Below are 121,896 nucleotides of genomic sequence, written 5' to 3' on the forward strand. Positions count from 1 at the left end.
AACAAGGCACATATTTTAAGAGGCTTGTCTGGAATTACCATGTCCCTAAACAAATACTCTTCCCTCATGTCAGGACCGTCACGGAGGCCAAGATGCAGAAACAAGGAGAAAACTGGTATTTTGGGGTGGGAGGGGTGCTTGATATAGTTTAATTTGCACCCAGAATCCACTTGCAATACCTTTTATATTTCTACATCCCCCAACGCAAAGGGAGAGAAAGCTAAAATTTACATTTCCAAGACCCCCCTGCTGCAAAGGTTCTGCATGCAATTGAGGTTCAGTTAATGAGACACAAATGCATGAGATTTGGAAGGGAGGCAAGAGGAAGTTTCAACAACCTGACACACAAGCTCCAACAGATAGGGGTTTGTGCCATGTCTGGACCGCAAGCATCACTGTCTCCCCCAGCTTCCTGACCCTGAAGACAGAAGCTGCCTGACCTCTGAGAGATCACAGATGCAGTGTCAGCCCCTCAGTCTCATTCCTCCAGCCCTTCCCACAATTTTGTAAGCACTTAATAACTGTATTAAATGCCTTTCTGATTGTAATACCGAGAGTGTGGAGATACCAGTCAAACATAGTGAGAAAAATGGCTGTAAGGACCCTCAGCCTGAATGAAATACTTGGGATAATGTTCAGACCAGAAATAAACGTGATTTTGGATTTGATGCCATTTTTCTGAACAAGTAGACTCCTCCAGAGCTCCTTGGAAAATACCAGGGGAGGAAAAAAGGCGCCCAGAAAATAATCTTTAATTGTCTTCTCCGGAGGGACATAAAATGCTTCAAAAGGTTAAACCTTTTCCTAAAGAGGAAAGGAGAAAAAACTCTAATGCTTGTCCAAAACACATTTATTGAGTGCTTACTGGTCATGCCATAAATATTTATTACGTATCTACTATGTGCTAAATGTTGTACTAGGAAAATTACAAAAAATATGTTAGTGATAAAAGAACCCTAATACTCATTTCAGAGTTTTTCCTTCAGGTATTTTTTGTTATAGGGCGTAAATATGTACCTAATATTTTTCCAAAATGGTAATCAGCTCTTCAATACTATAAATTATGTAGTCCTTTTCTCATTATTTGTGATGTCTGCTTTTGCATAGAGTATATTCTACTAATTGGCTCTAATCTGAGTTCAACTATTGGGTCTAATATGTTCAACAGCTTCCAATGCTCTTCTTTTCTTATGTGGGAGGAAAATAAAAATGAATTCAGTATTGATAAGACAGTTCTGCAAAACGAAGCCAGGAGGCCACTGAGGAAGTGTGACATATGCATGTCTCAGCCTGGATGGATTCTGACCTTCTGACCACTTATTGCCCTAAGAAAGCATCCAGAAGATCTTTCAGAAACTCAAGATACTTATCAGACCCTTATCCTAAAATTACTCATGATAGTCTACCTTATCAGACCCCTGTCCTAAAATAAGCCTTGATTCCTTAAGGACAAATATTTCCTGACTTAGGTGAAAGTCGATCACAACTCTAACTGGGCAACTTTAACAACCTGGTGGCTTTATGTCTTTATAAGCCCCAGACTCTTTCTCTTCTCTGGAACACTCTGTTTTACCCAAATCTGGATCTCCTGAATTGCAATTCTTAAGACCCCATATAAAGCTCTTTGCTCTTTGCAGCCTCAAGATTGCTTATTGCTCGACACTTAAAATATTATTTTATATTCTAGCCTTTTTGTTCATTGTATTAGTCAGCTTTTGCTAGATGGCGCTACAATAACAAACAGGCCCCACATCTCGGTGGCTTACAATTGCAAAGGTCATCTGTGATGGTTCTTGTGGCATTGCTCCATGAGTCTTCTCAGTCCAGGACCCAGAATGAAGAAGCAGCCCCCATCATGCTCTGCTCGCAGCAGAGGGAAAGGAGCAAGAGGATATTAGGAACTCACAACTCCTTGTAAAGCTTCTGCTCACATGCCATTGGCCAAAGCAAGTCACATGACCAGGCCCAATGCTAATGGATATGGGATGTATATTCCTCCCACAGGAAGGCAGGCAAGCTCCATGGCAATGCACAGGATGTATGGTTCTCTCACAGAACGAGGGAATGCTTTGCTGGGAACAAAATTTAAATCTACCACATTCCTCCAGGTGAATTGTAACATCCTTTTGACACAAATCCACTAAAAATGCCTTTGGGACTTTTTAAATTTACATGATATTGGGGATGAGATGGACAGCTTGGTGACTCTAGATAATAATGCTGTATTGTATACTTGAAAGTTGCTGAGAGAGTAGATCTCAAAAGTTCTCATCACAAGAAAAAAATTTATGTGTTTTGATGGATGTTAACTAGACTCATTGTGGTGATTATTTTGCAATATATGCAAATATCAAACCATTATGTTTATACATGAAACTAACATAATGTATGTCAATTATATCTCCATTTAAAAATTGCATTTAGATTTTTTTTTAATTCACATGATATTAAGTACTTACACTAACTTGGAAATAACATACTTCTTACAGTCTTTAATTTCCCAACCAGAAACATGGCATTTCCCCCATTCGTTCAAGACCTGTGGTCTTTTCATAAAATATCCTGCCTCTCATTCTGTGTGTGTGTGCGTGTGTGTGTGTGTGTGTGTGTGTGTGAGAGAGAGAGAGAGAGAGAGAGAGAGAGAGAGAGACTACCAGAAATAGTCATTTTTCCCATGTAGATTAAAGAGCTAAATATTAAAATATCATATGATAGAACTTAAAAAAAATAAAACTGGGTAATTATCACTTCTTTGATGGCATTATTACTTTCCAAGCTTTGAAGCAATAGAAGAAATCACAGATGAAGAGAACATCAGTGTAAAACACATAAAAGGCCTGAAAGTAGTACAATTAAAATTAAAAGGGAACTACTGAAGTACATAATTGCTTGAAATACAACCAACAAGGTGTTAATTTCCAAGTCTTGGGTGTATGTTTGTCCATGGGCAGTGCACTGGGGAAAGGAATGCTCCTCAAAAGAGGAAACTCAATTTGCAGAAAAGGGAATGCCTATTTTTAAATGGTTCAACCTCATGGCAATCAAAGAAATGCAAATTAAACTACCATAAAAAATCACGTATACATTGCAAATGAGCTCAGAATCCTTTTCATTGTAATATCCAATGTTAGTGAGGAGGCAATAAAAAAATAGAATCTCACATAGGTTCCTGGAACAATGTACAGGAGAACTGCTTGAAACCCCTTTGCAAAACATTTTGACTATGCACAGGGAGAACCTCAAAAGACGTTCATACCCTTTGACCCAGCAATCCCACTTCTAGGAACTTGACCTCAGGAAATTATTCAAAAGAAGAGAAAAGTCTATTTTAAAATATTCACTGCAGTTTTATTTGTAAAATCTGAAAAAGCAATATAGTACTGTGGACAGAGTAAAGGGTTTGGTTTCCAAAAAAATGGACTCAAATTCTGTTTGGCCTCCTTCCTTCGTCACCTACAGTCTCATAAGCTGTTGGAAGGATTGAATGAGATGTATGTGCCTGTTTTGTAACTGAATATAAAAGACAGTTTTAGGGACTTCCCTGGTGGTCCAGTGGTAAAGAATCCACCTTACAATTCAGGGGACATGGGTTCGATCGACCAGGGGAACTAGGATACCACATGCCACGGGGCAGCAAAGCCCACGTGCCACAGCTGCTGAGCTCGCGTGCCTCAACTGGAGCCTACCTGCCACAAACTACAGAGCCCACGTGCTCTGGAACCCCCGCGCCACAACTACAGAGCTCACACGCCCTGGAGTCTGCACGCCACAACTAGAGAGAAGCCCGCACGCCTCAACAAAGATCCCATGTGCCGCAACTAAGACCTGACGCAGACAAAAACTAAATAAAAATAAATAAATAAATAATCTTTTTTAAAAAATTGTAATATGCCAATGGCCAATCTTTTTTTTAAAACACAGTTTTATTATTTCTAATCATCAAAATGAAGACTTGGAAACAGCCTATGCTGACAGCTATAGGGAAAACGTTAAGTAAATTAGGATACCTCCAGCCCATGGAGAACGGTGCAGCCATTAGGGACTGTAATTATGAAGATAATGGAGGAAACTGAAAAAACACTCCTGATTTTTTTTCAAAAAAAAAGACCAGGCCTCTGGTCCCAGTTCCTTGCTCCTGGAAAGTGTGCTAGAAAAAGGCCTTACCGGTCCCCTAAAGTCCTCCAGATCTTTGATATTCAATAGATGAAAATTCTAGACCTGGGGAATACTGACAAAGAACACCCACTGATTTGCAGTCATTTGTTGAAAAAAAGGGGGGAAAGAATTCCTGCAGAGAAATGAGAAATGATCACATTTGGGTTTAGATTTAATGAACCACTTTTCTTGAAAAGGACAAAACTACACATGTAGAGAAGACTCTGAAATTCCAGGGGATAAACAGCAATCGTGTCTGCCTGGCCTCCTTTGTCACCTGTCCTCTGCAGAAGCTGAAGACGCATCATCCCCCACCTGTTTGTGTGAAGGGCCCACTGTGATCAATAATCGCTTATTCCTCTTAATGTTTTCAAGTAGTACCTTTTGAGAAGCCACCTAACAATTCATTTGGCCAATCAGTGGAGACTTTCCAGCCTGCTCTGGGGAGCAGTGCTACCCCACTACCACACTCTGTGGAAACATTTGCCTGGGGGTGGTCACCGTTCTTTTTTTTTTTTTTTTTTTGTGGTATGCGGGCCTCTCACTGTTGTGGCCTCTCCCGTCACGGAGCACAGGCTCCGTACGTGCAGGGTCAGCAGCCATGGCTCAAGGGCCCAGCCGCTTCCCAGTATGTGGGATCCTCCCAGACCGGACTCCGAACCCATGTGCCCTGCATCGGAAGGCGGACTCCCAACCACTGCACCACCAGGGAAGCCCGGTCACCTTTCTTTAAAAAACAAAATTCCTCTTGCACAGCTAGACTGGCAATAGGTTTCTTTTCCCTGACCTTGTTATTCATTTTTATGCTGAAATAAAATTTTATAGCAATTTCAAACACACTTCAAGCCATGTCATATCACCAGGTAAAGTCAGGGAACAACCCACTGGGAAGATGGACCATTGGGGTCCCTCTCAAACTTGGTGGCCACAAGCCCTATTCCTCAATTGTCAGTGCTTTTAACACCAGAGCCGAGTTCCTGACTTTCCTCCTCAAAAATGCACCCTGTGTGCTCACATCCAGGGGTGGGCTTCTGGGAGTCATTGATGTGTGAGTCTAGATTTTACTTATAATGCTTTATTCATTGAGGTATGCATTCTCCAAAGCATTAGAACTTCTGGGGCATGTTGATGGTGTTGCAAAGCCGAGAGAGAACATGTGAAATCAGGAAGACTCTTCAGAAGACTTGGTGTGTAGGGAGTTGTAAACACAGTGTCCTTGCTCTCATCTCGGGCACGAGGGACATCTGGGGACAAAATGGTACCTGGAACTGAAGTCCATCCACCCATTTCTACATTAAGAGAGAGGCATTGGTTGGAAGAATAAAATACAATTCCATGGAACTGGACCCTTCTTTGCTCTCTCCTGGGGTTTAAAATGATTCCACAGGGTGGAAGGTCTTTTCACCATAAGAACAAAGCTGGGGGTCAGAGAGAGACCCAGGAGAGGGGATCAGAGAGAAGCTGGCTCCTCAGGGCTTGCTTCAGCTGGCTACTGCTGCATAACAAACCACCCCCAAACTTAGGCTTAAAACAATTTCTTTTTCATAATGAACCTGCAGTTTGGGCAGGGCTTGGCCAGGGTACCTCATCTCTGCTTCATTCGGTGTAGAGAAAGGACTAAGAGCAGTACTGCCCAGATCCTGGTTCCAGTCTCTTCCTGATGCCCGGTTAGTCACTTTTCTGGCCTTCTTGGGTTCTGGGAGATACTTCCATAATTTTAGAACAAATTCCAGTTTTCCAGTGTAAGAGGGCTATGCATTGCCCAGCTCCAGGGGAGACCACTCACATAGTGTTTCAATGCAAATGCTGTTCATATGTAATGCAAAATGAAGAGCGCCCCTGGAGTTGCGCACTGGAGATGTGCATAAGAGCATCCCTAGAGATGGCTGGACCTAACATTTGGCCTGATCATCCCTCTTGACAAGTAGTGGAAGCCGGCATTGTCAGGGAAACAGAGACTGGGTCTCCAGTCCCCCCAGTGACCTCGGGCATCACTGAGATCCCCTCTCTAGGACTCAGTCTCCACCTGTCAAAAGAGGAGCCGCCAGGGATGGCCCTTCCAGTCCTGACGCTCATGATCTTGGTGCCTGTTTTGAGAGTGTGTCCTGGTAAAAACACCGTGCGCCCTTCTCTCAGGAAAGATTCCATTCAGATTCCTTGTTAGAAAAGCTGTCGGCCTTCTTGTGGACAATTTGTGCTGAAAGCCGCCTCTGCAGAAGGATGCTGAGGTTCCCCTCTCTGCCCCGTTTTTTCCAACTCCTCTGGGCTCATCTGGCCTGGGACCAACAGAATGGAATAGGGACGTTTAATATCAGCCTCCCCAGGCTCATTTTTCAATCCGCACTTAAAGTTAGCCTTAGGGTTAGGGCCAGGGTTAGGGTTAAGGTAACTTTTAGGATTGAGGTTAGGGTTAAGTTTAGGGTTAAGGATAGGCCTAGGCTAGGGGTAGGCTAGAATTAGGTTAGAGCTAAGGCCAGGACTCAGGCTAGGTTCAGGGTTACAATTAGGGTTAGTCTTCGGGTTCGGGTTAGGGTAGGACTAGTGCTAGGTTTAGGGTTATGTATAGGTTTACTCTTAGGGTTACGCTCAGGCTCTGTGACCTTGCCTTTATTTCTCCCTATCTCACTACTTTCCCAGTCTCCTTTGCCTGTCTCCTCTTCTTCCCAGTCTTAAAATACTGGTGTTCCTGGAGCCTCTATCCACCCTGATCACTTTTTTAAAAGCCTCTAGCCTGTATCATGCCTTTGCACAAATTAGAAATAGTGGCTATCATTCAAGTTCCTTCACTTCCTTCCATCTTCCAGAAAAGTATCTTAGTATACGACATTTCTCTTTAGAAGTTATTTACTTACAGCTAAATACACAGATCTTAAATTTACAACCCAATCATCTTCGACAAATGCACATTCCCAGGTAACCTGCACCTCTATCGAGCCCCAGGACATTCCATCACCCTAGAAAGTTGTCTGTATTGCTTACCCCAGAAGCAGCCATTCATCTGATTCCTATCACTAACTATTTGTTTCACCTGTTCTAGAACTTCAGCTCAATGAAATTATACATAGTATACTCTTTGGTGTAAGTCTTTTTTCAAACAACAACTCTTTTTCAGATTTACTCATGTTGTATTGTACTGACTTTTTTAGGACAAGACTTATATTCTGAGTTTTTAGCATGAAGCAATTTATCACCATCTGACTAAGGCTTGTCACGGCAAATGAACAGATCTATCCTGCCTACAGGGTTTGCTCTGACCTCAGCTCTTAGGCAAAGTGCTCTACTGGACAATCTCAAGTCTTAGATGATGCCTGCCCTTAAGTTTACTTTGATTGAATACAAGGGGGACTCATCATCTATTCCAACCATGGTTTGTAAGAAGAGACCAGATGTCAGCTCCTTCTGCATCAGCCTGTTCAAGAGAAATTGGAATAGGATGTGACAGGGAAGGGTGGGGAGAAAGCTCTTCTGCAGGAAGGGTGGGGTGCAGTATCTTTCTGGAAGCAGAGAATCTAATCAGAGATGGCTTGGCATGGTGGAGAGACTAGCCGATATGAAGCTGGGAAAAACAAGTTTTAGACCCAGCTTGATCACTTGGCTTCACAATTTTAGGCTAATCACTTAACCTCACCTCATTCATAAAATGTGGAGAACACACATGTCATAATAATAATAACTGGTGCTTGGCTATTGCCACAGTGAGCAGATGAGACTCCGGAAAACTGTAGGTACCTGGTAAAAGTGAAATGAATGTAATCAGGAGTGCATTGTAAACTGTAAACTGCTTGTTGAAGCGTCTGCCCTGCCAGGTCTGCAGGGACCTGGACAGGTTGCACTGTCACTTCTTAGGAATCTTGCAAGGTGGCCCCACAGAATGATTCACCCACAGACCTTCCCTTGTCTGCACTGTCAGCCCGAGAGTGTTTCCCAAACCCAGTCCCACTGCAGACCCGCCCACTAGAATCTCCAGGCCAGGGCTCCACAGCCAACTGTTTTTCAGTTTCTCAAGTGATTCTCGTGACCCATCTTGGGACAGTACCGTGGAGCCACTGCTCCTTTGGGGAGGATGGATTTTATGTAGTCAGTAGGAGACAGAAGCCCCTCGGTCTGCACATGGATTACTGCATCTCATTACCTTCCACAGGCGGGCTGACTCCTAGAGGCCAGATGGTGGCTACCACCCTACAGTGAGGTGTCAATGGAGGGGTTCCCACCATTGCCAACAAGAACTGCTGTGACAGAGACATAAGCGCTCACCAAATATGCCACGTGTGCCCCTGTGTTTCCCAGCCTCACTTCCAAATATTTGGGAGCGTGTAAACGGCTTTGACCAATGGCCTATGAGTAAAAATGACACGTATCACTTCCAAGCCAAGGCAGCTAAAGCCAGCGTGCCTCATCCACCTCTCCCTTCTCCTTCCATAGAAACCTCAGGGATGACAGGACCTCAAAGACATCTCTTTTCATCCTGGGTCCCTGAGTGCCTGTATGGAGCGCAGGCTCCTGTCGGCTCTCACTAGAGACGTAACAGGAGTCAGGAATGAACCTTTGTTGTCCAAGCCACTGAGATTCAAGTTTCTTTTGTAGCAGCAGTTAGCAATAATTATCCTGACCAATGCAACTACATGTCAAGTGGCAAGCCCCCCCGTTATCCATGGGGAAACGTTCCAAGACCCCCAGTGGACCCTGAAACTTCAGATTATACCAAACCCTATGTATAACATGTTTTTCCTACACACACATACCTATGATAAAGTTCAATTTATAAATCAGGCACAGTGAGAGAATACCTGAACTGCCAGCACCACTACTCTTACTCTTTGGGACCACCATTAGGTACAATAAGGGTCACTTGAACACAAGCACCGTGATACTGCAACAGTCGATCTGATAACTCAGACGGCTACTAAATGACTAATGGGCAGGATACGCTGGACAAAGGGATGATTCACGTCCCAGGCGGGGCAGAGCAGATGGCATAAGATTTCATCATGCTACTCAGAATGGGATGCAATTAAAAACTTATGAATTGTTTATTTCTGGAATTTTCCATTTAATACTTTGATGCTGCAGTTGACTGTCGGTAACTGAAGCCGCAGACAGCGAAAACATGGACAACAAAACCACGGACAAGGAGGAGAAGACTGTATTTCCAAATATCTCTCAGAAACTGAAATGCTCTGCCTCAAAAAAGCTAAAAATAGAACAACCATACGATCCAGCAATTCCACTCCTGGGTATTTATCCAAAGGAAATGAAAACGCCAATTCAAAAAGATACATGCACCCTAACGTTCATAGCAGCATTACTTACAGTAGCCAAGATATGGAGCAACCTAAGTGTCCACCAACAAATGAATGGGTAAAGATGTGGTACATATATACAATGGAATACTACTCAGCCATAAAAAGAATAAAATTCTGCCACTTGCAACAACGTGGATGGAACTAGAGGGTATTATGCTTAGTGAAATAAGTCAGACAGAGAAAGACAAATACCGTATATTATCACTTATATGTGGAATCTAAAAACACAACAAACTACTGTATATAACAAAATAGAAACAGACTCACAGATATAGAGAACAAACTAGTGGTTACCAGTGGGGAGGGGGAAGGGGGAGGGACAATATAGGGGTACGGGATTAAGAGGTACAAACCATTAAGTATGAAATAGCTACAAATATATATTGAACAACACAGAATAGAGCCGATATTTTATAATAACTATAAATGGAGAATAATCTACAAAAATATTGAATCACTATGTTGTACACCTGAAATTAATATCATATTATAAATCAACTACACTTCCATTTTTTAAATACAGCCAAAAAAAAAGAAAGCAAGAAACTGAAACGCTCTCAATGTTAGCAGAAGAAACTGAGGACTTTTAGCAGCCTCGATAACCACCAAAAAGAATTCCCTAGTAAATAACCAAGTTTATCTTCTAAAAGCTTTGGAACAGTTCCCAAAAAAAAGGCCATCAGAATGCTCAATGTCAGCAATGTTTAAGACCCCTCCCTGCCTAGGACCCACCACCCCACACAGATGTGAACCACAGCCCAAAACCAAGAGACTGGCCGCCCATTCAGTCCCGGCGATTGCACCTAATAAACATTTTATGGACCTGTTCAATTGCAGAGCGATGCAGGCAATTAACTTCCATCATGGTTTTATTGTGGAAAGATGTTACAAGCTTGGGCCATGAAAGTGGAGCCATGCGTCAGTTCAGGAAACACGGCTGCCAAAGCCCAGAGGGGTCCATCGTCAGAGCAGGTGCAGAGATCAGAGGGGCTGCTCGTGGCTAACGGGCCACTCCCGATCTTGCCCACAGTCGGCTGGCACTGAGCCTGAGGCTTCATTCTCCCAGCAAAGCTCCTGGAAAATGCTGGACCAAACCAGCTCCCCACATAGTAGGAGGTGATGTTGAATTCACCCCAGAGGGCTGCGTGGATCATAAAAATCTGGTATGTCAGCCTTGCTGGCCTGTTCCTGTGCCTACTACAGACTCACTTCCTATGACTACTGATGAAATGTCACAGAAGACATCTGTGGGATAACATCTATTAAAGAATGGCAGAGAGAGAGAGAGAGAGAGAGAGAGAGAGAGAGAGAAACAGGACTTGGGCCACTGAGAGGCCAAGAAGAGGGGTAAGAAGAGGGCAGGCTGACTGATGCCCCCTCCCCAGTCCAGAGGAATGTGCATAGAGCAGTGTTTCCCTAGCAACAGTCTCTGATTGGTCCCCATCTGTCCACCAGCTGAATTGGGTCCTGACCAGTCTGTTCTCAGTCCCCTTGCTGGGCAGAAACATGCAGAAGAGGATGGGAGATCCAGCTCAGGCTCTCTCTGGCCCCTTGAGTCCCCGGGACCAGATTAGATCTTTAGAGGCTCTAAACACTGAAGATAGCAATGCCCTATCCACTCCACAATTCAGGACAATATGGTACTTTTAGGAATGACATGAACTTACGTTACTACTAGAATTAAAATAGGTTTTTTCTTGATTTTCTGATAGCAAAATTCTAGATAAGCTTGTCAAAAGGGAAGTCTTCTCTGCCTCTTTGTGTGTTTGCTTTTATGAGTGGATGTGTCTGCGTCTGGGTGTAGGTGTGAGTGAACGTATACGTGTGTGTGCGTATGTGTATGTGTGTGTGTGACTGTGTGCTTTTGCTTTGCTGGGCTCCTAAATCTGTTCCCTCATCCCTCCTGCAGGCTTCCTCTCCGTCAAAGTGTCCTCTCTAAGGAGGGCCCCAGACAGGCTCTGCCTCCCCAGGGAAACCAGGTAAAGCCATTTGGTTTGAGGATGTGGCCGGAGGGCCAGGAAAAGCTGCAGGGCAGGAGCATGCCAGGGGGAGAGAGTGGAAGGGTGGGGCATGGAGGCAGGATGCTCGCAGGAGGAAGGAGGTCCTGAGGTCTGTCGCATGATGGCACTTTCCTGGATGCCTGCCCACCCCCATCAGCCCCCACCAGACAAGTAGGCTGAGACCAAGGGCCCGGAGCCACCACCACTGTTACTCTACCACCCCCATCACCATGACGAGCTCCTACTATGTGACTGGTGGTTTGCATACATTGTCCTTTTAATCCACACAATTCCTATGTACTCTTGTCCCCCATTTTACAGATGAGGACTGAAAGCTCAGAGAGGTTAAGTGACTTTCCAGGAGTCACACAGCTAGTAAGTGGGGGAGCCAGGATTCCAACCTAGTCTACCTCACTCTGAAGGTGCTCCTTCCACTATGTCATGCTCCCTCCAGGGAGTAACAAATCAGGGGTCAGAGTGGCAGGACTGAGCAGAGGCCAGTGTCAAGGAATTCACGTGGGCAGACAATGAAGATGCAGGGAAGCAGCAAAGTTCAGGATAAAGACCCTACAGGCTCTTCCCAGGTCAGACCAAGGAGCATCTTGGAAGGAATGCTGGGACTCAAGCCAGAGACCCCTGTCCCTGGGCTCTGCTTTGAGGTAGGGTGGGCAACTGGACCACAAGCTCTAGTTTGAAAAACTAAATTCCAGCAAAACAGGATCCTCTTTTAACTGTGTGCCGGGAAGCAAACAGTTGACATTGATGATCATCCATTTTCTCCATCGGCAAAATGGCGGCAACAGTCAACCCTCCCCAGAGACGGAGATCTGCAGCAAGAGAGTGATGTATTTCCAAAGTCCTTGGAGCTCCTTGGGTGCTCTGAAAATACAGCTGCTGAAATGGCCAGAGCAGTGAAAGCCTTGCATGTGTCCCAGGTTTCCATCCAAATCCACACTTGGGAAAAAAACATGGAACTATCCTTGGAGAACATGGCCAGCGTGCGGGATTGATGCTATGTCAGCTGTGGGTGGATTGTCTCTCCTGCAGCTCATCCTAGGCAAACCTTACATTCCCTTTTATTAACAGTTTGCAGTCATTCTGCTTAATTACCTGTTGTGCTGACATTTGGCACTGCCTTGATTTACTTTGCTTTCAAACCCTTCACTTCTCCCCCTGCCCTGACCACCCCTGTCCCAGGAGGGAAGGACATTTGTTGGTGGGCTCCTTTACCGTGGTCAGAGTTAGCTCATTCAATTCTCAGAGTAATGCTATGATGTAGGTAGAGAATATCTCTATCTAACAAAGGAAGTTGCGGCCCACAGAGGTTAAGGTAACTTACCTAGGTCCCAAAATGAAGGTGAGCTGAGAACCCAAATCTGTGTGCCTGGTTATGTGATTTTTCCACCCCACAGAACAAAATTTGCTTAGGTGAGCTGCAGGGTGGACAATCGGCCCACAGAGATTTTTCCTCTCTACTTTTCCTCTCAAAAGTAGAGGAGAATCTGGTCATGAGGAGCAACTGGGAAAGGGCCATTTGCTCACCCCTCCCGAGTCGGGCCTCACAGTGTGGCTTCATTTGCGGTGTGAAGTTCTCATGGTCTCTGAGCCATTCAGACTCAAATATACGCATGGTGATCTCAACTATCAGAGGTTTTTGGAGAAGCAGTACAGGGTGGGACAAGAGCACTGATGAGCTGGATTCCTCCATTAATCATCTGTGAGCAAGCCCCCTCCCTGCTCCTGGTTTCAGTTTTCCCAGGTATAAAATGAAGGTGCTGCGCTAGGTCAATGGTTCTCAAACTCTAGCAGGCATCAGAATACCCTGGAGAACTTGTAAAAACGCAGATCTACCCCCAGAGAGCCGGGCTTCAGGGGAAGGGATGACAGGACATTCCTGATGAGTTCCCAGGTGGCGCTGCTGTCACCAGTCCTGGTACAGGCTTTGAGAACCACTGTCCTAGACCGTCCCTAAGTGCCCTTTCATGTGGTCTCCTCCTCCATATGGGACCACCACCCCGCTTCTTTCCAAACATGAGGGATTGGTCGTGATGAGGGCGGGTAGGCTAGAGCTTGGAAACTAAGATGACTACCCACTGACAGCCCTCCCGGGTGCTCTCTGCCTGTGTGTGGCTCTGCCATTTCCTAGCTCTGTGATGTGGCCAAGTTCTTCTCTGCAAATGCCAGTTTCCTCTTCTGCAATATGGGTCTCATGTGAAGATTAAAGGAGCTACACATGGAAAGCACTTAGCCCCTGGTACGTGCTACGCCTTAGTAAGTGTTAGCAATTATTAGTTTCGGGTGCCTAAACACTAATCCTGGGAGGCCAACCAAAAGAGAATGTCCCCACATTCCCTGCATGTTATGGAGTAGAAAGCTTCGTATGAGTCTCAAATTGGAGTATGTGAACCCCAAGGGCCTGGTACCAACAGGGTAAAGAGAGTAGCTCTTCCAGGATCACACTCAGTGATAAGCCATTTCAAAGTGCTTCTCAAACTTTAATTCACAGGGACATTTGGTAAACCAAAAGGACGGGCCACAAGAGCCCTTGTAGGAGACAACTCCTCCCAAGGGGAAAGGAACCAGTGTGACCCAGGAGCTAAGCCTGCTGCACTTCTGATTCAGTAGGTTGGGTACAGGGCCCAAAGTTCTGCATTTCTAACGAGCTCCCAAGTATGACCAAGTTCCTGGTCCATAGGCCATACTTTCAACAGTACAGTTCAGATAGTATTTTCTTATAAAGCAAGTGTAAATATATTATAAAATGAAATACAACATGTTTGTGGATTTTTAGCATTGTTTTAAAACTAAATTCAACTGAGTACATTTTAAAGATATTAATGGTTTTATTCAACTTCATGAATCAGTCAGCATGCAATCTAGCAGATAGAAAAGAGCTCCAAAGAGCTGCACCAGAAAAGAGATTTTGTAGGCAGAAGGGCGTAGGAACAAGGAAATTGTGCTAGGCAAAAAAAAAAAAAAAAAAAAAAAAAAAAAAGCAGGTTGGTTATTGCAAGGTTTACTTTCCTTTCAGGGGATGGAGGGATCTATCGGGCAGATTACCTAACCAATGCTGATCAGGAGATTCCTGGTTGGCTAGTTTAAGATTCCATTTCCAGGAGAGCTGAAACTATAATTAAGTTAAGTCTTGGTTTGGTGACATGGGGGTCAGCATAAGTGATTCCATTTTGGGCCTGTTGTCTTGTTTTTAACAGTATAAAACACCAAACACCCAGTAAATATCACTGCGATAGCCCATTTCAGATTATACCACCACCATCACCCCCAGTCCTCTCAGGATACAAATTCTCTGCCCTAAGGTCCACTTTGGGGAAAAAACCTAATGAGCCTCGTCTGAAACCACAGTGCTCTACAAACACACATGGGTAGACTGAAAGGATGGGCCAAGAGAGCCCTCCCAGAGGACAACTCGTCCTAAGAGGAAAGAAACCGGGTTGCTTGCTTGTCCCAGCAGCAATGCTTTAAATGAGAGAGAGTGTGTGGATCCCAAGGACACCGCAGTATCTGCTGGTTAAATCTGTCCCTCGCCAGCCCCCAGACTCATACCAGTGTCCAAGAGAGAGGAAAGGCTGCAGGTTAAAAGTAAACTAGTTCTTTCAAAGAATTCAGCATCACATAAGGGCCCAGGTCATACTGCAGTGGGACCCTCGCAAAAAGAGGAAACCAAGTGAAGGGAGCCTTTCTCCCTAACCCCATCATTGGCCTTGGATGGCCTGGAGTCCTGGAGTGGCCACCAGCAGAGCAGGGCTAGAGCAAATGTGGAGCACTTTTGCTGGCCCCAGGTAAGGACCAAACACCCACTCATTAAAACCCTTCAAAGAGAATGCACCTAGAATGTACTGGGCACATAGAGATAGACGAATCAGTGACCTCATGGGGGTCCTCAGGCAAGAATATACTTGATACAGAAAACCACAGGGTCCTAGAACAAGAGCGTCTACCCCAAGGGGGTCTGGAGGGCATCCCATCCTGAGGACGCAGCACCAAGAGTAAATGCTGCAGAACTAAGGAGGACTCTGCAGCCCCATAAGAGAAGAGAAGAGCAGCAGGGGGAAGAGATGTGTGGCGAGAAAGAGGGGCTTTAAGAGGCTGACACCCCACAAAGCCAGCGAGTACTCAGTGAGGCTATGGCTTGGGGAGGAACTGGAGAAAGATGGAGCCAAGTTCGGAGAAGGGATCCAAAGCCCAGTCATGATAGACTTTCACATCGCGAGACAGAGTTTGGACTGCGTCCTGGGGACAATGGGGAGCCATGGAAGGTTTTAAGAAGTGACATGGTCAGCCTCGTGGTTTAGACAGATCACTCTAGAGGCTAGGTAAAGACTCAGGGAGGGAGTCGTCATGGCAAAGTCAAGGAGTCCAGGTGGGAAATGAGGGCCTGAACTGAAGCAGTAACATTAGAAGTTTTTTTTTTTTTTTGGATTTTCTTTTGCGGTACGCGGGCCTCTCACTGTTGTGGCCTCTCCCATTGTGGAACACAGGCTCCGGACGCACAGGCCCAGCGGCCATGGCCCACGGGCCCAGCCGCTCCGCGGCATGTGGGATCCCCCCCGGACCAGGGCACGAACCCGCGTCCCCTGCATCGGCAGGCGGACTCTCAACCACTGCGCCACCAGGGAAGCCCAACATTAGAAGTTTGAAGAGAGATCGTTTGATCCACTGGTTCTCACAGTGTGCTCCCCAGAGCAGCAGCAGCACTTAGGAACTTGTTGGAAATGCAGATTCTCAGGCCCCACCCCAGACCTACTGGAGTGGAGTGCTGCCATCAGGGTTTTAATAAGCCCTCCAAAGGATGCTAGTGCATGCTAAAGTTTGAGAACCACTGGCTTAGAAGGAAGAACAACTCAATTAAACTTGGAGATCAGTGACCCATGAGAGAGATGCAAGGGTCAAGGCTGACTCCCAGGTGTTTGGTTTAAGAAACTCAGTGAAAAGTGGTACCATTCTCTGAGAGATGAAACACAGGTAAAAATGCAGGTTTATTGGGGAGGGAAGGAGATCAATACAGGATATGTTGAGTTGGAAAAACCAATAAATTATCACATTGAGATGCCTAGTAAGTAGATGCTATGTAGCTCCAGAGACAAAGCTGGGGTCATCAATCTGGGGATGCATCATTTACAATGCTTGTGCTACAAATATTAAAAAAAAAAAAAAAAAAAACAGCAAAGCATGGTTTTAACAATAAAGACATTTAGAGTGACTTCACCTCCAGTTGTCTGGCGGTAGGTAATCCCAGGGCTAGTGCAGCAGCTGGGCAACATCACCAAGGATTCAGGCTCTTTCTCTCTTTTAACTCCACTGCGTAGTAAAGAATCTAACCTTGTCAAGAAAGAAGTCTTGACACTGTCCTCAGTTTCTGGAAGGTAGTCTCTAAACTCTTAGAATGTCTTGCCTAATAAGAGAGTATTCATTTATCTGGGAGCCTCAGGCCATCCAGATAGTTACAGTAGGATTTAGGGTGGGGAGTTTGGGTCACAGAGTATCAGCTGACCTCCAGAGGGACTGGAGACTGTGATCACAAGCGATCAATTATGCCTACGTGATGGAGCCTCAACAAAAACTCTTGGACACCAAGACTTGGGTGAGCTTCCCAGGTTGGCAATACTCCATGTGTATTGTCCCACATCAATTCTGGGAGAATAATGCTGTCCTGACTCCACAAGGAGAGGACAACTGGATGCTCCACGTGTGAAACACTTTTGGACTCTGCCCCATTCATCTCTCTCATTGGCTGATGTTAATCTGTATCTATTCTTTTTTTTTTTTTTTTTCATGTGGACCATTTTTAAAGTTACTGAATTTGTTACAGCATTGCTTCTGTTTTAAGTTTTGGTTTTTTTTGGCCATGAGGCATGTGGGATCTCAGGTCCCCAGCCAGGGATTAGACCCACACCCCCTGCATTGGAAGGCAAAGTCTCAACCACTGGACCTCCAGGGAAGTCCCTGCGTTGTTATTTTCATCTGTATCATTTCATTGTAATAAACCACAACTGTGAGTACAACAGCTTTCAGTGAGTTCTGCTGAACTATCAAAGCTGAGGGTGATTTTGCGGACCCCCTCAAATGTGCAATTAGTGTCAAAAGTGAGGGCCCTCGTGTGTGAACTCTTCCCTCTAACTTTACAGTTGGCCAGACTTGCATATCCACCATCCTCATTACATTGGCTTTTAATCCCAGGCTAGTTACCTCATGGTCACAAGATGGCTGCTACTGCAGATGATATCACATCCTTATACAACCAGATCTGACGGGTGGGGCAGGAAAAAAAGGTCTCACAAACATCTCTCTTTTACCAGGGAGGAAAATCTCTCCTCGAAGCCCCAGTAGATCTCCCCTTACTTAACACTACACTGAACTGGATCACATGGCACCCTGAGCTGCATGGGAGGCTGGAGCAGCAAATGTCTGCAATTTTTATCTTTTATTATAGAATAGAGGCAAGGAGGAAAGCAGAGGGAAGGTGATGGATGTTGGTAAGCAACCAACAGCATCTGCCATCAGGAGTCACTAGTGTTTGGTGCCACTTGTAGCCAGGGAAGGAGGAGGTCACCAAGGGAGAGAGTACACAGCAGGAAGAGGAGAGAGCTGAGGACTAAGACTTAACGACAAATGTGTGAGAATCAACAGAAAAGGAATTTCACCAGAGATGAAAAGAACCATCAGAGGGCTTCCCTGGTGGCGCAGTGGTTGAGAGCCCACCTGCCGATGCAGGGGACGCGGGTTCGTGCCCCGGTTCTGGAAGATCCCACATGCCGCGGAGCGGCTGGACCCGTGAGCCATGGTCGCTGGGCCTGTGCGTCTGGAGCCTGTGCTCCGCAACGGGAGAGGCCACAGCAGTGAGAGGCCCGCGTACCGCAAAAACAAAAAGAACCATCAGAAAAGTAGGAGGAAGTTATTAAGGAGTGGTGAGCATATGCTGAGAGAGGGGAATTTCTAGAAGGATGGAATGGCCCTCAGGATGAAATGCTGCTGAGAGGTCTTAGACTGGAAAGGCTCAGGAGGTTCAGCAAAAAGGAGGCCTTTCATGACATCCATGGGGATGCTCTCAGGGCAGAGAGGGAGCAAGTGCCAGACCTCAATGGGCTGAGGAGTGGCTGGGTGGCAAGCCACAGCGGGGGCCTTGCACAGAGACACCTCTCCCAAGTCCATGGTTAGGGAAGAAAGAAAAAGAGGCAGTAAGGGAGTCTCTCCTCTCGAGGGAGACCTGGGAGTAAGGGGAGTAATTTTATTTTTTAATACAGGAAGCATTTGAGACTGTTTAAATGATGAGAGGAAGGGTGAGTAGAGTATGAGAAGTTGACAAAACAGGAGGGAAGCCACATATACATCTAAAACCCACTCCAAGAAAAGCTTGAAATATTCAGGAATCCACTTGATTATTTATCAGAAAAAAGTATTATTTACTTTTCATAAATGCTGCCTTTGCCTAGGCATAGAGCAGTTCCTGGGGGCCAAGAAATATTGTTTGTGTGCCTTGTAAGGGCTTTCTGGCTTCTCACAGAGCAATCTGTTCCCAGATTCTAGACGAATGTACGAGTACTCAGATGGTATCAGCACAGAGGGCATGTTCTATCAGGAGGCTGAGCAAACGGCTGCTAGGAATGCGATGTTAGAGACTGGAAGAGCCGCTTTCCTCTCTCCTCTAGCCAGAAAACTCTCGGAGCACCTGGAGCCCCACTCTCAGCTCTTTTTTTATTGTTATGTTTAAACAGCTTCATTGAGGTATAATTAACGTATCATAAACTGCACATATTTAAGATATATTATTTGGCTGGTTTTGACACATGCAGGCACCCGTGAAACCATCATCACAATCAAGATCATGCATTTATCCGCCAACCCCAAAGGTTCCTCAAGTCCTTTGCAATCCTTCCTTCCTGTCCCTCCCTGCCGTCCATCCCTGTCCCCTGACTACCACGGCTGCTTTCTGATGCTGTATGAGTTTGTAGTTTCTAGAGTTTTATATTAAAGGACATTTACTGTATTACTCTCCTTCCTGTGGCTTCTCTCACTCAGCATCACCATTTTGGATTCATCCACGTTGTCGCCTGTATCACTAGTTCATTTCTTTTGACTCCTCCGTAGTAATCCTTTGTATGATTATACTGCAACGTGTTTATCAGCTCACCAGCTGCTGAACATTTGAGCTGTTTCTAGTTGTGGGCTATTACAAATAAAGCTGCTGTAAACATCTGCTTACAGGTTTTCGTATGGACACATATTTCTCTTTCTCTTGGGTAAATGCCTAGGAGTGAGATGGCTGGCTTCAATGGCAGGAATGTGTTTATGTTTTAGAACACTGCTAACCTGATTGCCAGAGTAGTGAGACCAATTCACATTCCCACCTGCAGTTCCGGTTTCTCCATATCTCGACAACACATATTTTATCCGTTAGCTCTTAACCACTCTGCAGCTAGATGCTTGTGTATCTCCAAGAGAAATCTAGAAATACCTTAGTAGTTTTTCACAAGCGCTGAGGGTGAAGCCCCAGGGTTGAAAGGTTCTGGAAAGGTGTTTAGAATTCGGAGGATGGGGACGGGGGTGCCTATGTCACAGGATTCTTAAACCAGCAGAACCCACCTCTCATATCACACACACACAGTCAAGCACAGCTGAGCCTCAGATACGTAAGACAGTTCAGCCAAGACCCTCCCCGATCACTCCTTTCCTGCTCCAGCTCAGCCCATGTCCTCCCAGCTTTGATGCTTCATCCACAACCCCAACGTGCCCCTGTCTTGGACCCTTCGGACTTGATCTCTGCAGCCTCCCACCCACCCCCAGGACTCCCCCTCTCTCCCCTCTGGTTTTGTTCTCACTGGGGTCCTTGCTGACCTGTGCTACCTCGAGAGGACCAGCTCTACCTCAGCCTGTCAGCACCCCAAGTGGACATGGTCCCTGGCCAGTGCCAGCAGGTCCAGAGCTGCCTGCCCTGTGCCCCTGGACCTACCTGGAAGAGAGAGACAGAGAAAGGCAAATGGGGGTAACAGAAGCCCACCTTCATGCAGCTCTGAGGTGGGCCCAGGAAAAGCTCCTTTCAGGCAAAGCTAATCCCTTGCCTCTTGAACAATGAAATGATTTGGGAAGCACATGCCAACCAGGGAGGTAGCAGCAGATTTGACCAACCTTCCCAATAGCTTGGAGATGTGGTCAAGTGCAGCAGGGGTCCTTCGGGACCCGCAGCCTGGGTTCAAACCCAGACTCCCCTACCTAGTACTTAGTGAAGCTACTTAACCTCTATGTGCCTTAGTTTTCTTATCTATTAAAAGGGGGTAATAATAGAACTTACCTCCCAAACTTGCCTCAGTGATCAAATGACACATATCTATAATATATTTTACTTCAATTAAGTGAGATTAAGTTAATTTCATTAAATGATATATATTTTAATAACAATGCCAGTTACATAGCAGCAAGAGCTCAGTAAAAGTGAACCATTATTACTGAGGCAGAGACCTTGCTGAGCATTTACGTGTTTCACTTCATTTAATCCTCATAATAACCCCATGAGAGGATCACCATTATTATCCCCATTTCACAGAGAGGATGCTGGGGCACAGAGAAGTTCAATGCCTTGCCCAAAGTCACATAGCTAGCAGATAGAAGTACAGGGTCTCAGCCAGGTAACCTGACTTCAGACTACACTGCTAACCCCTTCATCATTCCACCTGTCACCAAGCACCAGTCAAGATGACAGGTCCCTGAGCTGGCCCCACACCTCACATGCAGAAGGCCAACGCCTCTCCTCCAGGGACGCCCTGGACCGACACAACTCATAAATTCACCAAGGACGGGAGCATCTCAGAAACCTTCCACTTTAAAGGCTTTGAGGAAGGGAGTTGGTGACATTTTAGCTGGGTCTTGAAGGATTAGTCAGCATTTTCTGATCAGACAGGTGAGAAAACATTCCAAGCCGAGTGAAGCCCATAAGCAAAGGTTCAGAGATGTGGAATCCATGAGAAAGAGTTGGCTGTGAGGTGCAGGAATCCCTTAAGCTTAAGCAGCAGGGACATAATTTAAGAAGTCTAGAGGTAAGTGATTTCAGACTAAGAGGAGCCAATGGGTGATGTCACCAATGCCCTAGGATCTTTCTCTCTGCCCTCTCAGCTTGGGACCTTTTGTCTTTCAACTCTTGACCTCACGGTTCCGAGATGGCTGCCACAGCTCCAAACATCATGTCCTCACACAACTGTGTTAGAAATACGAAGCAGGAGGCAGCCAGAGCCTAAGAGAGATCTCCTTACGTGACTTTCTCCTTTTATTAGGAAAGAGAATCTTTTTCCAGACGCCCCAGCCGACTTTCTCTGACATTGGCCAGTACTGTATTAAAATCCAACCTTAGACCAACCACCGGCAAAGAGAAATGAGGTCACCGTGGCTCATTCAGATCAACTACAAATCATCGCTTGGGCCCGGAGGGGGCTCCCCAGTTCCCTGAGCTCCCTTGATTCTGGGGTAACCTCAGTAACAGGATGGTCAGTCGAGCAGGGCAGAAGTGATGAACATTCAAGCTGCAGCCCTGAGCTGCCATGTAAACAGTCTGAGTGCCCTGAGGCCACCAGGCTGTAAGGAAGCTCAGACTAACCCTGTGATGTGCCTACGTGAAGCGGCATCCCCAGACGGCCCCCAGCGACCCCATCCCCCCTCCTTCGTGCCCCTCCCACCCCTCCACCTCTCCTGCCCCGCACCTGCCTAAAACAGCATGAGAGTCTTTTCCTGCCCAGCACAGCCCAGCCAAGCACTTCCAGAATTCCTGACCCATACGAGTCATGACAGGCATGAGGTTTAGGGTGATCCGTTTTATTCCAGTCCATTTTGGGGTGGTTTGTTCAAGCAGCAATAGATAACGGAACACTCCTCAAGGTCATACAGTGGCCAAGCTGTGACTTGAACCTGACCCCACAGTGCCTCTCAGATTCACAAGCGGGAGAGGAGAAATCTCTCTTTGAAATGTCAGAAAGAATTTTTAAATCATCACGGATCGTGGGGTCATGTGCCTCAGAGAGGAAAAAAAAAAAGCCCTGTTAGGGAAAGAGAGAAGGAAAAAAAAAGTCAGTGGGAAGACAAAGGAGGGTGGACACAGGATGTGCAGTGCACTGTGCGGGGACAGGCTACTCGGGATGAAATGCTGGGAAAGGCCATGTGGATCTGGAATAAAACGCAGGTTAATAATGCTGGTAGATGTGAGGTGAGTCTGAATGCGTTACCCCATGAAGGATGGCTGCTTTAATGAGGAGAGAGGCGGGCAGAAACCCCACTGTCAGGCCCCAAGCTCTGCATCAGCATCCACGCTGCTGCCGTCTTTGGAGGAAACCGTGGCAGGGTCGAGGTCTCTGACCCATGTGTTAATAATCCGTGCCTTCTGCTGAGAAGGTGTCACATGCTGCCAGGTCAATGGGAGGTGGGGGGCAGGCCTAGTTGGGAGAAGGGGGACATGGCCAGGCTCGCAGGCTGTGCCACGACAGAAGGCACATTGATCACTCTCCCACGACAAAGGGGAGTCCCATGGGGTCAAAACCTGCTGAGGGCTGAGGAGTTCCCGAGCTCCCCATGAAGCCAGCCCCATGGAGGGCAAAGGAGGGATGAAGGAGGCCAGGGGGCCCTCAGCGCACTGAAGCCGCCCCTCAACTTACCCCTGGCCTCAGCTTTCTCCTTCTTTCTTTGAGTCTCACACTCAGCCTTTCTGGTAGGGTCCGGGGGCCGGCCAGCTGGAATAATGTTGTCTGCAAGCCCAAGCAGGCTTTGTCAGCTCCGACCGAGTGAGTGACCGTGGAATTCGGCCACACTCGAGCCTTGGACTCCGTATGGGGTGGGAGGGGGTCTCTTTCTGGTTGGTTTAGTGTCTGTATCAGTTTCTTGTTGCTGCTGTAACAAATTACCACAAACTTCATGACTTAATATAACACACATTAGAATTGAAAACAGATCAGCAAATGCTTATATCCAAATGTCACAGCCGCACTGTTCACAATGGCCAAAAGGTGGAGACCACCCAGATGGGTATCAACCGATGAATGGACTGACGAAATGTGGTCAATCCATACGATGAAATATTATTCAGCCCTAAAAAGGAATGAAGTTATGATACATGCTACAACATGGATGAACCTCAAAGCATTATGCTAAGTGAAAGAAGCCAGACATAAAAGGTCACAGGTTGCATGATTCCTTTTATATGAAGTGTCTGAATAGGTAAATCCATAGAGACACAAAGCAGAATCCTGGTTGCCAGGGGCCAGGGGGAGAGGGGAGTGAGGGTTTACTTTGGAGATGATGAAAATATTTTGGAACTAGATAGAGCTGGTGTTTACACGACATCATGAATGTACTAAATGTCCCTGAATTGTTCACTTTAACATGGCTAAATTTATGTTCCATGAATTTTGCCTCAATAAATATATAAATAAGTAAACATTATTTTTTTTAATCTTAGAGTTCTGGAAGCCAGAAGTCCAAAATCAGTCTCATTGGGCCAAAGTCAAGGTGTTGGCAGGGCTGGTTCCTTCCGGAGGCTCTGGGTGGAGGCGGTGGGGGGATCTATTTCTTTGTCTCTTTCAGCTTCTAGATGCCACCTGCATTCCATCTCCACGTCCTGCAATCTGGCAATCTCCCTCTCTCTCCACTTCACATCACCTTCTCTTGACTTTGACCCTCTTACCTCCCTCTTCTTAGGACCCTCGTGATCATATCAGACCCACTTGGATAATCCCGGGTAATCGCTCCATCCCTAGATCCTTAATCACATATGTGAACCTCTTCTGCCACGTAAGGTGACATTCACAGACCCCAGGGATCAGGAAGCAATCATCTTTAGGGGGGCATTATTCTGCCGACCATGGTATCAGAGTCTTGTTTCCTTGCCTCTTAGATTCCCCAGGAGCAGGGATCCTGCCAGTCTTTGGGCAACAGCCTGTGCCAGCTTTGTCCCAGGCAGCACCCTGGACCCTCCTCTCAAGACACTAAGGAGAGGCCTGCAGGGCTAGGTAGGAACTGCTTGGTCTCCCCTCCTGGGGTTTAGCCCAGTGACCAGCACAGAGACTTCAGACCCTGGGCTGGGTGCGTTGAAGGCTGGCAGTGGGTGTCAGCTGCTGGCAGGAGTGTGGTGATAAACCAACTTTCAGGGGGAAAAGCTCTGATCTGTACTGTGTGCCAAGGTGCAAATACCCCCACTGTGGCCAATGTCATGCTACTAGTGCAACGTGACTGCAGGTGGCTTTGGGACGAGACAAGTATCGTCATGAGCTGTCAGAGTGGCTGCCGCCCACCACTGCCCACAGGGACACCAATGCTGGCCAAGGTCCAGCTGCAGAGACACAACTGAAATGTGTTGTCAAAGCCACGGACCCCAAGTGAGTGACGGGTGTTTGGACACAAAGCCAGACAGCTTCAAAGAACAGAGCAAGCCATGCCCGGGGAGTCTTATCCAAGGGGGCTGATGAGCATTTACATCGTGGGTCTGGCCTATTTAAAAGGACAGACTTATTGTGCTGACTATTATTTAGACCCCAGAACTACTCCTCTGAACCTGTGGGCTCTCTATAGCTCCTTTCTGAGGGTGGGAATGGAGTAGAATCAGGGACATCTTTGAGATGCTATATTAGTTTGCTCGGGCTGCCGTAACAAAGGACCATGGACCGGGTGGCTTAAACAACCAAAATTCATTGTCTCACGGTTCTGGAAGCTGGAAGTCCAAGATCAAGGTGTGGGCAGGGTTGGTTTCTCTTGAGGCCTCCCTCCTTGGCTTACAGATAGCCGCCTTCTTGCTGTGTGCTCACATGGTCTTTCATCTGTGTGCACACGTCTGTGTCCTAATCTGCTCTTCTTATAGGAACACCAGTCAAATTGCTTTAGGGTTCACCCTAACAACTTCATTTTAACTTATTTACCTCTTTAAATGCCCTATCTCCAAATTCAATCACATACTAAGGTACTGGGGGTTAGGACTTGAACGTATGGATTTGGGGAGGACCGTAACAGATGCTTACAATGGGCTTGATGTTGTGACTACACACAAGTCAATCTGAGGCTGCCCCACCAGCCCCTTCTTCCCACATCCTTGTTATTTCTGCAGCTCCTTTTAATTGGGCTTCACCCCTTCCCCTTCCCTCCCCTCTGAGAATCAAAGCAAAGGGTGGCCCTAGGAGGGGCCCATATCTGGTGTAACCGAGCCTGGTGTGTGGCTCTGAAGCTAGATTAGAACCAGATGCTTTTTCAAGTTTGTGATATGGTCTGGAATCGAGAGACCACAAACAAAGAGGTCTGTCCATGGGTGGGGCCGGTGGGAGGGGACCGTGGTGAGAATTTGCAGACGTGTTGTCAGCGGGTTAGGATGTAGCAGTCGACAGCAGGAGCCATTGCCTTTGGTTTTGCCATTTCCTCTGTTACTGGACACCAGTGAAGGGGCCTGGGTTCCTCTTTGAGCAGGAAGAGCCTTGGAGCCCAGCTCTGAGCCTCAGTTTCCAAACATGAAAATGGGCCGGTGCAGACCCACTATGCCTTATCCAAAACCTCAGGGTCAAACGTGTTTCAGAAGTCAAAATATTTTTTATTTTAGAAAGATGATACAGTACACATACCATCTGTTGCACAGGGCGCCCGGCAGGGTCTAGGATTGCATTCCATAATCTAATACTGAGAGCCCTGCAGCAAAGTGGATGAATAGCCACATGACGTAGGATGCATAAGGACTACAAACGGCCTCACATCGGCCCCACTCGGATTTTACGGCCAAATGAGTAAGGAGAAAACATTGTATTTAAGGAGCTTTATGGATTTCAGAATTGAAAAGTGATTTTAAACCTGTAATGTACATTTTAGAGAACTGCTTAGAGATTCAGTGGAAAATGGCAGTGGGGAGAGGGGAGTTCACATAATACTTGCTAGGAGAAGACAAAGGAAGCCTCTCTGTGCAGCCACTATGCAAAACAGTACGGAGGTTCCTCCAAAAATTAAAGCTCCCATATGATCCAGTAATTCCACTTCTGGGTATAAAACCAAAGGAAATGAAAACAGATTACCACTCCCACATTCATTACAGGATTATTTACAGTTGCCAAGATGTGCAAACAACCTGAGTATCCATCAACGGATAAACAGATAAAGAAGAAGTGGTGTATATATACAATGGAGTATCATTCATGAAAAAGAAGGAAATCTGCCATTTGTGACAACACGGATGCACCTTGAGGGCACTATGCTAAGTGAAATAAGCCAGACAGAGACAAATACTGCAAGTTATCACTTACAGCTAAAAAAACAAAGATTTTTGTCCACACTACACGCCTTCCAGGATCTTAGTTCCCTGACCAGGGATTGAACCTGGGCCCACAGCACTGAAAGCACAGAGTACTAACCACTGGACCACCAGGGAACTCCCTTAAAAAAAACACCGAAAAAAAAGTCACACTCATAGAGACAGAGTAGAAAAGTGGTTGGGGGCTGTGGGCAGAGGGCAAATAAGGAGAGATTGGTAAAAGGGTACAAACCGTCACCTATAAGATGAATAAGGTCTGAGGATCTAATGTATGACATGGTGATTATACCTGATAACACTGTACTGTATAATTAAAATTTGCTAAGAGAGTAGAATTGAAATGTTCTCATAAAAAAAAAAGATAAATATGAGGTGATAGGCGTGTTAATTAACTGGATGTTGGGAATCCTTTCACAATATATATGTGTAACAAATCACCATGATGTACAATTTTTTTTTTTTTTTTTTTTTGCGGTACGCGGGCCTCTCAGTGTTGTGGCCTCTCCCGTTGTGGAGCACAGGCTCCGGACGCGCAGGCTCAGCAGCCATGGCTCACGGGCCCAGCCGCCCCACGGCATATGGGATCTTCCCGGACCGGGGCACGAACCCGTGTCCCCTGCATCGGCAGGCGGACCCTCAACCACTGCGCCACCAGGGAAGCCCGATGTACACTTTTAAGATGTATATCTTAAATTTTTATTTGTCAATTATACCTTAACAAAGCTGGGGGGAAACCTCTCTTGCTTCTATCTCGTTCTAGCGTGAAGGTGGGTTCTGGGGACCATCTGCTGCCTCCCTGGTCCCCATTCCATCCCAAGGAGTCTCCCCATGATCCACCGGCACCTGCCGTGGAGGCTGCAGACTCAGGAGGTCTGGTCAGTGATGTGAGGTCACAGAGCGCTGCCCACCAAGGCCACTGCCCTCTTGTGTGCTGGCCCCTGGCCTTATCAGCCAAATAGTCACCTCCTCTGCCTCTGACTCCCACAGACCCTTTCTTTCCCCATCTGAGTGGTTGCTGGGGAAACTCTCAACCATCTGGTCCGAGTCTGGGTGTGGACCTGGCCTCTGAGGAGCTGTCTGAGCCCCAGGGAGCCCCCAGAGAACCTGTGAGTCAAATATTGAGATACAATCAGACCAAAGCCCAAAGTCCAGAGAAGTCAGGCAGAATCTGCCGTGGTCCGCCCCTCACCTCCCAAGCCAACTTGGAGACAGGCTGGGGACAATGCTGATTGTATTCCAGCACAAGGACATTAGGAAAAATCAGCAAACACCATTACATCCAGGCTGTGTGATATTTTGCCTCTAAAAATAAAAATGTCAACGATAGATAATTCACTGGACTTTATTAAAAGTTAGAGAGGTTGGGAATTTGGGGGTTTCTGTTTAGTCTGATTTAGATACAAAAAAGTTGTGTGGTCTTGGGCAAGTCCTTTTACTTCTCTTACCTCTGTCTGCTCACCTCTAAAATGGGGGGCAATGATGCTCGCCCTCCCCCCAAGGTGCACAAGGATTAAATGAAACATTGAATGTGAGGGATACACTCAGCACCCACCCCTCTATGCAACTGTTGACCCCCAGGCAGGGCAGTGACACAGTTCCCAAGGCCCTGTGTGGCCTGGGTGGGGGCACCTTCCTGCCACCCCTGCCTCACCACCTCCCCCCTACCTCTCCTTGTTCCAGCCTCACCAGGCTCCTCTTGAGGCTCTGAAAAACACCAAGCTCTTTCCTGCCTCAAAGGCTTTACAGAACCTCTCCATGGCTCCTTCTCATCGTCCAGGTCTCTACCCTCAGGTTCCACCATCAGCCAAGCCTTCCCTGACCCCATCTCAATTAGCACTCCCACCACAGTCACCCCCCGGCCACAGTTCACAAGGCTGACCTAGCCTCAAGGTGATGCCCCATGTAATTAACCAGGTAGAATTTCTGTGCACAGCTGCATGCAGACATCATCAGAGCCAAGGCCAAAGACAGGGGCGAGGGGAGCTGCAATACACACAAGGGGGTCGATAAACTTTTCCTGCCAAAGGTAGATTAATAAATATTTGGGGCTTTATGGCCACATGGTCTCTGTCACAACCACTCACCTCTGCTACTGAAGCGCAAAGGCAGCCACAGGCAACACATAAGCAAATGAGCGTGGCTGTGTTCCAGCAATATTTTATTTACAAAAACAGACAGCGGGCTGGGCTTGGCCCAGGGGCCACTGTTTGCCAATCCTGATCTAGGAATCTAGTCGAGGAATTAGATCATCCTCAAGTACAGGATTCCCAAAAATCCAGGCACATGGAGAAACAATGGAAAAAGAGGAGACAAGAGGAGAAGGGATAGAGGGAGTCAGGAAAGTACTACAAAGATCTAAATGTGCTTTAAATACACATTCAGGCCGGTGCCTTGGATTCGCTCACAAGCATTTCCTCTTGGTCTGCTGGACGATTTCTTTTACAGTAACTTAAATCTTATTTTACAATTACATTCTAAAATGTAATAGAAAGATACGACTCAATTTCCAGAAACTTACTTTACAGTTGACTTTGTTAAGAGCCACCGTGAATTGAATTTCCAGCCACCTTCAAAATCAATCAGTGTTTGAATTCCTCCTATCCGACTCCTCTAAGTGATCCGTCTGCCTGTGCTTGAACATCTAGCAACGGGAAACTTATATCCTCGCAGTCGGGTGCCTCCGCAGTGGCAAAGCTCTCCTTTTCACCGAACCGTCCCCCTGCATCTCTTATAGATCGACGCTAGCTTGATGCTCCATTGCCTGTGGTTTGGGGCACGATAAAGGAGGCTCTTCAAGGCCTGAAAGACCTTCTCCCATTGCCTAAAAGGTTATTCCTCCCTCTGCTGGAAACACCTCAACAGCATCAAGCAAACCCTGCTACCCGGCTTGAACTGACATTTCATGTCCAGACAGTGGGCTCCACCATCGGTTAAAGGCATGTGGATGACAGAAGCAGACACTAAGACGTTCTGGAGCCCTTCCATAAAGGGGATCAGTGATGAACATTTCCAAATTCCCGTCCAGAAGTTACAGGAGTTGCCGAGTAAAGCAGTAAGCTTAGCGCTCCCAGAAGCATTCAAGGATGTTCCTCCTGCCTACCAGAAGAATGCTGAACAAACTGAAAATTGACAGCTCTTCACGATGCACCGGAGTATTGAGGTCACAGGGCAGACCGCTGCCCCCACAGCTGGAGAGGCAGGCAGAGAATCGCAACTTACCAGAACAGAAGCCCAGGGGCAGAAACCTTCATGTGAACCAGGGGCAGGAAAACCGAAACAGCAGTTGACGGATTGCTGGAGGCTCAGCATGGACAAATCTGAGAGTTAAAAACTCCCAGGGGGCCCAGTCATAAGACAGCATCCCCCAGTTTTACAAGTGTTACCCCCAGGAGCCCAATCTCATAGGGAAGAGCACCGGCTTCATGCTCTCAGCACTGGGAGGGAGAAAGTGGGCCTCCTGATACACCCAGAGCACCCTGTTCTTCTTAACAAGGATGGCCATCAAGAGAAACTATTTTATCAGCTAGGGTTTTGCCAGAGTTTTAAAGGGCCTGGGAGAAAGAAATACCCAACCCAGCCCTCTCTAGCCTTCCACATGGGGAAAAAAAAAACCTTACTCCAGCCCCCCCGCTAGGCTTCTTGTCCCACCTAAGTCGGGGAGGGGTGGAACTGAGAAGCACATGTGACAGTCACAGCCCAGGGTCACAGACTCACTAAAACTGAGACCTCATCACAGACTACTCAAATGCCTCCTCTCCCCCCAGATATCACCACCACATCAATCAGACTCCTGTATAATAACAGAGGAATACAACTCATACCTCAGACCTTATTTAAGAATCTATCTCTAGGGAATCTCAGAGACAGTGGGGGAGACAAGAATAAGGACATCAGAGGAAATTTTAGCCTCTGACAGCTACAGTAATAGCAAGCAGTAAAGAGGGCCTACCTCCTAGCCAGACGAGCATAAGAGTTCACACTAACGGCCTACTTACCCCAGCGCCTTTACCCAGCACCTCCAAATTATAAGGCATACGAAAAAACAAAACACTTGGTTTGAATAAACAGAGCAAGCGTCAGAACCTGACTCCAGATATGGCAGAAATGTTGGGATTTAAAGTCAAGGACAGTCACTCATAAAAAGAAGTGTATTTAGGGACTTCCCTGGTGGTGCAGTGGTTGGGAGTCTGCCTGCCGGCGCAGGGGATGCAGGTTCAGGCCCTGGTCCAGGAGGATCTCACATGCCGAGGAGCAAATAGGCCCATGTGCCACAGCTGCTAAGCCTGCGCTCTAGAGCCCGCAGGCCACAGCTGCTGAGCCCACGCACCACGACTGCTGAAGCCCATGTGCCTGGAGCCCGCGCTCTGCAACGGGAGAGGCCGCGGCAGTGAGAGGCCCATGCACCACAATGAAGAGTAGCCCCTGCTCGCTGCAGCGAGGACCCAACACAGCCAAAAATAAAATATAAATAAATAAATAAATTTATAAAATAAAAAAGTATATTTAATAGACAAGAGAAGAGAAAAAATGAAATTACACAAAGTGCTCAATTAAAACCAGAGAAGTCCGAAAAAGAGTGGAGAACAAAATAAAACAAAACAAAAAAGAGTAAGGGCAACACATAGAAAACAATAACAAATATGGTAGATAATTTTAAACATCAATGGTCTAATACACCAACTGAAAACAGAGACTGAGTGGATTTTTTTTAAAAACCCAACTATATGTCTATAAGAAATCCACTTTAAAGACACAGATAGATTAAAAATAAAGGGAAGACTACCCAATGTAATCTACATATTGAATGCAATCTCTATCAAAATCCCAACAGTGTTTTTTACAGAAACAGAAAATTCTATCCTAAAATTCATATGGAATCTCAAAGGACTCCAAATAGAGAAGATGATCTTGAAAAAAAGAACAGTTGGAGGTCTCATACTTCCTGATTTCAAACTTACTATAAATCTACAGTAGTAAAAACAGTGTGCTACTGGCATAAAGACAGACATATAGACAAATGGAATAGAATAGACAGCCCAGAAATAAACCCTCACATATGTGGTCAAATGGTTTTGACAAGGGTACCAAGACCATTCAATGGGGAAAGAACAGTCTTTTCAGCAAATGGCTCTAGGAAAGTGGATATCCACATGCAAAAGAATGAAGTTGGACCCTTACCTCACAACTGTATAAACATTAACTCAAAATGGATCAGAGACCTAAATGTAAGACCAAAAACTCTAAAACTCTTAGAAGAAAACATACAAGAAAAGCTTCATAACATTGGCTTTGGCAATGATTTCTTGGATATGACACCAAAAGCAAAAATAGGCATGTTGGACTACATCAAAATTAAAAACTTCTGTGCATCAAAGGACATGATTAACAGAGTAAAAAGGCAACTGACAAATGGGAGAAAATAAGTTACAAATCATATATCTGATAAGGAATTGATATTCAGAATACATAAATAATTCCTACAACACAACAACAACAACAAAAGTCTGATTTAAAAGGGGCAAAGGACTTAAATAGACATTTCTCCAAAGAAGATATACAAATGGCCAACAAGTACGTGAAAAGTTGCTTAACATCACTAGTCATTAAGCAAATGTAAATCAAAACTACAATGAGGTACTACCTCATACCCTTAGGATGATTATTGTCAAAACAAAACCAGAAAATAACTGGTGTTGACAAGGATGTGAGAAATCCAAACCCTGTGCATTATTGTCAGGAGTGCAAAGTGGTGCAGCCACTATGGAAAACAGTATGGCAGTTCCTCAAAAAATTAAAAGTAGAATTATCATATGATCCAGCAATTCCACCTCTGGGTATATACTCAAAACAGTTGAAACCAGGGTCTTAAAGAGATATTTTCACAAGCATGTTCATAGAAGCAATTCATAATAGCCAAGAAATGGAAACAATGAAACTTTCCATTGACAGATGATGGATCAACAAATGCAGGATATGCACACAATGGAATATCATTCAGCCTTAAGTAGGAAGGAAATTCTGACACATGCTACAACACAGATGAGCCTTGAGGACATTACAGCAAGTGAAATAAGCCAGTCGCAAAAGGACAAATACCGTATGATTCCACTTACATGAGGAACCTAGACTAGTCAATTTCATAGAGACAGAAAGTCGAGTGGTGGTTGCCAGGGATGGTGAGCAGGGAAATTGTTGTTTAATGGGTATAGAGTTTCTGTTTTGCAAGATGAAAAGAGTTCTGGAGACTGATTATACACCAATGTGAATATATATCACATTAGTGAACCGTACACATAAAATTGATTAAGATGGTAAATTTAATGCTATGTGTATTTTACCACAATTAAAATCTTTTTTAATAACAAGTTTTTAAAAGTAAAGGGATGGAGAAAGTTATAGCACACTAACACTAGTCAAAAGAAAGCTGAGGGCTTCCCTGGTGGCACAGTGGTTGAGAGTCCGCCTGCCGATGCAGGGGACGCGGGTTCGTGCCCCGGTCTGGGAGGATCCCACATGCCGCGGAGCTGCTGGGCCCATGGCCGCTGAGCCTGCGCGTCCGGAGCCTGTGCTCCGCAATGGGAGAGGCCACAACAGTGAGAGGCCCGCGTACCGCAAAAAAAAAGAAAAAGAAAAGAAAAAAAAGAAAGCTAAGTGCCTCTATTAATCTCAGACCAAACAGACTTCAGAAGATGGAAAATTATCAGGGATAAAGCGGAGCACTATCTAATGACAAAAAGGTCAGTTCTCCAAGAAAACATAACAATCCTTAATGTGTTTGCACCTAACAACAGAGCATCGAAATACATGAGGCAAAAACTAATAGAACTTCAAGGAAAAATAAAGGAATACACTATTATAGTTGGAGACTTCAAAACCCCTCTGTCAGTAATTGACAGATCTAGCAAGGAGAAAATCAGAAAAGACACAGTTGAACTGAACAGCACCATCAATCACCTGGATCTAATTGGCATCTATAGAATATTTAATCCAACCAAAGGAGAACATACATTCATCTCTAACTCATATGGACCATTCGCCAAAATAGACCATATTCTGAGCCATAAAACACACTTTACCAAATTTAAAAGAATGAAATCATACAAATTATGCTGTGAGACTACAATGGAATTAAACTAAAACTCAGTAATTGATAAATAGCTAGAAACTTCAAGTTGTGTGTTTAACACTTGGGGATTAAACAGCACACTTCTAAATAACATGTGGGTCAAAGAGGAAGGCTCAAAAGAAATTTTAAAATATTTTGAACCAAATGAAAATGAAAATACAACAATCAAAATTTGTGGAATGCAGCAAAAGCAGGGCTTAAAGGCAATATAGCATTGAATTCACATATTAAAAACTATCTAAAATCAATAACCTAAGCTTCCACCTTAGGAAACTAGCAAAAGAAGAACCAATGAAGCCCAGATTTCTGGCAAACAACATTCGTCAACCCTTGGTGAGGTCTGCATTGCCTGGGGAGGAAGATGAAGAGCTCTGTATTTTTTGACCAGAGTTGAAGTGACAAATTTTCAATGGGGTTACTCAATAAAGTTGTATCTTGATGAGAATTCTCTTGGAAATAGAGTGCCCTCCACAGAGTTTCATCTAAGAATGGTGAGCTATCATCAAAGTCAACTGAAATCTGTGGAAATCTAGGAGGAACTTGGCCAAGCGTCCAGGCAGGGGCTGAAGATGCCAGGCAGAAGAGACAGCACGAGCAGAAGCGTCTTCCTTTGCCTGCTGAAGCAGGTTCAGGTGAGTTAGGACAAGCCATCAAAGATGGTATCTGTCCAAACCCCCTGCAGAACTGGTATGGAAGATGTGGAAGACTGAATTATCCAAAGACAGCCACAGCAATCTCTCCCATATCACATGCTCTTCCTCAATGTGGCCTCGCCACTCCCTGCATCAAGAGGTGGGGTCCAGGTCCCCTCCCTTTGAATCTCGGAGGGCTTTTGACTGCGTCTACCAATAGGGTATGGCAGAATTGACTGTGACAACCCCCACCCCCAAGGTTTAGTCAGAAGGAGCCATGCAGCCTCCACCTGGCTTTCTTGGGACACTCACCTTGGAGGAAGCTGGCTCTTACGTGAGAAATCAGCCCCCCAGAGGCTGCCACACTGGAGAGGCCACTTGGAGCAGCCAACAGCCACGTGAGTGCGCCATCTTGGATGGCCAGCATAGTCATGCCTTCAGATGGCTGCATTCCTAGCCAGTAGTGACCTTAACCAAGTGGGAAACCCCAGTCAAGAGCTGCCCGGTCAAGCCCTTTCACAATTCCTGACCTACCAAATAGAGAGCAAAATAAAAGAGTTATTTTAAGGTGCTCCATGTAGGGGTAATTTGTTATGCAGCAGTAATAACCAGAACCAGGAGAGAAGGGGAAGGTACAGTGGACAGGGAGGCATGGAAAGGGAGGGAGTGTTGGCCATGGCAGCTTGGAGGACGTTGAAGGAGGAGGAGGTGAAGATGAAAGCGAAAGAAGACGAAGGTGATGGGGAGCGAGAAGAGAGAAAGACAAATAAAACACTGATGGAGTCCAACCTTCCTTTTCCGACTAGCCTTTCTAATTTTCTCAGGACCCTGGCAGCAAGGGAATAGTCTGCTCTCTTCTCTGATGTTTCATCCCCTGGTGCTCCTGAAGTCTCTCTTGACCTCTTTACACCTTGATACACAGTTTATTTGGGGCAGGGAGGAGAGGAGTTGTTTTCTGTTCCAACTCCCTTTTTATCCATTCCTTTCTCAACAAAACCCTTACAGAATGCATACACCACTGTGCTCCATGAGAAAAAGGACAACGTGCACTCCTGTGGCCCTGGAGGCTGCGAGGCACCTGTGGGGAGGCAGGCAGAGCCCCAGTGCTCTTCTTTCTTTCCCTGTAACTGTATCCATGTGAATATGGACATCAAGCAAATACCAGCATTTAGATCTCTACTCTTTCTGTGTAAAACCAGAAAAGCAGGATTGAAGAAAATCATCGGAAGGTGGTTTGAGATGTTTGGGAGGGTTAAGCGGGCATGTTGACAATATAGCTTCTTCTTGGGTGATGCTAACGGATGTTCTCACCACTGAAACTGTCGCTTTAAAAATAAAATCCTCTTCTAATGATGACTGGAGCCCTGCCACTTGATGGAGAATCAGCCGAACATAAAGGATCTTATTTGGAAATGACATTCTGTATTGTAATTTTTGTTCTGTTTTATTTTTAAATTTTCTTTTTATGACACGTCTACATGTGCTTTAAAATATTCCAACCAAGAAAAAGAGGGGATGGGGAGAAGGGATGAAGCAAGGTTGGCAATACGGTGATCATTACTTAAGCTGGGCAATGGGTCTATGGGGGTTCATTGTACTACTTACTCTACTTTTGCAAATGCTTAACATTTTTCCATTATAAAAAGTTTGGGGGCTTCCCTGGTGGCGTAGTGGTTAAGAACCCACCTGCCAATGCAGGAGACACGGGTTCAAGCCCTGGTCTGGGAAGATCCCACATGCTGTGGACAACTAAGCCCGTGCACCACAACTACTGAGCCTGAGCTCTAGAGCCTGCAAGCCACGTCTACTGAGGCGGCGTGCTGCGACTGCTGAAGCCCGCACGCCTAGAGCCCGTGCTCCACAATAAGAGAAGCCACCGCAATGAGAAGCCTGCACTGCAACCAAGAGTAGCCCCCACTCACCACAACTAGAGAAAGCCCAGCAATGAAGACCCAATGCAGCCAAAAATAAATAAATTTTTAAAAAATTGTTTAAAAGAAAGTTTGTTGTTTTTCTTTTAGTTTCACTGGAAAGGAAAAAAAGATGTTCTGTTTTAAATGTTAAAATGTGCACATTGCCTTGTTACAGTAAAACCAGTGTGTACACAACGATTTCCATGGCTCTCTCTCAGAACATATTATACTTCAGACCTTCCCTTTTTGAGTCACTTAATAAATATACTGTCAAACGTAGTGTCTCTAAATTCTAGCACAATTTTGCACTGCGCACATTGCAGGGCCATAAGGATTGATCTAATTCAACCTCTCAGTGGGTGTGATTCACCAGCAATTATGTCATCAGTACAATCCTGGGGACACCGCATTGCTCAACATTTAGTCCTTGATTTTTGTATTAATTTTTATCTCAAATTGGTTGTTTTTCAAAAGGGGCAATTATATCCACTGAGATGCTAAGATCTGTAGCCACTAGATGGATCTTAGGTGCTCTAATGCCTAGGGATAATCGGGGTGTTTGTTGGCAGGTCTTCCTCTACAAACTGTGTCCGAGGAGAAAAAGAGGCTCTCAAGAGCAAGGAATCAGTGTTGGTGGAAAGAATTTGGGTAGAAAGTACTTATTTTCCTTTACTTAGGTGCCACTTGTCAAGCGCAAAGCAAAGCCAAATGGAATTAACTCCTGTGACTTGGTTGAGGTGAAGACCCTGCTTGGTCTGCTAAATGCCATTGTGCGTACATGAAACATTTTAAGAGATGCTTCCAAGGGCATGAGCTTTGCAAGCTATACAGTTAAGTAGCTGAAGTTCAATGCCACAATGTTTTTGAAGATGTGCTTATGAGCTTAGCTGTATCTCCTCAAAATTCATATGTTGAAGTCCTAACCCCCAGTACCTCAGAACGTGATTCTATTTGGAGACAGGATCTTTTTTTTTTTTTAATATTTATTTATTTAGCCTGTGCTGGGTCTTAGTTGCGGCACGCGGGATCTTTGTTGCAGCATGTGGGATCTTTAGTTGCGGCATACCGACTTCTTAGTTGCGGCATGCAGACTTCTTAGTCGCGACATGCATGTGGGATCTAGTTCCCCGACCAGGAATCGAACTCGGGCCCCCTGCATTGGGAGCGCAGAGTCTTACCCATTGGACCACCAGGGAAGTCCCTGGAGACAAGATCTTTAAAGGATGATTAAGTTAAAATGAGCCCTTAGTGTGGTCCCTAGCCCAATATGATTGGTGTCCTTATAAGAAGAAGAGATTAAGACTCGGATACACGTGGAAAAGAGACCACGTGAGGACACAAGGAGAAGATAGCCATCTTCAAGCCAAAGACAGAGGCCTCCGGAGAAACCAACCCTGCCTACACCTTGATCTTGGACTTCCAGCCTCCAGAACTATGAGAAATTATATTTTTGTTGTTAAGTTCCCCAGCCTGTGCCTTTGTTACGGCCGCCCGAACAGACTAACACAAAGGCAAAGCCTTTTGATGTATAAAATGTAATTAACGTGGATTATATCAAATTTCCTACATGTCCAAAAATATTTTCTCTAGTAATCTGTTGATTAAATTATGTTGATTAACTTCTTGAACCACATTTGCACTTCTGTAATAAACCCTGCTTGCTAATAGTGAATTATTTTTGATATATTGTTGAATTCCATTTGTTACTATTTAGAAATTTTGCATCTCTATGTATACGTAGAATTGGTATATATTTTTCTTTTCTGATAATATCAAGTTTTGCTATTTAAGTCGCTATGAATTCCATAATAAATCAGGGAGCTGTTCATCACTTTCTTTGCCTTGGAATAACTTATGTAACTGAAATTATGTGCAATGTAAAGCTTAAATAAAGCTTATTCACGAAGCAAAAAATAATAATAATAACAAACAGGACTAGTCCATCAAGAGACAGAACAATATAACAGAACCTACTTAAATAGAATTTCTCTTCATGGATCAGGAATTTTCGAAATAGTGAACATTTTTGAAAATAAAAGAAAGGGAATCATTTCGTCCAATAAAGGAAATAAAGATTTTAAAAAAAGAAAGCAAGTACACTCTTGCTTTAGCGCTTGAGGGCGCTCTGGGGTTGTCTGCGTCCCTTGTCACTGTCTGAATGGCCTTATTTATTTATTTAACTTTTCCTGTCACCATGACAGCAAGGCCCTTGCCTGTATTGTCCACTGTTGAAATCCCAGCACCTCAACGGGCAGCGAGTTGGCTCTCAATAAATATTTGTCTGTTGAATGAACCAGGCCAGTGTTCCTTTTGAAGGCTGTGCTGTCCCATTCAGTAGCCCCTGTTCACATGCAGCTATTTACATTTAAATTAATTTAAATTTAATTTTTAAAAACTGTTTTTTCACTGGCCACATTTCAAGAGGGCCTGCCAGCATATCGGTCAGCTTAGACACAGAACATTTCCACGACTGCAGAAAGTTCTACTGGGCAGCACTGCTCTCAGGGGTCCAAATGTGAGCCTCACGCAGCAGCACCTTCCAGAGTCAGGTGGAAGCCAGAGAGATGGAGAAGGTTGTTAACACCAGGAACGGTCATGGCCGCCTTTCACAGAGCACTTGCTCTATGCCAGAGACTTTGTTAGATGCACTAGAAACATTTTCATTGTCCTTTCCGACAAAACTGCAGGGCAGCTGACATCACCCCTATGAATGATAAGGAAACTGAGTCTCCCAGTAAGTGACCTTAGAGAAGGGATAGTCCCCGGTTCAGGGGCTGGCAGAAGCTGGAGAGGGGCATCAGGGGCCCAGCCAAGGTGGCTAGACCTCAGGGACAAACGGGCTGAGAGGGGTTCTAGAGCATGGGATGGGAAACTAAGGCAGGAGCTGCACCTGTCACTGGGGAGACTTGACAAGAGAATGGGGGGGCCTCACACAGGGGACCCACAAGTGCCCAGGGCTCCCCCACCCACTGGGTACCAGGCTTGAGGCCATGAGACCAGTGCCAGCCCCAGCTGCTAGAGGAGCTGAGGCTGCTATCCATGCTCTGCCCTGGCCAGGACGGGGCCCAGAGCCCCCAGCCCCCGTGGGGAGGCCTCGGTGACCCTGGATAAAGATAAAAGAGTGGCCAGAGTGACAGGGCACCCTTGAGACTCCAGGGAAGCAGTGCCCGGGCCATTCCTGGCCTGCTGCCATGCTTCACAGTTGGTTTGTAAAGTGCCTGGGGCAGGCAGCCTCCTGGAAGCAGAGCAGGGAGCGTGCCTGGATTCCATGTCTCTGCCACGGAGGGCCTCCGTCTGAGGGTGGAGTCACCCTGCTCTGGACAGGAAGTGCCTAAGCTCAAGGGTATGCTCTGGATGGTCACTCAAAGCAGCCAAGGGGCTAGAGGGGCAAAGGATGAAGCAACATCACCAGCCTCCCGCAGTATCAGCAAACCATTGCAGGGGCTCCAAGACTCATGGAGCTCTGACTCCTGGCACCTCCGCTTTCCAGAGGGGTGAGGGGTGGGGTCAGGCACCACGCTGCTCTCTGGGCAGCCCCCTTGGCCTGATCCTCACCTCTACCCCCCAGACTCTGCGGAGCCAGGCAGAAAGGCAGAGGCCCTTTATGTGCCAGACAAGACGGCTGCCAAGGGACTGCAAATCTGCTTGAGGTGCTACATGTCTGTTTTTAGAATAAGAATGTCACATCAGCAGGAACCGGTGGCCAGAGATGGAGGGGGGACAAAGCAAAAGAGATTACCGTCTGTCTCAGAGCTTTGGGTCTGCTGCCCACGTATCTAGGGCACATTTGCACAGCACAGAGAGCTACTCGCCCTCCTTAGCCTTATCAGGCTGCTCTACACCCAGCAATGTGGGGCCCTTTCCGTGTGTTTAGTCACAGTGTGCTCACAGCAAGGCGAAAGGCAAGGAGCATTGTCCCTGCTCTGCAGGTGATGGAACCGGAACTCCAGCTTCTGGCTTAGGATAAGAGGGTGTCCCAGGCTCCCCATTCCAGGGCCAGGATCCACCATCTGCAACTCTTTGCTAAGGCTTTCTCCAGCTTCTGGGTCTGCTCTGCCCAAGCAGGACAGGTGCAAAACATGGGGAATGAAATGCCCCCATGGCTGCCCTTCACCAATGACCGATGGGAGTTGGTTCACATACACCTGGATGACCTCACCCCACAGGCGGAACAGCTCCAAGTCCCTGCATTTACACTGTCTCCTGGAGGTCCCCACTGGATTCAACTCAGCTGCCTCTGTGGAGACTTGTTTGATAGCGTCCTGTGCTGGCTGCCTTCCTTTCCCTATCTTGACACAACCCTACCTGGGTTTCTGGGATGACTTGCCCTTGAATCCTTGTCTCAGGGCCTGCTTCTGAGGGAACTCAAACTAAGCAGATAAGGAGGAGAAAGCTGAGAACCAGTGGGGCCACTTGTGGCCACCTCATTGCAAAGCCTGGGTGGAGGTGGTCCAGGGGTAGGGGAGCCAGGCTGGACGTGACATCCAGGCTGGCCACTGGGATGTGTGGCCCAGCAGCAGAATCTCCAGGGAGAAAAGATGTTCGAATTGATGCTGGATCAGGACTCTATTCCGAGTAGCCTGTCTAGATTACAGAAGGACCTGAAGACGTATAATCAGCGTCCAGCCCTGGGAAAGGGGTCTGGCCAGGAGCTGGACCAGGGCTCAAGGTATAACCACAGTGTCCATCCCAGCTGAGGCAGAAGCCCAGAAGGATCATTCAACACACCCAGTGGATCAGAGGAGAAGCTAGTACTGGGTGGACACAGGATTCCTGGGACCCACAGCACATCTGACCCACTCAAGACCCCACCCCCAGGAGCCAGTCTAAAATGGCTCAGGCAAAGAGCAGGTGAATTCTGTGCAGGAGGGTCTCACCTGGACAAGAATAAGCCAGACAAGGATTTACACCCAAACCTCCGTGCCCTCCTCTTGGCGGCTGGGCTCTGGACTCCCCTCATCACCACCAGCCTACTCCCATGCAGTCCATCACATCCAGCTTGTGTCCTAAATATCTCATCATTCATCCTCTCTCTCCATCCCCACTGCCATCTGCTGGTCCCAGTTACCACCCATCTGTAACTCAGGCTGCAGTAGCCTCCAGGCTGGTCTCCCTGCTCCTGCCCTGCCCTTCACCTGTCCTCTGCTCCACAAGACAGCCAGAAAGGTCTGCCAGTGGATCAAGTCTTTTCTTGGCTTAAAGGCTTTGGTGCCTTCCAATTTCCAACCCTCTCTTGCTCTTCATGCCATGCACCTTCTCACCTTGGGACCTTTATAAATCCTGCTCCCTCTGCCTGGAGGAATCTCCCCTACCTCACTTTTCTCTGTTCCTACATGACATTCTTCCATCCCCTTCAAATCTCAACTCAAACACCACTTTTTGAGTGCTACCTTCCACGCACCCCGTCCAGATGACAGTTCCGTTACCGGAGGTGTCCTGACCATTGTGAGAGCACCAAGAGTCAAAGGGACAAAATAGACAAAAGAGCAGTTAATAGACCTAGAGGAGAGTTGGAGGGACTTCAAAATATGTCTAACAAAACTTACAAAGAAAAGAGTAGGGCTTCCCTGGTGGCGCAGTGGTTGAGAGTCTGCCTGCCAATGCAGGAGACACGGGTTCGTGCCCCGGTCCGGGAAGACCCCACATGCCGCAGAACGGCTGGGCCCGTAAGCCATGGCCGCTGAGCCTGCGTGTCCAGAGCCTGTGCTCCGCAACGGGAGAGGCCACAGCAGCGAGAGGCCCGCATACCACAAAAAAAAAAAAAAAAAAGAGTAAAGAGGAAACGATGGAGAAGCAGTGTGTAATGGGACAATAAGGATTTTCAAGAGTTAAAGAACAACATGAAACCTCAAATCAAAAATATATCCCAAGAATAGATAGCATAAATTAAGTCCATATATGGCTCTACCATAAATAAACCACATAAGATCAAGGATAAAAAGGAAATTTTTAAAATTATTGAACATTAAGCATAACCATGAGAAAAAGAAAGAAATATAATTTCAAACTTCCAAACCAGCAAAGTTTTATACCTCAAAATATGTCTGTATATATATGTTATGTATACATATAGAGCCCACAGAAGACAAAAAGGAAAAGATAAAGTAAGTAAAAAACATACATACAATGAGGTGGTATAATAAATCCAAATATATTATTTTTTTTCAAATATATTATTAATCATACTGTATGTCATTTGGACAACACAAATGAGAAGTTTATATATGAGAGATGATAGATAGATAGATACTATACCACCCAACAAATTGAGAACCCAATAAATTGAGAATACTCATAATTTTCACAAAAAAATTATAAAAAGTTATCATTTATTAAGTCATAAAGAGAGCTTTGACAAAATTTTTAAAAAGATGCTTACCATCCAGACCACACTCTCTGACCATAATTTAATTTAAATGGGACTCAAGAATAAAGAGATTTTTTTAAAAACCTTGGAAATCTAAAACTTCATCCTAAATACCTCCTGGGTAAAAGAGGAAATGGTACTTAAAATTACAAATGTTTTGTAACTAAGTGACAATTAGAGTAGCACTTATATAATGCAACTAATATCGTTTTTAGAGGTAAATGTGTATCCTTATATTCATGAATTTAAAAAGCAACAAAGATTAAAATGAATGAGTTATGTGATCAAATAAAGGAGCTAGAAAAAGGACACCAGAGCAAACATAAAGAAAGTACAAAGATGGAAATAACAAAAATAGGTCAGACATAATGAGCTAGAAAACAAAGAAGAAATAGAAAGGAACTTTTAAAAAAACTTATAGCAGAAATGGCCCTTGCTCCCCACTTTCCACTCTTGTTTTCCTATGATGTAATAGACTCTTTAGGAGGTGCGTGGCAACCCAGTAACCTTTGCAGCCAGATACAAAACATGGAAGTGGGCAAAAGTACTGGGTCATATCTGTAAAATGAAGTAGATTGCTCTCCCTTCCCCTTTTTCTCTTCCAGCTGGCTGGGATGCAGGCATGAAGGCAGGTCATGTTGAAGAGGGCAGAGCAAAAAGATCGAAAGAGCCTGGGCCCTCAACTCCATAAAAGCTGGGACTTTATGTGAGATAGTGTGTTAGTTTGCTTGGGCTGCCGTACTAAAATATCACAGTCTGGGTAGCTTGAACAACAGAAATTTATTGTCTCACAGTTCTGAAGGCTAGAAGTCCAAGACGAAGGTGTTGGCAGGGTTGGTTTTTTCTGAGGGCTCTCTCCTTGGCTTATAGATGGCCCACTTCTCTCTATATCTTCACATGGTCTTTTCTCTGGGCACACTTATGTCTGGTGTCTCTCTAGGTGTACAAATGTCCTCTTCTTATAAGGACACCAATCAGATTGAATTAGGGCCCATCTATCCTAATGGTGCCTCATTTTAACTTAATTACCTCTTTAAAGGTGCTATCTCCAAATACAGTCACATTCAAAGGGCTTCAACATGTGAATTTGCAGGGAGCAAGGGGGTGGGGTACACAGTTCAGCACATAACAGGTAATAATGCATGACTTGTTTAAGTCATTAATCATTTCAGGTTTCTGTTGCAGCAGTCAAATTTATATCCTGTCCAAATACAAAACCAAAAGCTGGTTCTTTGGGGGGAAAAATGATCATATAAAGACACTACTAGTTAGCCTATGCAAGAAGAAGGAGGAGGGAGGAGGAGGAAGAGGGTATAAATAAGCAAAGCAAGTAATGAAAAGAAAGATACTCATTCGAACAGTAACCACACTAGTAAATACGTTTAATCCATCCAGAAGTTGACCTCCACCATCCCAAGCTCGAAAAAGCTTAGAGGCAAATTTGTTGAAAATTCTGAGGACCAGAAAATATATAAATATTTATAATGTTATTATATAAATGTTTTATAAAAACATTTCAAAGGACAGAAAGAATGAAAGCTACCTATTTTATTTTCTGAAGCCAGTATAACCTTGATGGCAAAACCAGACAAGGATAATTTTTTAAAAGGCAATTACAGATCCATTATACACTTATGAACATGTATTTCAAAATCTTAAATAAAATATCAGCAAATTAAATTTAGCAGCTAATTTAATTTAATTTCAGTGAAATATATATATAAAATAGTTGCTGGCCAGGTGGGATTTCTCTCATGAATAATAAGTAAATCTATTAATGTAATATGCCACACTATAGAATTAAAAGAAAAAAAGAGCATATGATCATCTCAATACCTGCAGGAAAACCATTTGATAAAAGTCTGTACTAATTCATACTTTTTAAAAAGCAATCTAGAAATAGAATATAATGTCATAGATGTGATAAAAAGTAATTGTTCAAAACTCACTGCATATATTATATTTAAGGGTAAAATTTCAGAGGCAATTCAATTAGACTCAAAGCAATAAAGGATGTCCTCTGTCATTGCTTCCTCTTAGCACTACATTAAAGTACCCGGCCAATGAAATAAGGTGATTAAACGAAATAAAAAGGCATTAAATGAAAAGGAAAAGTATATCTAGAGAAAGTATAATTGTCTACACAGTGAATCCAAAAGAATCTATACACAAACTTGTAATCAGCAAGATTGCTATACATGAGATTGACATATAAACATCAATAACATTCCTATGTACTGCAAATAAGTAGAATATATTACTTTTAATTCTGTTTACCATATCAAAAAAATTAAAACCATAATGTGCTTAAAATAAATGGAGCAGAAAGTTGTGTAAGAACCTAATGGTCTAAATTACAAAACATTATTGAAAGACTCAAAAGAGTATCTGGTAAGTAAAGAAATATATACCCCAGACATGGCCAGAAAGATTCAATATCATAAAGGAACCAATTCTACCTAAATTTATGTATTAAATATTATAGGATTTCAAAAACATCCAAAACTCTCTTTGGGAACTTGGCAAGATGCTTCTAAAATTTATAGAGAAGAGCAAAGGGCCAAGAATAGCCCCAGACAGATTTATTAGATAGAAAGATTTATTACATAATTAAGATGGTGTTGTAAGGATAGACAGCTATACCAATAAAATAGAATAGAGAGCACAAAAGCCTATATAAATCAGTGGGGAAAGGGTGGACTCTTCAATAAATGGTGTAGGGTTATGTATAAAAAATAAAACTAGATCTCTACATCACACAAAAAGATCAATTCCAAGTGAACTAAAGACATACATGGGAAAAGCAAAACTTTTTAAAGTTTACAGGAAAATATCTTTTGACCTTGAAGTACAGATGGATTTCTTAGAAAGGGCACAAAAAGCATGCACAACAACAAAAAAAAGACTAATAAATTTACAAATTTCTATCAACAAAAGTTACTATTAAAATTTTTAAAAGACAAACTGCAGACTGAGAAGGTATCTGCTACCCAACAGGGATTACAATCAGGAAGAGGTTGGGGGGGGGAAACAGAAAAATGGGTACAAATCAAGAAGAAAAAGATGTGCAACACAGTAGGGGAAGAAAAAAAAGACAAAGAATATGAAGAGGCAATTCACAGAAGAAAAAACCCAAATGACCAACAAACATATAAATCAACCTCACTAGTAATCAGGGAAATTGTGAAATAAAACAACGAGATACCATTTTATATTCATCAGCTAAGCAGAAGTTAAAGTCTGATAATACAATTTTTGTTGGAGATATAGAAGAAAGAAATTCTCATATGCTGTTGGTAGAGTCAGTTGTATAAGCCCTTGGAGAGCAAAGTGAAGATGCTCACCGTTTTTGTCCCTACTCAATTTACTCTTTTCAGTAAACATCCAAGAGAGAAATCTCAGCACCTCTACTCCAGAATACGTTTACAGGAATGTTTATTGCAACATTGTTTAAAACAGAAGGAAAAAAACAGGCACAAAGGGGCTTCCCTGGTGGCGCAGTGGTTTAGAATCCACCTGCCAATGCAGGGGACACAGGTTCGATCCCTGTATCGAGAAGATGCCACATGCGGCGGAACAACTAAGCCCGTGCACCACAACTACTGAGCCTGCACTCTAGAGCCTGCGAGCCACAACTACTGAGCCGGTGTGCTGGAACTACTGAAGCCCCCCACGCCCAGAGCTTGTGCTCCTCAACAAGAGAAGCCACCGCGATGAGAATCCCGCGCACCGCAACAAAGAGTAGCCCCCACTCGCCGCAACTAGAGAAAGCCCGTGCGCAGCAACGAAGACAGAACAACGAAGAATGCAGCCAAAAATAAATAAATAAATTTATTTATTAAAAAAAAAATGTCCACCAGAAGAAGAACGAATAGATAAATTAAGGTATAATGTATAATAGAATGTGATGTAGCAGTTAAAATGAATGAACAAGAGCTACACGTATCATTATTACATACATAGTGTCAACTTGTATAAGTCATTAACGGTAAGCAAAAAAAAAAAGCAACTGAGGAAGGATACCTGCAGTATGGTACTACTTATATAAAATGCTTTTTGGTTCAATACTTTTAGTACAGTTTATTTGCATACTGTAAATTTTACTCTTCTTAGTGTACAGCTCTGTGAGTTGTGGTAAGTGTGTGGTCACTATCACAATCAAAATATGGAACAGTTCTATCACCTCCCAAAATTCCTTGGTGCCCCTTGATAGGCACCAAATCCCTTACCCTACTCCCAACCCTTGTAATCATATAGTATGTAGCCTTTTGAGTTTGGTTTCATCCACTTAGCATAACACGTGTGAGGTTCATCCACGTTATTGAGTGTATCAACAGTTTTTATTGCTGAATCATATTCTATTGTATGGATGTATCAATTTACTCATCCATTCCCCAATTACAGTGCATTTGAGTTGTTTCCAGGAAGGAAAATTATGAATAAATCTGCTGTAAACATATGTGGGCTGGTTTTTGTGGGAACACAAGTTTTTATTTCTGCTCGGTAAACAGCTAGGAGTGGGACTGCTGGGTCATATGGTGAGTGTATATTTACTTTTATAAGGAACTGCCAAACCATTTTCCAAGTTTTCTGTACAATTTTGTATGAGTTCTAGTTGCTCTGCATCTTCACCAGCACTTGGTATTGTCAAGTTTGTTTGTTTGTTTATTAACTCATTGTAAGAGGTGTCTACTAGTAACTCATTTGGGTTTTAATTGGCATTTCTCTAATAGCTCGTGATGCTCAACATCCTTTCACGTGTTCATCTGCCATCCACATATCTTCTTGTCTGCAGGGTTTGTTCAATTTTTTGGACCATTTTTAATTGGGTTATTTGTTTTCTTATTCAGTTTTCAGGATTCTTTATATTCTGGATCCAAGTTCTTTATCACATGTGTTTTGTAAATATTTTCTCCCAGTCTGTAGCTTGTCTTTTGATTTTCATAAGAATGTCTTTTGAAAATCAGATGTTTTTAATTTTGATGAAATCTAACTTAGCATATTTTTCTTTTACAGCTCATGGATATAGAAGCTATAACTAAGAAAATTTTGTCTAACCTGAAGTCACAAAGATTTTCTCCTATGTTTCCTCCTGGGGAGTATTTTAATTTTAGGTTTTACTTTTAGGTCTATGATCCATTTTGAGTTAATTTTTGTATAAGTTGTGATAGGTAATCAAGATTTTTTTTTTTGCTTGCTTGCTTTTTTTTTTTTTCCATATGGGTGTCCAGTTGTTCCAGCACCATTTGTTGAAATGATTATCCTTTCTCCATTGAATTGCCTTTGCAGCTTTGTCAAAAATCAACTGGCCATATATTTGTGGGTCTGTTTCCAGTTTGTAATGTTTCAAAACGTGAAAAACAGGATAAGTTTTTTTCAAAATATTTCAGCCATTCTAGTGGATGTGTAGTTGTCACTGGTGAGGTTCCCCTGGACACAAAGATAGAGTTTAGCATGCAGGACATTTATTAAGAAGTGCTCTTGAGATCAACACCTGTGGTCCGGAAGGAAGCAGGTACAAGAAGAGGGAGAAGGTGAGCCTCCGCTGACCCCAGAGGGAGCACTAAAGAGGGAATGGCCTGAGTTGGCAAAAAGGCTGGTGGGGTCACATGGAAGGTGGTCTGAGAGAGGCACTCTTGCATTCAATCACAGTAGGGGTGTGCTTGAGGTTGTTTGTTTGTTTGTTTGTTGTTTTGTTTTGTTCATTTGGCCACGCCATATGGCTCTTGGGATCTTAGTTCCCCGACCAGGGGTCGATTCCAGGCCCTTGGCAGTGAGAGGGCAGAGTCCTAACCACTGGACTGCCAGGGAATTCCCACTTAGGGTTTTAATTTGCATCTCCTGGCTACTAACGAGGTTGAGTGCCTTTTCATATGCTTATTAGCCATTTAAACGTTTATCTTTTTTTGAGGGGAATCTGTGAGAGGATGATGAAGTGGCTTATGGCCTTAGTGAGACACAAGGGGACCCCTCTGGATCATCAGCCTCTGCACATAACACAGAGAAGCAGCCCTCAGGGTAGTGGAAAGGCAGACAGACATGGATCCAAATCTCAGCCTTCCACTTCCTAGCTGTATTCCCTGGGAGAGTGATTCAATTTCTCTGAGCCTCAGTTTCCCCCTCATAAAATAACTGAGATTGTGACTAGGGGCGGATAAGAAGGAAGGGGAGGAGATGTCCCAGCTTTAATCTAAACTCTGGTCCTCCAGGATTTAAGGATGTCCAGTCAATTCCGGAGGACCAGTGAAGTTGCCCCCATGGGTCAGTTTGTGAGAGGTACCCAAGAGCTTCCCAGGAAGAGGCTCAGCCTGAGGGAAGGGAAATGTAATTCCCAAGTGGATGGAGCCAGATCATTCTTTTAGGTTGGCCCTGGGCTCAGTCCCACGGCTCCAGGTCTGAGTCCCAGGGAGGGAGAATACAAAAGAAAACTGGAGGAATTCTGTATCCGTTGTCCATTGCAGTGAAATAAACCATGCCAAACTTGGCGGCTTCAAACAACAACAAACATTTATTCTACTCATGAATCCATAGTTTGGGCAAGGCTCAGTGGGGACAGCTCATCTCTGCTACAGTTGGCATTAGCTAGGGTGGCTGACTAAGGCTGGACCATTCACTTTTTAAGATGGCGTACTCACATGTCTAGAAGGTGGGCGCAAGCCATGGGAAGGGAACCTGAGTTCCTCTCCGAGTGGGCCTCTCCGTGCACTGTTTGGGCTTTGTCATAGCATGGTGGCTGGGTTCCCTGAGCCAGCATCCCAAGCAAACCAGTGGAAGCTACATCACTCTTTACGACCCATTGTGTCACTTCTGCCACAGTCACAAATCCATCCATATCCGAGGAGAAGGAGTGTCAGAGTCACATCGTAGGAAGACCACGTGGGATGGGAGACATCATTGCGTCCATTTTTGGGAGAATACAATCTGTGGCCAGCCCTTTCCCTAAGATATCTGCACAATACTGAGAGCTGACATGGCACATTTTGCAGCTGTGTGACCATGGAGAGCAAGCCTGAAGGGACAAGTGCGGAGAGGAAACTCCCTTTTAGGCTCAGAGGCCTGGGCTGTGGCGGAACCAACCTCCACCCTTCTGAGGAGCCGGGGCCACAGCAAGGGGGAAGGAGACAGCAGAAAGCTTGAGAGCAGCCATCCCAGCTTGAAAGTCAATCATAGGAGGAGGAAAATGGCAATAAGAAGTGATGGAAGGATGTTAGTGAGCACTAGTGAGACCCCCCCCTCGCAGGGCTCCTGGAAACTTTGAAAGGCAAACAGGTTCCATTAGAGCAGGAAGGAAATAAGCCAGAGGAATACTTTTTTTTTTTTTTTTACCATTTTTATCCCCAGACTGGAGAAAGGTAATAGAAGAGACAATGTATATCAAGCACCCATCATATAGTTAGCACAAGGTAGGACCTCAGCCAATGCTCTTCTGAACTGTCTGATCTGCTCCCCACCTATAATGAGCCTTGATTATTCCATAGGGGAGGAGGGATAAGCTTAAGGTTCTCTTGGAGGGGCTACCACCCAGTGGGTCCTGTGGTTGATCGCCAGCAGATAACACCTATGCAGCTGATTCTAAGGTCCCCAAAGCCCCTGTCAGGAGTGGGATCTGGCATTGCAGCATCAAGTGTCCAGGCCCATCCAAAGAGCTAGGGAGCTCCCTTCAGGGCCAGGACCATGGGGACCAAAACAGAGTCAGGGCCTAGAGCTAAGCTGGACCGGGCAAAGGATCTCCCCAGAGAGGATGAACACTGATCTAGTTTCCCATGGCTGCTGTCACAAATGACCACCAATTTGGTCTTAAAGCAACAGAAATTTATTCTCGCACAGGTCTGGAAGGCAGAAATCCAACATCTGTATTACTGGGCAGAAATCAAGGTGTCATCAAGGCTGTGCTCCCTCCAGAAGCTCCAGGGGAGAATGCTGGTGGCCGGATTCTGATGGTGGTCAGCATTCCTTGGCTTGCAGGCACATCACTCCAATCTCTGCCTCTGTGTTCATGTCACCTTCTCCTGCCTGTGTCGAATATCCCTCTGTCTCTCTCTTGTAAAGATGCTGTGATTACATTGGACCCACCTGGATAATCCAGGGTGAACTCCCCATCTCAAAAGCCTTAACTCAATCACACCTGCAAAGACCCCTTTTCCATATAAGGCACCATTTGCAGGTTCCAGGGATCTTTAAGGGCCATCATCAGCCACCACAGGTACAGACACAGGGTGAGTCTGGATGCTGATCAGGAGGGAGGCAGCAGGAGCAGGTGAAGAGCTATGTATACAGAGTGAGGGGAGGAGGGGGTGTTGACAGGAATCAGTCTGGGCTGGAGACAAGAGCCTGTCAGAAAGCCAGCCAGAGATGAAACCAACCGTGCGCGTCCTGGCTGGTCCCCGCGGGCCAGAGCAGGAAACTGAGGACAAATGCCAGAATCCTACTGTAAGGGGAGTGTGAGGTTGAGCTGGGGAAGGCCACTGGGGCAGGGGGGGAAAGAAGGGTAAACCATTCATCTATAATGACCTCTGGGCAAATTAGAAAATACATCCCTTTCTCAGAATGCTTTACTTGCATCCTTGGAAAAGTATCATAACATACTGATATCGTAAGAGCAATCAACTTGACTGCTTTGTGGGGAGAGTACTGTGATCAACACGAATCTGACGAGGCCCCTTAGACGTACCCAGGGCTTGCACCATCATGTATGTGAGAACTAGGGTGGGTGAGGTCAAGGAGCTCCCAGGTCCAAACGAGAGGCTGGAGAAGGCTTGGGCAAGGTCCAGCATGGGCTCAGACGCTGCCCACGGCTGAGTTTTTACAGCTATCCATCCATCATCTATTTGTCTGAGTGGGCGAGATCCACTGAAATGGTCAGGATGGGATGGGCAGATAAGCAGGAGGTGAAGGCCTTGAAGGCTGTTTTATTTGGTGCTGATGGTGTGAATCCAGGGCAGAGCCATGGATGTGAATGTTCCCCAGGACCAGCAGCAAGAATGACTTCCTCTGAGGTCTCAGGGCTCGACTTCACTACCCAATGACAATTGCCATTTATTGAGCATCTACCCAGTGCCAGACACTGCCCTCTTAGCCATATCATCCCTAATCATTACTACAACCCTGCCGCGCCAGTGTTACCATCCATCCCCATTCTACAGATGATGAAACCGAGGCTTCAAGAGAGTAAGTGACTGGCTTGGGGACACACAGGAAGGAAACTGCAAGACTGGGATTTACCCTGGGCTGCCTGGGGCTCCATGCCACCTCCCAACAGGAGATGGGCAGCTCCAGGCTGAGAAGGCCATGACGGCACACCAGGTGCACTGGGCCTCCTGAGCCTGGGTCCAGCCTTCTATCTCCTCGGGCCTGACCAGCTCACTCTGTCTGGGAGTTGAACAGTAAATTAAAGGGCTTCATTATCTCATTTGAGGGTGGAATAAAATACTTTGGAAAGGCTGGTACATTAAGTGCAATCAAGTTCTGAAAGGTTCTCTGTCACTGGAAGGAACGTCCTCTGATAAATTGCTCTTTTCACCGAGATGTGGCTCATATCTCATGAGCAATCCCAGCAGTCTCCACTGCAGGTGTTTCTGCATCTTCACAAAGGATATTAAAGAGACCAGATTCCTTCCCAAGAGAGCAAATCACCTTTGCAATGTGCAAAAAGATGTCCTGAGTACAGCTCTCTCTCCTGTGACCTGCCAAGAAGGAACTCTGGGGCTACTTTGGATCTAGGGTCACTCGGGACCCTCAGGCCACCCCTACTTGCCAGTCACCACGTGTGCATCCTGAGTCACTCCACAAGCCTTGAATGAACACCACCCCGGGGAAGGCCACACATCATCCCAGCCCTGCCCTCCCTGAGCTTACAATCCAAACTAGGCTGTGTGTTAGTTCCACAGGACTCAGCTGTCATTTTCCCAACAACTTAATGACCAACGGCTCACCACTTTCCTGGGAAGCAGCCATCCAGACACTTGCATTTAAGTGATCACGAAATTGACGCACAATTTACCCCAAATCATACCTTCAGAATCTCAGACCTTGATGCTCTCCAGAATCAGTTCCCACGACATTAAAGAGCTGCAGTGAGGCCTGCCTTAGGCACAGGTGAAATAACACCAGCCACACTTCACACCCATCAGGCTCTTCCCGTCGGTCAGGCCTGTACGCAGCACCTACACATACCACCCCAAGTCCTTAAAATAAACCAATTTACAGATGAGGAAACTGAGGTACTGGGATGTGAATGGTAGGGGTGTGGAGGACCCTCAGCCTCTACATTCCAGCATGTCAACCTTTTGGTTCTTAGAGGCTATGCAGTCTGGTCCTCTGTCACAGATTATAACAAAAGGTCGGAGGGGGGTGGGGGGAGAAGGAGGGAAACAGGGAGTAAGGAAGAATGAAAGAAGGAGGAAAAGGAAAGGAGAAAGGAAGAGGAAAGGAAGAAAGAAAGAAAGGAAGAAGGAAAGGAAGAAAGGAAGGAAAGAAAGAAAGGAAGAAGGAAAGGAAGAAAGAAAGAAAAAGAAAGAAAGGAAGGAAGGAAGGAAGGAAGGAAGAGAAGAAAAGAAAGAAAGAAAGAGAAAGAAAGGAAGGAAGGGAGGGAGGAAGGAAGAAAGAAAAAGAAAGGTAGGAAGGAAGAAAGACAGAAAGAAAGGAAGGAAGAAAGGGAAAGAAAGGAGAAAATACTGCTGAAAGGGCACAGGCTAAGGAGTAGAAGGGGAGGAGGCAAGGAGGAAGGTATGAAAGGAAATAATCCAAGACAGAGAGAGAGAGAAGACAGACTCTGGTGCCTCTTGTCCTGCCCTAGCCCTGCCCAAGGATGTCACAAGAAAGGGGATGGGGCTCCCAGTGTCATCACGGTGCCTGATGTTCATGCATTGACTCAACCCGTGGGCCTTCCTTTAGTAGCACTGTGTTCTCAGCCCTGGTGCAGGCCCTTGGGAGACCCAAGAAAAGCTGTGTCCTCAGGTCCTCTCCTCCTGACCTTCCCCCAGCTTCAGTTTCCCCGTGTGTAAAATGAGCATATGAATCCCTACCTCTCCAGGGAATCAGATGCAATGAGGCACACGCAGGCACCAAGGAGAAGCCCTAGACAAACCCATTTCCTTACTTTCTTCCTTCACTGCGGGGAGTCACAAGCCAGGAAGGAGTAGAATAGAAACCACGGAGGGGGCCTGCCCTTGAGGACAGACTGCCAAAGAGCTGCCCATCCACACATTGATTCATTAATTCATTCAACAAATATTTACTGAGCATCTACTGAGTGCCAGGAGCAGCACTGGAGCCTACACATGAATGCCCTGAGGGAGGCACCATTATGCCCATTTTGCAGATGAGGAAACCAAAGCAGAGAAAGATGTAATTTGCACAGCACTGAATGGGATAGAGGCCAAATTCAGACTAGGCCTGGTTCTCTAGGATGCAGTGTTGGTTGGTTGGTTGGTTGGCTGATTGGTTTCCCATACCACACACTCTCTCCCTTGGTGGGGCTGAGTGACGCCTGGTGTCTAAGTGTGGATTTGCAGCAGAGAGCCGGGACCTGGTCTCTGGGGGCTCCTGGCAAGGCTGGGCAGGCCTGGGAGCACCAAGGAAGGGCCTCTGCCTGAGACCAGGATGATGGCTGATGGGGATTAAGCTGTGACAGTTTATAGTATAGTAATTCAGCCCACTGCACTTTGGGGACCAGTAATCCTTTCCTGTGGGAGTGCAGGTGAGCACGTGGGAGGGGCCATCTCTAGCAAAGAATCTGAGGAATCGCTTCTTCCTGCAGTCCTGTGGAAAAGTGTGAGAAAGGGAGGTGGCTGAGGCTTCCTCAGAATAGGCCAACAGGACGTCCATTTCATCGGGCTCCTCCCTGCTCAGAACTTTCAGTGACGCCCCACGGCCCTCAGTGTTGTTTGTCAAACCCAGGGAAAGATATTTGAGGTCAGCTTACCTAGGGACTAGGGAAGGATCCAGAAAGAATCAGAGCCCCAGAAAAAAATGCCCCTTAGTTCTCCTGGCCGTCTCCTCCCTCTCTTCTTTTCCATTCCTACGCCATCTGAGCAGCTCACGCTGGTAAAACCCATGCTAGGCCTTAGCCAGGCAGAGAGAGAAGTCCTGCCGGTTCTTGGGCATTGTTTTCTTAGGTCCAGAGACCCCAGACTTAAGAGGAAAGGGGTTGCTGGCATCTACATTCCCACACACTACCCCACCACAGCAGGGTGACTGTGGCCTGGAGACCTGATGAAGAACAGAGACTCAGGCTCCTCAAAGCAGGACAGTGCCTGGGCCTCAGCATCTTTACGAAGTGCCCCTGTGATTCTGACACCAGCCACAGTTTAAGAACCACTGCTCTAGAGCACGGCTGCCTAATAAAAATATAATGCAAGCTATACGTGACTTTAAATTTAAAAAGTAAAAGAAGAAACAGATGGAATTAATTTTAATAATATAGTCTATTTAACCCAATATCCAAAATACTATCGTTTTAACATGTAATCAATATATGAAATTTTTAATGAGATATTTTACATTTTTTTTTCATACCAAGTCTTTGAAAGCAGAATATATTTGACATTTACGGCACATCTCCATTCAGATGCTTAATTCTCATCCACAACACTTGATCTGTATTTGGATTTCATAGATTTCCATAACCAAGTTGTTTCAAAGTAGTGTCACCAACTCATCCCTGTTTACTCAAGTCCTGGTTTTAAAACTCCCAGTTCCACTTCCTGAGGCTCAGTCCCAGGAAAAACCAGGACAGTTGGCAGTTCTTTCCAAACATACTTGAATGTTTTCCAACAACTGAATTGAGTATCAGTTTTTAATTTTAAATTAATTAAAATGAAGTAAAATTAAAGTTTCTGCTTCTCATGGCATTAGCTCCATTTCAAATGCTCAATAGCCATGTTTGGCCAATGACTACCATATTGGAGAGGGTGGGTCTAGGAGCCAGGAAGTCTCCTTCCCTTCACGTTAAGACCATCTATGGCGGATCCGAACTTGGTTTTCTTAAGAGAGCCATGGTCGCTGAAAGAGTTACAGGTGGTAGGGCCACAGCATAGAACAGCTACCTTGGCAACACCAGGAGGATGGAATGGAAAATTGGGGGCCACTGTAACAATCTAGGACATGGGAACGTGATGGTCAAGGTGAAGAGACAGGCTGGATTACAGAGGTGTGCAGTAAACAAAATCATTAAGACCTGGTGACTGATTAGATGGCAGAGCGGGGAAGCAAGAGCTATCAATTACCCTGACCAGGATAATTCCCAGGTCAGCTCTCCCTGTCCCCCAGCCCCTCGTCACCACCACCAACCAGGTTGATTCTAGAATATTCCAATAATCTATTGCTATTTAAATGCAGTGGTTTAGAACAATAATTATTTTATTATTATCGCTCATGAGAGGCTGATTGGGCTCAGCTGGGTGGCTCTTGCTCAGGGTCTCTCATTTGTGTCAGGTGAAGGCTTCTTCCGAGGTCTGGTGATGCTGGCTGTCAACTGAAACCTCAGCTGGGGCTGCTGGCTGGAATACTGCTATGGGCCAAACTGTGCCCACCACTCCTCAAAATTCATATGTTGAAGTCCTAACCCCCACTGCCTCAGAATATGATTGTATTTGGCAATAGGGTCTTTAAAGAGGTAGTTAAGTTAAAATGAGGTCATTAGGGTGGGCTCTAATCATTATTACTGGTGTCCTCATAAGAGGAGGAGATTAGGACACTGATACACACACAGAGGGAAGACCACGTGAGGACACAGGGAGAAGGTGGCCATCTACAAGCCAAGGAGAGGGGTTTCAGAAGGAACCAACCCTGCCAACACCTGGATCTTGAAATTCTAGCTCCCGGAATTGTGAGACAATAAGTTTCTGTTTTTTAATTCCCCAGTCTGTGTTACTTTGTTACGCAGCCCTAACAAACCAAAACAAATTTCCACTTGTGATCTGTCCATGTGGCCCATGCTTCCTCACAGCATGACAGAGGCGTTCAGAGAGTGAGTACCCCAAGAGGACCAGATGGAAACAGGATCAGCAGCTATGACCGAGTTTCAGAAGTCACAGGTGTCGTTTCCTCTGTGGTCACAGGCCTGCTCAGATTCAAGAGGCAGGAACATTGAGCCACCTCCTAATGGGCTGATGATCAATGTCATGTTGCCAGGAGAGCATGCAGAATAAAAAATCTTGTTGCGACCATCTTGGAAATCACGACATGCCATATCAGGCTGGTAACTTTAGGGATTGGCGATGATGTCATCAACCAAGACAGACTACAGGAGGAAGAGGAAAAGGGCTGGGGCGGGTTAGATGATGAGGTAAGGTGTGAACAGGTTGGGCTGGTCAAGCCTGTGAACATTTAGGTGGATGTAACCAACGACTAGGAAGTTGGATATGTGAATCAGGGCCTCCGGAACATGTTCTGAGCTAGAACTGTCGATTTGCGGGCCCTCAAAATATTAGAAGCCAGAGACTGAGTCCACCCACGGAGTGAGAGAAGATGAGGGTTGAGGGAATGTATCAGCTAGGTATTTCTGCATAACAAACCATTCCAAATCTTAGCGGCTAAAAACAACTACCGTTGACCCTTGAGCGAGGAGGGGATTAGGAATGATGACCCTCCTTGCAGTTGAAAATCTGCTTATAATTTATAGATGGCCCTTCATATACGTGGCTCCATATCCACGGCTCCACAACCACAACCAGGTGCAACCAATCACGCATCTTGCAGCACTGCATTATCCACTATTAAAAAAACGGTGTATAAGTGGACCCGAGGAGTTTAAACCCATGTTGTTCAAGGGTCAGCTCTATTTATTATTCTTCTATAGGTTGGCTGGGTAGTTCCTCTTCTGCTTTCACCTGGCTCATTCATGGGGCTGCATTCATCTGGACAGTGAGCTAGAAGGTCCAAGACTCACATGTCTGGTTGATGCCAGCTGTCGGCAGGGGACAGGGCTCAACTGGAACAGCTGGAACACTTGGGCCTCTCTTTCCATGTTAACTTTCACTTGGGCTTCTTTACAGCATAGTGGCCTCAAGGGAGTATCCAAGTGGGCGAGTCTCAATGCACAGGACTTACCAAGTACATGTGCTACCAAGGTAAGACTTCACTGGCCAAAGAAATTCACATGGCCAAACCCAAAGTCAGTGTGGGATGGCTTACTGGGAGGCATGATTCACTAGCAGCCATTGCTGTAAAAAGACACTATAGGAAGGAACACCAGGTGGCCTCTGCTCATTTTAGGGTTGGGCGGAGGAGAAACCAAAGAGGGAAAACCAGAAGAACCAGGATAGGACCAGAAGAGTGCAGTGCTAAGGAATCAAGAGAGGAGTGAATTCCACGAGAACACGCCACGCCGGTACTTGCATGACCTTCAGAGTCAATGTCTCACCCTAGCCCCAGCCTGAAACCATCCTCTGGATTTGGCGACCTAGAGGTCAGTTTCTTCAACAACCCAACATTCATTTCAGGTGTCAGTGTCACAGAAATCTTAAGCACCAGATATAGCTCAGTGACAGCAATTCTATAAGTCTAACCAACATGGTCTAAATTGGCAAACGTTACAATAGTCGGGCTTGATTAACTAGAAAGCCCAGTGTTTTCAAATGTTTTTGACCAAGACGCACAAAAAGAAATACCTTTGCATGAAGATCCAGTGCATGCACACACAGAGACGCACACACACGCCTGCGTGCCCACACGTTCACGTGTGGCCAAAACGAAAGGTTCCTGGAACACAGAAAAGATAATAGTAACCTACCCATACTACGTGCAAAGCTCTGTGTCATTTTCTATTCAATTTATTTTTAATCCTAGTCATGCCCGGCAAAATTGATTTCACCACCCACTCATGGGTCACGGCTTGCAGATTAAAAACTACTGACTTAGGCCATCTAAGGCAGAAGGTCAGAAAACTGACCAAATCCTGCCTTTAGCCTTGTTTATTTGGTTTCACCTGTCGGTTTTTTGTTTGGGGGGTTTTGTTTTAATAAATTTTATGCCTTCAGGTTGGCCTCCCTTCTCCTGTACCATTTCCACCTGTCTGATACCCAGCTGCTTCACACATCTTCACACTTGCCTGGCCCCTGAATGCATTTCTTTTTGGGCCTTCTAGGCCTCTAGATGCTAAAGGAATAGATGTATGCATTTATGCATTCCATGAATACTGAATGCATGTCTCTCACCTGCCAACCACATTTCAGGCACTGGGAATACAGCAGAGAACAGACAAAAACCACTGCCTTCGTGGAGCTGAGATGCTAGAAGAGGGAGACAGACAAGCAAAACAAAAAAGAATATTCTTTATTAGATGGTGATAAATTCTTTAGTGAAAGTAAACCGGGAAGGGGGTCAACACACTTTAAGAGCCACCAGATTGCGGGCTTCAAGCCCCTTTGTGGAAATGAGGTAGCCTGATGTGTCCCTACTTCACAGAGGTGGGCTGAGAGAGGAATGTTGAGAGGGCATGACCAGAATCTTCCTCCAAGAGAGTTCCCAGACGGGCCCAACAGGTAAACCTGGCCCATCACGTCCCCAAATTACTCTGCCAAGGAGCAGAGCACCAGTCACTTTAACCTAGAAAATTTCAAAATTCCAGTCAGCCATTAAGGGGGAGCCGTTGCGGGACGTAGCCACGGGCACACCGGCCCCGGGGTGGGAAGCCCTTCGGGTGTATTTCGGACTTTTCCCTAATTCGCAGTCCCCATCACCCTCTCTCCCGCCGGATAAACGGCCACCTCATTAGCTCTGCACACATGACCCTCTCGACCGGACTCCTGGTGACTGCGCCTGCCTTATCTCTTGCCTCTCCTCCCTCACATTTTCCGCTCCAACAAAGCCAAACACAGCACCGTGGGGGCTTTCACGCTTCTGTGCCTTTGGACAACGCTGTTCCTTCTGCCTGGAAGACTGCTGGCCTCCAAGCCCGCGCGCCCCTCCCCCTCCTCAGCGAGGTCCCGTTCATCCCTCAGAACCCAGCCTGGATGTCCCCTCCTCCAGAAACCCCCCAAGGCCCCGTCTCTGGCCCCCGCACCCCTCTGTTTTGCTTCTCTGCACTGTAATTACCGGTTTCTCCAAATCTCTCCCTCCCAGACTCAGGTCTCCTCCAGTGCGCGAGTTCTGTGGGCGACTCGCTTTGCGCCCAAAAGCGCCTAGTCCTGAGCTTGAGGGACAGAGCTTGCACTCAGGCTCAGGCTGGCTCGAAAGGCCCCCGCTTCTGCCCTTCGCCTCCCCGTGGGCCCGTGGGGGCCCGCGCTCCAGTATTTTCCCCCAGCGCATCGGCGGGCCCCTAGGGCGGCCGCCCAGCCCTGACATCAGCGGCCGCCGGAGCCCGGGCCGCGCGACTACAAGTCCCGGCACGCCCCGCGGCGGCCGCGCATGCCCAGCGGGTCGACGTTTGAGTGGCAAGTTGTTTGTTACAGCGAACACCAGCTGCTCTCCGCGCCGGGCGCCGCGCGTTGCTGCTCCGCCAGCGCTGCCGCCCTCGCCCGCCGCCCGCGGCCCCTCGCGGCTTGGCGGGCCTCCCCTTTGTCCGCCCCGGCCCGCCCGGCGCCGAGCTCCCGGTCACCGGGCCGGCTGCCCGCGGCGCTTGGTGCCGGCTGGGCGTGCAGGGGGCGGGGGCCGCGGCTCGCCCCCCGCGGATGAGCTGCCGCGGAGCGCGGGCGGACGATGGAACTCCACATACTGGAGCACCGGCTGCAAGTTGCCAGCGTCGCCAAGGAGAGTATCCCGCTCTTCACCTACGGCCTGATCAAACTTGCCTTCTTGTCCTCCAAGACCAGGTGAGCGCGCGGGGACGCGGCGCCGGCCGGGGAGAGACAAAGAGGCGCACCCGGGCGGCTGTCCTCGCCGCCGCGGCTCGGAAAACAACTTCGAGCCCCGAGGAGCGCCCCCGCCCCGCCCCCGCCGCATCGCTCGTCTTGTGTTTGACAAAGCCACCCAAAATGCCCTCCAACGGGTCCTTCCCCCCCGACCCTCCCTAGAAGATGCACCCCTGCCGCTGTCTCCCCCACCCTAGCCCCCTCCCATCCTCTCCCCGAGATCCAGAGGGCCGGGGAGGCAGCTGTGACGAATCCGCTAATGAATGAATGAACGAACGAATGAATGAATGAAAAACAGGTGTGGAGACGCGGCAGTGTAAAAAACAAACTAACGCCCCCCCATCCCCCAATCCCTCCGTTGGGCCGGCCCCCGTCGCCTGGGCGGGGGAAGGGATTCTGCTGAGCGCGGCTACCCAGAGCAGAAAATCATAAAATCATTAGTGGGTGTTTATCTCAAGGTGCCTACGAGGATTGCGGCCGGCGCGGGCGGCTGGGTGAGGGCAGAGGAGGGGGCTGCGGTGAGGGTCGTTGTGGTTCTTTCTCCTCTGGGTCCGGGAAGGTTGGGGGGGGGGGGGGGGGGGCGGTTGCCGAACCGTGGAAGGGGGAGGAGCAGGCGTGTTTATGGCTCTGCCTTGAGGCTGGGCTTGGATGCTGCAGGAGGAAAAATAGTTGAAGGCCCTTGGGAAGTTGAAAAAAAAAAAAAAAAACCAAGTTGGATTTTTCCCACTGCCGGTCAGGTTCTGACTTTTGTGAGCCCCAGTGGGTGCTTGGATTAGAGTGGTGTTTTTTTAAAGGAGCCCTAGCCCAGTGGAGTGTGAGTGCAAGCTAGCCGCTGTAACTTAAATCCCTTGTTTGTCCACCATTGTGACTGTTGAAAGGGATGAAGTTGTTGCTGGCTGGGTTTTCCGGGCGTTGAGGCGGAGGTAGTTCTCCTTCTCTGCAAAATGAATGAATAAATTACAGGTCAAGGTTAATGTTAAAATGCCGGAACCCTAGGCTTAACACCTCTTGGGTGCTGAGTTCAGGGGAGCTCCTGGGATGTGGGGAAATAATTCAGTCCGAGCCTCTTATCTGCCTGTTAAAGTTCTTCCCTGGAAAATCTCACTTCGATGTGTGTGTGTGAGCGGGCAGCTCAGTCCCGCCATTGTTTGCGAGATGGAATGAGAGCCAGTGGCATCTTGTTTACTTTCTTCTCTGGCTGCTTGCTGGGGTATGGAGGGTTGGAATCCTCACCTTCTCTGGGCCCGGCTCCTTTGATTGCAAAGGTAATTATTAAACAGGTCATTTGAAAACAAAAGCCAACAGCTCAGATTCTGAACCTCCCCCTCCTCGTCGCCCCCCACCCCAGCCCCATCTGGTTGTTGACACCCACCCATTCTGCATTACCTGCCCTCTGCTCCCCAGCCCCTAGCCTGTCTTGAGATTCCAAGGCTGGAGTTAAGAGAAAATGGCCTTGTTTTTCCAACCCTTGGCCGTCAGCCCCAGGCAGCCCCCTGGCTGATTTCTCGGCTACCATTCAAACCACCGGGATGATGACTCAGGCTGCTGCTGTGCGGGGCCTGGGTGCTGGGAGGAGGGGGCATTTGGGGGCTTCTTAGAAAGGCAGCAAAGGGCCACTCCCTCTGCCCCTTTCCCTTTACAGAGGGATTGGCCCTCTTCCAGCCCCCAGCCCAGGGTCCAGTTTGGAGGACTCATAGATAGGCCTGTCCTGGGGGTGAGCCCCTGCTGACCTGTCTGACCACAGAAACCGCACCCCTCAGTGGGTCCTGCTTCTTCCACTCTTGCAAGAGGCAGCTGGTCTGAGGCCCAGGTGACCAGTCCAGTCTCAAGATGGCTCAGAGGTCAAAGGTCATCTCCATGTCTGCAGGGTCTGGCCCTAGAAGGTGCTGAGCACATTTGTCAAGTGGCCAAAGGCCTGCCTCCCCAGCACTCTGGGCCAGGGCACTGGCTTCAGGTTGTGACTAGCCCCCTCATTGCCTGTGTGACCGTGGCAAGGTCCCTTTCCTTCTCTGGCTTTGTCCATCTGTAATAAAGACAGCACCACTTGGCCCCCTAGGTTTCACAGAGCTGTTGTGTGTGTGTAGCAAGGAATGATTGTGGAAATTGGCTTTTCTGCAAGTATAAGGGGTAGCGGGCTGTGGATATATTATTTAAGCAATTTTCAATGATCAGTCATCCAGGTAGAACTTTTGGTCCTTTTTTTGATCCTTCCATCAGTTCCTGCCCCCAAGTGGTGGCCCATAGCCCTGTCATTTTTGTCACTGTGCCTTGTTTACAAGTTTTCAGTCACTCCCTGTAGGGGTGAATCCTCAGCATGGCATTTGAGACCCTTTGGGATCTGAAGCCAGAATTCTCATCTTTAGTCACTCTCTGGCAAATACCGTGTGACCCACAATTTACTTCCCTTCACACCTCCCTGCTTTAGTTCGCGCTCTCTCTCTCTCCCTCTCTCCCTCTCTCCCTCTCCCCCTCTCCCTCTCCCTCTCCTTTCTCCCTCTCCCCCTCTCCCCCTCTCCCCCTCTCCCCCTCTCCCCCTCTCCCCCTCTCCCCCTCTCCCCCTCTCCCCCTCTCCTCTCCCCTCTCCCCCTCTCCCCCTCTCCCCCTCTCCCCCTCTCTCCCTCTCTCCCCCTCTCCCCCCCCTCCCTGGAACGTCCTCCTCCCACCCCCAGCAGTAAATTCCCATTCAATCCTCAAGATCTAGTGCTATCACCCAAACTTTCCTGAAGCCCTCTTGCCTCCACCCCCAGCAGACTTAGTCACTTCCTCCCTCTCATGTCTACCTGGTGGAGGCTTGGGGAGGGATGTGGCATCAGTAGATGCCCACTCCGTGTACCGGGTGCAGCTAGGTTCAGAGATGCTGAGATACCCTGCCTCTTCCTCTTTGAAGCCCAGAACTGGTGGGAAAGGAAGAAGAGGCGATCACAATACAGCAGGGAAGGGAGTACCTAGGGGGTAGCAGCAGGATCTGGGGGACCGCCTGAGGGAGCCTGGGAGGCTTCCTGCAGGAGGTGGCACTGTATCTTAGGGCTTTAAAATAGGATTTAGTTCAGTATCCTGCATATGCCACGGTACAACTCTGTGAATTAGGTGGAATGAAGGAATCTGCAATGAAGGAATCTGAGGCTCAAATGTTAAGTGACTCATTCAAGGTCATGCTGTAAGTGGTAGAGCCCAGATTTGAATCAGCATCTTTCTGGCTCAGGCTCAGAGATTTGCTATTACAGGTTCATTGACACCCATATTCAACAGTTCTGTCCACCCCTTGTATTTGCAGCGTACTGTTCTAAAGCTTTAGGAGCACAGGATGGAACCTGTAGATCTTTCTGCATCCCTTCTGCCCTGCCTCTGTGGCCCTTATCTTCTGCCAGGAATGTATTTCCCTCATCACTTCCCATCTAGACTTACTACTTCCTCCCCTTAACCTTTCATCACTTCTCAGCTTTTTTCCGTAACAGTATATCGTTTGCTTGTCTTATTCTCCCACCACCTAGATTATAAACCTTACTTTCAGGAAGCTTTTTGTGCATCTTTTTATCTCTTCCTTCTCCCCCCACCCCACATCCAGTACCAGAGATAATAGAGCTACCACTGATTTCACCATCTGTTCCAAAGAGATGAAGACGCTGGGTTTGGAGAAGTAAAGTGGCCTGCTCAAGGTCACACAGCTGGGAAGGAACAGGATTGGGATTTGAACCAGGTCCTTTCTCTGCTGTGCTTAGCACACTGCTTTGTAGGCACTTAGTAACTGCCTATCTGATGGATGTCTGACTCGTGCAGAGTGACCCAGATCCCAGCCAGAGTCTTTTCTGAGTGCCTTGGGGGCTGGAAGAGGCTCGGCAGGCTGAATCACACGTGGAGAAACAAGGCCCAGGGCCCCTGCCCCAACTCTCGGGGTAGCATCTGAGTGTGGCTGGAATAGGGGGCAGAAGGCAGGCTGAGTACACTTATTCTAGACACAAAGCTGGAGGCGGAGACCCTGGCTGAGCAAAATCAAGGCTACCGCAGAGCTTCGCCCTGTGATAGCCTGAGGTTCTGTAGCCTGGCCGAGGGCCCCGCTGAAGCCCACCCCACCATTCCAGTCTCATCTCACATGGCTCCCAGCCACAGAGATTATTTGCGTGCATACACACACGCTATAGTGTCTCTAGCCTCAGGCCATTGCCTGTCTGCCTGGAATGTTGCTCTTTGCCCTACCCCCCTTGTCCACCTGCTCCTTCTTTTAGATTCCATTTTAGCCTCACCTCCTCCAGGAAGTCTTCCCTGAGAGCACAGCTGAGCTCAGACCCTTCCTCTGGTATGATGGGCTTAATCTCAAAAAGATGTAATGTGACCAACCATGGAATATCAGCAGGCTCCTTTGGGCTGCAAATAAGCTGGCCCAAACAATAAGAAGTATGAACTTTGCACGATGAGGTCATGAATCGGGCTGTTTGAGGGTTGGTAACTGAAAGGCTTGATGATGTCATCAAGGGCCCGGTCTTTCTCTTTGGCTCTGTGGAATGGCTGGGGCAGCTCCAGGCATTATGGGCAGTCACAGGACAGGGTGGCAAGGACTCAGGGAAGCGAAAGGGCTGTTGCCTCCCAGGGTCTATGAGAAAACCTTTGTGGGAACACACCCCCTCACACACAGACTCTCATCTCATTGGTCAGAACTAGGCCCATGAGCATTCCTCCACCAGTCACAGTTACAGGAAATGAGACTATTACGAACTAATCAGGATCCACCACTGCAGCTGGCGCCGGCTGCCTGGAAGCTTGTGGCCTCTGGGAGGTGGGGCTCCCTGGGGACCCCAATTTGCTGTCGCAACCCCGGAAGGGAAAACTGGGAATAATTAATAAGTGTACGGTAAAAACAACAATGACAACAATAATAGCTGACACTTATAAAGCATTTACTACATTCCAGGCACTGTTCCAAGCACCATATATCTATTAGTTCATTTAATCCTCACAGCAACCCTCTAAAGTTGGAGCTGGATTGTCCCCATTTTTCAGATGAGGAAACTGAGGACCTTGAGTGCCCAAGGACACACAGAAGTGACAGAGCTGGGATTTGAACCCAGGAAGTGCGGTCGCAGAACCTGTCCTGAGACCACTCAGCCAGGTCTAAAATCACACCAGTTTGGACACCCACTCCCTAGGGGCCACTAAGCAGAGGTGTCACTGAGAGTCCATGGCAATGAAGCGGGGGCAGGGGCAAGATCATTGTCCTGAAATGCAAGTTCAGGTGACAGGAAGCTGCAGCACCTCTTTTTTTTTTTGCCTGTGAAATGCTTGTATCCAGAAAGTCCATCTCATTTGATTGGCAAGAAAAAGCACCGAAGTGATATGCAGTAAGCACGTGCTCACAGCAACCCACACTGCCCACTTGGGCCAGACCTGCAGTCTGCAAGTCTCGGGTAGAGGCATTTACAGGAGAAAAGCTCAAAGTTGCAAAAAGTCCATTCAGAGTCCACTGTTTTCTTGAATGCCTGGGGCTGAAGCCACTGTTTGATTGCATTAGAGAAAGACAGGCTGGCAGGGGAGTTAAGGCCTGGGACGGGGCACCTGGGGTGGAATCCCAGCACCCCTACATCCTGGTGGTGTGACCTTGGGCAAGATGCTTGACCTCTCTGTGTGCTCAGTTTCTAAAACAGGGATAGTGATCATGTCCACTGCCTAGGTTGTTGTGAGGACTTAGAGAGACAAACCATGACCAGCACTTCAAATAGAGCCTGGTCCACTGTAAACTCCAGTAAGTATTAGCTGAGAGAGAAAATGCCCTTTAAGCTGGTCAGTGACAGTCTGCGGAGGCAGAGTTTGAAAAGCCCAGGGTTAGGGGATTTTTCCAAGGCTTCTTATGCGCATACAGTCACACTCTGGACGTGGAGATTCTGTCACTGCCCTCCAGGTACCTCACCAAGGACGCCAGGCATTTAGGGCTCTGAAAGGGGCAGCCAAAACGCTGTAGCATCCCACAGCTGCAAGCAAGTAAGGCTTCCTAGAAGAGGTGGCACTGAGCTGAGTCTGGGTGGAATAGGGAGATGTCAGGCGGTAGAGGTGCTGGGGATGAAAGAAGACAGGCCAGGCAGGGAGCAGGATGGAGGAGGTGGGGAGAGCACAGGGTGAGCCCCAGAGCCAATTCCCACGCCCGCCTGGGGTATCCATGACCTGTTGCTGCCCCAGAGAAAGGGGCTGGCTCAGCCCCAGCTCCCAAGCACCAGGTATGGAAAGCACAGAGTTGTCCTTGGCCTGCCCCACACCCAACTGCTTAGCGAGGTCTGCCCCTCCTCACCCGAGCCCCCTGCTTCTGCCGGCGCCAGTCCTTTTCATCTCCCCTCCTGAATTATCCAAACAGCTTTGCCACCAGTCCCATCTGCCTCCAGGACAGTGCAAATGGTTAGCACAGCCAGAGCCCTCTGGGCAGGAGGAACCACAGGAGCAAAGGCCTGGAGGCTGGAAAGAGAAAGGTGTATGCAGAGTGCAGGCTGGGACTTGTGGCCCGTGTGACCACAGCTTGGGGTTGGTGCAAGTTGGTATGTTTTGTTCACGCAGAAACCCTGCAACATGCACCTGCTACATGCAGGGCCCAGTGGAAGACACAAAAGGCGCTTTGGTCCAGTGGGAAGAAAAGGTGTGTTCTCTGCCAAAGGTAGAGGGTGAGAGGCCCAAAGACCCAGAAGGAGGGGACAGCTTGTACTGCGGGGGCTGAGTGGAGGCCCTGTGGCCTCACCAAAGGTGGTGCTGGGGTAGATGTCATGGTTCACTCTGAATCTCTGACTGTATCTCTGCCTTGCTCAAAACCGTTCTCAGACTGCCCCCCGATCCTTATCTGGCATTGTGAATATTCTTTGGTCTGACTTCTGTCCTCTCTGGCTTTGCCCCATCTCTCCACCACACATGCCCTAGCTTTAGAGTAACTGTGGTAGTTTTTAAATACCCCAAATTCTTTGACACTGTTCCCTTCAAAAGCTGGACCTCCCTTGCCTTTAAGTGTGGGGTCTGGATTAGTGACTTTCTTCTAATGAGCAGAAGGGAATAGAAGCAATACTGCGAGGCTTCTGGGGCTAGGGCTTAGAAAGATAGCTTCTGCCTGGCACTGCTTTGCTCTGTCTCTCTCTTGCTCTGTGGGAAGCCGGCTGCCATGTTGTAAGGACACTCAAGCATCCCTGTGGAGAGGCCCACAGTGGAGTGGAACTGAGGCCTCTCACCAACAGCCAGCCTGTGAGTGAGTCACCTTGACAACAGATCCTCCTGCCCCAGGAAGCCTTCCAATGCCCGCAGCCCCAGCTAGCACCTGGGCTGCAACCTCATAAGAAACCCTCAGCCAGAAGTGCCCAGGTGTGCCATGCCCACATTCCTAGCCCATAGGAGCTGTGAGAGATACACAAGTTTGTTGTTTCAAGCGACTAGGTTTTCAGGTAACTTGTTATGCAATGGATAACTGATACAGTGACTATGTAATTTATCATCCAAATGGGGACACTTCTGAGAATAACAGGGAGCGCTAAAAATAATTACCCTGGACAACAGGGCAAACCAGAATGCGTGATTGCCCTAGCCAGCTTTCATCCAGCCAGATAGCTCTTGAAGCCACCCTGGGGCTGGGTAAGTGGCTTTCTGGGATCACCTGTGCCTCAGGGTATAGGGTGGGAGAGCTAGTCCCCCTCTGTCCTCACGCCGGGTGCATGTCCAGGCCTCCTCAGGACCAGTGCTTCACTGCACTGACTCATCTTCTGTTGCAAAGGACTGAGCTTGCGCTTCCTGGCAAATGTTTTTCTTATAACAGACCTCCGGTCTGAGGAACCAGCCCTGAATAAGCCAGCCTAGCCGCACCGGTGCTGGAGCAGTCAGGTTCTGGTTGTCCAAGACCCAGTGTTGCACCTTGGCACAAGCAGACAGGCCTACCAGCATCACCCCCAGCTGCCAGTTCCCCCAAACCTTTAGCCACTCAGTTTGTGGTGAGTGTGTTAAATTACACCTTCTAAGGGGAAGCTCACCTCTGGATGCCTTACACTCTTCCTTGCCTTAATGATAATATATTGGACATACTTGGACCTCTGAGATCTAGGCTTACAAGCTTGGGGTCTCATCTGCCCACCCATGTTCGTGGCAGCATCATTCACAATAGCCAAAAGATGGGAGCACCCCGAGTGCCCACAGACAAATGCACGGGTAAGCAAAATGTGGTCTGTACATATAATGAAGTATCATCCAGTCTTAAAAAGGAAGGAAATTGTGGCACATGCTACAACATGGATGAGCCTTGAGGACATTATGCTAAGTGAAATAAGCCAGCCACAGAAAGACAAATAGTGTTTGATTCCCCTTACATGAGGTACCTAGAGAAGTCAATTCATAGAGACAGAAAGTCGGGTGGTGGTTGCCAGGGGCTGGCGAGGGGGGGTGAGTGGGGACTTGTTATTCAGTGAGTATAGAGTTTCAGTTTTGCAAGATGAAGAGTTCTGGAGATCAGTTACAAAACAATACGAATGCGCTTACCACTGAGCAGTAAACTTTAAAATGATCAAGATGGTAAGTTTGATAGCATGTATGTTTTATGGAAATTTGGGGGGCAAGAGAAAAAGGTAGGAGCCTGGCGAGTGTGCAGAACCAAAGGGCAGTGTGGTGGGTGAGTGGATGGCAGTGAGCCACGGCAGCGTGGGCAGCAGAGTCAGACCGAGGGAAAGAGCTGGCACCCAGTGAGACAGCGGCTTGGAGCACGTCATGCATTAACTCACTTAATCCTCACAATAACCCTTAGCACGTAGGTACAATTACTGGCCCCGTTTTGCAGATGGGGGAACTGAGACACGGACTTTGCTCGAGATCACAAAACCAACAAGTGAAGAGTAGGGTTTTTTTTTTTTTTAGTAACAGCTTTATTGAGATATAATTCACATACCATACACTTCACCCTCTTCAAGTGTACAACTCAGTAGCCTCTTGTGTATTCAGAGCTGTGCAGCCATCACCACTGTCTAATTCCAAAACTCGTCCATCGTCACCCCAGAAGAAACCATAAGCAGACATTCCCTAGCCCCTGGCAGCACTAATCTACTTTCTGTCTCTAGGGATTTGCCTGTTCTGGACATTTCTTATCAATGGAATCACACAATATGTGGTTCTGTGAGACTGGCTTCTTTCACGGAGCATGATGTTTTCAAGGTTCATCTGTGTTGTAGCCTGTGTGTCAATACATCATTCCTTTTTATGATAGAATAGTATTCCATTGTATTGGATAGACCACATTTTGTTTATTCATCCATTGATGTATATTTGGATTGTTTCCACATTTTTGTTATCATAAAGATGACTGCTGTGAACATCTGTGTACAAGTGTTGGTGTGAATGTGTGTTTTCATCTCTCTTGGGTAGATCCCTAGGGATGGAATTGCTGGGTCACGTGGTAACTCTGTGTTTAACATTTTGAGGATCTGCCAAGCTGTTCCCCACAGCGGCTGCACCGTTTGACATACCTGAGGAGTAGGGATTTGAACCCAGGACCTCTGGCTGCAGAGTCCATGTTCGTAAACCACCACACTAGCTTAATATGGGTAGGAGCCTGGAGTCCTTTACCGGCTAGGTGACCACAGTCTGGGCTACTGAACCTCTGGGAGACTCATTGTCTTTGTGGGCAAACAGGATTATGGGGAAGGGATAGCCCAGGTTAAGCACCCGGCCACAGCAGGCTTTGCCCATGGTCTTCCTGGTACAGCGCTCACTGGAACTTGGTGTCACCTAAGCAGGCACATCAGTGGAGGTAAGGAAGTGTGACATGTAGGCTCCTGTAGCTCTTGGGGTCCTTGAAGGGCCTGGGCAGCTGTCAGTGGAGAGGGGGCTCCCCAGCTGACCCAGCCTAGGCTGTGGCCACCTGATCTGAGCCTAGGCTGCCGGGAGGTATATAGTTCTGGCAGGAAGGGAGTGGGGGGCAGTCAAGTCAGGCCTCCCTCCTCCTGCACAGGCCTCGGACCCTGGGCAGTACAAGGTGCATACGTTCAAGGTAGGGTTAGTTTTCCCTCCAAGGTGGGCCTCCTGGACGCTCCCCTGGACTTTGCTCTCCACCCTCAGGACCTCTCCACCAGGCCTACCTTCCTTGAGCCCCTCCCCACCCCACGATTTACTCCCTTTCTTGAGCAGGAAAGGCAGTGGGTGGAAATTTGTTCTCAAAGTTCAATCTTTTTCCTTCAGAGTTCAAAAGTCACTGAGGCAGTGACTCATAGGATGGATTTAGAACAAACAAAGCTTTTAGCCTCGGCGATCTTTCTTGAGAGCCTACTACGTGTCAGGCTGCAGTAGGGTTTTCCATCCTTTTCCCTCACCAGGCTCCAGAGGAAGGAGGGCTCCCAGCCGACGATGGAGTCAGCGGCTCGTAACTCACCCCAAGTCACGCAGCAGACACCTAGCAGACTGGGGCTCAGGCCTGTGCTAAGGCCCATTTCTCAGGGGGCATGCACACTTGTAAGAGTCAAGAAAACGTGTTTTTAATCCAACGTCCACCACTTACCAGCTCTGTGACCTTGGACAACTTGTTGAGAGCCTCAAAGGAGGCTCAGTTTCCCCATCTTTCAAATAGGCACCATGCTATCGAGCTCTTTGGGTTCCACTGAAGATTAAGTGGGAAATTTTACGTCAAGGGCTTAGGCGTCTGACCCACAGTGAGCTGATCATTCATATGAATTCGACGGATAGTTTTTGAGGACCGAAGTGCCCTGGGCTGGACCGCACCCCTTGGCGAAGGGGTAGCTGTGGCCTCTGTCCCCGCGGTGCTGATGGTCTGTTCTGCTTTGAAATTGTTGGAAGGGCTGAGCTGGTGGTTGCAGGATGGAATGACTAATTCTGATTTTTATTTGACCAGGGTTGTTGTTTTTTTAATTGAGTGAGCTGTGGGGACTGACAGACTGGCCCAGGGGGCCGGGGATGGGGAGGCTAAAAGCAGAAGAGGAGTCTGCAGGCATGTGGACCCGAGAACCTTTGTGGTTAGGCCGGCGGCCCACTGTAAGGGCAGCTTGTCAGAGCCGAGAGTGTTGGTGTTCTTTCAAAGGCATGAGTTCTCCGCTCCCAGCAAGGTCCTGGGAGCCCTTCTCAGATGGTGGCGATCGCGAGACCCCTCAGTGCCCACCTGTACTGCCGGCCTCGCTTGGGCACCAGCTGTGTTGTTAAAACGCCCCGTAAAAAATCAAACCATTGGAAGGTTGCCCTGAGTTAATGCCCCGAGGAGCGCTTGTTCTCAGAAGCCAGGACCCCTGAGTCCTCCTGCAGAATGAAGGTTCCTGCATCACCCCCACCCCTACCCCGCGCACACACCTCTGTCCCATGAGGGCAGGTGTCCTCCACAGACTCATCCCTTCACCCACCAAGGGCAGGGACCGGCCAAGGGGGATCCCCGTGGGAGCAGTTAGGTGCCTGTGAGGTCTGGAAGCCTGTGCCTCCAGCCGCCGAGGGCTTGTCTGCCACCCCAGGGGGAATCAAGCCCACGGGACAGTGGCTCGGGAAGGCAGAGGCTGCACCGTGGAGAGGGTTCATTCTTGCCCTCTGGGGTTTCCTTACACCTGGCGTGGATTCTTGGCCCTTGAGGCTTCCTTCATCTCCACTAGTTCCCAAGTGTGTCTCGATACCCATTCTGTGCCACATGTTGGCCCTTTGAGGACTTGGACACCAACCCTGGACCCGTTGTGGACAGCACGGTGGGGAAGACAGCTCTCCAAGATCTTGATTACACTAATCTGGTGAGAGAAAAGTCCTCAAGGCTCGGGGGAGCTCGAGGTACAGGGGAGGAAGTACAGTTGAGTCCAGGTGGGTCGGGGAGGGCTTCTGGGGGAGGTGACATTGAGCCAGGCTTGAAGCACTGAGGTAGGGAAGAGACTTCCAAGAAGGAGACACAGCATGTGCAAAAGCACAGAGCCTGGGCCGGTGTGGCCCATGGTGAGCTGGAGCAGCGTGGGAGCTGGAGGAGAGAGAGGGCTCTCTGTCCAGCCTCCTCGGTCAGGACCTGGCCACTGGTGTAATCCCAGGGCCAAAGAAGGCTCGTGGGAGAGGGGAGGGCAGGGCAGGTAAGGAAGAGGACAGCTGGGGGAAAAGGCCCAGAGAAATGGCCCAGTGGAAAAGGAAATGAGAGATAATGTGGTGAGGGAAATCTAGGCTAGCGAAATGCCACTTCTGGGTGTATACCCGAAAGGATTGGAAGCAGGGTCTCAAATATTTGTACACCCATGTTCACAGCAGCGTTATTCACAACAACAAAAACATGGAAGCAACCCAAGTATCCATTGACTGATGAACTGATAAGCAAAATGTGGTGTATGCGTACAGCAGAATACTGTTCAGCCTTAAAAAGGAAGGAAATTCTGACACCTGCTACAACACGGATGAACCTTGGGGACTGAGTGGTATAAGCCAGTCACAAAGGATAAACACTGTACAAATTCATAGAGAGAGAAAGAATGGTGACGCACAGGGGCTGGTGATGGGGAGAATGGGGAGTTATCGTTTAATAGAGACAGAGTTTCAGTTTTACAAGACGAAAAGAGTTATGGGGTTGGATGGTGGTGATGGTTGCACAGCAATGTAGATGTAGTTAATACCACTGAGCTGTATACCTTAAAATCATTAAGATGGCAAATTTTTTGTGTTTTTAATATAATAAAATGCATACTGAACAACAGACAACAAATCCAGGCTAGTGAGAATGAGAAGAAAGTTGAGAGGTGGAGGTGTTGCAGGGTGTTGGGGGTGTGTGGAGAGGATTGTCTCTGACAGAGCGTGAGTCTTGACGGATCTGAGTTTGAACCCTCACTGTGCCACCTGTATTAGTCAGCTTGAGCTGCAATAACAAAATACCACAGCCTGGGTGGCTTAAACCACAGAAATTTATTTCTCAGTTTAGGAAGTTGGGAATCCAAGATCAGGACGCCAGTAGATTCACTTCCTGGTGAGGGCTCTCTTCTTGGCTTGCAGATGGCTGCCTTCTCCCTGTGCCCTCACATGGTCTTTTTTCGGTGCATGTGCATGGACAGAGAAAGCAAGCGAGATCTCTCTCTTCCTCTCTTAGGGCACTAGCCCCATCATGGGGCCCCATCCTCATGACCTCATCCAAACCTAGTCACCTCCCAGAGTCCCCACCTCCAAATACCATCCCATCGGGGCTTAGGCCTTCAACATATGAATTTGTGGAGGACACAGACATTCAGTCCATATGCCACATTTGGAGTCATTTCACTTCAGTAAGTCTCAGTTTTCATATCTGGAAAGTGCTGCTGAGCCCCTGGGGTCCTGTTGGAGCCTCATGGGCTCTTGTGCATCCAATGCCTGGCCTCTAGGAGTTGCTCATCAGGCCTTGGCTGTCATCGGCTAGGCTTCCCAGAGCATCTGCCATTCGCCATAACCCCTCGATGTCCCCAGATGGTCTGGGGCTCTGGGAGACGCTCATTTCCCCCCTTGCAGGCTGTGCTTTGGGCCTCTCTGACTGGGTCTGGTGCTGTGGTCTCTAAGCAGGAGGGTGAGCACAGACCAGGTCTCAGGGAGGCTTAGGTGGGCTGTTTGTCTTCACGTTGAGGCTGGAGATCTTGGGATACCTTCCCCATTCTTTGTTTACCCACCCCTGAAGGACCTAGGCTTACTGGGGTAGTGGGAGCGGTGACCAAGCAGCTTCTAGCTGGAGAGAATGCAGAGTGCCAGGGTCTGCTTTAAGAAGACAGGTCACCTGGCTTCTTAGGTGGGTCAGGATCAGGCCCCCTCCCAGATAGAGGGTTGCAGGTGGGCAAGAGAGGCTGTACCCCAGCCTGGGAGAGGCAGGGAGCCCCATCATCCTCTGATTCTCCTCCATTCTCCTGACATCAGGCTATGTCTGGGCTGTCGCCTGGGTCCTGGGCAGGAAGGAGGAGAGGATTGTGACTGCCAGGGTCACAGCACAAGTGAACAGCAGGGCTGGGGTTTGATCCCCGGGATAGTCTGGCCCCCAACGCCATGCCCCTGGCCATGACACCCTCCTTCCTGCACCCTCTCAGTGCCCCCTGCTGGCACGCCACTCTTACCTGGCTCCCCTGCCTTGGCAGTCCACCTTGGCCCTATCGCCTCCTTGCCTCTATTTTTTTTTTTCCTTCGTTTTAAATTTTTGGATAGATAGCAAATTCACAATTTATTAGAATTCCAAAGTTACACAAAGGTGCCCAGTAAAAGCTTCCTCCCACCCTTGTTCTTCAGCCAACCAATTCCCGCCCCCACGGACAAGGAGATCAGTGGGGATCTCGGTGATATTTCCTGTGTGTGCGTGTGTATATATATGTGTGTGTGTGTGTGTGTGTGTGTGTGTGTGTGTATGCAAATACGCATATGTAGTATTTTCTCTCTCTCTTTTTTTTTTTAACATAAGTTGGTATTAAACCATGCTCACTATTCCCATTCTGCACGGTGGTATTCTTCAGCTGAAGTCCGTCTTAGTGGTGACTCACATCCTTCATCTGAACTGTTGCACAGTTTCCCAAGGACCAGGTGACCATCATATCTTTAAACTTACTCCGCAGGTGGACCTTTGTTCCCAACCTTTTTTGTCAGTATTTACAATTAATGCCATAACGTGTAACTTGGGGCACAGGCCTTATTTTTCATGCGTGAGAATATGCCTACAGGCAAATGCCTAGAAGCAGAACCCGGGGTCAGAGCACGTGTGTTGGAAAAGTCCTCACGTAGTGCCTGCGGAAAGGGGTTCCCATGGACATCCCTGTCTGGGGGTCCTGGGCCTGCTTCCCACCACCTCACCACCCAGTGTGTCATCGGATAGCCTGGTAGGTAAAGGACCTCTCTATGTCACCTTCCATTCTGGGGGTGCGTGTTTATGCACATACATGCCAGCCCTGAGGCATTTGCTTGTCTTCTTGTTTGGGGCCCTCTGTCACCGTTCATCTTATTTCCCCCAGCCAGCTCACAGGCCCCCAGTGGGCTGTGGCAGGTCTTAAGCCTTTCACCTCCAGAGCACCCAGCCTCTAGTGGGCCCACCATAGTTAAAGCCCTGATTTTATTTGCTCTCATATCAGGGTATTTGCCCATCTCTGTGGCCAGCTCCCCCGCTGTCCCCCTCCATGTGCAGGTGAAGACATCTGTCTGCAAGGCCCTGGGGCCCAGGTAGCCACACCCACATTCAAGCATCCCCAGTGTGCCCAGCCCTTGAAGCTGAGTCCACACCTCCAGGGGCTGCCCCCCCACAGGTCCAGAGCTCTCTCACCTCCACAAATGTTGGAATCTGGCCCAGGTCCCAGCACCCCCAGGCCTTTCCACCTTCCTACCAGATTTAGCTGATGGGGAGGCTCCAGGCTCTGGGAGCAGCTGGGCCTGAGCAGTGTCCTCCCTGGGGCTTCACAGCTGTCCCAGAGGTAAAGTGTGCCAGACCCCATAAAGATACCCACCCACCCCAGGGCGGTGGGTAGGCAGCTTCTGGCCCCTGTTGCCCTCAGAGAGCTCTGGAAGAGCCTTCTTGCCGCTGCCAAAGATGCAGCAAGAAGCCCACCCCCCTCCTGTGCAGGTGGAGGATGCTAGCATCACAGAGGCCCAGGCCTACCCGCTTACCAGTCACACGTAGCATGTTCTGCCCACTTAACTCACGGCCTTTGGTGGAGTGTTAGCCTTTCCAGTCCTCAGTTTCTTCATCTGCAAAATGGGGTGATAACACTGACTTGGCCAGCTCATCAGAAATTCCTTTTAACATCGTTATGTTCTGATTACTTGAACGCCACTGTCTCCCTTACTTTCTCTCCCTCCACGACTTTGGCAAATTGGATGTGGCCCTGGGATATAGGCCACAGCCAAGTGAGAATTTTAATAAAAGTGAAATATTTGGCCCAGAGCCCATGGAAGGCCCTTGGGGCCTGGCCCTTCTCATTGTGGGGCAGGGCCACTAGACTGTCATTGAGCTGCTCCAGGCAGCTCAGAGAGGTAATGACAGGTACAAACCCAGCAAAAGAAAACGCCGCATCCCCCAGGAGAGGTTGGGTAGTAAGGAGCTGACAGTGGGTGTCTGTGTTGATTTTCGGCCCATCCTGACTCTGGGAACTTGGTGCCACCATCAGCCAGGAGTGCAGGACAACGCGACAGCTTGGGCCGGGGCTTCCTTTGCAAGCATGTCTCAGCCATAGCTGGACCCCCAGGCCAGGCGCACTTTGGAAGCAGCAGGGGCTGACGACCCCTGTCCAGTAAGTAAGCATAGCTCTGCTGCTGACTGAGCCTGCCCCAGCCTGGGACAGCTAGGGAGAGTAGACCGACCAGAGGGTTCTTTGCCCCAGGGCAGGTAGGTGCAGGGCTGGAGGCTGGCCACAAAGGGGTCCCTTCCAGCCCTCTCCTGCCCCAGCCTAAGGTCTGGGACAGCACCATTTGGGTGTTAGCGCTGCCCTCCCTGGTGGAGAATGTTAGCACACTGAATAGCTAGTTCTCGGCCACTCTGGGCTGGACCCAGCCTGACATCTTTAGTTCAGCTCTTTTATTTCATGGATTTGGAACTGAGTCCATAAAGGAGAGGACTTGCCAAGGCACGTGGCGGTCACACTGATTCCGCCAGGTGCAGACAGGCCCTGGGGAGCTAGGCTGCGGCTCAGCTCAGAGCCCCTTCCCTTCAGCTTGGGAACCATTCTGTACCGTTTCTCATGGGCTTATGTTCATTGCAGCCCTTTTCCCATCATCTCTGGTCATTTGTCTAGTTGTTTCACGAGTCTCTTCTCAGTAGCCGGCAGTGTCTTTAAGGGTATTGTGGACTGAATGTTTGTGTCCCCCCAAAACTCATATGCTAAAGCCCTAACCCCTAGTGGGAATATATTTGGAGATGGGCCTTTAGGAAGTAATTAAAATTAAAAGAGGTCATAACGGTGGGGCCCTGATCCAATAGGATTAGTGTCCTTAGGAGAAGAGGCACCAGAGAGCTCGCTTGCTTTCTCCCCACATGTGCACAGAAGGAAGGCCAGGCAAGGATGCATCCTTCGTCAAGCCAGGAGGGAGCCCTCTCCAGAAACGCTGCCAGCACTCCGTTCTACTTCCATCCTCCAGAACTGTGAGAAAATAAACTTCTATTGCTTAAGGCCCCCAGTGCTTTGTTCTGGCAGCCCTGGCTGTTGTTGCCCTCTGTGTCCCCCATGCCACCCTAGCCCTCCTAGACTGCTGAGATTGAGGACCAGTGGAAAGAGCCCCGACAAGACTGTCCCAAAGCCTCAGTGAGCCCATCTTGGTAACGGGAGGGTGAAGAGAGAGGCAGGTAGGTCAGGTACTCGTGGGCACAATAGCAATTTTCCTGCCCTTTCTCCCTGGCTCAAGGTTGAGCTCATTAAAAGAACTAAGTGTCGGGAATTCCGTGGTGGTCCAGTGGTTAGGACTGTGCGCTATCACCAGGTTCGATCCCTGGTCTGGGAACTAAGATCCTGCAAGCCGCACAGTGTAACCAAAAAAAAAAAACCAAAAACAAACCAAAAAAAGAGCTAAATGTCAGTGCTAAACATTTTACCCCCTGAGCTAAGTGAACAACCGGGGGGCTTTTCCTGGGGGAAAGTAGTGGTAAACTCGAGACCCCGCCTCATGCCAGCAGCTAGTCCTTCACTCTTGAGGACCTCAGTGAGGTTCCGGACATCATGGAGACAGAGATGGAATCTGGACCTGGAATGGTCCCAGGGCCTGTGGCTTGGGGGGTTAACCGCAGCCGAATGACCTGGAGCTGCAGGCCACGGAGGCGACATGGACATTGTTTCAGGTGGAGGCTGCTTGCTGTTGAATGAGCGATGGGTAGAAAAGTTCTAGAACTGTACTGTCCAAGTCGGTAGCCTCTAGTTCACATTTAATTAATATGAACTCTAGCTAAGTTCATATTAATTAAAATCAAGTAAGATTTTTTTTAAAATTCAATTCTTTAGCCACACTAGCCTCATTTCATAGCACTCAGTAGCCACACGTGGCTGGTGGCTAACCCAACTGGACAACGCAGGTGTAGACCATTTTCATCATTCCAGGAAGCTCTCCTGGATAGCACTGTTCTGGGTTTGTTTGGACTCAGTAGAGAGAATGCCAGGTTCATTTCAACGATGGCTGTCCTGACTTAGGGTTGGGCGGAGTGGGGTCACACCTGGCTGTATGTGCCACCCTTTGCAGGCAGATGCTGGGGGTACACCCCGTGGGCTCCTGGTCAAAGCAGTCGGGTATGCTGTAGTGGGATATGGTTGAACCTAGGCTGGCCTGGCCAGCAGGAATTGGCTCCATCTGGGGATTTCAGGGCTCCTTTCTGACATCCCAGCTGCCCCCACACTTAGATCTGCTTCAGCTTTCTGCTCCAGCGCCACCACCTCCAGGGTACCCTCCCTGAGCCCCAGACCCCCAGCACTCCCCCGCTTGCCCTTCTTTGCTTATTCCCTGCATCCACCCCGCTTATGTAAACACATCATCACGTCTGCATCCCTAGCTAGTGCAGCGCTGGGCCCATGGAACTGCGGTGGACAGGGCAGCGGCTTGGCAAAGCTGGAGCCACAGTCCTTCCGACATAGGCCCTGTGTTCTGACTCTGGGAGTGACAAGGCGCCAGCCCAAAGCGCGGGGAGACGCAGGGCATGCCCAGGGTCATCCAGCTTGTTAGGAGTCGAGGCTGAACAGGCCCAGCTGGAGGTGCTGAAGCCCAGTTGGAGCAGGGAGCAGCTGAGATGCCCAGGTCAGCGTCCAGAGCCGGCAGATGGTCACAGGCCATCTTCTGCTTCACCTGGTTTACATTTCGCTTAACCTACTCCTGACCCCACCTCAGAGGCAGCCCAGTGAGCTCTAAGGGGTCCCAGGGGCCGTTAGCTCGGGACTCCGCCACCTTACTCCAGGCACCGATCCCATGAGTGGTCACACACACAGACACCCCTTCATCCAGGAAATTGACTGCCCCTAAATCCCAAGACATTTGAGAACTTCAGGGGGACTAGGAAGGGAAAAATGGGGAATCTGTAGGCCAGACATGTTTTCTTTGGCCCACGCGGTGTGTTTTTTGAAAAGTACACCAACATTTAGCTCTCTCCTCCTCGCTTCCAAGATGACCAAGAAAAGAAGGAATAATGGTCGTGCCAAAAAGGGCCGCGGCCTCATGCAGCCTATCCGCTGCACCAGCTGTGCCCGACGCGTGCCCGAGGATGAGGCCATTAAGAAGTTCATCATTCGCAACATCGTAGAGGCCGCAGCTGTCAGGGACATTTCCGAAGCGAGGGTTTTCTACGCCTATGTGCTTCCCAAGCTGTGTGTGAACCTGCATTACTGCGTGAGTTGTGCCGTTCACCGCAAGGTAGTCAGGAGTCATTCTCGGGAAGCCCGGAAGGACCGAACACCTCCACCCCGATTTAGGCCTGCGGGTGCTGCCCTACAACCTCCGCCAAAGCCCATGGAAGGAGCTAAGTCCTTAAAGACTGAAGAATACTATCCCCTGGAAAGAAAATAAAGTGGAAATTATACTTAAAAATAAATAAATAAATAAATAGGGACTTCCCTCGTGGCGCAGTGGTTAAGAATCCGCCTGCCAATGCAGGGGACACGGTTCAAGCCCTGGTCCGGGAAGATCCCACATGCCGCGGAGCAGCTAAGCCCGTGAGCCACAACTACTGAGCCTGTGCTCTAGAGCCCGTGAGCCACAACTCCTGAGCCCACGTGGCACAACTACTGAAGCCTGCGCGCCTAGAGCCTGTGCTCCGCAACAAGAGAAGCCACCACAGGGAGAAGCCTGCGCAACGCAACGAAGAGTAGCTCCCGCTCACTGCGAGTAGAGAAAGCCTGCGTGCAGCAACGAAGACCTGATGCAGCCCAAAATAAATTTAAAAAATTTAAAAAGTACACCAACATTTACATATTGAGAGAGATCACCAAAATCTGGATTTCCGGCTTTTCTGGAAAAATTGGAAGATCTTGCAACCCAGGGCCCACGTTTAACAGTACATCGGAGCTGAGTGGCAGCTGCCCCTCTTTGGTAGGAAAGGAGCCGCCACACGCCCCCCAGGCAGCCTCAGTCCCTTCCATACCCTGGTGTCCCCCACCGCCCCACCTCCACTGAGACCAGGTACCAGGCCCATTTGTCATCGTGCTGTTACTGGCCTGTTTCTTGGGTACAGAAAAATATGTCTCTGCTATTCTGCCCAAAAGTGCTAGGAAAGAAAAAGAGGCTGAGAGGGCCATGGGCTTCTTGGTACAAGTGAAGAATGTTCCTGGGTATGGAATATGCAAAGCGTGTCTGACCCCTGGTTCTCTTCACCTGAGTATCTTGCACACCTTTGAGCTGTAACCCCCTGTTAAGGCATTTCCAAGCTCTTCCTTGATGTCCTCCTCCCATCCTCCGTCCACCGCCTTTGGTTTCTTGTCCCTGAAACCCCTGCAGAAACACATGTGCGTCTGTGTCCGACTCCCTATCTTGGGGGGCTCGGCTGACACTGCTGACTTGGTAAAGATGGTAGCAGCTGAGCAGACCTCCTCTTGGGGCTCCTGACCGTCCTCTCAGGCTCCCAGGAGGAGGGACACAGGGGCCAGGCGTCTGATATGGCCAGGCTCACGGGCTTCGGTTTCTGGGTCCTGCATCCCCTGGGTGGCCCCCCGGTGGTCCACGGTGAATGGAGTATGAAGCCAGCTCCCCCCACCTAAGAGAAGATGGGACTCAAGCAGATACAGAGAGGCAGGTGCAGAGATAGAACAGCGAGATTGCCAGTGAGATGTGGGAACTGCTCTCCATGCAGCCGAAGTGAGCTGCTTAAGACACAGACCCTCAAACATTTCAAAGCCTTTTTCCTTTTTTTTAATGGACCTCAGGTGCACAGAATGCAATTACTCATGATCCTTGTTCTGTGACATACTTATCGATCCTAGCTTTCAAGTTACGTTTGTTTATTGTTTGAATAAGAATACCCCCCACTGCGACCATGCCATGATGGTAACTGCTGTCCACCCACACTTAACTTTCCCTTGACTTTTACAAACAGTTTTGTCCTGTGTATACACCTGACAAGGGTATCTGACTGTGTGTTTTCTGGGGCTTGCTTTTTTCCACTCAACGACGTATTACAAAGTATAGATGATATTCCATGTTTCCCTGGCTGTACACAATTGGACCACAGTGCCATAGAATATTTCTCTTCCGCGAGTTAGGGGTCTTTCCTTCTGGGGCCGCTGCGTATGCTGCTTCCCCTGCCTGGATCTCATCCTCTCTGAGCCCTTCCCAGACACCCCATCCAAAGGAAACCCTCACAGCTGCTCTGTTTTTTTAAAAAAAAAAAAAAAAAAAAAAAAAAACCCTCCTTGGGGACTTCCCCAGCAGTCCAGTGGTTAAGACTCAGAGCTTCCAATGCAGGGGGTGCAGGTTCGATCCCTGGTTGAGGAACTAAGATCCCACATGCCTCGGGGTGCGGCCAAAAAGTTTAAAAAAATTTTTTTTTCTTTTTAAATAAATAAATAAAACGCTTCCTTGTTCCACAGCCCTTCCCGCAGTCAAACTATGGTAATGCTTTGTGTGCTTGTTTTTGCCTGGCCCCATGTCAGCGGGGTCCTTCCCCATCTCAGCAGACGCTTGACTGCCGGTGCTTTAGGACCCACCCCGTGGAGAGGGTGGGACTCAGGCGCGCTTGGGTGGGAGTTCTTGGGGGCAAACCTGAGCTGCTTTTGTGGAATTACGGGAATTTGGGGCAGAGGAAGCCAGCCAGGAAATCTTTTTTTTTTAATAGGATGTTTATAGCAGCTTTATTCATAATAGCCAAAAACTGGAAACAACCAAATGTCATGAACAAGAGAAGGGATAAGTTAAACTATATTATAATACATTATAAATATATATAAACATACACATAAATTCAGCAATAAAAGTGGCTACAAAACGACATAAAGTAAAACAGATGAATCTCAAAAACAATACACTGAACAAAAGAAGCCAGACACAAGATAGTACACACCGTGTGATCTCATGGCTGTGAGGCACACAAGCCGGCAAATGATCTATGATGATAGAAACTGGCACAGGGGTTGCCTCTGGGTGGTCTTAGGGACCCACGGGCAAGGGACAGAAGGCTTTCTGCAGTGATGGGAATGTTCAATATCTTTTTTTTTTAATTGGAGTATAGTTGATTTACAATGTCGTGTTAGTTTCAGGTGTACAGCAAAGTGAATCAGTTATACATATATCCACTCTTTTTTTTTTTTTTAGATTCTTTTCCCATATAGGCCATTACAGAGTTTTGAGTAGAGTTCCCTGTACTATACAGTAGGCCCTTATTATCTATTTTATATATAGTAGGGTGTATGTCATTCCCAATGTCCCAGTTTTTCCCTCTTGATTGGGGTGGTGGCTAAATGGGAGTATACAATTGTCAAAATTCGTCTAACGGTACACCTAAAATCTACACATTTCATTATGGTAAATTATGCCATAGTTCAGAAAAAGGCTTTGAGTAAAAAAAAAAAAAAAAAAAATTACCTGTACGAAACTATGCTCCAAGCCCAGGTTGACCTCATTAAAAATATTTGTCGCCTAAAGCGATGAGTGCCATTGAGGAGCTGCTCGGCCCTGGCCCAGTGAGGGGGGGGGTGTCACCAAGGGGACTCTTTTTTTTTTTGGCAACACCACGTGGCATGCGGGATCTTAGTTCCCTGATCAGGGATTGAACCTGTGCCCCCTGCAGTGGAAGCGTGGAGTCTTAACCACTGGACCTCCAGGGAAGTCCCAAAAGGGATGTTTTAGAGTCCTTTTCCCCATCCCTCTTCAGGTCACCCCCTCACTGCCTCTGCCCCCTCAAACCTTTGTTCTGAGGACCGTAGAGGTACACCCTGGCATGTAAGCCATGTAGAAAGGCAAGAACTTGAACCTTTGGCCTCCACCCAGCCTGCCCTCTGGGATTTTTCTTCTCTGGTAGTGAAGTAGCAGCCACGTGGGGCGTGCACAGATCTTATGCGTGTGGCTCTGTGAATTCCCACAGACTGACCACACCTGGGGAACCAGCTCCCAGGAAAAACCCATAGAGAACGTTCCCAGGATCCTGGAAGTCTCCCCAGTACCCACTTCTGGTCACCACTCCCCTCTCCTGCCCTCTCACCTGACTTCTGTCGCCTCTGTGTGATTCTGCCCATTTTTGAAACATTGTTGGTGCCCAAATTGGGACAGTCCAGGCAAACCAACAGGTCGTTCCCATCCATCACCTCCCTGCTGGCATTGTGGTGAACGGGTACTATTGGAACCAGCTTAAACCCACGGCCCTGGGTCCTGACATTCGGGGAGCAGTGGTGCTTCTGATTTAGGGAGCAGTGTGCTCCACGGGGAGTAACAGGTGTTCTCAGTCTTGTCTCGGAGAGCCCAGAAGTGCCATCCCCACAGCGGCCTGGGGGAGTCTGCAGGCATAAAGATAGCAGAGCGGGGTATGAGGCAGCCCCAGGAGCAGCAAGCAGGGGCTCCTTAAAGGGACACTGCCTTGCAGCTAGGCCCCCGCCCAGGGTGGTCCCCCCCCAGCATTTGGTGGCGGATGTGCCATGCTCAAGCCCCTGGTTAGGCAGCTTGCCAGCGACCTCTCCCAGCCAGGAAGGCCCAGGCATCCGGCAAGGGAGGCTGGCCCCCTGCCACTCTGGTTTTCCAACTTCAGCTGTGCACCCACCCTCAGCAGGCCCCCTCGGTACTTTTCAGGGTTCACCAGGTGAGTGCAATGTGTAGCCAAGGTTGAGAACCAGTGCTTTAAGCAAACAGCTGGGGTTTATGCAGCATTTTAGCCCGTAAGCCCTGTTCTCACTGTGCGAAGAGGTGATGATCCTACTGGGCTCCTTTCCTGCCATTTTCCCAGCTGGAGCAAATATCCCTGTGTCTCTGAAGGGCAGAATTAAGACTAGCTGGGTATCGGTTATTAAAGAGGCCACATTGATAGAGCTTTCTAGAAATAAGCTACCCCAGGATGGAATGAATTGCCGTGCAAAGGAGTGAGCTCCCCCTCCCCAGAGGTATGCAAATAGAGGCTCGGTCTCCTGGATCCCCTTACCAAAGGAGGCAGCACACAGTGGGCTTCCCAGCCTGATTCTGTACCTCCCTGTGCTCCATCTTCCTGTCTGAGTGATTCCAGGAAGATCCCTCCCCCCGCGCATTGCAGTTTTAATGGGGAACTTGTGGTAAATGATTCCACCAATTAAACCAACCCTCGCAAATCTCTTCCCTCTGCTAATTTATCTGGTTTGTAAATCTGAAATCTCAGCGTGGATCTGCTGGACAAGTTTACCTGGAAATGGCCCTCCTCCTCTCCCCGCTCTGTCTCCCCCTCCCCCTCCCGGCTTAAGGTCCGCAGGGCTCTGAGCGGCCCGGGCTCCTTGCCCAGGATGCCCAGGAGAGGCCCCTGTGAGGGCCTCGCTCTGCTGGGTTCGGAATCCGAGAGTAAACAGATCGAGTGTCAGCCAGGCTGCCCATAACAGGCAGCCACAGCCATTGAAAATGAGAACTGTTCTCTGAGATGACTCAGCCTTCGGCCCCAGGGTCAGGGCAGCCCCAGGCCCTGGCTCTGCCCTGGTGGTCGGCTGTCGACCACGCCCAAGGGGGACAGCAGTGGGTTTTGAGAGTCGACTGGTGTGTGATTCCGTTTTGTCCCATCAGGATGAGGGCACGCACAGCAGCCTTGGTTGTCTGGCGGGTCACTGTCTTCAGTTTCTTTATCTGTGAAATGGGCATCAACACTTCCTGTCTCAGTGGGCGGATGTGAGACATGAGTCTGAGACCAGTCCAGCCGGCATAGGCAGAGAAGTGCGAGTCTGAGGCTTGGGGAGAAAGCCTGGGCCACAGGGGCTGGGACCCTGGGAGGGAGAGAATTGGCAGAGAGGGTGTAATGAGAGAAGGGCATTGGGGAGGCTTGGAAGAGAAGACACTGCAGGAAGCAAAAGGAGAGTGTCGATACTGGAAGACCCTGCTGTGGTCGGTATAAGTGTCCAGGCTGAGGCCTTGGCCCACCATGTAAGGTCCAGCCAAAAGGTCCAAGGACAGGAGGGTGTGAGGGAAGAGGCCATCAGCTTTGGCTGGTGGAGGTCACTGGTGAGCTGAGGAAGATCCATTGGAGGGTTGAGTCAGGCCAGCAGCAGTGGCTGGAGGACTGGTGGTGGCGGAGGGAAGAAGGTGATGGGCACGAGGGAGCCTTTTTATAGGACGGAGGAAACTTGAGCCTGTTTGTCACCAAGACGAGGAAGCCAAGTATGAGATTCCTGAGGGAGAGGCGCCAGTGGGAACAGAGGCTTACAGATAGGTTGCCACAGTGGTACCGTTTTTCTGAGGCCAGAGAAAGGGGATGAGATGGATGGAAAGGCAGAGATGTTTTGAGAGGGCGGCCTAAGTCTTAGGAACTTGGAAATGCAGGTTGGAGTGCAGAGCGTGGGCATGGGGAGACGAGGGAGACGGAGGGTTGAGCTGCTCCCGAGAGGGGTGGAGGGACAAGATCCAGGCCCTGGGGGATTTCCAAGCTGGAGGTCGGTGCTGATGGGGGGCCATCTAAGGATGGGGTCGGCCAAGGGGCCCACCCAGGACACCCTGCCCCCGAGCCAGCAGCAGACGGTACAGAATTGGAGGGGCCACAGGAGGTGAGAGAGGCGCAGAGTGACCTGGGAGCTGAGGCATCTCAGAGTTGCCAGGCAACAGGATGGCAACTCCATCCAGGCAGTACCTCAGTGTGGGTCCAAAGTCTTATAATGGCGAATCTTCTAGGGACCGTTGGTTCCCAATTAATAGTGTCAGGAGCTTGGGTGGGGCGGGGCTGGGGGGACGAGGACCACAGATTGCTTTAGGGTCGGGTCTTTTGATTATTGTTTTCAGCCTGCTGACCGAACATCCTTGGAGGGTGTGTGTGGGGGGGTGGGGGTGGGTGTGTGTGTGTGTGTGTGTGTGTGTGTGTGTGTCTGTGTGTGTGTCTCCTCAGCTGCAGTATGAGGAACAGGGGAGGTTGAATAAGCTTCCAGTTCCAGAGAAAACCAGGGGAACATGAGGGCCATTATCCGAACTGAAAGGAAAGAAAGAAACCAGTGCTGTTGGATCAGCCGTTGGTGCCTGGTGCTTTTATCTACAGAGGGATGCCGACCTCGAACCCTGGCCCCGTGATCGGTGGGGTTATCCCCCTGTTTATAAGAGAGGACACAGGCTCAGGGGCTGCATAAATGTCTAAGGCCACCAGGGCTTACCAAAGGGGAAAGGTGAGGGGGAGGGATAAATTAGGGGTGTGCAATTAACATATACACACTTATATATATAAAACCAACAAGGATCTGCTGTACAGCACAGAGAACTATACTCAATATCTTGTAATAACCTATAATGGAAGAGAATGTAAAAAAAAGAATATATACATATATAGATGTATAATTGAATCACTTTGCTGTACACCCGAAACTAACACAACGTTGTAAATCAACTATACTCCAATATAAAATTTACTTTTAAGTTTTTAAATGAAAAAAATAAGACCATCGGGGCTGGTGCTGTAACTGAGACCCAGAGCATGAGCCCTTTACACACAGCACCGTCAGACTATTAAATAGAGACTGGACTGTGGGGACCAAGTTGGAGATCGAATAGACATCTCGTGAGCCCAAGTGAGCCCCCAAATCACTGACCAGCCAAGACCAAAGAGAATGACCCAAATGGGAGTGAGTTTGTAGCCCCGGGACCAGTCCTGTCCGTTCATCCTAGGACTCTAGGCGGACTCTGGCTCCTGGACCCTTCTCAGGCCACCTCCTCTGGGTAGCCCTTGAACGGCAGCGTTTCCTGCACCTTTTTACAGCCTAGCAGCCTACCCTGGCTCCTGTTCTGTGGCTGTGTCCCTTCTGCCAGACCCCCGTCCCAATCACCTGCAGCCCCTCATCCTTGCACCAGTGACCTCAGCGCAGGTTCATAACCCTCACGCATCGTGTGTCTTTGCACGGCTCACCTTTACGCATTTAACTAACTAGCTAATGTCCATAGTGTAATCAGCACGTGCGAAGCCAGAGCAAAAGCAGGTCGGAGACGATACCCTCCACGTAAGCAGCGGTCTCCCCCGCCCATCCCCAGACCCCAGGTAGTGTGTTCTTTATTCCCTGGCTTCCTTTATATGTAGTAACATTGCAACTCCGTGGAGTCTTAAAGGTGTTGGGTTTTGTTGTCGTCGTTGTTCCGTCATAGCTGCCTTTAGCTGTAAAAAGAACACCATGCTGGACATAACAGTTGGGGACTTATTTTTCCATCTACTGTTATACTGCTGAGACTCATTCGGAGTTTTGCAAGTCCCTGTAGAGTGTTCATTTTGACTGTTGGGTAATATTCTTCTGTCATCATTTTCCTCCTCATCCAGTGATGGGAATCTGGGTTGCAGCCAGGTGTTTGTTACCAAGGACGGGCTGTTACCAATTCTCTCGTCTGTGTCTCCGGTTACCCATGTTTAAGACAGTGGATAGCTTCCAGGGGAATAGCTAAGTCATAGGGAATATACCACAGGCCACACCTGCGCCCGGGCTGCCCCCCACCTTAGAGACCACACAGCACAGTGGTCCCAAGGTCATAACCACCTTAACCTCACTGAGCATCAGTTTTCCCGTCTATGAAATGGCAATCATTAATTACACTCCATGTTCATTCAGTCAGCACAGATGACGCACAGACCCTCTTTCCTGTTCAAGGCATGGGGGATCTGGATGAGATAGACTCAGCTGTCTCCCAGGAGCAGGTATCTCACCAGCAGAGATAGACCAGGAAGGGAAGCATCTCAGCACCTCAGTGGATGTGATCATTCGCTGGGGAGGTGATGGGCAGGTGAGGGTGAGCGTGCGCTGGGACAGGGGGCTTTGGCCTGCCCGGGGTACCTGGGCTGGGTTCGTGGGCCACTGCGCGAGACTTGACTGTCCTGCTGGTAAGGGTTGGGGTGGAGGCCATGAGGAATGGGGAGATCCGAAGTCAGGCAGAGACCCAGAGCCCACTGCAAGACCAAGCACTGCCTGGACAGGAATGCTGCCTCGGACATCCACTCAGTCCCCGGGCCAGCGCACTTCATCCAGTGGCCACACGTGCTGAGGCAGGGTCTTGAGCACTTCCACGTTTGTTCCACACCTCCTTAAATCCTAAATGACCCTGCAGGACAGGTATCTTCAAACCTCTCTCACAGTTAAGGAACCTGGCGTGATTTGAGGACCAGTGAGTTGTTCCAGCCTCATCTTGGATAGGTGGCAAAAACCAGGACGCCCACTTGGGCCTTTTTCCATCTCAGTCCCTCCCAAGGAAGAAAGGGAACCACCAGTCAGCGCCTCGTATACGCCCTGCACTTGGGAATGTGTTCACACGGCAAGACGCTGCCCTTCCACAGACGGTGTTCCTACCCTGGCACGACCCTTTTGATGCCACCTGTCTTCCTCCAGGATGCCCATGCTGAAGGAAGAGCCGTCCTGAAGTTCTCTGGGGCTTGTGCTCGGGCCTTCGGAGCAGGGCCAGGGAACACCACAGTCCCTCGCCAGGCACAGGTCTCCATGGAGGAAAGGACCAAAGCCGTGGGTCCGGGCCGGATTCAGAGGCGAGTAAATTCTGCCAGTGCAAGGCACCCCTTCTGCCCACTGACCTCTCTCCTGGTGCCGCTGATGAGAACGTGCCACAGAAGGCAATGGTTTCCTGCCTTGACCTTGTGTTTCTCAGTGACCTCACCAGCCCCGATTTGTTGACTATTATTTCCTGGCCGTAAATGGAGGCACGCCCACCACTGCCGGCCTGGTCCGAGTCACCATTAGCTCTCACCAGCCTCCTTGGAGACGACGACTAGACTAGCCTCGTCGCTGGTCTCTCGGCCCCACCCAGTCCCAGTCCGCAGGCATCATCCCTCCCCCATGACGTCTGACGTCACCACCTGTCATACCCCCTCCCCCACCACGTGGGCACTCTGGCCTCGTTCACTCCCAGCATGTACCCACCTCAGGGCTTTGGGACAGCAACACGCCCGCTCTTCCAGCTTCTGCAGGTCTCACAGGGAGCTTTCCTGCTCTTTTTTTTGTGTGTGTGGACAAATGTACATAACACAAAGTATACCGTTTGAACCATTTTTAAGTGTATATCTCAGTGGTATTAAATGCTCACATTCACATTGTTCTGTACCCTTCACCACCATCACCATCCACTTCCAGAGCTTTTCATCATCTCAGACTGAAATTCTGCACCCTTTTAACAGTTGCTCCCCATTCCCCTACCCCCCAACCCCTGGCAGCACTCCCTGCTCTGCTTTAGATTGCAAATCCACTTTTTCAGTGGCTGTGCAGCCATACCACCGTCTGACTCACTACTTTATTTATCCAGCCCCCATGGAAATTCTAACTATCCAGTTATTTAAGGTGTGTCTCCGGCACCCGAAGCAGTGCCTTTATACATTAAAGGCACTTAACAATTTGTGATGACTGAGTGATCTAGCCACTTTCGCCTGGGTCGCAGGGGCTTTATCCAGACCGTAGCGATTCCTTTTGCCCTACCCAGCCCCTTTTTACAGTCCCGTCTGTGCGTGCCACCCTAGAATTTGCAAACACTGTTGCCCACGCTGTCCAATTCTGGCCACCCAAGACATAAGCAGATTTTTTTCCATCTTAACAGAAAAATGACATTCTTCGGGGTTGCCCTTCAAATCACAGAACGTGACGCAGGTTTTTTTTTTCTAACTAAAACTTGAAATGGCAGCTTCCAGTTGTTAAAAGACAGTAGAAATGAAATGTAGGTAACACGAAAGACCTATTGAAGATCCAGGAGAAGACCCAGCTGAAAAAGCCACGGCTGGTTAAGAGAAGAAAGCCTGACACACACCCTCCGCCTGGTTGTCCTTGGGGAAGAAGAAGAGCCCAGGAAGGCGGGAGGCCACCACGCTCGCCCCAGAGCGCGTCTGTCACTCGCTGTATATTGTTCAAGGCTCCTTTGCTCTTCTGCAGGAACGCATCGGCGGGGCTGGCAGAGGCAGGGGCGGGTGGTCCCCAAAAGTGGGTCAGACCCTGGCCCTTCCATCTCCTCACTGTGACACGCTGCAGGCAAGATGTGGCTGAAGCTCCCTCGTTGTAGACTGAGCAGGCTGCACTCGGTGAGAAACACGCGTGGGTTTCCAGGCGCTGAAATTCAAAATGGGCATTCAGAGGCCCTGCTGGAACAAAGGAATAACGGGTTGCAAATAGGTACCTGGAACATGCTGGAAACCTGTTCTCAGTCCTGTCTGCAAGGTCTGTCAGGTGTGTGTGAAGGCTCTGCGCTCATTTCATAGCCCGGCTGACCAGGCTCTAATTGCAAAGGGCTGCACTTGTTCTGTGGCCGGGCAACAGGGGACCTCAGCAGGGTCTGGCTGACACAGGGCACATTGTGACCCCACAGAAAACAGGCCCGGTCCCAGATGGGGTCTGGCCCACAAAGCTAGCTCCCACCTCCCAGAGACCCCGGTCTTCTGCACAAAGAGACTCCACATAAAGCCAACTTCTGCTGAGCCCTGACTATGTAAAGGGGTCCTTGTGGTGTCTGGGAAACAAGGAAGGGAGCGCAGGACAGCCTTGCGGGCCCATCACCCAGCCAGCAGGTGAGTGGAGAAGGCGAGGCGGATGCAGATAGGAGCTCCCACCCGATGGTGATGTGTCAGGACACCTCCCTGGCTCCCCCGATCTGGATAGTCCCTGTGCTCAGACGTGTCAAGTGTCTGTGAAGATTCCTGAGGTCCCAGTGTGGCATGTCGGGGAGCTGAGACCAGGGAGTTGAGACCAGGGAGCAGGTTTGGCTCCAACAGATGCACTGGGAATTTCAGGCTGAGTCAATGTCTTCCATCGTAAACCATCATCTCGTCACTGGCTACCTGGTGGGAGCTGGGCTCCTGGGAAGATGAATGGAGGCTCTTCAGCCAAAGCTTGTTGCTTGGCGTCAATGTGTAAGAACCAGTGTTTCAAGGAATCAGAGACTCAGCGCTCCACAGAACCTTGGAGGCGGCTTAATCTATCCTCTCCATTGAGACAGCATCACCGCTGCAGCCCACCTGCCTGGGGCTCAGCCCCTCAGACAACTGACGTCTCACCACCTCCCAAGACAGCCCGTTGGTCTCTGTAGCCCATTTGGCTTTAGAGCTTTTCTTACTGGGAATGCAAGCCGGCCTCCCCATGGTCCTCCACTTCAGCTGCCTCTGTCCTCCAAGAAGGAAAAATAGCCAACATATTGAGTGCTTACCGTAGTCATGCTGGGCATTTATTCTTCAACCACAACCCTATGAAGGAGATATTGAATATTTTCATCTCATTGTACACATGAGAAAACCGAGGCACAGAGAGGTTAAGTAACTTGCCTAAGGTCACACAGCCATAAGCAGCAGCATTGCTTCCATCCCATGGTCCACAACAGCCATAGAGATTTAAAGATGGTGGCTGGAATCTTCCCCCAGGCTGAAGGGATTTCAGTGTAAAGTCCCCTCGCTTTCCTCTGGGCATGTGTGGGCCGTGAGGATCTGAACAGGCGCAGACTTTCTGGTATGGCCTCCAGTACTATCCAGCACCCGTACTCTGTGCACAGAGCCCAAGGATGCATTGGCGCCCCCTGGACAGGGGACTTGGATGATTCTTTTATTTATTTATTTATTTTATTTTATTTTATTTACGCTGAGGCTCCAGAGCGCAGGCTCAGTAGTTGTGGCGCACAGGCTTAGTTGCTCCACAGCATGTGGGATCCTCCCGGACCAGGGATCGAACCCATGTCGCCTGCATTGGCAGGCAGACTCTCAACCACTGCGCCACCAGGGAAGTCGGACTTGCATGACTCTTGGGGTATGTCCTGAACCACAGTGAACTGGGGCTCTCCCAGAGCTGCTGTTCCCCAGTCTCCCTACTTCATTGTCCAGGACTCTAGAGTTTTGTATCCTATCTATCTGATTGCGCCAGCAGGACCTGCTGGTCAGCCATCACACACAGTTGCACAGGTTGTGCACTGCCCAACTCTAAGGGCACTCTTTACACAGACTGTGCAATGAATGAGCCCTCCCCACCAGAGTTGTGATGTACCACCTGCCCAGCTGCCTGGGCAGCAGATCTGTCTTGGGTTCTGAACAGAGCTAGTTGGGATTTTTGCCTGCCCTTGAAAAGCATTTTCCAAACAGACTCAATAGTTCTGGGATCATCTCTCCGTGCCTTGTTAGCCAGGCCCCTTGAGGTCCACCTCGCTATGGCACTGACAGGGTTCCATGTGGCCTGTGCCCTCCCTGCCCAAACCGGAGCTGGATGGAAACTAGTCCACCTTGAACCTGTCGCTCATTGTACGGAGGAATGAAGCAGCCCAGGGTTCACCACCCCCAGGTGCCAGGTTGGGACTGGAACCCAGGTCTCTTGACCCCAGGCTCTTGGTCCTCTTCCCGCACTCCCAGGCTGCTTTCTCTAACCCTGTTGTTTCATCCTGTTTCTAAGCACCATGCGGGCGTCTAGAGGGCAAACACTTCTCCTCCTCCCCGGGTTTCCCAACAGCACTCAGCAGCAGGCTGGGTAATTGCTGGGTTTCGGTCCTCTCTCCAGCTCCTTGTAGACAAAGTACAGAGAGGCCACGAACACTGGGGCCCGGCATCTGGGGTGTTGATCTAGCCACGGCTCATTAGAGAGCGTGAAGTTGGGACTGGAGACTTGAGCGCCTCCCGGAGAGGGGGCAAGTCAAGGCAGTGCCACACAGGGGCAAGCAGTGTTTGCTCTGATTGGGGCTCCTCTGGCTTTGGGGGTAGTCATGTGGCCACAGTCCACTCTTCTGCTCATCAGACTTTGAGTGTTGTTTCTCTGTCCAGCCAGTGTCAGGTACAAGGTGTGTGTACAGAGAACCCACCGTCCCTGCCTGTGAGAGTTTATGGTCCACTGGGGGAAACAAGTATTACTTGTAATAGCGCGTGGAAAGCACTCAGGACCATCGTGTGCAGTTGTTCAGGTTGTACACAGCCCAACTCTAAGGGCATCTTACACATACACTGTGAGATAAATGAGCTGTCCCTTTGAGATGTGATGCACCACCAAGCCCAGCTGTCCACTGTGGCTTTAACATCCAGACAGCATCGCCCCTGTGGTAGGAAGTGAGAAAGAAGAGGTGGTGGGGCCAATCAGAAAAGGTTTCACCCCAAAGAAAACGCTTAAACTGGGTCTTGAAGGATGAGTGGCACGTCTCCAGCCAAAGAAGAGGGAAAGGGGTGCCGGGCAGTGGAAAGAGTATTTGTCCACCTTTGGGGCCGTGAGACAAGGAGGCAGGCAAGAGTGGGGGAGTGAGGCAAGGGGAGGCTTCTAGGCAAGCGCTCACGTGGAGGGGGTGATGGAGAGAGGGGAAAACAGATCTCAGAGCGACTTGGGAGGTAAGATGGGGTGAGCTCAGAGATGTGTAGGACTTGAGGGGGTAAAATTAGGAGAGCAGGAGGCCTGCTCCCGAGTGTGTGACCAGAGCAGTAGCTGCAGGTCCCTCCGACTGACTCACCCTCCTGGAGGCCTGCCCACGCCAAGGTGCACATTCCGAGATAATAGCTGGCACTCGGCCCCTGGAGACGGGTCACATCAACAGCATAGTCATACCCCCGATGTTGCCTTCTGCTGGTGTTTATGCCCTCCAGGGCCATTTATATGGTCTATTTCTGGAGCATCCCTCACCCCCGAGAGGGCACAGGGAGCAAGTACCACATGTGTTTGCCTTCTCAAGGCTCTGGGATGACTGAGTGGCCACTCCCCCCACCCAGGGAGTCCTTGCTTGTGGCAATCTGGTGATTGGCGGTGGGGGTGGGGTGGGGGTGGGCTTCTGAGGCTCTTTCTTAGCACACAGGGGTCCCCAAGGAGGAGCTAGGCCAGACCAGTGGTTGCCATTCACTAAGTGATAATTTGCCATTGTCGCCCAGCAGTTATAGATTTCATTTGTCCGGGCAGTAGTTGCCAATTGGATATGGGACAGGCAGGGACAGAGATGTAATTTGAAAACCAAAGAGCTGGAGGGAAATTGAAGGGTGCGGTGCTGCTGTTCGAGCAGAGCGTTGTGGTGGGGGGGCGTGGCGGGGGAACGCCCCCTTGTTTACAGCTCTGGCGAAGCGTTTTCCTTGAAGCCGGGTTCACTGAGGTATAAGGCACAGGTACAGTAGAAGCCGCCCCTTTCAGGGTACAGTTCTTTGGGTTGTGACAAATGTACATCATCTTGTCACCACCACCGTCAAGAGCCAAACACCTCCTTCACCCCAAAAGTTCCCCGGTGGCCCTCAAATGTCAGCCCCGACCCAACCCCTGGCAACCAGGCATCTGCTCTCCATCCTTACAGTGTAGTCCCTTCCAGAATGTCATATAAATGGCATCACGTAGCACGTCTCCTGTTGAGTCTGGCTGTAACTTAGCAAAATGCTCTTGAGATTCGTCCACATTGTTGCAAGAATCAGTAATTCAGTCCTTTCCATTGCTGACCAGTATTCCCTGGTGTGGATGTACCACAGTTTACCCAGTTCTCCTGCTGAAGGGAGGACGATTGGTTTGTTTCCAGTTCGGGGTGATTACAGATAAAAGCTGTAAACATTTGCATACCGGCCTTTGTGGGGCCGTATGTTTTCATTTCCCTTGACTAAATACCCAGGAGCAGGGTTGCCAGCGGTCATGTAGGTTTCACTCTATAGAAACCTGACAAACCATCTTCCAAACGGCTGTACCCTTTTGCAGTCCTACCAGTTCCAGCTGATCTCACTACTTGTGAAAATTTAAAGAATAAAGTGAAAAGGGTGCTGCGGGGCTTCTGTTGATAAGGCTTCAGTGTGGCAGGATGGCTGCCAGGAGAGGGGAGCGGGGGGGGGGGGGGGGCAGAGATCCGCGGACATTCCGGCCACCCCCATCCCCGGCAACGCTGCATCCACTTCAGGATCCCTTTCCCATTTTAATCTTCGTAGAAGTGCTGTTCGGGCCCTTGCCAGGCTTACTCGTGGGGCCTCCTTCTGTCACGGCTTCCTGTGATGGATGGGTTTCACACATCGGGCATGGAGCCCGAGCTGAGCCCCATACTTGAGATCAGCGACACCAGATAAATCAATGACCATGGGCAGTTTCCTGCACACCGCTGCCTGTGCATGCCGTCTCTCCCTACAGCTGTGCCTGGGGTGTTCTGGGGGCCAGTCTAGCTGGATGGGGGACAGGGAGACGGGCGTTGAGGGGGTGGTAAGCCCCTCAGCTGGAGACAGCCTCAAAGCCCAGCCCCAAGGGCTGTCTGGACACGTAGCCCAGCGTGTCTGCCAGGTGCCAAGAGCGTGCTCGGGGCTGAGACCGGCAGGGATGAGATACAGACGGACCGAGTGTTTGCCAGACCCTCCCTGGCCTTGGGAAATTGATGGTCCCATTTGGGGGAGGAAATGAGCTGCTTACACCCCAGGCTAAGCAGTATTACCAAAGGCAGCGTGTGGCAGTGCAGGGATCCCTGCCGCACGATGGCACGGACAGCCACGCCATCCTCTCCTGCAAGGGAGAAAAGTACCCTAAAGGCTGGGCTGTCGGTTGGGTGATGCGAATTAGGCCGTAAATGACCGTGGGAGCTCTCGAGCTGGTGAGGAGAGGGGCCAGGACCATGGGCCGGGGACACGACACAGCGACAGAGGCCTCAAGGTCAGAATGTGTGTGGGGAGCGGAGGGCACGGAAAACACAGTTCATCTGCATGAGCCCTACCAGAGCTGCCCTTGGGCCCGTAGGGGACCCTGGAGGCTGGCCGGCTCAGGGGTCCTCAAAGATCGGGGGTGCAGAGGAAACCATCAGCGTCCCTAGGCCTCTCTGAGTCCTCCTGAGTCAAAACTGAGGCAGTGGAGGGAGAAATAAGTAGCCCCCGAGCAGCCTGGGGCAGAGCTCTGGGTAAACCGGGTCACAGCGTTGGGAGAGGGGGCGGGGGTGAGGCGGGCAGCTGCCACAGGGTCTGCTGGGACTTACAATACCCCGTGTCTGTCTGTCCGTCCACCCAGGTGCAAGTTCTTCAGTCTGACCGAGACCCCAGAGGATTACACCATCATTGTCGATGAAGAGGGCTTCCTGGGTAAGTGCTTCTCTCCCCAGGGGCTTGGCTGGACTGGGGCCGGCAGTTGGTGCTGGCTGCCCGCCCCCCCCCCCCCCCAGCCCCCTTATTTCTGTCCCCACCTGCTGGTGGCAGAGCTTCCTCCTGTCCTGTGTTCTGGCTGATCCCCTCCCTTTCTGCTCGCGAGACTTTTTCCCAGGAAAGGCCCCAGAGCTGAAAGGGGGCGGTGCTTCCCCAGCCAGGAGCTAAAGCAACCAGGAAGACAGGGGGCATGTTCTCTGGGACTCCTGCCGCGAGGGAGACGCTTTCAAAACATCTTCAGTCCTTGTTCGAACAGGAACGTGCCCCAGTCACCATCCTTTTATGATTTTCCTTTATCTTCCTTCCGTCTTTTAAATCGAGATAGAATTCACGTACCAGAGAGCGCGTCATTTTAAAGTGTACAGCAGTTCCGTGGTCTTTGATATTCCCAAGATTGTGCAGCCGTCACCACTATCCGATTCCAGAACACTTCCGTCACCCCAGAAAGAAGCCCTGTCCCCTCATCCTCCACATCCTTTTCGTTTTATTATTGAAGTTCGTTATGTTTGTCTGGCTCTAAAGTAACAGTGAGTGTTCATTGGTGGCGAGTGCTGACCGATACGTATTACTTGATGCGAAGCTGTCGTGCTTGTCCTGTGATTACCAATGAGGAACTGAGAGTGGAGGCGGGGAGCCGTGGGTCCAGACTCACCAGCAGAGGAGCTGGGCCCCCTGAGAGCTGGTGGTCATTCAGAACTGCTAAGTTAGAGTCTTCCGAACATGTAGAGAGGGCAACAAATCCAACAGTTTTTAAAACCCTAGCCCTACCCACAAGACAACTACTGGTCACTTTTTTCGTGGTTTTCTTTCCAGCTTTTCTCAGGCGGTCTGTTTAATTTATAGAAATGTTTTCACTTAACATAACAACAAAATATGCTGTGATATCACAGCCTTTCAGCAGCAGCCCTGGTTCCTTGCCCAGGCCCCTACGGTTGGAGCTGAAGTTATTTTCATTGTCCTCCAATGAGAAATTTATAAACTCTGTCAGTGCATAACACGTATTCTTATGCAGGTTGATTCCCAAAACAGAGTCTGAGAAATGGCATTGTGGAGTCAGGAGTTGACTATTTTGTGGTTCCCGATGGGTATTGACCCTCTTTACCTTTACTGGTGAGAAAGTGAAGCCCCAGGAAGCGGCTTCCCAGCTACCCCCTGTTGTCCTCACACGCACGTGGTCTAGGGCACCGAGTCAGTATCGGGGACTGGGCTCGGCGCCCCACATCCTACGGGCCCCCCATGCCTCCAAGGGGGGGCGGCTGTGTGGCCAGAGCAGGAATGGGGCAGACCCCACTGGAGGCCCTGCCCCTTCGCCAAGGACACCTGTGTCGTCAGTCATTCATTCATTCATTCATCAGAATTTTCTTTTCTTTTTTTTTTAATATTTATTCACTTGCGCCAGGTCTTAGTTGCAGCAGTGGGGCTCATTAGTTGCAGCAGGCGGGCTCCTCAGTTGTGGCTTGAGGGCTCCTTAGTTGTGGCATGCCAACTGTTAGTTGCCGCACGCATGTGGGATCTAGTGCCCTGACCATTGGGAGTGTGGAGTCTTAGCCACTGCGCCACCAGGGAAGTCCCCCATCAGACATTTCCTGAGCACAGGAACCACAGACCGGAATTTTGCCTTAGCCACAACTCACACGAAGAATGTCTGCTCAGGCAACCCGAGCACATGTTTATCTTCTCATGGGCATTCAGGCCTTTACACAGAACCGCTGAGAATCAGGGCACCTCGGATGTAGAAGGAACATCCCCAGAGTGTCTATTCTCTGGGAAGGGATATTCTATCTAATCCACCTCCCCAGACCAGTATGTCTGACTAACTGTCTACCTCTGAAGGCAGCAGGTAAGAAAACTCCTTGAGCAGGGAAAGTGGGAGGCTGCGGGACCTGGGGAGCCAGTTTTGCTGGTCCTGGAAGGCTGTGTTTGCAGGAATTGTCAGTAACCAGGGAGCCGTCCTTTGGCTGAGCTGAGTGTCGGGTTATTCTGAGCCAGTCCCGGGGTGGGGGGTGGGGCAGTATTTACTGAGCACCTGCTGCGTGCCGGCATCTTGCTGAGCCCTGGAGGTGTAGCCGGAATGAGAGACCCCACCTCCGACCCTATGAACCTCAGGACCTGCCAGCTAATTACACCATTAATTGTGGAGCTGCCATTGCGGTGGGTGCTGTGCAAGGAGGGTGTGGATGCTGCGAGAGCGAGTCACAGAGGATGCCCCGCCGTGCAGGAGACCCCACAGGAGAGGCCCTCGAAATAGGAAGCAAGACCAGAGCTGAGTCTTGGACCTCCACGCCCACCCCTCCGCCATTCAACATAGATTAACGCATTTTACCAGCCCTGCCGGTGCTTCTGTCTGCAGACACTGTGCTAAACACTGGAAACGACTCTAACGGTCCTTACTTTATAGATGAAGAAGCTGAAGCACAGACACGTGATGTGCAGCCTGCCCAAGGCCTCGCCACTGGTGTCATTTATGCATGTTTCCACGGGCCAGGCCCCGGACAGGGTAAGGCAGGGCAGACCAGGAGGTATAAGGACAGAGCCTCAGCTCCTGAGGGACTTACAGACCCTGAGGTTCCCTGGAACCATAAACAGTGGAGGCGAAGTCTCAATCTGCCTCTCCCTGAACCTGAGTGGCTGGAACGGAGCCGGTGACAAAGGGGTCATCGGCTTACTCTTTAGTACAGGGTAGGTAGGACGTGGGGAAGCAGGTTTAAATTATTAGCCCAGGAGGGGCCCAGCCGCTCTGTGACTTCTGAGCCAGGGTCTCACTTCCAGGCCGTGACTCCTGGTCAGCACGTCAGGCTGCTTGGATATCCATCGTTACCAGAGAAAAAACTGTGTACATAGATTTAAGTAGTAAGTACCTCTCGCGCTTACCCTATGGAGCCACAGGGGAAAACCATACAAAGTAAGACTCCCGTTCCCCCTCCGCCACTCTTAACGGTTAACTGGAGCCTAGCAGAGACATATCACCTCCTGGGATCATTCCAGTGGCCTGAAGGGTAAAGAGTGGAGACCCATTTTACAGGTGAGGAAGCCGCCATTTACGTGCCCAGAGTCGCTGTGAGTGACAGAGGGGCATCTGAAGCCGGAAGTGCTTTCAGGGTGGTTCCAGCCGAAATGAGGAGAAAGTGCTGCTGAGAAGTGGTGGTTCCCAGCAGACCAAGGTCACAGGAGCACCTGAGAAAAAGGGGGCAGGCCCAGGGCAGTCTGCTCTCAGAGAGCAGGATTTGGGGTGGGCTGGAGGCTGCAGTGAGAGGTAGCGATGCTGAGTTCTACCCTCTCACCTCGCTTCTAGGGGGGTTCTCTCAGGAGACTCCTCTTCAGAAAGGGAGTCTGGTCTTGTGGCTGCCCCGGTGGGACCAGGGAGGGGTGCTGGCTGTGTCACACTGTATGAAGGATGGTGCCCCGTCTCCCAGCTCTGCACGTGTTGCTTCTCACCCAAGGGCTTCCCTTGGCCACTGTTAACATCAGCCAGGGTACATTGGTTATTGTTCGCCAACAGTTGTCTCCATTGTGAAGCTTTTATGGTTAGAAACCAGCAGCTGTCTGCGATTCACTTGTACGTAAGATGCTGGACCTTTCCTGGGAGGGAGGGGCAATCGTCAGTGACATTAACCAGACAGCTCCTTGTTCGTTGTGGAATTTTAGAGGTTCTTGGCTGAAATGGATGCTGTGTGTCTGTGTGGCCAACAGAAGGGAGGTGCGTGTGTGTATTTTGAGCTCTTACATATTTAATGAGCACTTACTTTGTGCAATGCTAGGTGTTCTCAGGGACCCAAAATAATAGGAGCAGCAGCGCCTGCCCTGACCTCTGGGTAGTGAGCAGAATCCCAGGTTTGCGGTTAGAGGGGCCCAGTGCACATCGGGGGGGCCCCCCACCCGTCACAGTCCCCTTGTGTGTGTCAGTGTGATCTGTAGCACACTTGGGGCTTGGTGCCGTGATTGGTCGAAAGATAGAGGGAGGAGGATGTCGAGGGGTAACTCCTGGCCTCGCCCAGGGCTGAGGGGAAGACCCAGGTTCTATCCAGCCTCCGCTACCTTCTGGGCAAGTTGCTCACTGACCTGGGGCCTCCGTGGCCTCGTCCCTAACACAGGATCACCTCCTTCCCTCCCTCCCAGTTCTGGAAGGTGTGTGTGTGGCCGTATGACATGCATCAGGGAGTCACGTGCCACCTCCACTTTGCGTGTCCACCAGGGCAAACAGTGCAGTGCCCAGCAGCACTCCCTGCATCTCCCACCTAGCTCTGAGCTCCTAATTTACTAATTCAGTAATACCCCCAGCAGGGGTCCCCTCTGCTCGAGGTCCAGGTCAGTGAAGGAGCTCGGATCCCAGTCGGGGTGAGGTCTTCACTGTGCCCTGAAGCCGACCCTCCCTCCCGGTGAGCACTGATGGGGGATGATGCACACCTGCCTTTGGAGCGTCTCCCGCGTTGTGTAAAATAACAGACTGGCAGCTCAGCCTGGAGCTGAGATTACATCTCCCAGCATGGGAGGAGGGGTGGACCTTGAGGATGGGGTGCCTGCTACAGGGAGGGCTGCTTCCCTGGAGAGTCCCCCGCATCATTCCCATGACACCCCAGCTCCCGCCCGCCCACCTGCTTCCCTCGACCTCTCCAGGGCTGCCTCATGGCAAGTCCTTCCCACGAGGTCTCCACATTCTGTACCCCCAGGTGTGGATATTTCGCCGTGTTGACCTGTAGTGTATATGCTGCTTATCTTTTCATTCCACTCCGTATAATTTCCCAGTATCAGATAGCCTTCAGAAGTGTGTTTTCCCCATACTCTTTATATTTTGACAGTTTTCAGACTTGCACAACCGTTGAGAGCCTACAGTTAACACCCCTGTTCCCTCCACCTGAAACTAGACTTGCCGGCTGGTCACCTTTGAGGACAACTGTTTTCGCTTCTTGTCCATAAACAGTGCACACATACATTTATTATTTAATGGACCACTTGAACCCAAGACTTCAGGACAGCTCACCCTGAATACCTGAGCCTGTATCAGCTGAGAATAAAAGCCCTCTCCTACTTACCACACCTACAGAATGAGACATTAATTGCAGAATTAATACCTACCATAGATTTTATATTCTGATTTCCTTCGATTGGAAAATGTGTTTCATAGCTGGAAAACCTGTTTTTTAAACAGATGCATAGTATTCTGTCACAGATGAACTGTGGTTCATCTACCCGGCCCTGGCGTTGACTTTTTTGGTAGCTCCCAGGTCTTTGTCTTTAAATCCTTTTGGGTTGAACGTTCGTACCCATAACTCTTTCTTTGTCCCTTGTGTAACTACTCCTTTACAGTGAAACTGTACATGTTTAAACTCTTGATACATTTTTCCCCAACTTCTATCCAGAAACCAACAAAACTCCCAGCAGCAGCGTTACAACAGAAAGGCTTTGGCACTTGGCAAGCCCTCGGACGCCAGGCACTTAGCTACGCACTTGATGGGGATTATCCCATTAAATCCTCCAAGCGTCTTCTGGGGTCTGTCCTGATTTCATCAGCCCAACATTTGAAAACTAAGAAACCAAGAGGTGGTGATTTCGTTCCGAGTCACACAGCCAGGACGCAACCCGCCCACCTGACCCCAGGACTCCTGATCCTGCCGCAGGCAGGGTGGGAGAAGCCTGGCAAACTCCGTGCAGAGGACGTGACCACTTAGCACAGGGAACCGCAGGTCCTACAGCCGGAAACGGGGGACTCCTGGGGAGGTGGGGTGGGCTCCCAGCAACAGAGCTGCCGACTTGCTTTCTGGGAGGTGGCATGTGTCCTCAGCGACCCGCCAGGGAGCGTCCTCAGCTCTGATAGGCTATCTTTAGGGTCTTGGATGATGGGCAGTGACAGTATTAATAATCCCTTTCAGTCTTGGGATGTGTCTACCTTTCCTCTAGGGAAGAGCAAGCTGGCTCCCTCCTGGCAGCTCCTGGCAGCCCAGCCCCCAGCCCCGCAGCAGCACCTCGGGCACCCTGAGGCTTGGCCTGGGTGACGATGGGACCAGGCAGGCCTTCCCTTGCCCCCGAGTGCCAGGGCAGCATTTGGGGTCCCTGGGGCCAGAAGCAGCGAGCACTGTGGTCTCCAGCTGCTTTGCGGCTCTGGCAAAGCTCACCCTTCTGGAAGCTTCAGAGAGGTGACTACTGACCCGGGGCTGACCTCCCTCTCAGTCCAGGCCTGCTGCTTGAAGCACCTCAGGGGGTTCCATCCAGGACTGAGAGCCGGGACCCACCCCCGCTCACCGGCTGCCCAAACTCTGAGTAGCATTTGGATTGAGCTGAAATCCTCTGGGCAGTGGCAGCCTGCAGGCTGCCCACCATCCCCCACCCACCCACTTCTGCCCCCATTTCCGGTCGGCCTCAGGCCTGGGCTTCTCCGCGGGACCTGTCCAAACCCGCTGAGAGACTCCTCGGAGCAGAGCCTTGGTTACCCTAGCACCCCCTAAAAATGCACATACCCCAGCACTTTGCGGACTTGGTGGGAATGGCCTTTGCCACTGTATCAGCAGCAGCTTCCCAGCAGCCTCCGCTGAGAGGACGGAGCCAGGGTTAGAGTTTGTCACTGTCTGAGCCCAAAGCCTGTGTTCTTTGCCACCACCCTCACGTGCTCGCCGAGGACCCCACTGCTAAAGATCAGGCCCCACTGGATTGTGGAGCTCAGGCGGGGGACAGAGGGCAGGCCTGAGGCTGGGGCAGCAGAGGCTCCACCTGCCAGATGAAGGCCTTCAGGGCCAGTGGAACCACGGTGTCAGAATTGGGACATTGGAACCTCAGCTGCCCGGACCCCCCCTCCAACTTTACAGCCCTGAAGCTAATCCCTGCAAGAGGGGTTTTCGCGACACCCCACCATGGGCTGACGGCGGGGCGGGTCTGGACAGACGTGCCACGGTGCCAGAATGAGGTGCCCTCCCCATTTACTGCACTGTGACCTTGAGCCAGTCAGCTTCCCTCTCTGGGCCTCAGTTTCCTATTCTGTGAAATGGGGCAGGGACCGACTTCTGAGCCAGGTCTATGAGCAAATGGACAGCGTTCTGCACTGCTGGACTAAGAATTCAGAGAAGTTGGCAGTGTCTGGGGATGACACTGGCTCCCCCGGGGCCCTCTGCCTGATCCTGGGAAGCCGGGTATAGGAGCGTGGGATGATGTCGAAGGCCACCCTCCACCTGGGGTCTGGCAGTGTGACCAAGCCCTGACCACAGAGACTGAGCTGGGGTGGGGGCGCGCCGGGGGAGCAGAGAAGGTCGATGGGTGGGAACAGGGGCCTGGGCAGAGCAGAGGGGCAGGGACAGCTGCCACGTCCCTCCTCATCCATTCTTTTGCAGCCTCCGTGTGCCAGGCGCTGAGAATAGCAGAAAACAAAGCCGATGGAGACAACCGCCCCAGGGCGCTGGCATGCTAGTGAGGCCAATTGTAGACTTGAACTAGCCGCTCACCCCACGCGGCCATGGGAATTTAAAGGAACCAAAATTAAATACAACTTAAAATGGTATTTCTTCTGTAGCACTGACCACATTTCACGTGCTCCGTTGCCTCATGGGGTAAGTGGCTTTGGACGGCGTAGGTATAGACCATATCTATCATCCCAGAAAGTCCTCTGGGGCAAGGCTGGTTCCCAGCGGCACGAGGACTTCGGCTTTTACTCCAGAGAATGTGGAAAGCCACTGGGCAGTTCTGAGTTGTGAGGAGCTTGGAACAGGCAGGCAGAGGCAGGTTCACAAAAGCCGACATGGTCCTGATGTGTTAGCATGCGGTGATGAAAAGGACCCCTCCAGAATTTTCCTAAGATGGCTTTTGGGGTTCTGCCCTACTGAAAAGTGAAATTAAAATTTTTTATTAAGTATTTTATTTATTAGTATATTAAAATGGTGCTTCAGGTGACAGACCATCAAGGCACCCTGGCCCTCGGTGGCCCCTGGGGCTGTCTTTGCTTAAGATGGCAGGGTTGGGGGCTCACAACACTGCCCCCAGGAAATCCCCTCCATGGCCAGTTCCAGACCCCTTGGAATTTCAGAATTGAACTGGGACACTCAGTTCTGGGGAGCGTGTTTCCTCTGGCGGTCCTGGGGCTGAGAAGTCTCTCTCCTGACACCCCAGATGACAAGTGGAGAGACTAGATGTGGCAGCCTGAGATCAGGCTTTCCTCCTGCCTCCCCCACCCCCAAACCCCTTCCCTTCTCTGGGAAGCAGCCTACCTCTCCAGCCAGCCTGGCGGAGGACTGGCCCCTCTCAGCCAGCAGGGCCGATGGGCTCCGTCGGCTGTGGTTGCCATGACGACCTTAGCTGGGCAGGTAGGAGCCTGGTTGAGGCTTCCGGAGCCATCTTGCTGAGGCCAGCACAGCCCAGCCCAGCTTCCCTCGGGCAGCATCGTGATCATCACAGCCCCCTTAACTCACCAGTGTCCGGGCCCCTCTTCTTAGCGACCCCCTTGCGGGGGACCTGGCCCTTCTTCCCATGTGGTGCCCAGCATAGAGCATAGGGGTCTGTTTGTAAGTCAGATCTGGGTTTGAATCCTGGCTCTGTTATTCTCTGTCTAAGTGATCTTGGGTAAGTAAGTCACCAGCCCCTCAGAGCTCTGGTTTGTCACATGTGTGGGGTGAAATGACAGTCCTGGTACGGGGTGGGTTCGAGCAGGCGACTGTGATGCGTGGAGAGTTCCATGTGCAACCCGTGCTCCGTTCTGTGGCTGCCTGTCCATGCAGCCGTGCACATGTGTGTACCCTGTCCCGTGCACAGCCTCCCCTGGGTACTCTTTCTGCAGGACGGGGTGGAAGGATGGTCTTTGTGAGCTAGTCAAGGAGACTGGGCGATCACTGCCACTCTGAACCGCCCCGACCCTGCCCCTGCCGGTGCCCCCGCCCCCAGGATCCCCAGACTCTCAGGAGGGACTTGGGTGACAGTCACTGCCCACTGGAAGGTGGCAACCTCAGGAGGCCTTCTGGAGCTGAATGTGCTTCCAGAGGAGCCTGAAGTACAGGTCTAATTGAAGCAGGGAGAAAAATCCCAGGCCCCCCACCCTGTCTTCTCCTGGCCTCCCCTCTATCCCCCAGCCCCTGGGAGGTTCCTGGGAACCCAGTTTGAAAACCGTGGGACCTGGTCCACCGGTATAAGGTGGTGATGGCAGCACCTGGTACCCAGAAAGGTAGTGAAAACCAGAAATAACAGAATTGTTACCGCTGAGTACTCATCACTTCACAGCTGGGGAAACTGAGGCCCAGCACAGATGAACCCCTTGTTCCCATGGTCCCTGCCCTGCTGAGCTGCTGGGCACATCCAGAGTCCTCTGAGAGCCTTCCCTGCTCGGTCCTCCCCGGATGGGACCTTTAAGGACGATCTCGGCCTCCTTTGACAGATGAGGGCGCTGAGGCCCAGAGGGCGGGCTGGCCGAGGTCACACAGCTGGGGCCCATCAGTCATAAGCCAGCCTTCTGTGTCCCCCTCCAGAGCTGCCCTCCTCGGAACACCTGAGTGTGGCCGACGCCACCTGGCTGGCCCTCAACGTGGTGTCGGGTGGTGGCAGCTTCTCCAGCTCCCAGCCCATCGGTGTGACCAAGATCGCCAAGTCGGTCATCGCCCCACTGGCCGATCAGAACATCTCTGTGTTCATGCTGTCCACCTACCAGACGGACTTCATCCTGGTGAGCAAGCTGCAGCCCACGCCCAGGCAACATGGGCGCCCCCTCGGATGTGGTCTGCAAAGTTTGTGCCTCTCCCCCCCGGTTTCGTGATCAGCTCAGAGAGAGGTCAGGCGTACCTTAGGGTCATCAGTCCAGTGTCAGCATGGCCCTGGCTGGTCTAGTCCCACCCACTGCCTGCCCTTTGTGTGGACCATGCTGGGTTTAAGCTGGAGGCCAGGAAGTGAGGGCTGGGGGGTGCGTGTGGGTGGGATGCCCTCCTTGCTGGATGTCTGGCTCCCCCAATCCCATACCCCTCCCCTGGGGTGGCAAGTGTGTCTGGCCATGGAGCCAGCGGCATTTCCTGGCTACCGTGTTATTCATGCTCTTCTCCCATAGGGCGTGGCCACCCTGGAGAGTCTTCCCAGGCCAGGGACAGGTGTGGCCACCACATACAAGAGGGAGTAGGGGAGTGGACCTGCACCTCCTAGCCCTCGGCACGGTGTCTTCTCCCCTCTGCATCCTCCCTGCTGCCCCTGGGGAGGCATGTGCCCCTGGTCCCAGGCTCCCGTCCCCAACCAGGACAGTGGGAGGCAAGGACAGGGGCAGCTCATTCTGGGGACAGAATCTCAGAGTCAAGGGGCTGGTGACCCCAGGCCCACTCCACCCAGGGACCATGGTACACTCACTCTTCGACTCCCCGTCCCCAGGTGCGTGAGCGGGACCTGCCCTTCGTTACCCACACCTTGTCATCAGAGTTCACCATCCTGCGGGTCGTCAATGGCGAGACAGTGGCAGCCGAGAACCTCGGCATCACCAACGGCTTCGTGAAGCCCAAGATGGGTGAGTTGGGGGAGGGGGAGGGTTGTGCAGAGAGACCTCAAGAAATTACCAGGTCCTGCCCCAGGGCAGCCCCGTTCTCAGAGCATCAGTTGAGGGCCAGGCATAACACGGTACAACAGTCCTGATCAGACTCTGTTCCCAAGGTCTAGCCAGGGCAGTGGATGTGGATGCAGCCAGCAGTGGCCAGAGACCACTTCTGACCCAGTCCAGGCTATCAGGCCAGGCCTCCCGGAGGCAGTGACTCTCAAGCTGAAGCTTGGAGCACAAGTAGGAGCTAAGCCCAGTGGTGAAGGCTGGGAAGGGCGTTCCAGGCAGGCGGCGTGGCATGTGCAAAGGCCTGGGGGCCTGGGGGTGGGGCTGGAGTCTGGAGAAGCGACAGGGGCCAGGTCTTGCAGGGCCTGCAGCCGGCCTCCCCAGAGCAGCTGCCGGCTGACCCCACCCCTCTTCCTGGGCCCTCTCCTGCCCCACGATGCTCCTCTCCTCCCGGCCTCAGCGCCCCTTGTCTTTGTGCTCTCACAGTCCAGAGGCCCGTCATCCACCCACTGTCCAGCCCGAGCAACAGGTTCTGTGTCACCAGCCTGGACCCGGACACACTGCCCGCTGTTGCCACACTCCTCATGGATGTCATGTTCTACTCCAACGGGTAGGGCCTCCTCGGGTGTGAGGGGCTGCTGGGTGGCCAAGGGGAGACACGGCTCTGTCTAGTAGCCCCAGTCTGAGGTGGGAGGCACAGACCTGCCCTGGGAGCTCGTTTGAGAAGCGAGACATGGCTGTACCCCAGATCCCCATTCTAAGAGGGGAGAATGGCATTCCTTGGGAACCCCAAAACCTGGTGAAGCCCTAGGCCCACATGTGGATATACTAAACACCCCACTGTCACCTGAGCTCCTAGGGCAAGCCCAGTCGTTTGAAGAGCTGGGAACTCAGGTTGTTTCATTTGGTGGACGACAGCTTCGCATTTTTCCTCAGGGCAGATTGTAAGTTTTGGCCAGCACCAAGTGGAGCGGGGCCAGGGGCCAGTGAGCTGACAGTGACCATAGACTGTGCCCTGAGATGTGGGCCATCACAGGGACAGAGAAGCCACCCCCAGGAAAGGGCAAGTGTAGCCTGTGCCGAGGGCGGGATTGGTCTCCAGAAGCGTGAAGTGCGGTGCTCATCTCTGTGAACGCCGTGGAAGCATCCACACCTCACAGACGCAGAGACCGATGCAAGCAGTGCCTCAGGGTCCACCAGCAAGGCAGGATCAGAGCCAGGACTTGGCCTGTGCTCTTCCCAACACCCCCAGACTGATGGGCGGGGCAGGGGGGCCTGATGGGGCTTGGGGTGCAGCGGGGACCCCACTCCACCCCTCACCAGCTGCCCCGGCCCCCAGAGTGAAGGACCCCATGGCGGCCGGCGATGACTGTGGCCACATCCGCTTCTTCTCCTTCTCCCTCATCGAGGGCTACATCTCCCTGGTGATGGACGTGCAGACCCAGCAGAGGTGAGCCGGGCCCCGGCATGGAGGCTTGTGATGGGCTTATCACCCACTTGGTCCTAATACGTCCCTACCCCAACCCTTCATTGCAGGTGAGTGGCCCCGGCTCACAGATGACAGGCCACTCAGAGACAAAGGCCCCGGGTCATCCAGCGCCATCCAGCGCTGTTTGTCCCTCACCCCCCCACCCCCGTCTGGAGCTGGTGGAGGGGGCGGTACCCTGCCCAGCCTGAGCAAAAGGGGGCAGTTGTTCCAAAGCCCGGTCCCAACCTTGCCTTCCTGCTCCCCCTACCAGCCCCCAGATGAGGAAGGTGCAGAGTGAGTGCGCTGAGGGCTTGGGAGAGTCCTTGGGGCCCCTGAGCTCAGGCCAGACACCCCCTTGCTCTGGTCCTACATCAGTGCCCAAGGACAGGGAATGCTCCAGGGAGGGCTGGCAGAGGGAGCACCGTTAATATCTGGGGATTAACATCACTCGCTCCCTTTCAAGGTTTCCTAGTAATTTGTTGTTCACGAGCGCATCTGGAGAGCTCTGGAAGATGGTGCGGATTGGAGGACAGCCCCTAGGATTTGGTGAGCCCTGGGGGGCTGGGGCCGGCATTGCCGAGTGCCGTGCATCTGTACCCCCGGTATAGATGGGGAGACTGAGGTCCCCACAACCCACGCGGTCCCTTGTCCAGTGAGTGACGGGAGGCATTGGCCTCGGAGGACGGAAGAGCAGCTTCAAGCAAAGCACTCTTCTCCGTCCCCTCCCCAATGAAAAATTAAAACCTGCATATTATTAGAATATTGGGAACATGATAAAAATAGAAGAGGAAAAAAAAAAAATCTCTCCTTAGTCCCACTGTTGACAGGGAATGACTGTTGTCATTTTTAATGAGGTGTTGTTTTTTTTTTAACACAGTTGCCAAACAGCTCACAGTAAAACTCAAGACATCCCAGCCCCTCACCCTTTTCCCTGTGTGTAATCACAGTGACCCGATGCCCCAGGAGAAAATTCACAGGAATCCCCCGAGACTCAGTCTAGCTTCAGTTTCCACAATTGTCCAAGCTGTCTTTGGTAGACAGTTTTTCCCATCAGCATATTCCAAGGGGCCACGGATCTCAGACCCCTCGGTTAGAAGGGCCACACGGTACCGATTCTCCCAGCGCCGAGTGTAGGCTGCTGGCCCCATTGTGATGACTGCAGCGCACTTTGTCTTGATGAGACATGATTTCTCTGGGCTAGACTTGTCAGACCCAAGACCTTGAACCCAGAAGAGCCTCTTGGTAAATCACAGGACGTTTGTTTCGGGGAGCACCCCTCAGCTGGCCCTGATGGGATCAGTAAATCCTGATTTCCCATAGACAGAGTGAAGAATGTTCCAGATGAAGCTCAGACTGCTCCAGGGGCCGTGGGGTCAGCCCAGGGGGCTCTGCTTCTGGGACGGGACGTGAAGGTGGCAGGGCATTTTGACCTGAGGGCCACAGGTCGGAGAGGGAACCCGTTTCTGCCACCTGCCTGTGGCTTTCTCTGGACAAGGTCGCAGATAGACAGTAACTAGCAGGACTGGACAGCACCCCCTAACTTTGCTCACATCAAGGCCAAAGCCAGAACCATCCCAGGGGCAGGACAGTGGGCTGCTTTCTGCAGTGCTAGGAAATGTACACTGAAGGCTCCTGGTCCAACCCTGGGCTCCAGCCTGTCTCTCGGGGCCACCTTCTCCACCGACCCCAGCATTTCTCCCACCCACATTTGCTGCCCAGTTTGGGGCCGTGGGGATATGGAGACCCAGTAGCCTAGAGGCAAGTTCGCCGGTGAAGGAGGCTGAAGGAAACCAGGGTGACCTTGGTGCTTAGCCTCTGAGCCTCAGTTTCCTAGTCTGTAAAACAAGGATGATGGTAGATCCTGCTTCAGGGTGGCGCGAAGCCCTCCACGACGTGTCAGTTACACCGGGTGCTCAGCAAGCACGTGTAAGGACGTGTAAGGCTTGGAGAGGGTTGAGGAAGGGAAGGCTTCCCAGAGGAGGTGGCCCCAGAGGTGACCAGCAGATGTTAACCCGGCTGACGGGGAGGAGAGGGCGGCACCAGCAGAGGTGGGTGTGACGCAGCGGTGCCTCTCCACAGTAGAAACAGTGGAAAAGAGCCTCACCAGGTCCTCACAGGCGGAGGGGCAGGCGTCACTGGAGACTCAGATGAGAAGCAGGAAGCTGTACATATCAGTTTATCTTTTTTTTTTTTCTTTTTTTACTGAAGTAGAGTTGATTTACAGTGTGACGTTAATTTCTGCTGTACAGCAAAGTGATTCAGTTATATATACGTATATATGTGTTCTTTTTCATATTCTTCTCCATTTTAGTTTATCACAGGATATTGAATATAGCTCCCTGTGCTCTACAGTAGGACCTTGTTGTTCATCCATTCTGTATGTAATAGTTTGCATCTGCTAACCCAAACCTCCCACTCCGTCCCTCCTCCAGCCCCCTCCCCCTTGGCAACCACAAGTCTGATCTCTATGTCTGAGAGCCTGTTTCTGTTTCGTAGATAGGTTCATTTGTGTCATATTTTAGATTCCACATATAAGTGATATCATATGGTGTTTGTCTTTCTCTGTCTGACTTCGCTTAGTATGATCATCTCTAGGTCCATCCATGTCACTGCAAATGGCATTATTTCATCCTTTTTTATGGCTGAGTAGTATTCCATTGTGTATATGTACCACATCTTCTTTATCTCTTCATCTGTCAGTGGACGTTTAGGTTGTTTCCATGTCTTGGCTGTTGTGAATAGCGCTGCTGTGAACATAGGGGTGCGTGTATCTTTTCGAATTATAGTTTTGTCTGCGTATATGCCCAGGAGTAGGATTGCTGGATCATATGGCAGATGTATTTTTAGTTTTTTGAGGCACCTCCATACTGTTTTTCATAGTGGCTGCACCAACCGTGTGGGAGGGTTCCCTTTTCTCCACACCCTCTCCAGCATTTGTTATTTGTAGACTTTTTAGTGATGGCCATTCTGACCCGTGTGAGGTGGTACCTCATTGTAGTTTTATTTGCCTTTCTCTAATAATTAGTGATGCATATCAGCTTATCTTTTTATCCCCAGCTTTGCTTCAAAGTTTACCAAAATACACTCAGTATAATAATATTACAGAAGAAAGAAAGTCAGGTTGAAGGGAGAATCGAGGTGGGATAGTAGATGAAACTTGAATCGTCCTACCATCTGCAGTTGCCCTGGGCTGTTTTGAGTGGCCTCGCGGGGCGGGCGACAGGGGATACAGTGTGTGATCTAGCAGGCAGCAGCTGGATCTACCTTCCCGGGATGTGGAGGGTTTTAGCGCCAGGCTAATAGCTATAAATAGCCCTGCAAGAAAAATAACTTGAGAATCTGAAAGATTCTAGACTGGCGAATTCCATATGTTTTAGACCACGGTTTGCAGGAAATATGTTTTCCATCACAGCCCAGCACACACATACACAAACAACTCTACGGTTTCACAAAACTGCACTCGCTCTGATGCTGAGCTGTTTGCCCTTCCCTTTTCTGTTGTCATTTTATAAAACACTGGTTACCAGCCTTCTAAATTGATGTCCCAAATGGGTCACCACCCACGGTTTGAAAGGCACCATTCTAGACCCTAATCTCCTACCCGCGCCCCCCACCCCCTTTACAGAACTGAAAATGAATGTGTCTGTAGCTAAAGAATCTTAGGACACAACCGGTCTCCACCACATAACAGCACAGACGGTCACCAGAAGTGCAAGCACGAGACCTGTGCAGCCACCAAAGGGGCCCATGGGTCCAGCCAGGAGCCCCGGGAGACCAAGCAGGAGACAGGAGCTTAAGAGACCTGCAGGGTCACGTCTAGGTCCCAGCGTGGGCTGACAAGCAGGACCAGGGCCAGGGAGTGGAAGGGTGCCGGGGAGGCTGGGGGTGGGGGAAGGGTGAAGCCCAGGTTGATGATGCCCAGGCTCTGGCCCCAGAATCCCATGGGGAGCTGGTGGCCATATCTGGACTCTCCCACCCAATCGGGACAGCGCTGGGGAAAGGCATCATCACCAGAATCAGAACAGTAGCTTTGAGGGGTTGTGCTGATGGAGAGAAGAGTGGTCCTCAGATCCTGGAGGTCTTCCTGTAGGAGGAAGCTTTGCATGGTGCCTTCAAAGCGGGGAGGAGGGTGGAGGAGAGGGGAGAACCATCCCCCAGGCAACCCAAAGACCACCTTATTGGCTGAGGTTTGGAGGAGGCCAGGAGGCCACTGCTTTGGAGATCCAGAAGGAGAAGGAAATGACATTCCTCATGATCAGATGCCTGACACTGCCTTTAGGACAGGCAGGGACCTTTACCCAGTGGGGACTCCGACGAGGAAACGGAGGCTCAGAGAGAGGAAGTGACTTGGCCACGTCATCTGGCTAGAAAAGGGCGACAAAAAAGAGGGCCTGAACCCACGTCCTCTTATTGCCACGCTACCTCCAGCTCTGTTTAGGGAACTCGCAAGATGGCCAGGAAGATGAGTCCAAACTACGAGGCACGGGAAACAGGCAGAGGGTGGTCCCAGTTAGCAGAAGTGGCTTCTGTGGAGCCCTGAGGATGGAGAGCTCACTGCTGGCCAAAGAGATCAGAGAAGCCTGCTGGATGGAGGGGCGGGGAGTCTCTGGGAAGCTTGCGGGTACAGGGCGGGCACTGCCAGCAGAGGGAGGGGAGAGGCCAAGGCTGTGCTGGGTCGCCGGGTGGAGAGGACGCTAAACGTGGTCCCCGCCTCTGTCCCCAGATGAGTGCGGCATCGTGGCCCAGATCTCCGAGCCCTTAGCTGCTGCTGACATCCCCGCTTACTACATCAGTACCTTCAAGTTCGACCACGCACTGGTGAGTGTCCGGCACCGGCCCCCGGGCAGGGCAGGCCCGGCCCGGCTCCAGGGGCTCACGGGTGTCTGCTTCCCACCCCTCGCAGGTACCAGAAGAAAACATCAATGGCGTCATCAGCGCCCTGAAAGTCAGCCAAGCAGAGAAGCATTAGGAGGGCCTCTTCCGCTCCTCCCCGTCTGCCCCCCAGGCCTGGGCCCAGCCCCACCCTGAAGATTCTTCTCACAGTATTTCTCAACAGACTGGAAAATCGGCCCCGGGGCCCCCAAGGAAGGGGTCCCTAGGACACGCCCCTGATGGCTGACCCCGCCAGGCCTGTGGCCCAAGCCAAGCCCTCCCCGTGCCCTCCTGCCTTCCTGGAGCCCCCAGACCCTCCAGAGAACCCCCCCCCACCTCCTTCCCCGACCCCTACCCCAGAAAATGCTGTCTGAGGCCCAGGGAGCTTGTGAGCTGACTCATCTTCTCCTCCTGCCTCGCCCACGGCCGGGGGCAGACGCCAGAGGAAGCTGGTACCTTCTACAGGACACTGGGAGTACCAGTTCTCGGGTCATCTTGGGGGGCTGGCTGGCTGAGCAGGGCTGAGTTCATGGGGCCCTGGAAGGCCCTTGTGAGGGTAGGGGTTCTGGCCCCTGTGGTCACTGGTCTCTGGTTCCATTGGCTCTGGGCTGGTTCCTGCAGAGTAGAGGCCAGTGGGCAGCCCTCTGGTCATGTGCTGGTGAGGCTCCAAGGGAGCTCGGGTGGGGCTCTGAGCTGGAGGGGGACCCCAGTCCCCCAGAACCTGGCCTGCCAGCCACAGGGCCTGTGCCCCAACTCCCAGCAAGACTGCCAAAGGGGCCTTTCCAGACCCTCCCCACCACAAGCGCTCAGTCCCGGGGGGAGGGGGGTTCCCAGGAGACCCACCAGCCTGGGGCACGAGCTCCTGTCCCCTCTGCTTTCCCTGGACCCTCCTGGGGCTGGCAGAGCCTCGGGTTCCCCTAAATGGGGGCAGCCCCAGTGTTCTGGGCCTGGGGTTTCTTAGGTCACCCCCACCTCCCCAGCAGTTAACTAGACCAGCACAGGGCTCCCCCGTTTTCCTGCACCGCCCCCTCGCCCCACTTTTAGGGGAAAGTGGAAGGCCTCTGCCCCCAACTCACCTGCCCACCCACCCCTCGGTCCAGGGACCGTGGCGTTCATGAGTACTTGACCTGGGAGGCAGCTTATCTGAGCCTTAATAGAGAAAACCGTACCTTGTTTTAGTTTCTTATTTAATGTATTTGCACCCAGGCTGCAGTTGGCAGTAGTTTCAGGGGATGGCCCGCTGAGTCTGCCGGGGCTCAGAGTGTGACATCGCTTGGTTGGCATCCTTTGGCTCCAGGGACAAGCTTGAGAATCGGGAGCTGCTTCCAGGGGTCTCGGCCCTCCCTTTGGAGCAGAAAGCTGGGAGCAGAGGTCTGTTACGATACAGGGGTCCCCGGGGCATCCCCCCACGGAGCTGCCAAGGCAGAGTGGTTCTGAGCATCAGAGGGGACTCGAGGGCCGCAGGGCGGTGGACAGCCAGGTGGCAAGCCAGCCCCCTCGGAGAATGGGGTGACCCCCGTGCCTCCTCTCCAGCTGGGAGTGTTTTCCAAGCAAGCAGGACCTGCAGGGTCCTCCTCGGTGCCCGGGCAGCAGCTGACACGTGCTGTCCCTGAGAAGCTCGGAGGAGAAGGGACATTCTCTTGGGCTGATGAAGCCCCACCCACCCCCATTCTCTGTGCCGCGTGGGACCCTCTGAGCCATGGAAACCCACCAGGTGGGGAAGCTGTCTGTCTGGATCCTTGCAGATGTTCGGGGCCCAAGTACTGATTCGGAACCCACGTGGTTTTTTTTTTAAGTTAATTCATTTTGCACAAAACACCAAAACGTCAATTGTTTGCTGGTTCCAAAATGGGGGTGTCCACGTGGGCAGGGCAGCACTTCACGCCCCGAGAGTCCCCTTACTGTCCCTGGAAGGCCTTGATTTTTCCGTGGCACGCCCTCCAGACCCCTTCCTGTCTGTCCCCCCCTCACCGTGTCACTCCCCCGCCTCTCCTCCCTGCCGAGCAAGTGTGTCGGCCCCTTGACCCCCAGAAACGTGTGCTCCCTAGACCCCCTAGGACGTATATTGTACACACATATAAATACCTGTGTTTTATGTTGATATAGATATATACTGTAAATAGCATATATACTTGAGCAATATATATGTTAATATATACTGTGTGAGCGCGCACACGCGTGTGTGCGTGTGTGTGTGGGGGGGGGGGCGTGAGGGCTTCCGCCCCGCGGTGTCTGCCGTGCACACAGGCACGTTTTGAGCCACCATATATTTTTAATTCAAGTATATAGGCAATACGATTATTAGAGAAGCCGGCTGGCTGCCTCGGCCCTGACTTGAGAGAAAAACTAAACCAACGGCCCAGGAACTGAGCTCCGGGGCGGGTGTTGAGGGTCCCTAACCCCTCCTGCCGAATCTCCCTTGAAAGCTGGATTCGGCCCCTTCCTGTAATCCCGTTGGCACGACCAAGGCCCCTGGACACCCTTATTTTATTTGGGGGACAGTGGCACAGAGGGAGGAACAGCTGGAACAGAAGAGCCCCCTTGCCGGTGCTCTCAGCCCGAAGACCTGGCCCAGCTGGACGGGCGCCCTCCGGCTTTCCGTCCAGGTCTGCTCCCACAGCCCCATCACCTGATTTCTTTCGCTTCAGAAGCCTCAGGTTCTTTCCCCAGGTCGCCTCCTGGGGACTGGCCCCATCCGACTGAGAAAGGGACGGATGGATGCCTTTGACGTTGTTCCCGGGAGGGGCTGGTGCAAGGACTCCGCTCTCTGGGCTACACAGGTGTGTATCCAGCTGACAGGGCGGGAGCCAACACCCTGAAAACCTGCCCCCTCTATTTCGCACACCCCCATCCCACTGTGTGCAGAGGCCGGCACATCCTCGGTGCCTGTGTGTGCCCGTGAGTCAGCGGCTGGGTCTCCAGCAGTCTGGGGGAAGAATGAGTGGTCTCCCCGGTGGCTGGCTGCCCCCAGCCATCTCTGGCTTTGCTGTGCGCAGGGGTCCCCAGACCCCCAGAGAGGTGGCCTGAAGAGGGTGCCCCGTCAGGCTGAGGCACTCTAGGCTCTGGCTTGGGGGTGAGCGGGTGGCCCAGGAGCTGCCACCTGGGCTCCAGGTGTGTCTTTTGAGTCTGTGCTGTTCGCTGGTCAGAAAAGCTCAAACCATCTAAGTGCTGCGCTCTCTCTTCACCTGCCCGGTCCCTGCGCACTGCCGAGCGGCGCGAGGTTAAGGGAGACCAGGGGCCGCGATCGCCCACTTCACCCCTGCCCCCAGTTATCAAAATCTGCCTCTTGGGCTCAGCTCCCAACATGGGCGCCCCTGGTTCCTAAGAAACCCCACTCTCCCTCGGCCCTAGTCCTGACCCAGCAAAGAGTTGGGCAGTGCCCGCTCTGCACCTCTTTCCTCCACAGGGGTTTCCAGAGCCCCCCAGGAGGCGGTGCCTATACCACTGACCTCAGCCCAGGGCACCCATCCAAGCAGGAGAGGCACATAAGGCCTCCCTTCCCCAGGATTCCGGGGGTCCAGAACCCCCCGAGCACCAGCGTTCTCCCGCTCCCATCAACTCCGGGCCACAGGCCCCTGGTGGGAAGGGAGGGACCGGGTGACCCGGAGCTGGCCGCTGTGACTCCCCATGCGGGCAGCATGGCCTCGGTGGCCAGTGTGGTGTCCAGAAGATGCATGGTCGGTTAGGGCTTGTCCCCTCTGTGGTGACAGAGGACGCCACGGAGCTCAGGAGAGGAGGCTGTGGGGGGGTGGTAGGAAGGGCCAGGCCCCTACCCCAAGCCAGCAGTACCATTTGCCTGATAATCAAAGATGAACCTGCCCACCCACCTCCTGCCCCTTCTGGCCACACTTCCCAGCCACCCTGGGCCACCTTTCTGAGCCTCTGGATCTGGATGTGGGCACAAGCAGGGCCCTTCCCCAGCTAAGAGAGGGGACCTTGGGGACCTTCCAGGTGGTAGCGCTACGGCTCTGTACCAGGAATCTTTGACGCTCCTTCCTGAGGGAAAATTGTGGCAGGGGGGCGGGTAGGAAGGAAGCACCCCCAGTGTATGTGTCTGTGGCCAGTGTAAGCCATGGCTGGGGAGCAGCCCCCCGGGCACTGCCGTCACGGCCGCCGAGAAGCGGAGTCGGTGGTTGGCTTGGCAGGCAGAGGTTGGGGGAGGACGACGGGGTCTCCCAGCGGTGGGAAGACGGGGGCTTGGGCTCTTCAGGTTTCCTGGGTACTGTGCTGAGGCAGGGGCTAGGCCTGGAGGGGGCAGTGGCCCTCTATTCCAGGAGGCCGCCTGGGAAGGGATCCACCAAGATGGCAGACAGTGGTCAGCCCAGCAGAGGGTGGGCTTGGGAAGAGTGGACGGGACTTGTGAGGGGAGATGAGCCCTGGTATAGCTAGATACCTTTTCTCACATGCCAGCTCTTTTCCATTCTTTCATTTTCAAATTAGAGGCAGCAAAAGGACCCTTTTCCATTGACCGAGGGAGAGAGAAAGCTGCCGGGTGGGCCATGGCCTTCAGCTTTGAAACCCACGCCCTCCTGGGAAGCCTACTTTCTTGGGACGGAAGGATGGGAGCTGTTGGCCGAGGCAGCCTGCTGTCCTTGGGGCTGAGGGCACCAGGAGTGGCCTGGAGCACAGGTAGAAGCCTGCAGGCGGCCTGGCCCGTGCTTTCGTGGGCAGCGTGGTGGGGAGGGAACTTGTGGCTCTCGGTTCTCGGTGTGGGAGGCTGTGAACGCGGCAAGTGCTGGGCGTCAGAGCAGAGTTCTGAGCAGGACCACACGTGTGTGTATACGTACACGTGAGTGCGAGTGTGCGCTGTGACACGCACTCTAGTGTGGACTCGAGCACACACGTGCAGAGCCCGGATCCGCGTGGAGGGACTGGCTCGTCCAGTATTTCTAGGCCTGGGTACGTTCTTACCCCAGGGCCACATGTAGAGTTGAAGGGGTACGGGCAGCAGACCTCGAACGCAAGGCAGCCCCACCCCCCTTGGCTTTGCTAAAACTGCTCTGCGGACAGACGGGGCAGAGGTGTCCCTGCAGGGGCTGTGCTTTGCCCTGCAGAGGCCCGGAGGTCCATGCAGCCAAGGGCTAGACCTGCTGGGCGGACTCCTCAGAAGCAGCCAGTCCTGAAGACAGTATTTACAGGGAGGGGTTCTGGGGGCTGGTGCCCCTTTGCCTACTGGGGCTCGTCCATGCAGAGCATCCAACAAAGTTGGAAACCGGAGTGGAGGGCCGGTGGGATGGGTGAAAAACAGGCCAAATTCAGGTCCCAAGGCAGAGGCCAAGCCCAGTGCATTTTCCTGTCCACAGCTTCAGTTTACCTGTTCAGAAAATGGTCCAGGAAGAGCTGGGCAGGGTTGGCTCCAAAACTGGGGGTGGGGAGGTGTAACAGCAAACAAAACCCCAAGCCCTCCACTTGCTCTTTGCCAAAATCATTTCCGTTATCCTGAGATGGGGGTGAGTGGATGTTGGCTGCACAGCAGGGCTCAGGGGGGCCTCTGCCCTGCCCAGGGTTTCGCCTTGGGGGTCTGGCCCTCCCCTGGCATGCCCCGGGTCACCAGCAGTAGCAGCGGCACTTGCGTCTGTCCCAAGGTCTGGGCGAGGGAAGAACAGGGGCAGCCCTGTACCCCAGGCCCTCACACTTTCTTTCTTTCTTGAAAAAACACAAAACCCTTGAGATTCATGTACTGTATGACAGAGAGAAAAAAAGTACCTAATGTTCCCCCCAAAAAAGACAGTATATTTTGTACTTTGTAAAGTGTTCATTAAAATGGAAGAAAAAAATGATATTGGCTGACGGCTGTCTGATTTTGTGCTGATCCAGGGCTATGTCTCATCTCTCTCCCTTCTCATACCGTGGGTGGGGGAACATAGGCCAGGAGCTGGGAGGAGCCAAAGCAAGAATCCGGGAGAGGAAATAAATAGCCCTGAGAACGAGAGGGGCTGTATTAGTTACCCAGTGCTGTATAACAAGTTGCCCCAAAATGTAAGGCTTGAAATGATTATTTGTGTGTCCCGGTTTTGGTGGGTTAGGAACTTGGGAGCAGTGTGAGCAGCTTGGGCTCAGAGTCTCTCAAGAGGCTTCAGGCATCTGAAGCTCGGCTGGGGCTAGAGGGTCTATTTCCAAGGTGCTTAATCCACATGGCTGGTGAGGTGGGCCTGGCTGTCAGCAGGAAGCCTGTTCCTCTGCACGTGGGTCTCTGCTGCTTGAGTGTCCTCGTCGTATGGCGCCTGGCTTCCCCCAGAGCAAGGGATTCAAGGACCAAGGTAGGACCTAAAAACAAAAAAGCTTTTCTTCTAGCTTCAGAATTCATGTTCCATCATCTCCATCACGTTCTGTCGTCATGCAGCCCAGCTCTGATTTGACCGTGGAGGAGACCACACAGGGGTGTGAAAACCAAGAGGTCAAGGTAACCTTGGGGGCCACTTTGGAAACTGGCTTCTACACTCACCATTCCTCCCCAAATCTGTGGCAGAGGTGGGCCTGGGGGACCGGGGTGCCCTGGAGCAGGATAGGACCTTGGTGGTGGCAGGGGAAGGATCAGGGGCTGGAACCCTGCTGTGAATGTCACACCCCCAGGAAAGGTTTCTTGGTGCTGGAAGCCCAGGAGCTGATGCCTCCAGATAAGACACCCTGGGGGCAGGAGGGAGGGCGTGGTGCTTGGGGTCCCTCCCACAAGCGCTCTGGGGTTGAGCTCCTGCCCCCTTGGCAGGTGGACGCTGGGACCGCCCAGGCAAGAAAGAGGCCTGAGACCAGCAGGTCCTGGACCTTGGACGCCCTTCACCCTGCCCCTCTTTGATGTTTTCCATGGAGGGCAGGTGTGAGCAGGGCAGGGTTCTGCCTACATTGGGCCCCACCATCCCCTCACCCCTGCCTCGCAGGAGAAGCAGCCCTGGAGATGGAAGGGAGGGAAGATGGGAGCTAAAGCACTCACTCACCACCCCGCGCCCAAGAAATTCTGGCTGCTGTGAAGGCTTGCCTTTCTGGGGTTTGCAACCCTTCACATATCGCGCTGGAGCCACAACACGGGTGGGCGCTCTTGATTGCCCAAAACAGTAGCAAAGCCCTCCTTTTCCCACCACTCACTCATGTTCACTGTCTCTAGGGTGGTGCCAGACCTTGTGCCCGGGGCTGGAGACCCAGATGACGCTGCTGTGGCCCCTGCGCCTGAGTTGCTCCAGGAGGTATAAAGGTGTGAAAACAGGCTCTCCCAGGGATTGCAGTGCCAGGCTCCACCACCAGGGGGTGCTGTGCCCTGGGGCCATGACCACTGTCCGGCAGTAGGAGGCACAAGAAGCCAGGACGTTAGGGTTGAGCTTGGTAAGCTTAGCAGGGGGACCCAAACAGAGGGAACCGCAAAGGCGCAGAGGGCCTAGAGGGGAGCGTAGCTGGAATGGAGAAGCAAAGTGGGAGAGGGAGGAAATGGAAGGGGCTGGTAGAAATGAGGCTGAAATGCAAGGCGGGTTCTCAGGCCAGCTGCGGGCCTCACAGTCTGCTACAGACCGTGGGGAGCGACGGAGGACTTCATGCAGGAGACCAAACTCAGCATCTGAATGGTGAGTCTGGGTTATTGAACATGGCTGATAGAAGGAGGAAAGGGGGCAGCCAGGATCCTGGCCTCATTTCTCAGGAGAGATGACCCTGGCCAACTCAAGGGCCTTCGCAGTGCAGTCAGGAATGGCGGGGGGCATCACAGATGTAGAGGACTGGCTGGCATCCCACCTTCCGAACCATGAATGTGCCCTTCCCCCAGCCAGGGCATAATTCCTCGTGGGAGCAGCTTTGGCTGCATCTTGGCAGGGTTCTTACCCCAGCACATTAGACTCCCCTGGAGAGTGGGGAGAGTTACCTGTGCCAGGACTCTACCCCAAAGAGTCTGATTCAACTCATCTTGGCTTCAGTATAGTTTTTAAAGCTCCCCAACCCGCTCTTAAAAAGTAATAAAAAGGGGACTTCCCTGGCAGTCCAGTGGTTAAAGACCCCATGCTTCCAATTCAGGGATGCAGTGGGTGAGGGTTCGATACCTGGTCAGGGAACTAAGATTCCACATGTTGTGTGGTGTGGCAAAAAATAAATAAGTAGAAGTTTTTAAAAGAGTAATAAGAGGAATGCAGGGCCACAGAAGGAAAGAGCACACTCTGTAGTCACTTTGCCTCCCCTTGGTTTTTATTCAGCTGGTGGGGAAGCAGGAGCTCATGATGGTGAAAACTAGCTCTCCAAAGGGAGTGTGGAATGAGATCGTGGTGACGGTTGCACCACACAGATAATAGGCTAAAACCACTGAATTGTACACTTTAAAATGGTTTTACGGTATATGACTCACATCTCAATTTTTTAAAAAAAATGAATGTGGTAGAGAAGGCAAGAGGTGTGAATGCATAGCAGGAAGGACGGCCGAGAAAATGTGAGTCTAACATCCCTTGATGGTTAAAGAAAGTTCCTATAAACACAGTGGAGGGTAGCATAAAGGGGTAGGAAGACCACAGAGGTCTTTACCTTGCAAAAGCTGGTCT

At 50.2% G+C, this 121,896-nt stretch overlaps 2 protein-coding genes and 1 long non-coding RNA gene across 4 annotated transcripts; 2 read left to right on the plus strand and 1 right to left on the minus strand.

The window, feature by feature from the left end:
- Positions 1-56,112: 56,112 nt before the first annotated feature.
- LOC116740217 lies at positions 56,113-60,038 on the minus strand. Its single transcript, XR_004345841.1, has 3 exons — positions 59,805-60,038; positions 58,925-58,999; positions 56,113-58,469 (listed from the first exon to the last, which is right to left on the minus strand). It is a non-coding gene; the product is annotated as an uncharacterized LOC116740217 (long non-coding RNA).
- Positions 60,039-60,276: 238 nt separating this feature from the next.
- Positions 60,277-119,169, plus strand: CASTOR2 (cytosolic arginine sensor for mTORC1 subunit 2). Of its 2 annotated transcripts, XM_032604274.1 has the most exons (9): positions 60,279-60,520; positions 96,439-96,509; positions 106,004-106,197; positions 106,884-107,016; positions 107,536-107,659; positions 108,389-108,499; positions 108,981-109,063; positions 113,241-113,335; positions 113,421-119,169. In XM_032604274.1, the coding sequence occupies exons 1-9, from the start codon at positions 60,408-60,410 to the stop codon at positions 113,484-113,486; spliced, it is 990 nt and encodes a 329-aa protein (XP_032460165.1). In that variant the 5' UTR covers positions 60,279-60,407; the 3' UTR covers positions 113,487-119,169. The 2 variants fall into 2 exon arrangements, with proteins under 2 accessions (XP_032460166.1, XP_032460165.1); XM_032604275.1 differs by lacking the exons at positions 113,241-113,335; positions 113,421-119,169 and adding an exon at positions 109,184-110,673 and having other exon boundaries at positions 60,277-60,520; positions 108,981-109,139.
- LOC116739791 (40S ribosomal protein S26-like) lies at positions 79,568-79,966 on the plus strand. Its single transcript, XM_032604494.1, has one exon. It carries the CDS (start codon positions 79,568-79,570, stop codon positions 79,964-79,966), a length of 399 nt encoding a protein of 132 aa, XP_032460385.1.
- Positions 119,170-121,896: the final 2,727 nt, after the last annotated feature.

The sequence above is a fragment of the Phocoena sinus genome, chromosome 15 (assembly GCF_008692025.1).
Source record: "Phocoena sinus isolate mPhoSin1 chromosome 15, mPhoSin1.pri, whole genome shotgun sequence".
Lineage (NCBI taxonomy): Eukaryota > Metazoa > Chordata > Mammalia > Artiodactyla > Phocoenidae > Phocoena > Phocoena sinus.

Bases quoted from the DNA above. Each gene is read 5' to 3' on its own strand.
- CASTOR2 (XM_032604274.1), top strand. From the start codon at position 60,408: ATGGAACTCCACATACTGGAGCACCGGCTGCAAGTTGCCAGCGTCGCC. The intron at 60,521-96,438 runs GTGAGCGCGCGG...CCGTCCACCCAG, and splicing joins TTCTTGTCCTCCAAGACCAG to GTGCAAGTTCTTCAGTCTGA. The intron at 106,198-106,883 runs GTGAGCAAGCTG...CCCCGTCCCCAG, and splicing joins ACCAGACGGACTTCATCCTG to GTGCGTGAGCGGGACCTGCC.
- LOC116739791 (XM_032604494.1), top strand. From the start codon at position 79,568: ATGACCAAGAAAAGAAGGAATAATGGTCGTGCCAAAAAGGGCCGCGGC.